A 144,179-nucleotide genomic window follows, 5' to 3' on the forward strand; every position below is an offset into this window, starting at 1 on the left:
CACGATCATCTCTCTCTCTCTCGTTCACAAAAACAAACAAACTCCATGAAGTTCGAATAATGCAACAACTTGACTTCGAACAGCACGATGAAGCAAAAGCTTTGTTGTTACTGTGACGAAGGTCAGATAATGCAAACACACTTATTTTTTGTTTTTTTTAGGAACAAACTGGACATTTGGAACACAAGTGCATTGTTACAGCAGATGACGGACACAACTCATTTGCTGTGCAGTCCGCATTCTTCTCGCACATCCTGTTGTTGTTAGAATTATTGCAATTCATATCAATTTACATATATACGTATGATCATAGACGCCCTCGGACTTGGAGCCATTTGTCAGGCTTTATTATTAATATTAAGCAAAAATAAACAAACAATTCGTACCCTCTCCAAATTTTATTTTGCCTATGGCATTTTACAAGGAGATCGTAGAGAGCTCATAGTAAGTTGAATTTAATTTCGTCGTGTTTTAGACTTTGGCTAGTATGCTATCGGGTTTATTATTGTTTTCGGAACGATGGTACAAATGTAACCAATTGTTGGAATAACCAGGTGTTAGTTTTCTTATGTATATTTGGGACACTTACTACTTTGTTTTGTACGCCTTTTGTCTTGCCTTGCTGAAAGTTTTTTTTCATTTGCAGAGACACACACACATATTCACATGCATTGTATGTAAATGCTTTGGGCGATACCAGCCGATCATGACAATTACCAACAGAAGAAATTAACAAAAAAATTACAACATAAAATATATACATGTCGTCGTTAGTGTTTAGTGTTGCTACTGATGGTAGGATAAATAGGAATGAACTTTTTGTGGTAGAAACTTGTCGAATATAGCAGCTGTCAATTTTAATAAACACCTTTTCTGTTTTATGAGCGCCTGGTAGAAAGACACAATAAGTATAAGGAAATTTAGAGCAAACAAACAATTTTTAATGAGAAGGCAGTCGCTCCTCATTTATATTTTCATACATTTTCAGTAAAAGATCGTCACAGGGTACCAGGCGATCAGAAACGATAGCAGCAAGCAAATTTCCTCCAACGCACTAACAACAAAATACATATTGGTATGCAATATAATATGCGTTGTGTAGTTCTAGGAACAAGTTGACAATCAGAGTTAAATTTTGTTGTTCTTCACTGCAAATTCCTCAATGTCTAGAAATTGTTTTTATATGCTTGGTTTGCGCCTGGTATGTTATGATATTTATTGTTGTTCACTGCACATTCCTCAATGGTTAAGAATTGTTTTTATATTCGAAACACCGACTGTAGTTTATGTTTTTGCGCTCTGTATGCGTCTGGTATGCTATGATCTTTATTATTGTTTTAGGAACGACTTTACAATTGAAACTAATGTATGTACATTATTGTTGGTATGCTGAATATGCCAGCTGATCAGTTTCGTATATTGGGACTGCATTGTTTTGTGCGCCTGGTAGAAATCGATGCTACTTGCCTTACTGAAAATTATTTTCAACGGCAGAGACACAACACACAAATTCACATACATTGTATGAAAATGATGGGGGCAATATCAGGTGATCATGAAAAATAGCCACAGAACAAATGAATAAAAAATAAAAAAAAAAGATTTAGCATATTGTCTTTAGGGTTTAGTGTTGGTACTGATGGTGGAATAAATAGGGACGAACTTTTGTTGGTAGAAACTTGTTGTCGAATATACCAGGAGGCAATTTTAATATATACCTTCTGTGTTTTATGAGCGCATGGTTGAAAAACAAAACTAGTAGAAATTAATTTAGAGCAAACAAAAATCTTAAATGCGATCGGCGCCGCTTCATTTGGTTACATTTTCATATATCTTTCGCATAAGGTACCAGGTTGGTCAAAAATGATAGCAGCAAGCAAAATTCCTAAAAATAAACAATAAAAAAATACATATTGGTATTCAGCATTAAATGCCTTGTTTAGTTCTAGGGACGATTTGACAATCGGAGCCAGTGTGTGTTGTTACTTTACTGCAAATTCCTCAATGCCTAAAAATTGTTTTTATATTCGAAACACCGACTGCTTCGTTTTGTTTTTGCGTCGGGGTGTGCGTCTGGTATGTTATGATATTTATTATTGTTTTAGGAACGACTTGGCAATTGAAACTAATGTGCACATGTTGTTGGTATGCTGAATATACCAGCTGGTACTTTTCGTATATTTCGGACACCTACTGCTCTGTTTTGTGCGCCTGGTAGAAATCGATGCTACATGACCTGTTGAAAATTATTTTCTGCGACGAGGCCACACACACAGACATATATATTTTGTATGAAAATGCTTTGCGCTATACTAGGCGATCACGAAAAATAGCAACACAAGAAATGGACAAAATTTACAATAACAAAATACATATTGGTATGCAGCATTAAATGCCTTGTATAGGTCTGGGGACGACTTGACAATCAGAGTTATTGTGTGTTGTTCTCCACTGCAAATTCCTCAATGCGTTGAAATTGTTGTTATATTCGAAAGACCTACAGCTTTGTTTTGTTTTTGGGCCCGGTATGCACTACCAACTGACATATTCACTAACAGCATTCCAGCAACATGATTTTTTCAGTTCTCATATCATTTCTAAAACAACAATGAATATCACATTTCGCATACGAACTCGATTCGAACTCCCATTTTATACTGCATACCAATATGTATTTTGCTGTTGCCGATTTCGTTCGGATTCTACCATCAGAACCAACACTAAACACTAACTACAATATGCATATATTTGTTATTGTACATTTCAGTTCATCGTGCCTGTTGCTACTTTTCATGATCGCCTGGTATAATACTTCGCACTGTTCGTACAAAATATGTATGTGAATGGGTGTGTGTGTGTCTCTGTCGCAGAAAATAATTTCATCAATGCAGTGGCATCGTTTTCTACCAGGCGCTCAAAGTGGCGAAGTAGGTGTTCCATATGTTTTAAATGAACCAGCTGGTATTCTTAGTATTCCAACAACATGCATTGGTTTCAGTTGTGCTATCGTTCCCAAAACAATAATAAATATCATAGCATACCAGGTGCATACCGAGCGCTAAAACAAAACGAAGCAGTCGGTGTTTCGAATATAAAAACAATTTCTACGCATTGAGGAATTTAAAGTGAACAAAAACACGCATTAACTCTGATTGCCAAATCGTCCCTAGACCTATACAAGGCATTTAATGCTGCATACCAATATGTATTTTGTTATTGTAAATTTTGTCCATTTCTTGTGTTGCTATTTTTCGTGATCGCCTGGTACATCGCCAAGACTTTCAGTATAAAAAGTGAGAATGTATGTGTGCCTCTGCCGTTGAAGGCATTTTCAGTAAATCAAGCAGCATCGATTTCTACCAGGCGCACAAAACGTAGCAGTAGGTGTCCCAAATATATGAAAATGACCAGCTGGTATATTCAGCATACCAACAATAATGTACATACATTAGTTTCAATTATGAAGTCGTTCCTAAAACAATAATAAAGATCATAGCATACGAGACGCATACCGAGCGCAAAAACAAAACGAAGCAGTCGGTTTTTCGAATATAAAAACAATTTCTACCCATCGAAGAATTTGCAATGAACAACAACACGCATTAACTCTGATTGCCAAATCGTCCCTAGAACTAAACAAGGCGTTTAATGCTGCATACCAATATGTATTTTGTTATTGTACATATTTTAGGAAAACATTTTGCTTACATTTTGTTATTGTAAATTTTGTCCATTTGTTCAGTTGCTATTTTTCATGATCGCCTGATATTGCCCCCAGCATTTTCATACAATGTATGTGAATGTGTGTGTTGTGTCTCTGCCGTTGAACATAATTTTCAACAGGTCATGTAGCATCGATTTCTACCAGGCGCACAAAACAAAGCAGTAGGTATTCCAAGTATACGAAAATGACCAGCCGGTATATCCAGCATACCAACAATAATGTACATACATTAGTTTCAATTGTAAAGTCGTTCCTAAAACAATAATAAAGATCATAGCATACCAGACGCACACCCAGCGCAAAAACAAAACGAAGCAGCCGCTGTTTCGAATATGAAAACAATTCTTAACCATTGAGGAATGTGCAGTGAACAACAATAAATATCATAGCATACCAGGTGCATACCAGACATATAAAAACAATTTCTACGCATTGAGGAATATGCAGTGAAGAACAACAAAATTTAACTGATTGTCAAATTGTTCCTATAATTAAACAACGCAGATTATTTTGCATACCATAATGTATTTTGTTGTTAGTGATTTGGAGCAAATTTGCTTGCTGCTATCGTTTCTGATGTATGAAATGTAAATGACTGCGACAGCGGTCTCAGTTAAAAGTTTTTGTTTGCTCTAAGTTACCCTATGGTATATTCGACAACAAGCTTTACCAACAAAAATTAGTTCCTATTTATCCTACCATCAGTACCAACACTAAATACAAAACGCAACATGCATATATTTTTTGTTCATTTGTCCATTTGTCCAGTTGCTATTTTTCATGATCTCCTGATATTGCCCAAAGCATTTTCATACAATGCATGTGAATATGTGTGTGTGTCTCTGCAATTGAAAATAACTTTCAGCAAGGCAAGACAAAAGGCGTACAAAACAAAGTAGTAGGTGTCCCAAATATACATAAGAAAACTAACACCTGGTTATTCCAACAATTGGTTTCATGTGTACCATCGTTTCGAAAACGATAATAAATCTGATAGCATACTAGCAAAGTCTAAAACACGACGAAATTAAATTCAATTTCCATAGGCAAAATAAAATTTGGAGAGGGTACGAATTGTTTGTTTATTTTAGCTTAATATTAGTAATAAAGCCTGACAATTGGCTCCAAGACAATGTAATTGTTGGACTTTATAAAGTGCAGTGCTAATAATCGCCTAGTACAGCGCAGGATGTCGTAAATCAAGTTATTGATGTGCGAGAAGAATGCGGACTGCACAGCAAATAAGTTGTGTCCGTCATCTGCTGTAACAATGCACTTGTGTTCCAAATGTCCAGTTTGTTCCTAAAAAAACAAAAAATAAGTGTGTTTGCATTATCTGACCTTCTTCACAGTAACAACAAAGCTTTGCTTCGTCGTGCTGTTCGAAGTCAAGTTGTTGCATTATTCGAACTTCATGGAGTTTGTTTGTTTTTGTGAACGAGAGTGAGAGAGAGATGATCGTGTTCGGTATGTAATCGTGGTGTGTGCATTAAGTAATTTGCATTTGTTTTATGTGCGGCTGATACATGATTGTTGGTACTCGGAATTTTACTCCAATCTCTTAATGCATCGCAGCAGTGTTGCCAACCGACATTGATAATTTCTTTTTAGGAGTCCAATCTCATCGTTGCTGGTTGGTGGTATTAAATATTTTATATTTATTTTTAGTTAATTAAAAAGCATTTTTTCTTTAAAGTATAGCTTTGGCTTCTAATCGCCAATTGTTAATTTAAGAATAGCTGACCTGTTTGTTCTTCAGAATTCAAAAATTGTATAACATTTTAATTCTTTTTTCTTTATTTTATTCAATTAGAATGAATCATAAAGACTTTTTAATCCTTAATGTTATATTTTAACAAAATGTTTACTTTTTATTAATGATCATATCGTTTACAATGATCGACACGCGGAACCCGGATCACTAGCTAGCATTTGCAAGATATGTACATACATATGTATATACATATATGTATGCATTATTGAAAACTGGGTTTTACAAATATATTCGAAATATTTTCAAAATCTACGCATGCTTCACAACGGTGTGTATTTGCATAATGTCGCAACAGGCAATAGACTGAAAAATGTGAATGTGTCTGTTGAAAGGTTGAAGTGTGACTGCTTGTGCTCAAATTTCTGCCATGCGCATTCTTAACTAACTTGTTTATGTTTTTTGTATTTATTAAAATATATCACATATTTTTTAATAATTTAAAGATTGCTTTATTCGTAACATTTAAATGAGCTAAATTCTTATGTAATATTTTAATAATTTAATACAAATATTAGTTTCTTATTCAGTGTAATTTTTGGTTGTATTTTGTTTTGTTTTTGTTATCACAATTCATTTTGCATTGTTTCCATTTACTTCAACGATTTACAAACCTAGTAACAAAAACAAAAGTTTATTTGTCATCAATTAATTTTATGAAACTATCAGCTACTTAATTTTTTGTTATTGGTTTAATTTATTTTTTGATGTTATGCCAGGAATGTTTTAAATAGTGTACCTAATGTGACACGGAAAATAGTAAAACTTTATGAAGATTAGTAAAAAATGTTATAACTGTATTATTAATAAAAATAATAACAAATATGTATTAATTCTTAATTTTGATTCGAATAAATATTTAAATTTTCAATTATTTCCTATGTATATGATATCGGATATTCTAAGTAAGTGAGGTTACCAAAATTTGGTTTTTTTTTCGGATAAAAAACAAAAATAGATTATTTAAAATACCGTTACAGCAGATGTCTTCTATCAATTTTCTAACATATATAATACCTTAAGTATATGTATACACAAACGATAACAAACATACATAAATTTACTCGTTGTAAGTTGCCTTATATTTACATGATTCTTAATAGTTTATAAGTATTTAGATATTATCCGGATTTGGGGTATTGGTCAGAAGCTATCCTAAAATCAAAATTTTTCCAGTTATTACTAAAGACATATATATATATTTACTTGGTTTAAGTGTTAAATAGTCCTGTGTGCATGAAGTTCAAAAGTGCGCATAAACAGTGGCTCTTGGCTTAACACTAAAGTTCTTAATGTATTTCAGAAGCTTTTGCATTTTTTGGTTGTGAATTTTCATCCGAGTTATATCATTAAATCATGATTTTATAAAACTAGTATTTGGTTAAATAGACATCCCTTTACTTAATTATAAAATGTTTGCTGAACTCAATACATAGGGAATTTCTTCATCATCTAAGCTGGGACTCAACCTAAGCAGCAAGAAAAAGTAATAAAGTAGGGTCTTAACATTTTATGGAATAGTGAGTTGTTTTCCTACATCGCTATATGTACGCACATATAACGTAGGACGATTTTTATTGAAACTTTGGTGTAGAGTTAAAATCAATCAATCCTTGGCAATTCAAGGTTTTCAAAGTCACGGCATATTGTTAAATTCGTGAGATACATAGGCCTTTGAATTACTATAAACTATACTGCTTTGTACTAACTAAACTACTAAGTAACTGAAATTATCGCTGAGGAAACTACTCAGTAGGAGGAGTCTCAAAATTCTACTTTTTTTCGAAGAATAAGGAGAAGTATTTAAAAGAATTGCTATGTCGAGGTTTGATTTGATAATAGAAAGATATAATTTACAAAATTTATTAAGAAAGCAAAACTTTGTAAGAGCTATAAAAAATTGAAGTTTCAAGGAGGCAAGTAACCGTGTGGTACGCTTATATACCACACAGAAAATCTGAGTAGTTCAAAGTTGATATGGAAGGCTTTGAAACTAACAGTTAAATAACCAGTAAAACATATTGAGGGCTTAAATTTTATACGGAAGTAATATACAATAATCTGGTCTAATTGGTTTTGGTCAAATTTGCAGAAAATCAAGAAAATAATTGAATTAATTGATAATCCATCATATAAATAAAATAAAATATACGATATATAAAAAGTAATAAGAAAATATTAAAATTAATAATAATCAAAATATAAATGCATAAAAATAATACATGAACTGCAGGTGTGTGTTTTAAACGAAAAAATGTGGTTGTTGTTTTACATATACAACAGTTTTTGCTATTTTGTTAAACAAGTCTTAATTAAAATAAATAAAATTAAGTTCAGATAAGCGTCCTATTAAAATGTTATGTAAATTAAACAGATAAAAACAATTTTTGTTGTTTTAAGTCAATTGTTGTTACTTAAACCGCAATGTGTGTGCAGTTACATCTCAATGTATATTTGTTAAATTTGAATAACATCTAGTGCGTCATTAAACTACAGTACAGTACAAAATTTAATAAATATTATAAATTCTTTTTTTGTTAATATATATTTTTATTTATTTTCTATTTTCTAATTTTTTGTAAACCTTTAAGCCGTCATTTTTTAGCCGTAAGCACTGCATATGCACAAACATATGTTCATATCAATAAAACCATCGCTAAATCAACGACACTTGCCTTGTTTTCAGCATTATTATTATTGTTATGTTATATAATAGTTCTAATTAAGCGTTCATATCAAAATATGTAATTTTTTACCACGTCATCATTCAAGCAACAATTGTACAAACAAATAACTACGCCTACTTATATGCACACCAACATCAACGCTCGCACGCATACACATACACACTCCCAAACATACATATGTACACTTTGCACTTTGCTGCTTATTGTTGCTTCTTGTTGTTGCTAAACTTATCCCTTTCCTACAATTTTCTTCTAATCAAGTATAAGCACCTCCTTCCTTCGTCACTTTATTGAAAATTACAATCATCGGACGTATTGTTGATTTGTTGTTTGGTCTTTCGTGATGCACGGCGTATGAGTGACCTATAATTTGGAGTGAAATTTTTATGAGCCATTCATTTGCACAACAACCCTCACTTATGTAAGAGGGGGTAAATATAAAGAGGATGAATAGTATTAGTATAGGCACTAACCTAGATCTGGGCTTTAGCTTGTCATCGCCGCTGCTGGTGGCTGGATCAACCGCTTCGACCAAACTGGACTTTTTATCACCGGAAACGAATGAACTGGCGTTGCGATTCTTGTCTATGGAAGAAAATATTTTTATATCAACTTTATTAGCATACAATCCAAAAATAACAATTATTGATAGTGGAAGGCATTAAAATGTTAAAGAGGAAGACTGCTGAGAGTCAGGTGGGAACTAAATAGATTGAGGACAGTTAGTTAGCGCAATATACATGAAGCTAGACTTCTCGCATCCAACAATTGAACACATCCTCAGGAACGCAGAGGTTCTAGCACATATATTAATTAGGGATTATAGGTTTTCAATTAGTTTTTTATTATTTTTTTTTCTTTCTCTTGGAAAACCATATTTACGAGTAGGCTTTGGTTTTCTGTAGGAATTGGCAGGTTGAAGGGGACATCAATAGTATACTGCACTACCTGTACCAAGATTTTGTTTTGGCCATATCGAACTGACATTTGTTGGACCCAGGCCTTTTCGAACACTCTGCCGATCTAAAATTATTTATTAAAATATTATATTCCTATTTTTATGAAAACATTTTTTTATAATATTAGATTTTAACATTATTTTATAATTTCATATGGGTTTTATGAAAGAGAATCATCAAAATTGAATAAGTAACAGCTGTCGGAGAATTTTATGGTGAAAAAAATATTTTGAAAGTTAATGGGGTTATCGTGGAAATGATCCAAAAGAGGCCTCGTTTTTGACTTTTGGCAGTTTGGCGCCAATTGGTAATACCAATTGAAGATAAGTCCTTCTCCATCTGGTCCATCCATCGGAGTAGAAGCCTTCCTCTTCCTCGGCCTCCACCAGCGGGTACTGCATCGAACGAACACTTCTGGACCACTTTCGTCCATTCGAACAACATGACCTAGCCAGCGTAACCGCTGTTTTTTTATTAGCTGCAGCTGCGGTATTCGCCGTTGCTAATGTTTAAGGGACCGTAAATCTTCCGCAAAAACTCCTAGTGCCGTCACATCGGATGTTGGCATCATTCACGCTTCTGCACCATAAAGTAGGACGGGAGTGATGGACTTGTAGAGTTTTGTTTTTGTTCGTCGAGGGAGGACTTTACTTTTCAATTGCCCACTCAGTTCATAGTAGCATCTGTTGGCAAGAGTGATTCTGCGTTGGATTTCAAGGCTGACATTATTATCTATATTTCGTAGATGAGTACCATAGATGTCCGCTATAAGCAATATCAGTTAACGTAGTTGAAAATAAATTGTACAAAATGATGACCTTGCAATGAAGTTAACACTCATAAGATAGCAAACGAAAGTCCGAACATCTGTCTGGTCATTGTCTGATCAGCGTCCACGCGGTAAGAATAAAATGCAGCGCATATATGCATATAGTCACATATTTTTTACCTTATTACGGACATAACGCTACTAATATTAGTTACAATATTTTGTAGTTGAAGTGAAACTTTAATATCTCCAATGCTATACATTTGGTCTTATAACTCTGTGACATTCGGCAAAATACTCTTCTAGTTTTGCATTCAATCAAACCTTATGCTCAGACTTAGAACAAATTTTAAATGAAATAGAAGTGAAAAAGATAAATTCATTTCGCAATAAATACGTAAATCCATTAAAATAATGATAAAATGCTGCTAAATTGCACTTAAGTCACAAATTCATTCGACAAACTAATGGTGCATTTACAGCTATTAGTCTTAGGAAAATCCATAGGCATCAAAAAGAAATTACATTTCCAAATTTTCTGAATGACTAAAAATCCAGTGATGCAGGCAAAACACATACAAAACCATATTGTCTAAAGTATACGAGAAATGCAACTCTGTGTGGCAGATTGTCTAAAAATAGCCATGAAATAAATTCGTTCGTGACAATAAAAACTTTCAAACAACACCAACAACAATAGCAAATATTAACACCATTCAGTAGTTGCCATGCTAGTACCACCAGTGGGCCAATAAAATCCCAAAATGACAATTGAGTACAGGCAAAAAAAGGAAGAGGTGTAAGAGACGAAGTTTCAAACGAAACTAAACAATGCAATGCGATAGACGGCCGCGCTGCAGAAATGCAGAAAAATTGCAGCAGAAATATTTCTGGTGGCAAAGTGCAGTGGGTGATTGCCTAAGTGTGCCAGAACGAGCTGACACGGCTGGAAGGGCAAATGTGAGTCTGTAGCGAAACTCACTGAATACCAATGAGTTCGAAGATCAAGTGCAGTTATGGTCAGGCATGTTTGCTCTCCTTATACTGTTATGTCTACCCTCTTGCAGTTGCATGCATTTTTATTGCACGCTAGTGTATGTGTGTGTGGGTGAGTTGTTTTATTAAAAGTGTTGCTGCTTAGAAATGTGAGCAATTTTATTGTTATTTATAATTATTAAACATTTTATATGAAAATATTTTTATCTACAGATGCACTCACATACATACATACATTTCTACATAAATATATATAAAAAGAGCACACAATTTGCGAAAATCCATTAAAATTTGTTTTCAATCGGCAAGCTTTTCATGATTTGTTGTAATTTAATTCGAATTAACGGTATGGTAAAACGAATAAGTTAAACCGAAAACCGAATTTCGCAGAATTGATAAACATTTCGCTTCAATTCCCAAGTAAATGAAAATAGTTTGGGTTTATCAACTCATAGTTTGAGTAATTATTGTGCAATTTCACATTTATATTTGCCATTTTAATGCATTTGCAATGCGAATATGCGCGGTAGGAAAAGTTTTCCAAAAAAGAATTTAATCAATTCTTGTCTTGGTCATGGTGTTCTGGTTTCTGGTAGCCAACTAGTACTAGTATCCAGTAGGACCAAGAAAATTTTTAGAAATCGAAGATTATAATTTACAAGTTTTCTAGATTAAGTATGCTTTAGTTCTCTCAATTCAGATAATTATTGTTACATATTGCCAATCTTTCTAGTATTACTGAAAACCCGCTAGGCCAGCTGGCATCCATTAATGTATGTGTTTATGAACCACTTTTAACCAAATTCAAACTTAATGATACTTACTAGATGAAAAATACACTAGATAAAGAACTTAGCATATAAACTTTTAATAGAGAATTTAGAGAAATTTTGAAGAAACGAACTACGGTTCTGAAGAAAGCTTCAAAGTGTCGACGTTAGTGGTTATAAACTGTTGGAAAGATATAAAACCCAAAAAAACTTAGCTTTCGTGCCGAAAATAATAACATGGCAACACTGTGTACAAAGTTGAACGTTTTCTTACAGGGTATGGATATAGATATTGTACCACATTTAAATATAAAGAGCTTATATATGCATTGTTATGCATATACACCACTTGACGTTTATGGGAGCTGAATTATTGAAAATATTTTTCATTTCAATTATTACCAATTTCAATGGAATGTGTTTGTAGCAACCATTTGTGTAACGAAACCGCATGTTTTCAGTGAAATCGCCAAAGCATTAAGTCCAACAAGTTGCTTAAATTAGTGGAATTCGACAGAATGTGGACACATGGGAAAATTTCGTGGAACTCCCAAAGCTCAAAGTATGAGAATATGAAATATAATTGCTCCATTACAATTATTGAAATAGTTTCAAATTAACAAATTTGTAATAAAATTGAGTATACTCGTATAAAAACGAAGTACGTTTTCTTGGAAAATACAGAGTATTTTATAAAGGGAATCGCACGATTGCACCAGTTGTAATACATTGGTGCTTATGATATCCATATGAGTGAGCTGTTCATGTATACAAGTTACTGCAAAATTTTTATGGATTCTACATGCTCAACACAGAAGCATTCAATTTGTGCGCAATGAAAAGTGTCAAACAAAACCGCTAATATGCGCATATGAATGTTTTATGGAGCAAACTTCGGCCGCAGTCGCAGGAACTTGCCAACAGTTGCCCGAAAATACATAAATTATTTTTTTTTTTGAGTTGATTCTGAGTCTGGTATTGAAATAAAGTTGGAGGGTGCGAAGTGCTCACACACACACACAAACACACAGACACATTTAAATAGGCAATTTATAATCAATATGCTTGAATTGGAATTTGCAAGTGTGAAGTGTAAGTGAATATTTCTGTTTCACTCACGCAAGTTGTTCATTTGAATGCCGTTTGAAGAGCATTTCCGGCCCCAACATTTTTTCCGCTTAATTTTTTCGCCACACTTTGAAGTTTAAGGAAGAAGGATAAATTAGATTTAAGTTTAATTTAATACTATTGATGAGATACAAATCATCCAAAATAGATTTATTTCAATTCAATAAACCCGTTGAATTCGAGGTGTGGGTTGAAGTAGTGTGTGTGCTTGTGTCTTCATTTGGATACAAGAGAAACCTGAATTGTTTATATGCTAGTTATATTTTCATTCTTATACAATGCTATGTTTGGGTCAATTTGACCCAATTTTCAGTAAAACTCGTCGAAATTCGCGTGTTAGTCTAGTCGTATTGTATTGATTCTTCTTCTATTTGTTAACTGCAGTAAAAGGAATAGATAAATATGAAAATTAAAATAATATCTGTTTTTTATGTTGCTGGAGGATGCCAAATGTAATTTCATTACACTTATTACGTTGTTGGGTCAATTTGACCCACCTAGTATTTTGAAACATTTGCCGTTTATTATTACATCACTCGATCAAAAACGCCGACAAAGAAAGCTAGTTATCGGAAATTGAGTATATTTTGCACAGCTTTATGCTCTGCCAGAAATGAATCCACCAAAAAACGACAGCGATGTTTCTTCTGTCATCATACAAAAAATTCGAAGAAATATTCAGCTGTTTGTAGTACGTGCCAAAAATTTGTTTGCAAGGAACACAGCAGCTTAGTTTGTGAAAGTCGCCGTTAAAACATACATATCTCAACTATTTTCTACAATTAACATACACTTAACTTGATTCAAATAAAAACATATGAACTCTTTCAATAAAATAGTGTTATTAGTCGAGTTTTTATAAGTGGGTCAAATTGACCCAAAACACTATATGTGTAATTTTTTCCTAACATAGCAGAAGGGTTAAATCTTTTTTCAAAAGAGCATTAAAACCCATAAAGCTTTGGCATTCTGTCTTCAACTAATACATATTCTATGATATTCGCATCATAAAAAATTAATTTTTCTGTTTGAGTTCCGCTTTCCGCAGAGTTGTTTCATAAGTTTTCTGGGAAAATTGCCTGTGTTTTTTAGGCGTATCGTAAAGTCACTTGACTGACTGCTTCACTGAAATGTAGATTTATTTTAATAAATATATACACACATACATGTTTAAACGAGGTGAGTATGTGTGTTTATAGCGAAAGAGTATATGCATGCAAACACGTGCCGAAAGCGGCGCCCACAAAATTTAAACACTTTCCAACATAGCGGACACAAACACTTGCATACCTAGTCATCCGCGGACATATTTAAGCTCGGCGAAGAGGTGAAAGGGACATGCACAAATGATGTTTTCATGCCTGTTCGGTGGCGTTGTAAATATGTGTGTGAGTACAAGAAATTCGACCTGTTCGTGTTTGTTCATTGTTAATTCTATTTTATGGGTTTTTCTCGGAATTTTTTAAATCCACTCTCATGTGCCACGGCGCCCGCATGTTTGCGTTTTTCGTACTTTTATTACGGCGGTTTCCTATTATTCATAGGTATATTTTTGTGTGTTTAAAACTTGTTTGAAGTGAAAAATACAAAATTAATTTCAATGTTTCTTTTAAATTTAATAATAGTCCTAATAATAAAACATTGTAGAAGTTAAGTCTGCATTCAACTTTTAAATAATTTAATTCCCAATTCGACTGGGTGGTGTAGAACGAGTAAAAGAGGTTTATTAAATACACCTTAGGTTTCGTAAGTCAGTTAATTAAGAGCCTTATAGCCTTCTCACACAGCCAAATTAATTGATCAATTAAATTTTGATTGAGAAACCAGTTCTTGCACTTCACACTGTCGGCTACTCGATAACGAATCAGTTGTTATATATATTTGTTTTTGCTTTTTATTAGACGTTGGTAAGTTTCATCAGCTTTTAGTTCTGCTTTTTCCCGCCTGGATAAGGAAGCGAAGCGAATGGGTCTGGTGGTGAACGAGGACAAGACGAAATATCTCCTGTCATCAAACAAACAGTCAGCGCATTCGCGTCTTGGCTCCCACGTCACTGTTGACAGTCATAACTTTGAAGTTGTAGATAATTTCGTATACCTAGGAACCAACATTAACACCGATAATAATGTCAGCCTTGAAATCCAACGCAGAATCACTCTTGCCAACAGGTGCTACTATGGACTGAGTAGGCAATTGAAAAGTAAAGTCCTCTCTCGACGAACAAAAACTAAACTCTACAAGTCCCTCATTATTCCCGTCCTACTTTATGGTGCAGAAGCGTGGACGGTGTCAACATCCGATGAGACGGCACTAGGAGTTTTCGAGAGAAAGGTTTTGCGGAAAATTTACGGTCCCTTAAACATTGGCAACGGCGAATACCGCAGAAGATGGAATGATGAGCTGTATGTGTTGTTCGACGACATAGACATAGTCCAGCGAATAAAAAGACAGCGGCTACGCTGGCTGGGTCATGTTGTTCGAATGGATGAAAGTGCCCCAGCTCTGAAAGTTTTCGATGCAGTACCCGCTGGTGGAAGCCGAGGAAGAGGGAGACCTCCACTCCGTTGGAAGGACCAGGTGGAGAAGGACCTGTATTCACTTGGTATTACCAATTGGCGCCAAACCGCCAAAAGGAGAGATGCGTGGCGCACTGTTGTGGACTCGGCTATAACCGCGTAAGCGGTTTCTACGCCAGTTAAGAAGAAGAAGTTTCATCAGCTGATTGCTATTTTTTGACACAGAACGTATATATAATTGCAAATACGGTCTTTGTCGCAGAGTTGCATGTCATTTTCAAGTGGATTAAAATTCAATTAAATATTAATGTAGATTTTTATTTTGTATGGTAAATCGATCTAAATCAGCGTTTTAATCGAGCAGAGGCCGGTTAATTGATCAATTAGCTTCTATGTGAAAAGGTTATTAATTAAAATATGCCTTTGGATAGTTTAGACAGTATCAATATGTAGTATATATATATGTATGTCGCTATTCAGCTGGTTTGCTTCAAATGAATTCATTCATATTCCCGAATGTACAAATCTGGCTCAGTCAAGCATTACATGGCCTTGTACTGTTATAAAAAAAAGAATATATCAAAAGCTGCACGTGAGATCGCAAGACCATGAATCAGACTTTGAGAACGTGATTATATTCGGGGATCTTCAAAGCTAATTGCCTTGAGTGTTTCACTAACATTTGATGGCACGTTAATATAATTCCGACAGAGTCGAAACTGTAAATGTATTATATAAAAATATATTTCGATTTGAACTTAAAGTCTCTCTTCAAAGTGAAAAATCAACTCAATAAAGTTGAAAAACATTTAACTAATTTTCAAGTTATCGTTAAATGTGACAACTAATGAATATGATTTACGCATACCATTCCTGATAATATTTATTTGCTTAATACATAAATATAAAAAAAATTTAAAACTTCTAGTGGAGTTTTGAGGCAATAAGCTAAATCTATAATATAAAAATGAATCGCCAAATGTGTTGCTAAGCGCATAACTCGAGAACCGCTGGACCAATTTCGCAAATTCTTTTTTTAGAATGTTTCAAGAGGTCCCGAGATGGTTCTTACGGAGAGAAAAATTTTAAAAATTGCCTGAAAAAGTCTTAAATCCACAATTTTCTAATCTCCCATACAAACAATTTGTGTCGTTAGTCTCGAAAAAAGTTGAGAAGGACCAAACCGATCTGGCTAATTTTAGTTTTGAAATATTTATGGAAGGCCAGGGAAAGATTAGAAAGTAACTAAATATGGAAAAATTGTGAGGAAGATAACAAGAAGATGATTTTATTTGAATTGACAACAAAGTTATAAAAAAAGAAAACAAAAAATAATATTATTTTCAAAGTTGGCATTGTTGCTTTGTTAAATATTTTTGTTATTGTTCAATTGTATAATGCTGTATCGAAAGCCTAAAACAATTTGTAACAAGTAGGGAAAGGCAACCGAACATTTTATACTCTCGCAATTTATTGATGTAATTTTATTACACACAATTTGAAATAAAGTCCAATAGAATAACGAAAATCCTCTTATCTATACTAATATTATAAAGAGGAAATGTTTGTTTTTTTGTTTGTTTGTCTCGAATAGGCTCCGAAACTACTGAACCGATTTGAAAAATTCTTTCACCGTTGGAAAGCTACACTATCCCTGAGTGACATAGGCTATATTTAGTTTAAAAAAAAAAAAATAGGGTTCCTTACCAAAACTCCGATAATGTAAAAAAATACCAAAAAACTTTCTTTAACCGCGAATGCTGCGAAAACGATTGAAGATATAACAAAGTGATGTACTACAATTTTGTAGAACTTATCATTATCTACGAAAAACGTCGCGACATCATATCTCTAACTAATATAGTTTTGTCACAATAAGCGATTTTATATAAAAAAATTAATTAAAATACCACTACTTGAAAAGACTCTTTATTTATACCTTAGTATTAATCCTTATCGAAATAAATGATTTATTATTTAAGATCGCTTCGCACCTTTATATAAATTTTTGAATTATCAGATTCTGACATTCCATTCAAAAGATATCACGAGTTAAAAATTTTGAAAAGCCGCTCGGCTAACTATGCGTTGTATGTAGAGTTGTAGGCGTCACTCGGGAACGAGAACGGCCAAACCGATCTGGCTAATTTTAGTCTTGAAATATTCGTGGAAGGCCAGAAAAAGATTAGAAAGAGTGTAAATATGGAAAAATTGCGAGGAAGATATCAATAAGAGAATTTTATTCGAGTTGACAAGAAAAATATAAAAAGAGAAAACAAAAAAATAATAATTTGGAGGTTGTCATTGTTGCTTTGTTAAAATATTTTTGTTATTGTTCAATTGTATAAGGTTGTGTCGATATTCCAAAACAATTTGTAAAACATAAGGAACGACTAAGTTCACGACCAACCGAACATTTTATACTCTCGCAATTTATTGATGTAATTTTATTAAGATAACAAACAATTTGACCTATATATTCGGCATAAAGTCCCATAGAAAATCATAATATATAGTATATAAGGGCTGATGTGATTCCAGAACCAATTTCACTAATTTTCACCACCAAGGTTAACGGGAATAGGGGTAACTTGGCACCTGTTAGTAGGCAAACAAACGGCACATTCGGCCTTGAAATTACTCCTAAATTGCAAATGAACGAAACACCAGATAACGAAGATTTTCCAAATATTCAAGTAGTCGCTGGAGGTACTGCACAGGACTGTAAAAAAAATCTTGATTGTCGACGAATGTTTTTGGTGGAGCCAGGATTCTGTTAGCAGGTGATTTACGCCAGACTCTTCCAATTATTCCTGGATCAACTATTACTGACGGGCTAATCGCATGCCTAAAATCATTTAATTTGTGGCGACACATAAAGAATCGCCAATTAACACTAACATATGGGTGTTTTTGCAACAATATCAAATTGCGATTGTAGAAGCAGTTGAAAATTGTAGGGTCGCAGTTGACACCTCGATGGATTAACAGCATTTCCAACAGATTTCTGTCACTTCATTGACTCGAAAGAGAAGTTTTGCTGACATGAAACCTCAATATGATAATCATAAATGACTGATTGAATGACCTATATTGGTGGTAAAAATAAGATATCGATGATCTTAATGCGACAATTTAGAATTTCGGTCCAAGAGAGTTGACACAGCTACAAACCAGGATGACGTAGTCAATTATCAAAAACTATTTAAAATTGCCTGTACTATCACCACTCACTTGGCAATTAAAAGTAGTGTGAGTTGTCATCATGCTGCGTAACATAAATCAACCTCGAATAATCAATATCGTCGCCGAAGCCAAGATTGGACCAACTTAATTTAATATATACTTTAGCCACGAAAACAGGTGGTCGGGTCTGCTAGTAGGATTATAAAATTAAATTTTGTGTTATAAAATTTGACGAGGGGTAAAAAGCGTCAGCTTTGGCTGATTGTACACATTTTTAATTGGCTGTGATTTACACAACTTTACAACAACAACTTCCACGCTAAATAAATTTAATGGGGCAACTTTGTCGCGAAAAGCAACAGAAACATTATATAAATACAGAAATAAAAAATATGATAAAAAAGAAAAAAGAAGAAAAATAATAATAATAATAATACCAAAAACACGAAAAAACGCCGAAAAGGTATACAAAGCAATATTCCCAAAGAAGTGTGTGCCTGTGGCATGCGAAAGTAGTGAGAGTGGAGGAATAAAAAAATTATATAACAAGTACATACCTAGAAACATACATACCTACAGGCATAACAACAAAAAGTTGAAACATCTGAAAAATTATTCTTGAAAAACACCAAAAGCTACGCGAGGCCTTGAGCATTTGCCATGCTTGCGACGACGAACGAAATGTTTGAAAAATTTAAGAAATCATAAAACAAAAAAAGGAAACATATTAAAAGGCAAAAATCTCAAAAAAAAATAAAGTAAAACATATTTTAGTTAGCAAGAGAAAAAAATACTCAAAAATCAAATGACCCACCAAAAAACATAAACTCAGCCAAGCATGACGTACAATATAGCCGCCATACCTTACCTAAAAAATAGCATTCTCAGAATATTGCAGGTTCTCCCTCTCTTTCCCCGCACTAAAGACTGGACTACAAATTCACGCCACTTATCGAACTGTGGAGCGTGAATGCAACCAATTACACCATTATAACTGACAGTTACAACGCTGTAGTTAACCGAGGAGTAGGAGTTGTCATGGATGAGCGAAGAAACAAATCAAATCAAGGCAACAATTGTGTTGTAAAAAGTATGTGAATTAAAAGAGTGTTAAGAGCTCTTGAGATGAAGGTTCTATGGTCTAAAAAAATAATTATTTGTGAAAAATTACATATAGGGTTATTTTTAGATTGAAAGTATTTTTAGATTGAAAGTAATTAGTATGCTCTCAAAATTCTGTTACATGCCAGCTATATAATGGGCTAATAATACACAATCAATATTTTTGAATTTTGTTATGCTTCAAATTTTTTTAATTGAATTGCAATTTAGCACCAAAATAAAGATGAAAGTGCTGTATACCAGATAACACAGCATCGGTAATAGGAATGCAATATGAACGACCCTTAGAAAAGGAAATGACAGATTTACATCGAATATATCTTTGTTGGCCGATGTTTTGTTTTGGTAATGACAAAAACCTAAATAATTTTCAAGTATTCTTCAGAGTTAATAGTTCTAATTAAGATATAAATCCTATACCGCTCCGGTTACATAGAACCGATCGTGAGTATGGAAGTTGTCGGCAGTTATGTTGGTTGTCGTGCCGCTGTTTTCGAGTCTTCAACTAAGATTGGAAAATGATGAATCTAAAGTTGTACTAATAAGGTTCTGTCAGTTCATTAATGATCGGATTTTTCCGGTACTCCTGCAGATTCCATATCAGAGTCGATCTCAAAGGTAGAATATTAGCTGGTAATTAATTGACACTTCCCGATTTACTAACGCTATTATTACTGATTGATTGATTTTTGAATCCATTATTCTAGAAAGAAATATATTATATTGATATCAAGTAAAGCAGTGATCTAACTATTTTTAATAACACAATTCTTTACCGAGTTAAAGGATTATGGATTTGCACTCTAATATCTTTTATTAAATTATTTTAATTATGGTTGAAAATTTAATCAAAGTAGTAAGATAATTTTGTGTTTAATTTATTAACATTGAAACTACATTTCACAAAACCAAATACATTTACACTTCACTTAATAAATCGATTAATGTAGCTTTTAATTTTCATTAATGTTAGCTTTTAATTGCATTGAAATATTAATTTGTGATATTAATTATCAATGCTCGCCAGCAGTTGAGTGCTCTGAAGAACGACATATCTACTAGCCGTATTTATATACAAATTTATCCTTAAGTAATAAATCAGTTGCAATTAATAACGCTTAATACAATCACAAATAAATTTTGCACAAACACTTGAAATTAATGGTCAGTAAGTATATTATACTATATACAAATAAGATTTTGAAATAATTGAGAGTTTAAATGAAGGATTTAAAATTGCATTTACTCTAAAAGTAATGGTATGAATTTATCAACATGTAATACAGTAATCGTAGGAATGTTATTAACTAACCGTTTGTCTTCAAGTTTTTTAGATTTTCTGCAAGACGTTATGAAATGTCAGAGGGCTGCATTTAAAAAGTTATTGAATATGGAGGAAAGTATACATGATTTGGTCTAGAGTTTCAGTCTTTATAGAAGCGATGTTGAATTTACTCAGCTTTGAAAGATGATTTATGGGTTTTTATGAGAAGTATAGGTGTATTGGGTTCCTTTCTAAAGAGATTTAAAATTATTCTGTATTTTCTGTGCACCATGACTACTAATATGTGAAACTGGATGTTGGGGAGTTTATATTTCATATTTGCAACGCACATGCAACTACAAATGTAGGCATGGTTTTTGGTATAAATAAATGAAGTGTCGGCGGCCAACTGAGCAAACACTTCATGTCATTCACACGTACACGCTGATACACCAAAGTGAATGTGAGTTTGGGAATATCCATCCAAATGAAAATGCACTTGAGAGCGAGTGGTGTGCAAGCGGTTGTTGCGGCTTACCTTTGTATTGTAGCCGGCATTTCGTTGGTCCACAGTGAATGCACATGTCAGTGGCATGAACAAACAACTGGACAAGCAGACAGATGGAAAAATGCATGCATGTGCAAAGATGGATGGAGGTGGTTAGTTAAAGCAAGAGCAATGTGCTGATTAACGTGCAAGGCTCACTTTAGTTAAATGAAAAAGATAAAAAAATATTTACCAATACCAACAAACAATGCACATTTTATTAACAGAGCAACAATGTGTTTTACCGCCCGTCGCCATGCAAGTAGGCCATAAAGCAATGCCGTGTTTTACGCCACTTGGTGCGTCAGTGCTTGCATTTTCTGCTGGTTTTTACAGCGCTGATTCATTTATTGCTTAATTAACTTTTAATTAGAAATTATATAATAATTTCAAGCTATTGTGCGGCGGTTACTATCACTGCTTATGACCTTGCACTGATTAATAAATGTAGTAATATGCTTTTATTTAAGCTTAATGCAAATAATATGTATGTATGTGAGATTTAATAGTTGTTTTTGGCGACTTTAGGGTTTAAATATGTTTAATAAGTAGTTTTTAATATTTTTATTGAGTCATACACATATGCTTGACATAATTACTGGTAATGCGAATTAAAATTTTAAAAGGTATAACGTTTAAAATTATATCTGAACATGACAAAAGCAACAGAAAATAATACCTTTGTATATTTACTAGATATTTGACAGTGTATAAACAAGTGAGAGAGAGAGAGTGATTTGTAAGTTCAAGTTTCAAATATGTCAAACAAGAACAAATCATCCATCATCAAAATTAAATGGGGTGTATGAGTAACTTTTTGAAATGGGGGACTATGATGTATAAAACTCTATATTATTTTTGTGATCATATTTTTTCGGAAAACTTCACCTGACGTACAATTAACACTACGAGAATACGACTGCACTCGAACTAAGCCCTTCCGTAGTTGTAGGCGATATATGTATTTTGTGTTATAACGGGATAAAATGTGTTAAGCAACATTTTTTTCTTCCCAATTAATTTCCATTAATATTTTATAATTCGATTTTAGCTCATTTTCGTTGCCAAAGTCAACGCGTAAGTGACATAATAATCTCAATTCAATAAAAGTGGGAAAAGCATGACACAGCAGATGGCCAGGTGACCATCAACCACTATAAGTAAGTTTCAGTTGATTACAACATTCATTTGCTTTCAATAGCCACTTTTAGCTGCTGTCCTTATCAACGCCACCTCAACGGCATCAGCAACAACCCACCAACACCAGCGCTACATATGTTTCCCCAACGGTTATTTGTATGACATCTTCTGCATATTTGCCGTAAGTTTTCAGCCAATAAGCTGATTATGTCGGCACAAGCTCGACACTGCTCTGTCCGCAGCCCGCTATTTGCAGCAAACAATTTAACAATTTGTCGCCGAGTCAGACAGCGAGCGAGTACAGTTCTTAATTAAAAGTACAAACAGATAAATATATTAAATAAAGGAAGCAGGCAATGAAGAAATGGAAGATAAGACCCACACACAATAAATATCAAATGTAAGTAAAACATACATTGTATTATACGTAAAGGAGAGAAATTATGGTAGAAGGTTGTCATAGCAACTTAAAAGAGTACTTGAAAATAAACTCTGAAAGATTTTAGCTTTCTTCATGAAATAGTAAAAGTGCATCACGTCGTATGAGTAACATTTTAAACTTTTAAATATTATTGATATTTATACTCTAATTAGTGTTTTATTTTATTTATTTTTCAACTTCAACACTCAAACCAGCAGATTAAATAAATTCCAAATTTTGGCCTTGTAAATCACCAAATTAATGAACGGCAAATTGCAAGCACAACGCAAATTGCAAATAACAACCCAAATGCACAAGCAGGAGAAGAAGAGGACGACGCGCACAAAATACGGTGAAATATGGAACCTCAGAGTGCAGTGTAGTGCGAAAGGTTGAACGCACCAAATCCATGACCATGACAGATGGTGGAAGAAGCAATAGAAGCGACAGAAGCGCACTAGGGCAACGGCAGACTAAACTCTTGTGGCAGCTGCAACTCCAATGGCAACATTTGTTCTAGTTAAAGCTGTGCCACACAACCATATCCATACACCTGGTGGCAGCAGTGCTACAACTGTTTGTGTTTTTGATTGCTACAGCTGAATTGGTGGAGCGCACTTGTTATTCTGCAGATGCTCTAACAAGCATACCGGTGCACGTAAACACATAAACAAACAAAGAAAGTTGAAGAAAACAAAAGCGCAAAAAATGGACTGAGTACCAGAGAACCACGGCTGCAAACAACTAAAAGGTAAAACATCATGTAAATGATTATTCTCATAGCGCAAAATTGTCTCATAGACATCAAGAACAGTTGACTGTTTTGTTTGCTTCTTTGTCAGAGACGTATGAGTTTCCTTTATATTGTGGGAAAAGGAGATGTCCGACTATGTTCCATATGAATTTGTGCTCAAGATAATGATTAGTAATTGCGGAAATTTCAATTCTTGATTTAATTTAGTTGTAATTTCAATTTAGTTGGACACCTTCTGTCGGTTTGAGTAGAAAAAATGTTGAGTAAGAGCATCTGAATGTCTGGTGACAATTTAATTAAATTTGAAGTTTCATACAATTCACATTTACGTTATAGCAATGCCGACGCAGCAAAAGTGAAATATAATCAGCAGATGAAAGATACAGAATAAGACTGAAGAGAAGAGCACAGCCGCCTACAGTTTGGTGCACAGAGCGCGCTGTAAGAAGATACGCTGAGCATGAGAGGAAGAATAATTTACTTAAAGAACGCATACGATTGCAATTAGTGGTCGCTAGTGCTTACTGGACTTGGAACCCACTTCAATATTCACAATGAAACCATTGAGGCCGCCTAGGTCGCCGTGAAAGCACGGAATGCGTGCCACTTGCAATTTAACTTAATTTTACTTAATTTTTTCTTAGTTCATCTCGTGCCTTTTACAGTCCTTTTCTTCTCAGCACGACGACAGTCTCTGCGTTGGACTGTTTTTTCAAAACTCCAATATCTAAGTGTGTTTGTTCAGTGTAAATTTGGCTCTGAATGTACTTACTTCTACTTGACGATGCGCTAACATATGCCGAAGAGTGGCGCTTCAGTCCACTTGTGCCATCATTATTGCTTCCGACTGGCAGAAATCGCGACAGTGACAGCAACGTTTTGAATATGTCAGTCACGTTTTGATCCTCCTTGGCGGAGCATTCCAGCACTTTCGCTCTTTAACGAAGAAAATAATGCAACTGGTTAAAAATTAAGAAGGAAATTCATGAAAAGTGCATATATAAAAATATTGGATATTTTGCGTAAGTTATAAGGAGAAAGTGTTGACAATGAGAATATGAGAGTTTTAGTAAATTTAGAAATTAAAAAAAAGTTTTTTCTACAATTGATGACATCCCTCTCCCATGAAACAGCTTGTTTATTATAGGTACCTATTTTTTTTTTTCAAGACAACACTAGTATTGGCTGATTGGGCTTCAATTTAAAAGATAACAAATAGATTGTTTTCGAATGTACCGAGCGAAAAAGAACCTTGTAAAGTTTTACCTCAATAACTTATTTGAAAATGAAAATATCAACTTATTTATATCAACTAACTAACTAATTTTATTTGAAATATATCAACTAATTTATAAACATTTACAAGTCAATATTGTTGTCCTTCAAATCTACACACCCGTCACAACGTCAAAAACGGCCTATTATTAGTTTGTGTGGGTAGCAGGCCAGCGGAAATGAACAAAAATGCAGCGAAGCAACACAGCTTATGGAATCACTCATACATTCACTGACAACTATTGCGTTGTTTTTAATTCGGGTGTTCATGCGTCATTGCGCCATACATTGCGCTTTGTATAGCCAAATACTACGAGTAGTATATGCTTGTAGTTCAATGAATCACTGCTGGCGGCAACAGTGGCTGGTACCAGCGGTGTTTGTCTGATTATGATTCTTATTATGATTTTTTAGAAGCTCAGATTTATTGCATGACGCAGAATGCCAATTAAAGTGTCACATGCGAAATTGAAGCAATGAATATTGTTAATGTGCCTTTTCAATCTAAAAGTTGTTCAAATTTCACTTTACAGACACTTTTAATCAGGTACATTTCATTTCACCCACTGTAGTCATAATACTCCTCTTTCATACATACATATGTAAACAAATCAGTGCTGCTTAATTTAGGCACTTCAACACCCTCCGGCACTCGATTCAGAAATTTACTCAAATATTTTGGGTAAATACATTTATGGTAGGTTATGCCGTTCACTAATTGACGGCAACAGTCGGTGCTAGAGCACTAGCTACTTATGAGTTCTGCAGAATGTTGGTGCAATCATCGAAAATTATTTAAGTACTTAAGGGACTGCTTAATACTGTTGGCATCTAACTGTTTCAGTTTCGTCAAATTTGAAAGTGGCAACCATTTGAGACAGTGAGCAACTGCGAAATGCCTAGATACACACATAAATTTACATACATATAATACAAGAGCAGTCAGCTGTTGGGAAGCACTGGTGTGGGTTATGCCTTTCTAACGAGGTAATGAGGTAGTTTGGTGCCGACTTTGAGTAGTCACCCACACAAAGTCAAAGTACAAATACTCTCATCAATATACCGCCATTTATGAAGTACTTTGTATTTAGAATTGAGGAGAAAATAGTGCAAAAGAAACTTATTTAGTTTATCGAGACTCCGTTTACATTTATACATTTGTTGAACTTTGGAAAAATTTACAAGGCTCAAAGTGTCATGGTCTACAGATTCGAAGGTAATGATTCGGGTATCTTGAGTGTGGATTGTGGAGTTATGAAACGCAAAAACAAAAATGTATAACAGCTGATCGGTTATCGAGTAACTGGCAGTGTGAAGGGCAAAACTTCAACTTCTAACAATAACATCCATTTTCTTATATTATAACCGAGGCTACAACTAAGCTCGAGGTGAGGAGGTGTGTATCCTCGTTTTCCACAGCCTCGAATTGGTCTTACCAAGCATCTATTAAAACTATATAAGGACACTCGAATATAAGCTAATATAACCTCAACTACTGCTCTGAAATGAAACCAAGCGCACCATTCAGCATATTTAACCGTTTGCCGAACGTTAAACTTTTACCAGCCGTCACTATGTACTTAAAATTTTAAAATTCGACGACTTGTTTATTTGCTTGCGTGGCCTTGGTACGAATTTTATTTTTCTACGAAAATATTCCGTTTGCACTGCGAAATATGTCAACAATTTTATTTTTACGAGTTCGAAAGTTTCACTTGTGCTGACGATCGAGTTGCACACACATACAAATACACAAATAAACAAAATTAAAATAGTTAGACTTTGCTGATGGCGTAAAATTCATGCCAACTATGCAAAAGACTTACAAAGTTGCGAACAATGTCGAAGCCACTCCGTCCAACCACGTTGGTTATAACAACGCTAGTTGTTGTTGGATTGCTGCCGATGTTGGTACAGCGTTGATCGATGCCGGAGTGGACTTGAAAACTTTCAGTGCGATTGCAGGTGCTTGGAAGTTGTTGTTCTTTTAAATTGCTGACCTGACACGCTAATTGTGGCGATGCAACAATTCCCAACAACTGCAACAAACTCATCAAATGTTTGCAAATTCCCATGTGTATAGTGGGTGCCTGTTGGCACAGCATTCAACAGCTGTTGGTTGCAAAACTTTAAGTGACCATCAATATTGTATTTCTTCTCGCCTGCGGTGGGCTTGCAGCAGAAGTTCGGCGATGCATAAAATGACGCAGCGAGTTGAAAATGTAATAGACAGTAGTTAAGTGTAATGTAGACAGTTGAATAGGAGGACCTTATGTATATACTCACAGATTATCAATTAAAAATAAGTTCAGCACTTTAAACAGTTCTTGAAACAACATCGTAGTATTGTACTAGCAACAGTAAATTCGAACCATTCTTTTAGATACATATAACCAATAGATTCATCACATGAATTATATTCTCGTAATAAAAACCTTCCCAAATTTCCAAAATTAAACAGACATTGGGTTCTCTCTTTATTTCTAGATTTTGGTAACTTAAACTCCTTTCTTTTCACACTTGACTCTAATTTTACTTAAATAACCTAAAAACTTACTCCACTAGCACAACCTATAATTTAAAACGGTGGAATAGTTCGTTCATAGAATTGCCGTCGATTAAAACTTCAAACTATTTCTAGAAGACAGGTTCAAGATAATGTGTCTTGTGTAAATAAAATGTGACATTCTTTTTACAGTGGATATCTGAACGACAAGTATTATCAAGTTCTAAGTGAAGGATTTGGATTAGAGCAGAGGGTCGGGTACACCGAGATATGTTCGGACTCAATTATAAGTCCTCTATGATCGGTTATGTATTACATAAGATTTTCTGCTGAAATGTAAACGATTCTCTCATTTATTTCAGATAAAGGTGAAAGTTGAATAACTAGCATAGAAATCACAATTTTTCATCAGTTAAAAAATCAAAAATAAGAAAAAAAACTAATTATAAGCTGAACAATACAATATGCATACAAAATGTAAAAGACACCATAGTAAAAACAAATATTAAACAATTTTCAGAATTCCCAGCAGCAAACAGTATCGAGAAAGAATTTTTAATCGAACACGCTCGCTTTTCGCTTAAACAAATTTCACACCAACCCGGACAGTATTTTAGAAACTTCGAAAATTGTCAATTCAATTAATATTTTGAAGCTACCCAAAGCGTGGGGGGTGCAGACAGATGAGAGAAAAAGGAAATATATATGATTGAATTTCGCAAAAATTGGCTTTTTCTATAGTTTTCACAAACAAAAGAACATACCTCAACGCAGCATAGATGAGAGCGTGACGTTTTTTTATTTTGGTTATTTCATTTTCGTTCAATTTCGCTGGTCTGTGTGTGTGATTTTTTCTCATTTTGTATTTATAACGGTTACTCTTTCGTTCATAACAATAGTTTCACGTTGTTGCTTTATTCTTTTTGTAATTCTTGTTGTTGTTTTTTATTGAACCTGTAGCTTTATACTTTTAACATGTCACATGAGCAACACTGTGTCAGCTGTGTTGGTTACAATTACCAAGCGCTTCAGCGCCAAAAGGCATGCTTCGCAAGCCAAAGCGACGAGCGTAAGACACAACAATCGTGTGTGCGTGTTTGTTGATGTAATTTTTGTATGCTGCGGAAGCGATTTTTTAAATCTACCAGCTATTATAAGGGTTAAGGTCATTCGGCTGTTTTTTTTTTTATAGAATATTCAATATTTTTTTTTGCCTCAGCGAAATGGTTTACAATGTTGCTTTACTTGTTCATTTAATATAATAATTAATGAGTTGGGTGAAAAATCGATTTCCCAAGAGTGAAACTTCGGTGTCTTCTCACGTTTCTACACCTGTGTTTATTCCCTGTTTTGAATCCCTTATTTCACCTTTTTCCGGGGAGAGATTAAAACTAAGTAAGAAGAAGATAAATTAATTTTGGGTATTTTTGGGTTGGGTAAAGAGAGGCAGCGCCAATATTCTTGAGATGTTGATGGTTCAAAAAAAAAAATTTAAAAAAAAAGTTGTTGTCGATCTTCGGTCGCATTGAATATATGTATTATTGACCACTAAGACAAGACCGATAAAATATTATTGAGAGAAAATGTGAAGATAATGTCTTAAAATAAAATTCATAAAAAATATATTTCTGAAGATATTCTTATCGATGTACCCTCTACATTCGAGCATATAAACACTTGTCTATACAACTTCGAGTCGTATAGGATAAAAATGCAATCAAGCCGCATACAACTCTGTGGTCAGCGGTCAGCGGTTAATCGTTTATTAAGAGCACACATACATATAAATATGTTCATATATGTAAGCTTTCATACATGCTTCATATGCATAACATGCAGGTCTTACGTTTCTACACCTGTGTTTATTCCCTGTTTTGAATCCCTTATTTCACCTTTTTCCGGGGAGAGATTAAAACTAAGTAAGAAGAAGATAAATTAATTTTGGGTATTTTTGGGTTGGGTAAAGAGAGACAGCGCCAAATTTGTAGTTAAATTAATTTTTTTTAACATATATTTAAGTGGATTACTTATACTTCAGTCTATAAATTGACATTGCATTATTTAAGTTTTTAGTCTATGTGTTTTAAGAAGCTTTCATTTAAAAAATATGGTTGTTATCATGAAACTCTAACTTAGGAAATCCTTCCCGTATTTATTATTATTTTTATGACTTCCTGAAGGACTCAAATATGAATCTACTGGGTTTTGGAGTTGGATCGATATCCAGCATCCCTGGAGATAGAAAAAGAAATAGTTAGAGCTCTTAATTATAAAGAGATCACAAAATCATTGTGGCATTATTTTAATAACTGAAACCGCTATAGAGGCATACAGATGGAGCTATAATTGTAGTACAGTTAATGATCTGAAATTAACAAGAATGTGAATATTGTTGGAATTAGTTGAATTAGTTCGAAGGCGATTTCGCTTTTGAGTGTTGTACATATGGTTTTCCACACCAAGCATAGTAACTATAGCTAAAATTAATTTATAAAGGGTGATTTTTTAAGAGCTTGATAACTTTTTTAAAAAAAAAAACGCATAAAATTTGCAAAATCTCATCGGTTCTTTATTTGAAACGTTAGATTGGTTCATGACATTTACTTTTTGAAGATAATTTCATTTAAATGTTGACCGCGGCTGCGTCTTAGGTGGTCCATTCGGAAAGTCCAATTTTGGGCAACTTTTTCGAGCATTTCGGCCGGAATAGCCCGAAATTCTTCGGAAATGTTGTCTTCCAAAGCTGGAATAGTTGCTGGCTTATTTCTGTAGACTTTAGACTTGACGTAGCCCCACAAAAAATAGTCTAAAGGCGTTAAATCGCATGATCTTGGTGGCCAACTTACGGGTCCATTTCTTGAGATGAATTGTTCTCCGAAGTTTTCCCTCAAAATGGCCATAGAATCGCGAGCTGTGTGGCATGTAGCGCCATCTTGTTGAAACCACATGTCAACCAAGTTCAGTTCTTCCATTTTTGGCAACAAAAAGTTTGTTAGCATCGAACGATAGCGATCGCCATTCACCGTAACGTTGCGTCCAACAGCATCTTTGAAAAAATACGGTCCAATGATTCCACCAGCGTACAAACCACACCAAACAGTGCATTTTTCGGGATGCATGGGCAGTTCTTGAACGGCTTCTGGTTGCTCTTCACCCCAAATGCGGCAATTTTGCTTATTTACGTAGCCATTCAACCAGAAATGAGCCTCATCGCTGAACAAAATTTGTCGATAAAAAAGCGGATTTTCTGCCAACTTTTCTAGGGCCCATTCACTGAAAATTCGACGTTGTGGCAGATCGTTCGGCTTCAGTTCTTGCACGAGCTGTATTTTATACGGTTTTACACCAAGATCTTTGCGTAAAATCTTCCATGTGGTCGAATAACACAAACCCATTGAATTTTTCACATGCCTATTATCTTAAAAATTGTAACAATTAAAATATTTAATATCAAAAGTGAGGTGAAGAATAATGTGCGTCTATGCATAGGTAAAAAGTAGGTGAGAATATGTCAAGGACAATTTGTCACTGTCAATGACATCAAAAGCAGAAATATAAAATTACACAAAGGCGGTTGCTGGAGAAGTCAGCGCAGTACCTAAATCATTACATTTGTTAAAAAAAAGACCTAAGGTAGACAACAAAACTTCGCAGGAAACAAAGAAATTATTGCATTTGAGTGCTGGACGCCTAAAAATATGCTTCTGAGTTATTTGTTACATCCAAATGTGCGCCATTATTTTTCGTACGCTTAGACAATGGAGCTATCAGTGTTGGGCTCAATTCAAGCAGGAATTAAACTCTTTACGACATTTAAAAAGGTATTTTTGGAATACTATTGTGGTAATGCCTGTGCAATGTGAGGATAGTTATGGTGGGAATATGAGTGTATGTATATCTAAATATTTGTAAACATATGGAAATGATTATATTGTGAGTTTTAAGGACCCACTTTAAACATAATTATATTTATATTCCAAAGTAAGTAACTGGCTAGCTAGCTAGAATTGAATACAATAATTATACTATATACGCTATAAATAATACTTTAATTAGAAGGTTTTAGGAATGACCACGGTTTTCCTCATTCTATGTTCATTTTTATACTAAAATTAAATAGGCATCTTCGTGCCCACGTTTTAAGAGCTGAGAGAGATAATGACCAAATCCATGACCGGCCAAACTTTGATTCGAAAATTTATTTGCGTTAAGCGCGTTGAAGTCGACGAGGGATTCATTGAATACCACATTTATAGGGAAGAACATTTAATTGTTATGAATAAATTTTTGGTTTTTTTATAAAATATTGAAGGTTGTTGTTAACAAATAGTCCATCTAGTACCGCACCATACTATTACATATATTCTATCATTCGGTATACTCAATTTAAATTTTAAATGTTTATTGCCGAACAAACACAAATTCCTCCATTCTATTTACAAACAAACCACAAAAAAATAAAATTACAACTAAAATATATAAGCAGCGTGACGCATGAAGGCGGATAAAATGTGACCCCTTGTTGATCTTGTAAATTTCCAGTTGGCATGCACTTGCACCATTATATGCCAACTGGGCATTGCAAATAGCTTTCGCAACTACATACATATACAACAATCTGAACAAAAGCAACAACTTGTACTTTAGCAGCGCATTAATGTCTTTTGTGGTTGTTTGCTTCGCCGATTTCATCAACCGCTCATTTCCAACATGAACGTGTATGTGTGTATTTGTATGTTATTTTACTTCACCGTTTTATTCCTTAGCAGCCTTTTTGTTTTCATTTTAATTTTATTTCGGGGAATTGCCACCACATTGTTGTTGCTACATTTAAACGGTCACAGTTACACAGATTGTTTTTGTTTTTTTTTTCGCATTTGGAAACTAGTTGCGCGCTCATTGAAGATAGAGAAAGAAGAGAGAGTGCGGGTGCTTCGTGTAGTGGAAACCGCCATTTTCGATTTGCTGCAATAATTACGAGATTGCATTGCATTACCTCGTTCCGCCATGTATTGCATTGTATCACACTGATTACACAGACACAATTACCCACCATCCGAGAAATGTGTGGGGCAGAAATCAGATTTACTTCGGTTCCAGTCAACAGATGTCACTATACACCCTTCACTTCGCTATCACAAACATTCGCGTCACTTGTTTGACTGCCGTTTTTCTCACCCTCTCACTTTGATTAGAATTGTTTTTTTTTTGTTTTTAATTAAATTCACATAAAATGAGTGCCATAAAATATAATCATTTCATAAATTGTTTAGCAGACTTGCTCGTATATTTTAAGGGCTGAAAAAAATTTGTGTACGGTTTAATTTAGAGAGTGTAGAATTTAAAAATTTTCTAACTATAATGCACTACCAATGATCGACTTAAGAACCTGTGTAAATATCAACGACAATGTCAGACTAGTGATTAAGTCTCTTGATCAAATATTTGCAGAAATATTACGTATTTGAGGACCATAGAACCAGCACAAGGTGTATGGCGAACCATTGTTTCTGAAGAGAGTGAATTTGATGCCAAATTAGTTTTCGCCATTTTTTGTAGATTTTTTTAAAACAAACAACCTTAGGAACTACCCTGTGTATGTAGTACGCACGCACCTAAGCTTTTACCTCGCTTATATCGTTATGCTTAATCAAGCATATTAATTGTTATCGACTTCAATATATATGTTTGTTTCGTCAATTTGCATAACTGTCTCCCACAATTGAAAATCGCACGTTCGCTTCAAATCTGTGGGTACGAATTAACGAATTTATATTTTATCTATATAGAAATGTCCCTAACGTTTTTGTACCTCTTAATACACCCAATAGTAATATGAGTGCAAACCGTTATGAGTTTACCACATAAATAAAACTAAGACGACGACATAAAGAAAGCAGCAAAACAACTATGAGACACAGGAAATGATGTAAACAATTTTGAGGTCAATGTTTTTGAGTTTTTTCTTCAGTTTTGAAACACTGAAACCGCATAAATATGCTGTTATGTTGGGCACAAATAATTTAACAGACCTTCGGGACATATACGCACTGCACGCACATGAAAAAGCAGTCAAAGGTATGCAGATAAATAATTTTCAATTTGTTTGAACTCACCTTAATCGCGGCAATTCACAGTAGACCCAGTCCGTGACTTCTTCCAGTCGCACCTCCCTGTGTGTATTGGCCAAATCCGATTTATTGCCGGCGATTACAATGGGAATATCCTTTGGCGGCAAGAAAAGTAAGAGAAGTTTAAAAAATAAACGTGTTTGTAAGTAATCTAAATGACTTTGAAAATGACCGGACTTAAATCTAATTTGTAATGGAAGGATCAGTAAAATTCACTACACTTCACTAAATTAAAGAGAACTATTTCTAGGATAGGTTCAAAATGTTTATTAATGAAGGCTATACAGGTAATTATGCATAGTCTTTAGCTCAGGTCCCTGATCTTTCATGTAAGTAATGAATGTCAAAGATCTGGAGAATTTTTGTCTCGGGTGAGTACTATTCTGTTTAATGACTACACTTGTGGCGAGTATATCAGCTGAACAATTCATGATACGAAATGAAAGTATTAAGGTATTGTTTTGTTAAGTAACATTTTAGAGGGCATATAGCAATGCATATTGACGCAAATGCCATATAAAATACATTAACCCATAAAAGATATGCTTATTTCAGAATTTAATAAATGTCGATATGAATTTTACTCCATTAATTCCAAGACTTTCATACATTTATATATATATCAATGTATTCAGAGTTCATGAAGTGTAGAACCTTGAAATCGGCAAAAAATCGTACTTGAATGATTGCAAATAGTTATTGATTACCCAACTGTCATCACTCAACTTTCTTTTGTCACTCTACTAAATCTATTTAATGGTACTTTCTCTGCTGGTATTTGACATATTCCAACATTTTCTTCTTTTTTCCTCTTTTCAGCCAGCATTTGATTTTATGCTTTGCTTATGTCAAATTACTAGTTTTCAATGTTGTCAACAAATTATTTCACTTATCACCAAATGTCCCGGCAAGCCATCATTTCGCCTGACTGTTACAAACAATCGAATATTCGTAATTAATATATACGTGTGAAAAGGCAAAACATTTTTAAAATTTTTTAATGATTTTTTCTTACCTGAAATATTGTATTTGTGCCACACGCAATCCAATCACCACACAAACATTATTATTGACAGTTACTTTTAGGTTATTTTTATGTTTTGATTTCAAATTGATTGCTGCTAATTTTTGATTGCTTTCTGTTGCGGAATTGCGGCAAATGCACAAACACACGCACACAAATAATTTATTTATTGCAATAGTATAAATAGTAAAATTTAAATAAACTATAATTACTTCATTTTGATTGAGAGTTTACAGCTTATGCTTGAATTGAAAATAAATCCAGTTCTGTGGTAATTTTCCTTTTTTCTTTATAATCAAAAAATTTATTTCCAATAAATTTGAAAAAAGTGGAAGTGTAACAGTTCTGAGCTAAGATAATGTAGTGTGATGAATTTTCAAATATTTGTAAACACATATGGAAAAATATATAACTAAATGTTCACATAAATAAATATATATATATACATGTATAAATGTATATACATATGTATGTATAGTAAAATTAATCTGATTTGGCTAGGTTAAAGAATTCTGATTTTTTCTAAATATTGAAAGAAGTGAATTAACTGTATTTAAAATACATCAAGCCTCAGTTCTTTCTAACATAAATTAACTTGGAAACAATAAAAGTCTATCAAAATCAATTAATACAATAAATTCTTGTCTAGAGCATAACTTGATATGAGTTATTTAGTCAATTGCCCATATATATCGATAAATATCACTGATTTCCTTTCCAACATTCTAAAATAGTTTTTTCTATAAACAATAGAAGAACTCTCAAACTCACCTGGAAGTCAGCGCGCTGCTCACGTATCTCCTCGAAACACTGTTTGACACATTGAAAACTCGACGCAGACGTGGACGCATAGACTAGCATGAAAGCGTGTGCGGTGGCGATGGACAGACGTCGCATAGCGGGAAATTGCATATCGCCGGAAGTGTCTAAAATGTCAACCTGAAAATACAAGAAGACAGTTAATAAATTTTGCTTAGTTTGTAAATAATAAGGTGGAGGAAGAGATGCAATAGTTTTGATTAATAAAATTCTCTAAATGTGGAGTGAAAAAATTAGTAAAATAAGTTGTCTAATAAATTTGCGTATTTGAAATTTGTTCAGTTTATTATTATTTTTAGTTTTCAAACTAATTGTTTTGTAATCAAAAATTTTCATGTCAAACAAGCAAGTTGTGAATATGTTTAATTAGGTACCACACGGCGTATGAGTAACCTTTGATGGTAGTAAAAATTAACTTGAAAACAGTTTGAAGCATATAACCGGAGACTGGACTATTTCTAAGACAACTCAAAAACCACTATTAATAATGTAGGAAATATATTTTCAATCTCAGATCAAATTCTTAAATGGACTATGTTTTCCCCCACTGAAGTATTCTTCGGAATGACAACCAAGTTTTCATTAAGTCATGCAAAAACTGTTTCAAGTGATACTAGAAGTTCATAAAAATAAAACAAAACAAAACAAAAAACAAAGCTTTCAATATGAACACGGCGTATAAGTAACATTCGTGAGCACTGAAGAAAAAGTTGAAATCAGGCATGGCGTATGAGTAACCTTTTCACAGCGTTGAAATTTAGTAATGATGTATGTATGTATGTATGTATGTGATTGGCGTTGCAAGCGTTTAGCCGGTTATAGCCGAATCGACGATAGTGCGCCACCTCTCTCTCTCCTTCGCAGTTCGATTTAGTAATGATTCCTTACAATAATAAGAAGAAATATTTGCAACGGCAAACATTACAATACTATAAATGTATTTATTTGAAAAGTTTCTGAATAATTAAGTTTTCTTCACACCACACACACACACATTTCAAACACCAACAACACACGCAATTGATATTACATGCAAAATAATTATTTTAATTATGCAAAGAGCAAAATCAGAATGCTTACAAGTATTACCGCTGTTGTTGTAGCACAGCTTACTTCCATTTCAACGGCACCGCTTTGTATGCAGGCGTTTGATTGCATTTGCGCCTGGCCGAGACCTTGAACATTGTGCAATTAATAACAATTACGTTTGCAACTAATTGCAACTATGTCAAGATTCCAAGTGATTTTAAATGCCACAAAGGCATTGATTGCTCTTTGCATTTGTAAAGCTGTTTATTTATGCACAAACACTCACAGACATATTTTCAAACTCTTCTCGATTGCAGGTGCATTGCATTGGTGTTTGTGGTTGGCATTGAAAATCAAAATTAATTGCAATGAAATTGTGTTACGGCTATGAATGAGTATATGCAAGCGGAGAGGCAATTAACAACAAAAACAAAATAGAAATCGATTTGCCTTCAGGTAGTTTCATTATTGTTTTACAAACATATTAAAGTGCTTATGGCTAGTTTAAAGGGAAAATTAAGTTATTTCCTTCTATTAGCGTTATTTTACTCTAAACTCGAAATTTCTAGTGCGACACATTTGACAATTAGCATTAAACAGATCCATTACAGCATGTCTAAAACCTTCTGTTATTGTTGTAGTAGCACTAGAAAAAAAGTATTTTAGTGTAACGAGTGGGAGAAGAATTTCAGAGATGCAGAGTTTGAGAATATGATATTGCGAATAACGTCTAGGGTTACAAATAGTGTACAATAGCATCAACATCTAATAGAATTTTCACACAGCCTAATTAATTGATCAATTAAAATTTAGGTTGAAAAACCAGTTTTTGCCCTTCGCACTGCCGGCTACTCGATAATCAATCAGATGTTACACATTTTCGTTTTTGCTTTTCATAAGAAGTTGGTAAGTTTCATCAGGTGATTGTTATTTTTAGCAGCGACATCTACCGTCATGTAGCGTGAACAACAACTCACTGACAAAGAATGTATATATAATTACAAATACGATCTTTGTCACAGAGTTGCATTTCATTTTCAAGTAGATTAAAATTCAATTTAAAAGTAATGTAGATTGTAATAAGCTTAATAAGCGTTTTAGTCGAGCAGAGGCCGGTTAATTGATCGATTATCTCCTGTGTGAAAAGGCTATAAGTTGATGCTTAAACTAAATATCTAGCGACATCTACTGGAGCAAAACCGAAGTTAGAGATAAATACCTTAAGATTCCTACGTAAGAAATTCAATTAGAAGCTTCAAACAAGTTCACTTGCAGTTGCGAAGAGTTGCGAAGTAAAATGGACTAAATACAGATATTTAAGGCACTTATAATATTGTAAAACAACAATAACAACAAGGCAAGAACTTAGAAACTTAAAAGCCGAGTTGGTGTCGCACCCCAAGTGAAATAGAGTTTTTTATTCGAGCTTTTGGAGAAGTGAGCTTTTTGAAGCGACATTAAGAGACTCATACATGCACATGCAAACGCTTATATATAAAACGAGTAGTGCACATGTCATAAACCTAGAAATCCCCAATTACCCTCTTAATGTACAGTACCCAGATCCACATGCATACAACATACATCCAGCGAACATGCAGCACCGCTCCATTAAGCCGCTAGCCATGAAGAACGCTAATCTCATTGACGTTGGCAAAACTACCACAGCAACGACCTAATCGCATTGTTGTTGCTTCGCTTATCGTTCTTGTTTGTGTTTTCACTTTCTGTCGCTGCACGCATCATTTATCAAATTTATACACACGTTGCCCTCTTAAATTCGCTATGCATAAATCGTTTGTCACCAATGTGTACACAGAGATATATTCATGCACCCACATACATTGACATCTTTAACAACCGTCACAGTCTCTTCGGCTTTGTGAGAATTTTTTATAGTCAGTTTTGGAATTAGTTTTTCTACTCCGGGATTTGTATATTATACATAGATTAATGTAGAAGTAGAATGAATATTATGACCGAATGCTTTCTCTAAATTAGTTAACATTTTATTAGTATAGGAATCTCGGAATAAACTGGATCCACGTCTCGTGTTACAAGATGGATCGTACTATGTATCCACTATATGAATTGCGCTCCAAATAATATTATTAAAATCAACCATTTAGTATAAACATTTTGGCGCGATAATTTAGCTAATTAAAGTCACGTCAATGATATATCAAAGTGCAGTTAAACAAATTTGCCTTACACCATTTAGTCGTATTATTAATATATTATCTACTACCAGCGAACTGGCGAAAATCAGCAGCTGAGCACAATTCTCAATCGATATTTGATGTATATACGTGTGTGTGATGGTGTAGCGTAAAGATTAATAACCCGCTTTATCATATACGCTGAAGTCGAGCAGCACATTATTTAACAGCAAGTGCTATACAATATATGAGGGTGACACAAAATATAGAAGTAAACAAATCTTAATATATGTATAAAAATCCGTGTGTATGTTCCGAATTTGATCCAACTTAGATGATACGATAGTTATTATTCAAATTAATCGTCTCCACATTTTGTTTTACTTCTAATTTACAGTTACATATGTATGTACATAAATATAATATAAAAATGAATTGCTGTTCGTTAGTCTCACAAAAAATCGAGAACGGCCAAACCGATGAGGCTAATTTTAGCCTTGAAATATTCGTGGAAGGCCAGGAAAAGATTAGAGAGTGAGTAAATATATAAACATTGGGAGGAAGATAATAATAAGAGAATTTTGTTCGAGTTGACAAGAAAAATATAAAAAGAGAAAACAAAAAATAATATTTTGAAGGTTATCATCGTTGCTTTGTTAAAATATTTTTGTTATTGTTTAATTGTATAAGGTAGTGTCGATAGCCCAAAACAATTTGTAACAAATAAAGAAAGGCTCAGTTCGGGTCCAACCGAATATTTTATACTCTCGCAATTTATTGATGTAATTTTATTAAGATAACACATAATTTGACCCATATATTCGGCAGACAATATCAAATTGCGATTGTAGAAGCAATTGGAAATGGTAGGGTCTCAGTTGACGCCTCGATGATGAATAAATGATAAATGACTGATTGACTGACCTATGTTGGTGGTAGAAAACAAAGATATCGATGATCTTAATGCGACAATTTAGAATTTCGGTCCAGGAGAGTTGACACAGCTACAAACGAGGATGACGTAGTCAATTATACCAAACTATTTAAAATTGCCTGTACTATCACCACTCACTTTGCAATTAAAAGTAGTGTGAGTTGTCATCATGATGCGTAACATAAATCAACCTCGAGTAATCAATATCGTCGCCGAAGCCAAGATTGGACCAATTGGCCAATCATTTTGAGGCATATGTCAGAGAAGTTGGAAAATTTTCACAAATCATTTTATAAGGTTTTGATCCGTCTATACAAGTGTTATTGTGCCAGAAGTCTGTTATAGGAACATATGTACATACATATGTAGAGCAACGAGTAATAATGAAGAGTACCACAATTTTCGTATTTCGTTTTGTATCCTTTTACTTTTGTATGTTCAATTCTACTCACTGCTATAAGCTATTATATTAATTTTTGAGTTATTGCAGGGTTTTATATAAATATTCTAAGATATGTGCCATCCTAATGCGTATGCGTAACTGATATTTACCCTCATGAAAGTGGCCATAAATTTGCATAATTAATTTTAAACTATTTTTCGCTATGCTGAAATGCATATTTTATGCGAGAATTACGGTGGAAATTACTATATAGTGGAGTAGCTGATATGCGCATTACACTTAATTATAATGGCAAACTATAAACTGGGCAATAAATAATAGGCGAATTTGTATGAAAACGGCGGAAGTCACGTGCCAAAAACCATTTACAAGCATTTGTCGCGTCGAATAAAGCGGATATAATACCGTTAGGCACATATTTCCACACTTCAAATATAAATTCATGCATGTCCGCGGGCAAATCAACGTTTTCGTCGCCATTTTGCATACTAATATAGCCACAAAGGCACGCACACATATGTCTATATATATGTATGTATATATAAAGTACTATCAGCCGTCAAATAATGACCTTGTGCCCCTACAGACGCACTTAAACCAACAAATTCCCACAGAAATAACTGCCTTAAGTAAAATTAATCATTCGCCTACATCTATATTGTTGTTGCCGTTAATCGCAGTTTTCATGTCGCTTTGGCCTTTTTCTGACTGCTGTTGAGTAAGTGATGTACTCGTCGCGCGCAGCATGTCTAGCTCACTCAAACACATACGCACCCAAGTATATAAGTAATAATGTTGGAAATTCTTAAGACAACGAAGCTTTTCCTATCTCGCGCCGCGTCGCTTGTTTAATGTTGCTTATACGCTCCGATGAACCGCAACGATAAATGCACAATTTTTCAACACTGTTCGCTATCAGCAGCCCACGATGGCATTTACATATATTATTAAAACAAATACAACAATTATTTCGCTATTTTTATGCTCTCGCAACAAAGTTGCTAAGTGAGTATAACAGTTTTGTTAACATAACGGTTGTTTGTAAGTCCTAAAACTGAACGAGTTAGATATATATACCAAATTGATCAGGATGACGAGTAAAGTTGAAATCCGGATGTCTGTCTGTAAAAATTGAGATATCTTGATGAAACTTGGTACACGTATTTCTTGGCATCATAAGAAGTTTAAGTTCATAGATGGGCGAAATTTAAAAAAAAAAACCAATGAAATTCGGTTCATAATCATTTCTAGGCATCCCAATGATATGTTATGAAAATAGACCAAATCGATTTACAACCACTTTCTTTATACCAGAACAGGCAAGTCGATCTCAATCGTTTACTTTACAATATATAAAGTAAACACTAGTGAAAATATCGAACATGAGAGCCTCAGTGCTTCTAATAATTTTTTTACCGAAAATATAAATAAGTTTCTCAGATATTTGCAAGAAGTTCAGAGGAAATATTTTCTTCCTCCGTGCCAAAAATAAGTGAAATAGGGTCATAACTTCCCTTAGCTCCCATATACATAGTATTTGAGGTTTTAAACTTTTAATGGACTTTATACCATTTATATGACGAATATGTGAGTCAAATTGTTTGTTATATTAATACAATTAAATAAATATAATGCGAGAGTATACAATGTTCGGTTACCCAAGAACTTAGCCCTTCCTTACTTGTTACTTTTTGTTTTTATGTCTTCGACGCTTTTATAATATTGCTTATTTAATTGTACATATATTTTATCGCATCGGATGCGCTCCATTTAACAATCAAGCGAGCGAATGTGCATTCATTTATATTTATAATATGTGTTATGAGAATGTATTCATATAAGCTGCCGACACGAATTTCCGTCTCCACCATAATTATCTTTCTGGATTAATGCTTCCACAAGCGAATCAATCAAAGCGGGAAAACATTTTCTAAGGTAGATAAGTGAAGTTTTTATGTGTGCGTTCATATTTTATATAATTTTACTTTATCTCAAACGCTTTGGTGACTCCCACAGTAAATTCCAAAATGAATGCAAAATATTTTCCTTAAACAATCGCAAATTTGAATGTTAACATAAGCATTAATAAAATGGAAAGCAAGAATTCTTAGAGCCGGAGTTAATAGAAGACTACACAAATCAATGAAAACGACGGCGAATTATGCGAATGTGGGCTCCAATGATTATTGTACTCACCTCATGAGAATATTTTCTACGGAGAAATTAAGCGACAATCGAGAGGAAAATATAACTGTTAGGTCTCAGAATTCAACTACTTCACATTATCCGAACTTAGGCATCCCTCAGCAAATGTAGAATTCTGGTTTGAAACTTAGTTCTAATAGTATACGTTTTAACGAGGTACTGCAAATATCACACCATTTAAATCTTGATTAAGCTAAATAAATGCTATACAAATTAACACTATCAAACTTATATTGTGCCACAAATTTCAATTTATGCAAATTGCCATTTATCCATGACCACACGTACAAATAACTATGGCGAACCAATGCGAATTGGGTGTCAATTGGTCAATTTAGAGCAAGCGAAGCGGTCAATGGGGCGAAAGTATGGCAATGAGGCGCAGTAACATGTTAAATCACTGTCATTTGCGGTGAACGAACGAGCAAGACGGTGGGAAAATACCTGACGGTTAGTAGGAGGGGTGTGATGTTTAACCGCCGTCGCCGCCGACTAGGCTGGACACAAACAAATGCGGTTGAAAAATGTCCCGTAAATTGGTTTACTTCAAAGCGATTTCACATAGAAACGATTTGTGGCATATGGATGTATATAATACAATTAATCCCATATATTCGATATAAAGAGATGATTCAATTTTAATGCATCCCACCGAGAAATTAAGAGGCCTATAATGCCAGAATTACATAAATTCCAGCGAAGTAAACCATAAAAGAGATGTTGGTTGCTGTGTCTGCTTCTACTGCAGAGATCAGAAATGGGTTTAAAAGCGAAATAAAGTAGGGGAACATAGCATAGCATAGCATGAGACTCAATGCTCATAAATAAAAATATTCAGATAAAAATAGCTAAGCGTCTCGCATTTCATTTGCCATAATTGTTTGTGTTATTTCTCTTATTTCTGCGATGGAAAATTTTGCGAGTAGACGCCAAATCGCAAACAGCTGTTTGATGGTGTTGCTGTGGATACATTAGAGATGAGTGTTTTGGATGTATGCCTTAGTGCAGGAATTTTCTATTTCGATCTATATCTCTAGACTTCTCTAGAAAAAAAAAGAATTTTCAATATCAGAAAACTTATTATACTAAAACATATTCATAATTATTTAATAATATCATATTACTTAGAACCTGCCTAATGTAGATCCAAAATAGATGGCACTTCATTTTATTGAAGAAACAAATTTAATGCAAACATTTAGCTTGTCAAATTTTCCGGTATTTCAAATTTAAAACCATAAAAACAAATAAATTTCTGTGCCTCTTATGGAACTTTCTACAAAAAGCCTAATATTCTGTGATAATTCTAATTGTGCGCAATGTCAACGAAATTTTTGTGAAATTAAAGACATCCAATAACAAGAGCAATAACACTCACAAATGTCAGCTGCAACGTAAGCTTGCGAATATGCAACAAATCACTTGAAATCACGATTGTGTCGGGCCAAACATTACCACAAATACATTGAAATCGTTTACCTAATTTAATTGTTCGCCTGACATGCGCTCATTGGATGGTTTTTATGTTACTTACGTGTGGTAGCGATTTTACGTTACCGAAATGGATGTGTGAATCAGAGAACTGCAAAACTCACTTTTTCCTTGAATCAGCTCATACGCAAAAGTTTCTATTCAACTCCAATCATTGAGCGAAACACAGCGTTGAGTAAAAATCAGCTCATGTTGCCGAACCGCTCATTCGCGTACAATGTGAGCCTTCGGTCCGAAATGCTTTGCTCACGTTTGCTCACTTCACGAAATGTTTAGCTCACTTTCGCTCAGTGATTGGAATTGAATAGAAACTTTTGCGTATAAGCTATTCAAGGAAAAAGTGAGTTTTGCAGTTCTTGAAATTAATATACATATCTTATATAAGTGTAATAAGCATGAATTGAAATGTGATTATATTATTTTTTCCATTACCATTGCCATTATTATGAAAAACATTCACGAATGCCATTTTGAGCTCTTGAGCCGGGTATCGATCGTGCATGAACATTTTTGCGCTCACCGGAAGCCGTTCTCTGGTGTGAATATATAATAAAACTACAAATGTTTCTCTTTTTCTAGTAATTCAGCTTATACCAGGTTTTAGAAAGTGGTTTTCGGTCGATAATTAGAACCTTTCAAGAAAACAAAACATTGCTTTGGAACCATTTATTCTATTTATACGTTTTGCAACAAATATAGAGTTCTCCTTTTTTTCGAAGGATGGGTTGGAGTTTCTCCATCTGATTTCTGAAAACGCTATTATCGAATAATCTTGGGTTGACCTTTGCCACTCTATTCTTGAGATATCAGATTTAAATGGTGTAATTACGCCTCATAGTAGCACAACAAATATTTTATGGTTAAATGAAAGAATATGCCTAATGGAAAGCCTGAAGCCTATACGTTTGTTGGCAATGACAAAAAGTGCCAATGAATCTAAATGGCCGCGTTCGGACATGTTTAGGTAAAAAATCTCATAGAAACCAACTGCTTCCTGAAGGGGTATAAAAAGCTCGTAAAAAGAAGACATGAAAAATGCGTTTTAAAAGACCCAAATGATACGTTAATTAAAAAAATGTTTTTTTGGAAATTTTTCTTCGGTTATTTTTATTTGCCCTCCCAAAGTGGCATTTACTATTTATAGACAAAACTCTATGATAACTAAAAATTTGGCATGCATCGAATTGTTGGTGAAAGGTACTGAGACAGACTACTGTCTCATGTCTATGTAATCGTATCGTATATTGGTATGAATGTGTGTGTAACAAAGTGGTGCCAATATCTACCAGCATTCTTTGTCAACTAACAGCAAATGCTAGTGTGTTTTTGTGTATGTGTGTGTCTATGCGCTATATAAATATTTCGTGTCGAGCGTGTCATGTTTAAGATGTTTGCAGACAAAAGTTTTTGTCGTTAATTGTCTGCCAAGTGAATGTGTGTGTGTGTGTGTATGTGTGCGACACTATGTTCATGTTTGAATGAATACGAATTTCCGGCAGAGCGCAACGTGGCGAACAAAAATTTTAATGTTGTTACCGTCATGTTTCTGAGACTGTATGTGTGTATGTTGTTGTTGTGTGTTGTGTATTGACTTCTATGTACGTAATTAAATAAGTATTCCTTGTTGCCACGGCAGTGAATAGTTGAAGCATTAGATGTGCATAGGCATAGGGTGATACCAGACAAAACCTTATAATACAAAAACAAAAACACAACGAAAAAAAAAAACAAAAAATCAACGAGAAATTCAATTAAACACTAACATGCATCGCTCTACATTGACGCATACATTTGATGGCTCAACGATTTTCTGCTGGTGAAACCTGATACACAGTCAGACACCTACACACAATGAGTGTTCACTAAGGCAAAGACAATTGCTGCAAATTAAGACATTAAAAGCTAAGATGTTGAACTATACTCAAACAGGTCGACAATAAAGTCAAAGAAACATGCGAGTTTTCTAGCTAACAGATTGTCACTGGCTTCCAATGATATCACTGATATCGAGTGCAGTTCTCTTGCAATTTTGTTGTCTTTGTTGTGATTTAAAAAGTAAAAATATTCCGACTGCTTAAACGAAGCTCTCTCATCAGCTCTGAAATGCTCCGTATCGCTCAAGAATAGATGACTATAGTCTTTGCAAAATAGCGAAATTTGGTTCCCAGCATACTGGAGAGAGAGAGAATGTTGGTTTTCACTACTTTCTTATAAATATCTTTTTAAAAACTACTAAACTATTGACGAACCTATTCATGTCAACACATTAGTAACTTAAATTGTTTTTGTAAATATTGTAAAGATACTAAATAAACTACTCACCTTCAGTGTAACGCCGCCCAAATCGAATTCGCGATTAAAGAAATCCTAGACCGTGGCGCGATATTTATCTGTGTAGGTCTTGAAGAGGAAACGTTTGATGATGGATGATTTGCCCACACCAGCACCGCCCAGGATAACCAGTCTTATGCGTTCCATTATGAATGTGGCCGACGACGGCTGCTAGGACGACCAACAGCTAAAAGTTACTGTTTGTTAGTGTACCGTAATATTATTTGATCTTCTCACTTCAAACGACGGAAAATTAAGTTGAGAATATCGCTATTATTAAGCACATTGGTTGATTAAAGAAAGGTGGCATTTAACATGACACTTAATGATGTACCGACTACAAAAATCACAAAAAGAAAGATTTAGCTCTCAAAATATTGCTTTAATGTATTTTATGATTTCTTATCCCGTTCTTCATTTATGTTTCTTAATTTATATTTCACACTTTCACATTACTTCCTATAATCATTACTCAACGTTGAAGAACAAGAGTGAGAGTGGACGTGCGGAGGCTTTGCGGATGCTCGTAAATTCAATTATGCTTTCGCTTCCGATTTATTTCCGTTTCCGCTATTTGCACAGCGCACTTTTTTAAAACAAATGTTCTATTTTTGTACACTTGTTGTTTTTGTATGCATTTGGCAATTGTAAGTACGCCACCACATGCTATTAACGCCGTCTCTCACTCTTTCTCTCACTTTTCACACTTGTGTCGTCTTTTATAAGCAGACGCTGTGTTTTTTTGAATACTTTATTTGTTGCTTATTTGATGTATTGGCTCACATTAGTCTCATATTTTAATGATTACAACAAATTCGCTTGTCTTTCGCCATTTGATAATGCCTTTAAATGATGCTCAAATGTCTGTTCTTGTTACTAATCTCATAACGTTATGCCATTGTGTATCTTGAAGAATGAGCTGAAAAGATAAATTATAAGAAAATGGTAAGAAATCTTTTTATACAATTTTATGGCGGAGGAAATAAGTTAAAGGAGTTTGCAGAAAAAAGCTGTGTGTTAGATATTTTCTGTATCATTAATAAGAGATCCTCCCAACTGTGTTAATAGAAGCCTCCCAACGAAAAATGAATCAAATACACAGGCATATATTTATAATTTATATCTACTTGACGACTTTAAAGCCAACCGAAATACTCTGTAGGCCATGACGCTCCATTTTGTTCATCTCAGTATATGAGGTGAATTCATTTTTATAAATCTAGCTTTTTTACGCAAGGTTTTAAGCTGAATTTTGAGTTATCCTTATTTGGTTCTATTCTCTCAGAAATTTTATTTGATATGCACTACGGTATAAGAGATCTCATAATCATCTCGGTATAAAAAAGCAACAAATAATATTATTATCATTTACTACTAATTAAATTTACTTTAAGTAAGTTCAAGTTGTCTCGGAGGCAATCTAGCTAACAAATACAGTGTGGCTGTGAATATATATTTTAGTTTAACTATGAGAGCTCCTATGAGTATGTACATGCATACTTACTTATATAGTGTATATGAAAATGTAAATGAGATTAATGTAAGACTTTGTATTTGCATAACTCTTTCGTCTTTGCAGGCAGGAGTTTGAAATTAACACATCCACACATTCATACACACTCAACTGATAATTAAATGTGCGCCCAACTTGAAGCTGAAAGCTATTATATCTGTGTGCATATTGTATGAGGATGTACATTACTCTATTATAATGGCAAATATTTGTCTTTAATCAATTTAATGAATTGACTGACACTCTCACACTGTGTGAAGGATTCTGATTAAATATGTATAGACAAATATCAGTAAATATGGACTATGCAAATACAATGAAATATCTATTTGATGGGTTTCTAGTTTTGATTTTGTTTTCATTTTAATACATTTTAGTATTAAATTCGAGTTTATTAACAATCACATGGTCTGCCACTCTATACTCTGCAACTCCGACTTTAAAGGCTTATAGTTTCATGCAATATTAGAGAATAAATGTTTGTAAAAAAAAATATTTTATAATAATACTCCCAAATTATGGAAATAATTTCCCTAATAAAAATAATTTCCCAGGCAAATACCGGCGTCAAAACACTTTCTAATTAAACGTTTACAAAAACTATTACAGAATAAATAGTTACTGACGGAATCACTCAGTAAATATGTTTATTTATTTTTTTGTACATCTATCTATCAATCTTATCAATCTAAATGAATTCATTTTAGCGGGAGTATAAACAAATTATGGCGATTATTTGTGCGCATATTAATTTCAACATACAATCGCAATAAATTAGAAAATTAAAAGACCGGGACAATATTATTGAAATTTATTAGCTTTTTATCGAGTTTGGTCATTGCGTACAGTATTACGGAAATATTTGAAATAGTTACTAAAAGTCATTAAATTAAAATAATCCAAATAATTTTACAAACTTCAAAAATTATTTAAATTTCCTAACCTAAATTTGCGCGCAATAAAAAGCATACACTACCAGAATGAATAGGACTGTTTAACTTTCATAGCCTTAGCCCTTAGCATGTTGTATATGTACATAGGTATATATTTCGGATTTGAAATGTAAACATTGATGCGTAAATACAATTGCAGCAGCTCTTGAAGTTATAAGCACATGTGTAGGTATATAGTTAGTAATGTGTGTTTGTAAAGTACTAGAATCCGAAATATAGTAAATAGCTATTGGCAAGTAATATTGGAAAGATTTCAAAATATAAAATACACACATATGTGAATGTAAAACTTACTATTTCAGATACTCCCAGCGGCACAATGGTTGTTAACCAAGCAAAGGTACATATACACAAAGGGCCAGTTGCTTTTCATGTAAATGTGAATACATATTCATATGTACCACGCACAAAATACGATTACCACAGAACTAGCACTAGCTTTTTTAAAGACAGTACTAACTTAAAACCTGTCCACTTTCACATGGAGATGTCATTGACCGTGGGAATTATTGTCCATTGCATTGCTTTGCAACAAAAATATGCCGATGAGAATGTAACCGGCAATAGTGACCGTTATCGCGGCATGATAATCGACTATTTGATCCTCAAATTGAAGATCGTGATCTCGACACATCGCATCAATCAATGAATTTATTGAGAGAGCACTTCGTTGATTGTTGAGCCGGTCGTTTTTCATTAAATTTGAATTTCTGGTTTTTTTCACTAAAAAAGTAGGGAGCATCGAAATGGATCACACTTTATATGTAAGTATGTAATATATTGTAATAACTTTGAATTCTAAAGCAAACTTACACCTGTTTACAAATACACACTCACACACACATACAAATATAATATGAAGCTAACGACATAAGTGCTGTCTGTCCGAGATGATGGTGGCAACTCACCACTCGTTCAAGTTGTCTAATCTTCACTGAAAGTTTTGAGCACTTTGCTGCGCTTACAGTTGTTAGCAAATATGTGTTTGTGTGTGCGTATGTGTGATATGTAAATGTTTTTGTGTTAATATTTGCCAGTGTAGAATTTCACCTGCATTCTCATGCATATTTCATATATATTAATAGCTGTACTTTTTTTTTACTTTGTACATATGTATGTACGCCTATTCACAATTCAGCGGAATGTAAATAAAATCTATATTGTAATATTATGGGAGTAGTAAATTTTGAAAATCCTGCCCCTACTTCAATACTGGTTAGGAAGTGGATTCTGTTGAAGGCTGTGCAATCATTTCCCAAGCAAATGCAACTCTGTGCAAATGTGGTTTGGTGGTTTAACAAGAGAACTAACAAATAGGTAATTAACGCACAGATGTAAATGTAATAATGTTTGGAATGGACTGAATTATAATTTCTCATATATTTATATTTTTTTGGTTTTGGTCTGCATTAGGTTATAAGTTATGGCATGTAGTTTTTAGTTATTTTATTTATTTAGTTATTTAATATAACCGAATATTGATGACTTTATGAGTTTAAGAAGGTCGACATAATACTTGGGTACCATGTGCTTGAAATGAAAGTAGTCAGCAAAAATTGGAATAATCAAGATATCCTTTTTGAGCTAATATTATATACTGGGAAGTTAAACTCCTTATCAATCCCAAATCCTCACAAAAAGAGAAACATCGAATCGATAGATAGATAGATATTGGGATAGGAAACATTGAGTTCTGCCATTATGTTTTAAAAATGATTTCGGGCAAGCAACCACTGCGTCTGGCTCGAATAAATTCCAGCCGAAAGGACCGTATGTCAGCAAAAAAACGTTGTTATATATATACATTCGTGTTTGTTCTCTATGATTCGCTACCATCCCGCTATGCGCCTAACTTAAGAGCTTCAGCCCACAGCTCAGGCTAATGAGTACAGAAGTACTTGATTATAATTAAAATTTAATTTATGTTATGTTATGTTTATGAGTGAGGCAAAGGTGTATGTATATGTACATAAGTGCTGCACCTACTTTTTCTCTAGCGTTTCAATGAAAATTTTACATTTTTTATTACTTCGTCGTTTCTTTTTTCTTGCAGCTTGACAACCTTTTATTTGGAACGTTGCACTATTAACATTTCCTCAACACATGAAGCTTGTATATAGCATGTAAAATTTATCTATATAAATTATTTATATAAAAATAAGCATACGGCAGCAAAAAGTTTTTGCATGAGTGTTAACTATACATAAGAAGGCCTGCATGAATATGAAATTTCGATGTGTGATTTTTTTCAGGTGCCAAAGCATATTCACTGCAACACAACTGGCTTATAGCCATTAATCCGTGACGAGATCCTCGCAGTGCGGTTTGAATAAGCAAACATCCGCTTTTAAATATATGCATGTATAAGTAAATACCCTGTAGGACAACTCTTTTATTTAGCGACGCTATCGCTAAACACTACAACTAAGTAAACATTTATTTTAATAGACTTTGTCAATAATCGACGGTCGAACAACACGGAAAGCCAAGGAATAGTTTCGGTCGGATCGGTCTATAAATAAATGGGCGTTAGATGTGTTCAACACTCAACTCTATCAATCAATGATAATCAAATTATAATTTATTGAGAAACGAAATACCAGTATAAGGATGTATGTTCCCGCGACAGTCAGCGAATTTTCGAATTCATTCGAACATTTATCTGAATTCGGCTAACTGGCATTATACTGTTTACTTTTATTGAAGAAACGATTTTAAATCTTTCATTTAAGCAACGATTCCCAAGATTCAAAAATTCACCTTAAACGTATCAAGAACTCGGCCAACTAAAACCGCTAGTTTGCACGATGCAGTTGTGGTAAATAGCACATCATTCGCGCCACGAAAATCCTGCGCCCAAAACACTAAGCTATCTCTTTGGAAGAAGGACTGCATTGCCCGCGCTAATTGCACCCAAAAAATTTCTGGAGAATTCCTATCGTTACTCGTTACCTACAACGAGCAATTTATGTCGATTTCGAATTTCAAAACTGACGAGAGCAGGTGACAACCGTCGCTTACAGTCGAATACACTTGGCAATAATAACAACAACAAAAATAACAATAACATCAAGGATAGAAAGGAGTGATAGCAGCAGTTGAAATGATAGTCGAAACAATGAAATAGCAACAAATGCGTTTGCAATTTGAAGGAAACTCAGTGTCCTTGGATGCTACAGCTTGCTGCCAATATTGCCGTTACCTTGTTACTCGTGCATGTCTAATATGAGTATGTTGCAAGCAATGACAGCAATTGTAAGTAAATTTCTTCCTCTACTTTTATGAGCGAGTTTGTATGCATGACAGCAACAATAAAGATCACTTAACCTGCTCCACTTTAACATGCTTTCGCAAATTTTTTCAATTAGTTTTTTACGCACTTTTATTGCTGTTTTTCTTTACTCCTACTTTTTCGTACACATGTTGTAAAAAGGTTCTTTTAATTGTTTATTGTTTTCCTTGTTTTATTAAATTTTACATTTCCGCTTTTTATGCTTCGCTCCGAAATGTTGGCTTTAAAGTATCTACTGACCATCCTACTCTTACTAATTACTAATACGTTGCCTACATTTAGACGGATTGTTTAAAAATTATATTTGGAAAAGAGTTTAGTTTAGAAACATTCATCTATGGGCAACAATTTAGCGCACTTGCCTTTACAATTAAATAATATTAAAGATCCCAAACTGTTAAATTATTACAAAATTCATAAGGCGCCATGTCACAAATTAATCCTTCGCGATTTCGAATTTCGATTTCGATATAAAATAAAAATAATTTCCCAGTATTTCTTTAATATACCGAAAAGGAGATACCCACATGCATAAACAGATGGAAGCAATTCTTTGACTCACTTACTTATACATACAAACAAACAAAAAAATATATTTACAACCAATGAGAGTGTATGTATTCTTCCCACAAGTATACCAGTTGGCTGCCGCCCAAATTCGGCTAAATTAATAGACATTACTTGAGGGGATTTATTACGAATTCCGAGATTCCCCAACTACTCTCAACTACACAGATTGGTCAAGGTAGCGTTTGGCCGTCGTGAAGAATTTTTTTTAAGAGTTGGCAGACAATGCGCTTAATTGGCTTTTATTCTATGACAGCTTAATACTTAGGACTCAGTTGGATGGGAGTTATGACTTTTATTTTAATCGAAAAATTGTTTTGTGCTTTTGTTCATAATATTCTTTCTTTTGATTTACTCTACAAAGCATTATTGCTGAAGTATGTGAAGCCTTTGGAGTGAATCTACGTGTTTTGCCCCTTTTCTTGTATCCCAAAGAGGCTGGGAGAGGCCAACAAGTCGTGATACTCACTAAAGGAAAGTTATAAGAAAAAAATTTCGAAATCCGCTTTGGTTTTTTAAATTAAAAAGTATGAAGGAAAATCACACCAAATGATTGGCATATTCTTGTACCTAAAATAACTATAAATTATTTCTGAAGATTATAAGCCTCATACATTTGAATTTTAAGAGTTATAAGATCCCGACACCGAACATCAAACACCGTTTGAATTGATAAATGATTCACCCAAGGCTAAGGTACGACACCAAACCATGCGTCTGGCATAGTTATGAAATGCAGTTCGCTGAAAATTTTGTGCGCAGCCAGACAAAATCTTATAGCTTATTTGTTAATATGGAATGCGACTGCTTTGTGATTCTGATGTTCATTCGAGTTTGCGAAATTTCACGGCACTTTTATTGGTTTTATTGGTTTCAAACTATTAACTGTAAATATGATTATGTAAGCTATGGATCTGCTTTGGTATTCATTCTATGTGGATTTATACGCGCGAAATTATAATTGGTTTATGAAAATTTTATTAAAATGAAAAACATATCTTTATTTGCATGCTTCAACGGTATGTAACGGTTAGTTTAAATTTTGAGAAGTCACATGAGGTTAATTACATTTAATGGGTTCATGTGAGGTCTGATTTGTTTGCATTTTCAAGGGTCACGTGTGGTCAGTTTTTGTAGATCTTTATGGGTTAACCTCTTGACGTATATGCTCCATACCCATAGTTAGTACTCTATATCTTTTAAAACAGACACTTCGTAAAAAGTTAAAAAGCGATAACTTGACATGAGTGCAGCTTATAATTATGAAAGGAATTGGGTGAGTTTATCTATTAAGGTTGATTTCAATGTATATCACGTCTTAGTATGGTTTTATGAAAACTTTGCATTATTTTGATATATTTAAGTAGCCGCCTAAGAGTTATGTCTGGATTTATTGTGAATTAAGATTTGTGGATTAAGAAGCACAAAAACCCACAGTAAAGTCAAGACGTTTTTGTTGTAGAAGTAAATTTGTGTTTAGCTTTAGGGTTTCATTCTGTTGTTACCGCTCTGGTTGAGATCTAAAGTCAGGTCGATCCCAGCTAAATGAACTGCCATGTGAAGAGAACAAACATTCCATAAATACTTTTCGAGTAATGCCAGTGAGGCTACTGAGTTCGAATGAATATAAATATTTAAAAATAGTTATTACTTAGAACAGGCTGCGGTGGAAAATGAGTCCGTTAAAATCCGGACGGACGGAAAATTTTATTAGATGATTAGAATATGATGTTTTTTCATAGTCGGGTATATCTAGTAGATGGATCGTCAATATTCTTTTGCTTTTAGTCGTCCACTAAAATCATTAAAATTGTATTTATGAAAACGTTTTTGGATCAACAACAAACACAAAGATCAGACCACAAGACCGCATAAAGTTGACCACTTTGATCTCAGGTTAAATATAATACAGTTTTTAAATTTTGAGATATGTATTTTGTTTAAAGACCTAAAAGACCTTTGTGAGTCCTAAATGTAACCGACGAGAAAATTAGTACTGTCAGTATGTCTGCGAAAATTAATCGATCAACGATTCTAAGAAAAGACACTTCATCGGCAAAAAAAGTTGTTTATGGTCGAAGGGTGCCAGTGGTAAAAGGGGTAAAAAACTACCTCTTTTTGTTTGACTGGTGTACGCGATCCGTTAAAACAAAGCTTTCGTAAAAAAGGAGACAAGTGGGTAATTCCGCAGGTAGGCGTGATCCAAAAATAAAGGGTTTATTTTACCCTTTCGAGGATTTCTTAAAACCCAAAAGTTAGGTCAAATCAAACGGTACTTTACAGGTGCGTTTGTACCTGCAAATTATAAAAGGACAACCTATGTGCCAATGCATATCATAACCACAACGGAGTTCATTAGAGCAACATTAAAATTATAAAAACACAACAGCAACAAAATAAATACAAAACATGACATCGTTAAACAAAAGTAAAATCGTCCAACGAAATAACGCCGTCAGGAAGATACATCCCATTAACTCAAATTGGCTTTTGAACAACAAAGATATTAAATTATCTTTAAGCGGACGGCCACAAACCGGAGTTAACAACCAACGCATTGGTGATTCGAAGACTATAACTGGAGATGACAAGAACCAAATTAAGAACAACAAAGTCTGTGGAAGTGAGTTGTTTCTAAGAGAAAAGCCACAAAATGGAGTTCCAAAGGCAAACATTGGAAATAACAAATTTCAACACATATCGACACGTAAAATCCGTGAACAACTAATTCATATGCTGGGTTTTAAGTCGTATACCAAAATTGAACTGTATGCAATTCTACAAAGGGAAGGTTTGCGCGATTGCGAAAGCAAAGTAATCTCTATAGTACTTAAAAATATATCACAGATATGTAAAGGTGTATATAGCTTGCGTCAATGCATCTGGAGAGAAGTTGACGAAAAATGGCCTTATTACACCGACAAACAGGTTCAACAAGTGAAAATACGCAAGGAACGCGGTTTAAATCCAACAAACAACTCAGAAAAAGTTACCTCCGTAAAGACCCAATGTTCTATATCAACATTAACAACTAGAACCAATCCACCGCAACATGAAAATAAGCCGCTCAAAATTGATAATGCCTCAAAGCGCCCAAGCGCTCCACCGAGTGAAAGTCAACCGTCGAAGAAAAGACGAACGGATTATGCTACCGAGCACCTGAATTACGACTTTAGCGATTACACAGAAATCATAAACTTGGAACAGCGTCAACAATATAAGGCTGCATTTGACCGATATTACGCAGAACATATGCCACTCTGGTAGCAACACGATGAACTGAAACGTAGTTTCCGCGCACTTGGCGTGCAAATTCTTGATATACCTGTAGATCATACCGACTACGAGCACATCCAGAAATGTATTGTGGAGAAATTCAAGCGTATTAATAGCGAGGACGAACTCAAGCGTAAGCAGCGTTGTGACTATTTGCATGCTAAATTGGATCACATTAAGCAGCTCATTACGCTCTATGACCGGCAGCGTTTAGAGGAAGCAGCAGTGGCTTTTGCAATGTCAATTGCTAACCAATATCGCCAGCAGTCAGAACAACAGCTCATTATCAGGATGGATGATAGGGAAATATTGGCGGCCCCAAAAAGTGAACTCCACACACAAAACACGACACAAAACACGACACTATTCCTGATATTATGACCGACGATCTGGCGCTGTCGGATAGCGACAGTGATGAGGAAATGATTGTGACCCCGAAGGACAATGCAAAAACAAAAGTCACTGAAGTAGCGCCACCCACAAAATACGAATGCATTTCTAATATTTTGACCGACGATCTGGCGCTATCGGATAACGACAGTGATGAGGAAATGATAGCGACTACAACTTCAAATGATGTTCCGGCTACAAAAGACGATGGAGCTGCAAAAGCTCGTATAGAAACCCCTTCCGCCAAATATGAAAGTATACTTGATGTTTTGACCAACGATCTGGCGCTGTCGGATAGCGACAGTGATGAAGACTGACTTTCATGTACTATTAATTAGAATAAGACTTTTTATGTTGGTTTAAATTTATATAAAAGAAAAAAAAATTGTATTGTGTTTTAGTCAAAAAAATTACAGTTAAGTTTTTGTAAGTTTAAGTATCAATTTTTTTATCAATAAGAATAAGTATCATTAATATAATAACAACATTTTAACAAAATTTATTACAAAAAATAAATCAGTTTTTTTACATAAATAAATATTTAAAAGGAATTATTTAGTTTAACTTTATTTTATTTCATTTTATTTTGTGTTTATCTCCATGTTAAACTGTTCGGGTGGGGACAGTCCAGGCAATTTTAAATAGTCTGTGGGACATACTGGTTTGTAGCTGTGTCAACTCTCCTGGAAGGAAATTCTAAATTGTAGCATTAAGATCACCGAGCTATTTGTTTTTTACCACAAATAGTCATTTATGGTTATCATATTGTGGTTTCATGTCAGAAAAAAGTCGATGAATAAGCTTCTCCTTCGAATCAATGAAGTGACAGAAATCTGTTTGAAATGTTATTAATCCATCGAGGTGTCAACTGGGACGCTACCATTTCCAACTGCTTCCACAATCGCAATTTGATATTGTTTCGAAATCACTCGTATATTAGTTGTTAATTGGCGATTCTTTATGTGTCGCCACAAATTAGATTTAGGCATGCGATTAGTTCGTCAGCAACAGTTGATCCAATAATAATTGGAAGGGTCTGGCGTAAATCACCTGCCAACAGAATCATGTCTCTAACAAAAACGTTTTAGTTGTCGCGTAAATCCTTTAAAGTCCTGTGCAGTGCTTCCAGCGACTTCTTGAATATCTGGAAAATCTTCGCAGACTGGTTTATCATTGATTTGCAATTAATGAGTAATTTCAAGGCCGAATATGCAATTTAACCTTGATGATTTTCTACTGGATGCCGAATATATAGGTCAGATTGTGTGTTATCTTAAAAAAAATATAGCAATAAATTGCAAGAGTATAAAATGTTCGATTGCACCCGAACTTAGCCATTCTTTATTGGTTAAAATTGTTTTGGGATATCGGCACAACCTTATACATTTGAGAAATGAGAAAAATATTTTAACAAAGCAACAATGACAACCTTCAAAATATTATTATTTTTTGTTTTCTTTTATTTTGTATTTTTGTTGTCAATTCAAATATAATTCTCTTATTATTATCTTCCTCGCAATTTTTCCATATTTTCATACTTTCTAAACCTTTCTTGGGCTTGCTAGAATTTTTCAAGACTAAAAGTAGGTGACCGGTGTGACCGTTCTCAACTTTTTGCGAGACTAACGAACAGCAATTCATTTTTATGTTTGTAGAGTAGTTTGTATGGGAGATTAGAAAAGCGTGGATTTTAGACTTTTTAAGGAATTTTTCGATTTTTCTCTCCGTAAGAACCATCCTTGTACTTTAAGAAGCATTGCAAAAAAGAATTAGCGAAATCGCTTCAGCTGTTCTCGAGTTATGCGCTTAGCAACACATTTTGCGATTCATTTTTATATTATAGATGCTTCGAAAAAAATATCGTTCTCTTTGACTAATGATTTTTGATACACATGGACAGGAGTCCATTATCTTGCGTGCATACAGTAGTAAAATTTACTTTTGGTTTTGAATTTGTAATATTATTGACGGACTCAATAATCACTTAACCTGCTCCACTTTAACATGCTTATTTATTGCTGTGTTTCTTTACTCCCTCTTTTGCGTACAGATGTTGTAAAAAGATTCTTTTAATTGTTTATTGTTTTCCTTGTTTTATTAAATTTTACATTTCCGCTTTTTATGCTTCGCTCCGAAATGTTGGCTTTAAAGTATCTACTGGCCATCCTACTCTAACTAATTACTAATACGTTGCCTACATTTAGACGGATTGTTTAAAAATTATATTTGGAAAAGAGTTTAGTTTAGTCACATTCACCTAGCGCACTTGCCTTTACAATTAAATAATATTAAATCAGATCCCAAACTGTTAAATTATTACAAAATTCATAAGGCGCCACGTCACAGTAATATAGATAATAGTAAATTTTGGCAAGACACAATTAAAGCTCTGTCACTTACATTCATTTAAGAAATGGCCACCGACTAGGCTGTGAAATTTCATCGCAGCAGATGGTTTTCGGCAGGCAAGTGCAAAATATGAAGAAGAATATATGTAAAATGAGACAATGTAAGTATTACAAAAGCAGCAAGCTTATGGTTTGGGTTTGCGAATTTGCTGGAAAACGTCATTTCCATTAGTTAATACACCGGCGTATGAGGGTGGTCTAAAATTAAGATCAGTACTGAAATTTAAATTTTAATAGTTCAGGCCGCTTGCAGTCCGTTTTTTAAACAGTTTTAATAGTTAAATCTAGTATATTTTGAAGATAATTTGCTAACAGAAAGTAAGCATTAGAAAGATGTATATACGATAGTCGATCCAAGTCTCCCTAGTTGAATCTATGGATATCGAGAGTAATTCTCATACTTTTTGGTGTTGTAGTGATATAGAATATTCCCTAATATTTGCGCTAACTGTTGTCGAGTTTACTGTCCTTATCAGCTAAAAATGAATAATAAAATAATAATAGAAATGTTCCGTTTACAAAGATCCGAATATCGTGAAAATTGGCGAGGTGGCTCAATGCAGTCAGTAGGTTTGAACAACAAGCCGTAGAATTATTAAGCTGAGCACTTGGCATTGCCGAAATTTAGATTGCATTCCCTGATATTTCTTCAGTATGACTGATATTGGCGACTATAAAATCGTTGGACCACAGGCAAGAGACGCAACTCGACTGTATTGATGAAACTATGTTGAAAAGTAATTGTTTTACAAAGTTCTCAAAACGTCTCTACCATTGGACCAAACCACTATAGCAAAAACATTTGTATTTAGATTGTACATCCAATTTCTAGACCAATCAAGTGTCTAACGAAACACTTTGCCGTGCATTCTCGCATTTTCGCATCTTTTTTGTCCGTTGTTGTTCTCGTCTCCTGGATTTTAAGCGGTTTTTTCGAAAATTTGCCAGCAACGCTATTCTAAATTCTACCGGAAATTCTTTCAATTTTGTAGCGCTTTGAGTGTGTGAGTGCCGGCACAAACTTCCAAAAGTCCAGTACGTGTACGGACGAAAATTAACAAAGCACTCACCGTTAGGCATACGCTGCGCTGCACTTGAAAGCGATGACATTTTGCTGAGAGTTGGGTGCACTGACGTCAGTACAACTGCTAAGGAGGCCACAAAACGATAGAATATTTGGAACCAGACAGGCTTTTTGTCTGTTCGTTTTGAGGAGGTGATGAGAAACAGGTGAATATACAAAAAGGATGTTATTTCAACAAAACCAACAACAACAAACAACAGTCAATGGTGGAATCAACATTGTCGCATGAATTTTTCTTCTCTGAAGTGTGTGTACGTGTAGGTGAAACAATTTAAGTTCTCGGTCTGTTTACTTCGCAGTTGAAAAACAATGCATTTCTGCAGCAAACTTTTCAAATATTTTTAATTAAAATTTGATAAAATATTTGTATTTAGGAATAATATTTTTGAAAGTGTTGCCATCTTCTATTTATATTGTCTATCTAAACAATTTTTCTGTTGAAATGACTTTGAGAAATGATATGAAACTGAAACTGCCTAGGAGAGTGTAAACTTAGTCGCAGAGTAAATTCTTTGGTGTACTCTTTAACCATGGAATTTTTTCCACCTCCCGAATATCATTCTGCTTCAACTATAAAATATCAGCATTGTGGCTACAGTATTTTAATTTACTAAACTCTGCTGGGAGCTTCATGGAGCTCACACAACTGATTATGAAATTAGTTTTGGGATTTTTCGCTAAAAGATTATGTGTCTCTTACGAACCTAAGAATCTAAGAACTTTTGTAGAAAAACAAATTGGTCTACAGAACCACCAACATTTTTACTTAAGGTAGCTTTGCTTCTTTAACTCTATTGTCTAATGTGTTTGTAGAGTTTAGAGAATAAAAAAAAAAAACCTTCGAACATGAGCCAAATATTTAGCAATATATCCGCCCAAACTTAAAATTTTCCATCAAGTGTTAAGGTTTCTCCCTTAGTTACAAGGAATAGTTCGTACTATATTAATGCTGCTTAATATAATAAAGATTTTTATGTTACAAACTACCCCGCCATTTAAGTGACACTTGTCGCCCTGAACAGTCACAAACAATTGACAATTGAATTTAGTTTTATAATTATGGTAGGGTTTCGACATCGAACTGAGTTCATTTCAGTGCAAATGCAAGCTGAAGCCGCTGACGACACTATGATGTTCGGAACGCACTAAACAAAGCGAGATTAACAAAAGCAAAAACAAAAGCTTTAGCGGCTTACGGAAACATTGGGGACAATGGAATTTGCTGTTGCATCAGTCTCTGTAACATAGAAAATGCAATTTACTCACTAACACGACTCACTTGCCACGGCCACTTACAGTCGCTCACTGGAATGGGAGATGTTAAGCGTAGACACTCCGGATGTAATCATTAGAAATGAATTGGAGTTTCGTCATTATCTTCGTTATGGGTGGCTTCACAGCTACGAAGGGAGCAAAACATAGTCAGTAACCATAGTTTGCCTCCGGCTTGCAACATTTATTTGTCAGCATCTTTTTCCCCTTTATATCAAACAAAGTAGTATTTAAACAAAGTAGGGCGCAACCGACTGTCGGAAAGAGACTGATGCCAATTATAGAAGTTATTTCGGAGATGAACCGCATATAGACGTAAAGGGAGAACTGCTTCAAAGCTTGTAGTATCTCGCATTCCTTTGTGACTGGACTAAAGTACTAAAAGTTGTTTCTTACAGAAAATTACCCGGGTATCAGTTTTGGGGGTTTTGGAAAACGTTTGTTTCCATTCTAGATTTGCCTAGAGTGAGTGTCCATTTTGAAATTGCCCCACAGAAATTAGTTTAAAAGTAGTGAACCAGGAAAAGGTTATAGACATTATTGGTACGGACGAAGGTACATGAAAAGTGTACTGCTCTACTATTTGTAGCTTCTGAAAAGAAATTGTTATGTTACATATTCTGATTTCATGAAACAAATAGTAAGTAGAAGTACAAGAACCTCCGGTATTCGTAATAGACTACAGAAATCATTACATTAACAACTCTTAAACTGTCAACTATTTAGAGAAAGTAATATTAATTCAAATACATTTCTTCCGTTTTCCTCGTTTTGAAACTGCCATCGTTCCTATTAGCGAAACCATCAATTCCAAATTCCAGTTATAAATATAGCAGGCTTAACTGGAAATTAGCGTATGCCCACTTTCGGCATAAACATTTTTAAAGCGTTTCGGCAACAACGACATTAGGCATTTGCTTTCACTTACAAATCAGTTAAGCACGTGCAACATTGATGGGGATAAGTCTTAAATATGTATATTGCCTGAAAGTAGGCAGAGCTATAACTCAAACATTATATGAAATGTCCTTGAACATATACATATGTACAAAGTATTACACAAATATATAATTCGCAATTAGGCCATTAATGCATTGGAATGTGTGAATGCGATGAACCTCAATACAAAGCACAAGTGTTGCCACAAACTGTGCGCCACACAGCAGGTGGCATATATATATGTAGACATATCTATTCATATGCAAATGGTGCTCGCATACACACCCCCAAGTCCTGAATGAAATAAATTTAACTTAAATTACGACATTGATTTCATTACAATTGCACGGCGATTGCTATCAGAATGTGTGAGTGTATTTGTTGTTTGTGTGTGCCTGTATTTGACATGTTAGCCTCTGACAGACATAGCAATTTAGACTTACAGGTATTACAGCTTCTTTTGCCATGCAAACATATAAGCCGCAATCACAAATCAAATGTTGCATACATTTAGGCGTGTAAGCATTTGCAAATGCTTGCATATGTACCTGAGTGCACTTACATACAATTGAAGTTGGTATTTGAGTGAATAAACTTTGGTTGCACGCGTTTAACATATATTGACATTGACAAACACTCGGCCAATAAGCATCACTCAGCCGGTTAGAGAGGCAAGTAGGAAGGCACGAATACGTGAATGCAGTAAGTCCGTCAGCCAGTCAGAGCTTGAGTCATTCAAATGCATATGCCTTGCACTGCAGTCAGCTAGTTCTACTTACAAGTAGCAAATAAGGGCTTACTAAGTCACTCACTTAGCTATTTGTATTTGCTTTATTTGCTCGCTAGTTGTGAGTGAGAACATTCACATTATGGATGGATGAGGAAGCGTGTGTAGAAAAGTCTGAAAATTGGTTAAGTGATGGCCTTTGGTAGCTTACTTCATGTCATTCAATTATTTTCCAAAGTTTTATAAGATGTTATAAATGGAATTTGTGGTTTTACAAAAAAAAATATTCAATTTCCTAAATACTTTTTGCTAAATTGTTTTAATTTTTTTTATAATTAAAACGTTAAATTTTTACTAGGTCAGCTTATCTTCCACCGTTGAGTCGTTGCCTTATGTAACATATATTAAAACTACATAGTCACCGACGCTTTTGTTGCCCGAACAATTGTCTGCGGTTGAAACAACAACCCGTTTGACGCTCATACGTCCAAGCGAAAGCCCTCTGCGGTTTGCACAGATGTCGAAGCATGATGGTGATACGGACAATATGCCCTGATTAGGTAAAAACAAGAAACAAAAATTCTCTTTGTTTGTATACAGTGTGTTGACGGGCTTTTTAATGTGGTTCGCATTATGTCATTGCGCTAAAATTCATCAGAAGAGTCTGCAGTAGAGGCGAAGCACCGGCTGTGTGCGGCTAAGTGCGGAAAATTGCTGCCTGTAACGGTAATGTTTCGCCGCTACAGAGCTGTTGGCTGCTGGCTGCTTTAATTGCTCGCTTCTCGTATAATGATTCACCGGAAATAGGTCACTTTAATGACAGTGCAGCTGAGTGACTAAAATGACCGGTTCGCTGATGCGATTGCTCTGCGGCTTTATGGTTCGCTAACTTACTTAGTCTACCGCCAACTCAACATAGTGAGTATACAGTATGTACGCATCAGCAGTGGAAATGGTGTAGTCTGTCATCATCTGCATTTGCACGGCATATCCTAAGTAGGTAGCCATCCACTTTGGAGACTTTCCCTCTAATATCGGTCATTGCTTGTACGCAGCTGTATGCGTGTGCGTAAGTGTTTTTACATTTATTGTTGTTTAGGGTTTGGCTTAAACGCTTCAAATTACTCTATATTATCCATTTTCGGCGACTTTCGTCCTTCAACGGTGAGCGCTTAGACCCGCAACATTTTGTTGTTGAACACTTTGTTGAGCACTTCGTTACCACTTTCAGGTCGGTGATGTTCACAATTTCCCCTTTATTTCACCCCTTTATGTTCGTGGAAAAACTTTTAACAGAAAACGTGTAAACAATAAAGTCGTCTGTTTTGCTTTGCAGTTCCACGTAATCAATTAACTTGGCCAAAGTGCCGCATTTAAGAGAGAGGAGACAACATAAATGTTAAATTTTATTTACCGGTCGTGGCTATATATTTGTATATGTGAGTATACCAGTTGGAGTCCAGTTGGAAACTTTTAAAGTCATGGTATCACCTTCGTCATAATTATGAGTAAAAGAACTTAGTTTGTCACCCCAAATTTTGCTATGGTCCACGAATAGATCACATGTGCAATGAACATCTATACTAGACTTATTTATTCACTAGAAGTGCTCGGAAACTCGGTTCCAAACTATTCACTGTAGACTAGAGTTATAGAAAGTATTTCAGACGCCTCGGGAAATCTTTACATAGTCGAGCTAATCCATCTTTCGGCATGCTTTCATTGTAATTGATGATTTATTTATTTGTTCATGAAGACTGAACTGTGCTTTTACAGTTCTTAGTCGTAACTCTTTAAGAACTTACTATGCAAGTCAGCGTTCTGTTCAAAAAATTAATTTACAGAAGTTGCCGTTACCTCCTTACCAAGTACTTCAATGTATTAGTCTCCAATACTAGCAGATCCGGGGGCGAACTTTCTTCCACCTTAGTTGCAATAAATGAGGAGGTTTTTGATTAATTAATTTTTTTATTCTATATTAGCTATGTATTGTGGTACATGGGTTGGCCTCTTCAAAGAAACAACTTGGAATTCAAACGTGAATATTCTTGATTCAGCCCACAAACTTTTAACGATCGGTCTTATCAATTGTTAAGGGTCATAGCGAATGCAAGACGGATCGGAAATCGGCGATCATCATTATCCTTGGGAATTATGAGTTTAAGTCATCTACATCTTTATCGTTAACCGTCAAAATTGCTCGTTCACTCAACCACTCATAATTTTAGTGGTCGAGTATACTTTGTTGATGAGTTCGTTTTTCGATGAAACAAAGTTACGGAAATTCGACATGCAACTATGGTGCAATAATATTACATGTTGGTTCTTCAACAGAGTAAAGATTTAACGGTAATTATAATGCCGAATGGCATCTTTCTAATAGTGTGACTGCTAATCTAGAAGACTAGGCATCCAGAAAATATATACCAGTTGAGTTATAAATAGTATAACTAACACGACTTTCTTATATATATATAGATATACAAGCAAACTCAGTCATGTTTTACAGCAATTTAAATGCACTAAAGTTCAGCCAACTCTCTTTAGGTTGTAGAAACTAGAACATGACGCACAGAGTGTAAATGGGTCTGGTGGCCCAGACGGCGCCATTGCTCGGAGCGTGCCAAACACTATGCAAAATACTGAAAAGCACAGTTACAAAAAACACGTCTGGCGGCGCAGTGTGAATGCAGCGAACCAATTCGTTGCATGTGGCGCAAGGCTGTGGTTTGGCGTGTGGCGAGTGTGAAGAATGCAGAGAGCGCAGTACTACCCTTAACGCTGTTACAAAGTGCAAATAGTTCTAAATATAATCACATATGTTAGGAGAATGTACTGAAATAGCTGCGCCTGACAAAGAAATGAACTTTCATAAAGTATACTTTCAAGGGTCTAGTGAGAACCAACTAGGCAGCGAGTTGATGTAAATGAGTTAACTGGGCAATAAACCTCAAGGTGCTTAGACAAAAGTATGCAAAAAATTAAAAATGGTAAGGGTCAAGGCTATGAAGGAAAGTTGCAAATATTACCAAATAATTTAATCAGCCTAGTATTTAGTAATTTTTTGCGCGATTGCCTGCATAAAGTGCTAGTACTAAGAATGACTGACATTGCGTATAAGTAACATAAAAATTAATTCATTTCAGTAATCTATTTGGAAGATGGAAAGAAAATCGATAAGCAAGTATACTACACTGTTAAAAAAAATTAAATTCGGACAAAATAAAATTAATAATGGAATCATAGCTGCCAATAGCCGTTTCATTTTATATGCCCACTTAGTAGAAATAAACGGAATTAATTCGAACTCTAGTTGAGTACGCCAAGCATCAAGATTTTTAAGCCAATTAAATTAACTAAATTAAGTATAAACAACAAAAACTGTGATCCAATTTACTTTAACGGAAGTCGTGAATCTGCGTATATAATAATAACTAAGTAAGAGCAGTGAGTGAAGAATAAGCGGGGTACGTATTGATGAGAAGACACACATATACACACACACTTGGGAAAACTAATTGAGTATTCATGGAATGCCACAAAGTATTTAATAATAATACAATTTTTATGCGAGTTGGGCGAAAGAAAAAGAAAGAGAGAGGGAAAAATTATGTGAAATTTTCAATGTTTTCACGAACAATGGAACATAAATAATAATAAATAAGCGCATAAAATGCTGCATTGATAAGATATAATTAAATGAAAAATCTGTAATAAGTGAGACACAGTTCAAATGAAAGACTTGCGGTCAACTTTTCAGGAAATATCAAATACATTTTTATATGTTTGTGTGTAAAAGTGCTGCAGGCGTAAACAGCATGACTTCCCGGATACTGATTAAATTCTGGCAAATTATTACAATACAACTCCGTGGTTGTGTGCATGTGTGTGAGTACATAATAACAAAGTATATTGAAAGCACAGTAGCTGAAGAACAATATGCATTTTATGCAATTTCTATCGCAAATAATTTAAATGTAAATGTAAAATCGAATTAATAAGGTGTGAAAATTGCATATTAAATGAAAAATATGTCACATGAATTCGAATTCGAATAAAAAACAAATCATATTCACACACACATGAGTGTATATATGTGTTGTTATTGTCAACAGCATGTTTTGGTCGGCGAATTAACAACAGTTCTCAACTACATATCTTATGTAACATTTAATGGCATATTTAGTACATATGTACTTACATTATGAACATTCACAATCATGTATAGTAAACGGATTCACAGAAATTATTATCCCGTTGAAATGTGTTGATTAAGTACTAACAGTTACTATTAGTTGACAATGCGAATTACATATTCTTCACATTCCTGGAAGAATTTTCAACACAGTATTTTTGACCGACAATTAGGTTTCAGCATGAATACATCAGATACTCAGTGAATTAACAAGACTATTGTCCCCATTTTTTTCTAAAGAAGTGATTATTTTTTCATTTTTGACATATTCACAAATATAAAAAAAATTTAATCGTTGTGGCTAATAAAATCATAAATCAAATAAATTTTTTATAATCCTTAAACCACATAAATTGTCTTTATAATAAAATAAATTAAATATATTATACATATATTATATTTCAGTGTATACAATTCAACAAAATATTTTCACATGTGGCAATTCTATTTTTTATTATTTTTGTATTGAAATAGGATATTGTAGATCCAATCATATATATTTTACTAAAAAAAATTTTTACTAAAAAAAATTAAACTCCAAAAAAATTCCATAAATCATACGAAAAGTGACTTATCTTAGCTAAAAATAGTGATTATAATACTCAAGCAAAGAATAATCTCGAAACTGAAAAAATACTGAAATGTGACTCTTGAAAATATAAAAAAGGATCTTTTTCTATTAATAAAAATTAATTGATTTTATGTGACAATCTCAAAAGCATCTCTCCACCAAATGGAAACTAACAAACTGGCTCTTTTGAATGATTTTACCTGCTCTCGGATTACCTTACAGTCACATATCGATAAAAAATATGAAGATAATGGAAGAAAAGTAGGTTGTTGTAGCGTCAAGCACTCATTAAAGGCACGTAAGAATTAATAACTTAAGGGGAATAGAAAGTTGCCAAGGGCTAACATTCACCAGGACGCCAATAAAATCAGTAGTGTACTTCGGCACTGCAATAAACGCTTAACAAAATTGTGAAATGTGAAACCTAATGAAGATGTCACGCAATATTCTGGGAAAATGGAAAAAGTAGAGAATATGATATCATCGGCAAGTGGGCGGCTCCTTCGCTCCCAAGTACGTACGATAATGAAAACATATTGAGAAGAGCAGATTAGCCGAACACTCACGAAGACGCATAATAAAGTCATACAGCAATCTAAAAGTTGTTGCTAATAAGCATATTGCTACGTGTAGTGGGCTTAGTTGCTTTCTTGCTGCGGCTTTTAAGTTGGGCCCACACATATTTGGCGCCGCTTCGTATGCCACAAAGTGAAGTAAATTTCATGGGTTGAATTCCACTCTTCGTGGAGTAAGTGGCGAATAGTTTAAGCAGCCGCAACGATATATTGCCGTTCTCGCTTGCCATCACGATAGCGTTCAAAATACCTGAGTCAACGTTAAGGTCAGATTCCATAAATAAACTCGATTGTTGCCAGCCAGCAGCTCAAATTAACAACAAAAACTAATAAACATATTTGTTAGTGTGTGTGTAAATTCTTTCTCAGCGTAATAATTCCTTTGTTCGATCTGTCACATTATCGACCAGTCCGCGTACGAACTCAACACAACTATTTAATACATATTTATGAACTGTCCTTTATGCGCAAGTAACTGTTCGGTCCTGCTACTGCACACCTGTCGACGACGACGGCGGTAGCGTAGAAAACAATACAAAAACAAAAAGGCAACAAAAACAGCAGTATCACTGCCTCTTCGCAAATACCAAATAGGAATTCACAATATCCCGCCCACCAGGCGGTTTTGATGCATAGTTGCTGAACTGATACACAAGCCCCTCTCCCACTAATGTTTACTAAATGGCACTGTGTAGCTTAGTGTAACATATTAGTGTATATACTATATGTGTGTGCCCAAGTAATTGCTACAATGCCTCTGTGCGTCCGTGTTTGTTTCCCAACATCACTGAGCGGGAAAAGCCTTCGTCATCCCTTGAATGCATATTTCAGTATGGAATGAATACACACTATTTGCGGCATAAGCGCACCTCTCTCTCTGTGCGCTGCTTGTTTATCTTTCTGGAATTAACGGGAAAATATGTAAATATAGCAAAATAACGTAGCGAGGTCAAAGTTCACGCGGTTATTCTTTAGTTTTGTACAGGGATGTCACTATAGGTTACACGTCATGAGCCAATTTCCCTTAAATTTAAATTATTGGCAAAAGAGATTTTAATTCCATACTCATGTGACTTTATGAATATGGTCAACCTTCAAAAATCTACTATTTTATATATGTGAAATGCTCTTCCACACTACAAACCATTATCTTAGGTTATTACTTTATAGACTTGCTAAGCTAGTTAGACCTTTTCAGTGTTTCCAACCTAATTTCTGTAAATTCATGTCTCTAAAAGATTAATTTTTGGCACTTGGCAATGAAAACAAACGATTGCAAATGAGTTCTCCAACGCTCTTATATGTTTCAACTCTATAAGCACGCCAGTGCAATTTTGTGGCGTTAAATTTTGGGGAATTAACTGTATCTCTTTAAAACATTAGCAATAATTTTGAGATGGTATTAGCTACGCAAAAAACTGTACAAATGAAGATCTAGATTCTCACAACCTGTCACCATTGCTCGTTTCAGTTACAACACCTTATATAACATGCGTTAGTTCTGCAACATTCTATTAACAAATTCAAATTTATACTTTTCAAGGTGCACATAGTAAGTTAAAGATCAGTTAAAGATCTCATTTACCATTAAGATTTCACAGAAATTTTGCTCATTATTGCATAACTTATTTGCTTTTGCTTTCATTATTTCTTATAGTTTCATTATATCCTCAGATAACACATATGCAGATATGTATATTTGTATGTGTATATATGCATATATATATATGTGTTAAGTACAGTTATGCGGCATGTTAGCAACGTTAGGGATAGCTGCAAGCAATCGGGTTAAGAGACGGCCACCAACACCAATTGCAGGTGATCTAGTTGTCTGGCAACCGTCCGCTGCTGCGCTGCTGCTGCTGACTAAGCTCTTTCAGAGCGAAATGCAAATGAGCAATGTCATCAGCGCTCGTTTTCCAATGCAATGAACGTCGTTAACCAGCGTCACAACTATTTCGACGCACCAGTAAGCAAAAGTTCATTGCTGAAGATACGTGTACATTAGACTAGCCTCAACTATTTTTAAACAAATGTCTGTACAGGTGGCGCTGACGTTGATAAATAACTTCATTTATGACAATGACATGGTTTACTTCCGCTTAAACACTGATCTCTTATTGCCCCTGTCACGGCTCAAACCCAAAGATACGCGTCTAGTTGTCAGACAAGGCGCTCTTTGAAATTATAATTCAGATATACTTGATAACATATACACAGGTACACACATATGGGCATATAGTACATATGCAGATATGCTCCTGCTTAAACATTTCCATTTTACTACAGTATTTTCTTATAGCTCCCACTTGCATAGCGTTCTTTATATGCCAACAAAAAGGCTCAATGTAATGTTGTGGAAGCATCGAAGTGCCAGGGAAGAGAATGCTCGCTTCTAATGATATTCTAATTAGAAATTGTAAAGTTCCTATTTTCCTTTTTGTTAACTCTGTAAGAATACTTAAATGTTTGCGTGACAGGGAACACTTTTCAAAAAGCAAAGCAAAGAAACCTACTAAAATTCATATAAATAATAATACATATGTACAAGGGCAGTCATATATTTCCATTTCTAAAGCTAGTTTTTTCTAGCTTTCAATTGGAATAATTATTTTCCGAAAGAAATTAAATGCGCAACCGAAATGCAGCTTTTGACAACCGTAATGCGCCTGAGGATATGCACCAATTACTGTATGCTCGCTCTTTAGAAAGCTTAAAAAGTGCCCGGTATTGGGTGTGTGCTTGCAATGAAACTTATTGTGTTAAGCAAAACAATGGTATATAAATTTAAAGAGAATAGTCCTTGCACCACGTAAAAGCATATGCTAACAATTTAATTTAATTAAAACTACAACTCAATAAAATCGGATAGTAACAGCAGGCGCATATAATTGCTTTTAAAAAAGAGTTATATGTTAAACGTAATGGTGAGCGTATGCAACGCAGTGACTGTATTGAAAAAATTGATTTGAATTGAACTGAAAAAGGATAAAGAGAACTTATTTTCTAAATATTCCTTTGTAAATAAATAGTCAAAGAAGGGTTAATAGTGAGGGAGATCTTACTACAAAGCATATAATACAATCCTATATTGAAGTAATATACAAAACGCTTCAAGTCGGTTTCTGGCTAGAATAAGGCATTTACGTGGACCTAATCTGTAAACCTTATTAGATTGCCCCACAATATTTCCATATACAAATAACTACATTCGAGTGGAGTTTGGGTAGATAGGTAAGAGTGCAGCCCTTTCCGGGCTCAATTAGTGCTAGATAGGGCCGGACATTCACAAAGAAAGTAAAAAACCGTTTCCTTGTACCCTTATAGTTTGCAGATTGGAGTTTAAGTCTGGTACAAACTTGTTTCATAGGAGATCATAAAAGCCGTATTATTGCAACAGAAACCGTTAAAAGAGGAATTCAAGGTTCGTTGTTTAAAATTTAGCGTTGAGTGCATAATCAGAGTTTCCATTGTAATCTGCAAAATTGCAGAAATCAATTAAATAACAATAATAAATTTATATTGTATATATTTATGTGTGTACCTATAAATAAACCTGTCTGATTTAATAACAATTCTAGCAGATCCTTAAATGGAAGACTTCAATAGCTGCAATCTAGTGAGCATAATCGCGGTACTCAATTCAAGCATAAGTGAAATTAATTCCAGATAAAAGTTGATTATGTAAGCAATCTTATTGTTGTTGACGATGTTTGTGATGTCTGTGATTAGCTTAACGATGCCGTTGACAGCAATTGAAAAGATGAGATCACAAAACAGTTTTGCACACACACACCGTTGCATAATCGAAATGTGATAAGTTGAGGCCACGAAATGGCCCACAGGTGGAAATACGACAGACAAACGACACAAATAGGACAGTAAAATGCCAAAATTACAATCAAAGCGCCTTAAATAAGCATAACAAAAAGAGAGCAGATGCGTAGATAGAATTAAAGTGAACTGCAAACACCGAACCACACACAACTCCTATTTTTTATGAAGCTGCTATGTATCTACAGAGTAAGTAGTAAATTAGTTGGTGGGCGGTGGCTTTAACGAAGCGTTACTAGTAGAATAAGCCAAAGCAGTCGAGCATGACTTCGAGCGCCGCTGAGCGTATGGTAAACAGCAGCGGTGACTGCCCTGACCGCCTTGTCAATCCTGCGTATCTTGCTTATGCTATCAACACCAGCTGGTACCTGCCACCAAATACTATGGCCAGTGTTCATCTTCAGTAAAACTGTCGCTAAATTCGTGACACGTCATTTAGAGAGTTGTTCTTTTTCCTGCTCTTTTATTGTAATTCGAGTGGTTGTCAACTTCCTCGCACACACGCTTGTCCTCACAGCATTCGTGAAAAGTAAAATAAAGTTATATTGAAGTAAAAACAATTTATATTTATAATGCCTAAGTTCAGGTGTGGGTCTTCAAACTGTTGATAGACGTAATAAAATTGTTAAGCAATAATAGAAATTATTTTATAATATTTTACGTCTACAGTTTATGTGTTTAATTCAATGAAAATGTGAGAAAAAAGGATCGGGGACATCCCGATCAGGCAAATCTTATAACTGATCGGGACTTATAACTGTTCTTAAGTAACTCAATGACATTGCGAAAAAAAAACAAAGAAAAAAGCATAAAGCCTCCAGGCGCGGCAAGTGAAATTCATAATGTTTATTCCGAGATAAATCCATCAATTGTTTTATTATGATTTTTGAACGCTCAGACGAAAGTTCAGCTGACAGCCGCCAGGCTTTCGGCTGCTGTCTACCATCTGCTTGGCCAGTCAAGTCAAGTTTTTACCACGTTTAAATTTCGATTTCCCTCTCCAGAAAATCACCACAAATATTGTATTCAGAATTTTATGATGAATTCCTAAGAAACTGAAGACGATGCAACAGTTTGAGGACGATGGATAAAAAATAAATCAAAAACGTGAATTTTTATTCTTGCTACACGACCTTCGTTTTCTTTTGTGGTAGTTTATTTTTCAGTTTACTACACAATCTTTCAATTGCAAGAATTCCTACTCTCATTTACTATTTGGCTACTCTTCTATCTGATTTCTGACACATTAGACGGCGAAATGAATGGGTGGCAATTATTGTCAGCTCTTTCTCTTCAAAATGATACAAGTAAATATTTGCCTGTCGCTTTGGCTTTCAGTTATCATTGCTTGTATGCTTCTTAGAAATATGTTTTATACAGAACCTTGACTAAATTAGCAGTAATTCGGACTTTGTGTTTAGATTAAAATTCGCAGAATAAATTACAGATCTACAAATGAGCTTCATGGAACATAACTGTATTGATTCTATTAAAAACAATAATTAATAATTGGAAGATTTTAAGAAAAATCAATTTTGCGACAGTCAAAATTTAATTCCAGAAATTATTTAAACAAAACATTTGTGAAAAAACTGTAAATCCGAAAGAAAAAACAAATACAAAATTATAATGAAATGATGTTCAACTTTTATCAGCATATGATTGGCACACGGTTATACTCACTATTTTTGTAGGCTATTTTAAAATAATATTCAACTGCTTACTGTAATTAGAATCTCTCTCCTTTGCTCTTTCTATCCATTACTGCTCATGCAGCCCCTCGTAACCGAACGCCAATCGCTGCATTCACTCGAGAATTGAGGACTAATTTGAATTGCACATAAATCACTTGACGGTTACACTGCCTACTCGGCCCAGTCGCTCACAGTTAGCTTTCAACGCGGCGGCTTGAAAAGTGCTGAAATCACTGTTTTGTTGGCGTTAAACAAACTTATTCAGCACTTGACCTTCGTAGGAGTGAGCTTATTTCTCAATTGCATATTTTTTGTTTCAATTTCAGCTTGTTCCACACATTTGTATATACAAATATACGAAAAAATAAATACATATATGTATTTAAAAATTTCTCATTCGCAATATGGGAAAATTTAATCAAACCAACCATAATTTACCACAGAAACCAATATGAGTATAAGTTACTTAAGATAAGGAATCTGAGTCAGATGGATTACAGATTTAAAGAACTACAATCTGAAATTAGATCTGAACTAACTAATATTATTGGAAAACTTCGATTTTTAAAGAAATTGGCAATGTAAATAACCGAATATCATCAAATGACATGAAATAATTAAGATTTAAAAAATATAAAAGTTCTTGGGATACATCGAATGCATCTTATTAAGATTGACCCATAGTATATATGATATAGCATACGTATTTATTGAAATTGAACGATAAAAAAACAAAAACTGTAATCGAAAAATTTTAAGAAACAATGAACGCGGTCAGAGCACACAATCTGAACGAAATAAATATAAATATCTAGGAATAATTGAAAATTAAAAGCATTAAAAAATGATGCAGTACAATTGAACTATGTGTTCAATGTGTTAAAAAATATGTTACAAGTTTTGTGGTTATGATGAGAAATCTGCGTAGGTCCACTACGGTCGACAACTAACTGGTATCAAATTTGAATAACCACTCAGTCAATATAAATTTGCATAATTTGCGACAATGACAATGACTTTCGGATGCCAACTGAGTTCCTGTGTACTCGGCCAGCGATGGCAGGTTAGAAAGTTTATACATACATTTATACATATCGACAAACAAATTCAAATGTACAAATTCAAATGCACACAGTGAAAGTGGCTTGAAGTTAGTGAGTTGACAGAAGGTTAGCGATCATTTACATACAAGAATTTACATAACAAGCATAAATACAAAGATACATTGATAAATATGTGCATATTTATATGTTGTTAAAAATAAAATAGCATTCAAACAAAGCAAAAATTTCAATCTTCCGCTGCTGGGTCGTTGGTCCTCAAGGGCAGGTACATACATATGAACAACACCAAAACATTTTGTCGGTGCAACAAAAGTGCAATTAAAAGAAAAATTATTAGAAATTTTGGAAATGAAAATAAAAATTCTTTTACACGCACTTGCAACAACAAAACAATTTTGCCACTTTCTTTGGGACAGTCATGATTTTTGCGCTATTCGTATTGCAGGCGTTGCCGTTATTGTTTTTGCTGGTTTCACTTTCCGGCCGGTTTTGTTGTGAAAAGTCGAGAGAATTCATTGTATTTCCGGCAGTTTGCCAATTTTTTGTTTTATTTTTTATACTACAGTGATCCCCGCTTAAGTGCCCCCCGTTTAAGTGCCTTTCCGCTTAATTGCCTGTAATGAATGTTTAAGCCACAAATACAAAATTGTTTGCAATTTCCCTCTTTTAAGTGCCTTTTCATATTTTTGACATTTATTGCGCTGAGAATGGTCAAAAGGAAAACATATACATAGTTTTGTAATGCTTTTTTTTACATATTTATTGTTATTAATAAGTATTTTTGCTATTAATGTATTTTAGTTGATTTCTGGAACGTTTACCATTTATCACTCAGCCACCGCCACAGAAAAAAATCACGTATGTACATGACATAGCGTATGAGCCTACCAGAGGATTCATCGAAGCAAATCATTTGCAAAACCGCAAACATTTGAAAAAATCATTACATTTGTATACATATGAAGTACATATGTGATGTACACAAAGGAAATAAAATTACTGCGACAGAACTACCATTTCAAGCATAACATTCAATGAAATCTCTACTAATATCATAAAGCTGAAGAGTTTGTTTGTTTGAACGCGCTAATCTCCGAAACTACTGGTTCGAATTGAATAATTCTTTTTGTGTTGGATAGTCCATTTATCGAGGAAGGCTATAAGCTATATAGATGGGATGCGAGGAAACAGTGGTAAATGTGTAAAAAACGAGGGAAATTATTTATCTTTGAGGGCTTCCGTTCCTTGCGCTGCGACAGCGGTTCAAGATACACAAAAGTTATGTATGAAAGAATTCATATGTTTGTAGTTGTTTTCTATATAGTAGATATTTTTTCGTTTTAGTATATTACTTTGTTTCTAATAGTTTCACAGTAATTAATCCTTTTTTTGTTTTCATGTAGATTATTAATTAAATAAGTAGTTTAGTTGAGTATAGACTTGAGAGTCGAATTGCAGGAAGACCAGTCTGGAGAAGTGTTTTCCAAACAACTGCTCGATATTGGTAATGGTATTATTGCTGTTGATACATCATCTGGATACATTACATTCCCTAATTTGTAATTTTTGTGAATCAAAGACCGAACTGATGGAGATGGTTTTCCCAAACATTGCTCAAAATTACGTAAATCACGTTTGGTTAAGCGAACGTGTTATATTGGCCGCAAAAAATGTTGATGTGCATGAAATTAATTTTCAGATTCAAGAGAAAATAGCTGGCGAATTGAAGAATTACATATCAGTTGATCCCATTACTAAAGAAGATGAAGTTGTCAATTATCCAACAGAATTTTTAAATTCGCTGGAATTGTCCGGCTTACCAACTCATAATCTACAATTAAAAATCGGATCAGTTATTATTATGTTACGGAACATAAACCGGCCACGTCTGTGTAATGGCACCCGGCTTGCGGAGAAGAAATTATTGAACAACGTCATCGAAGCCACAATTATGAAAGGGAAGTACGAAGGCGAAGATGTTTTAATACCACGCATCCCTATAATACCGAACGATATGCCATTCAGTTTTAAACGTTTATTGTTTCCAGTGCGGCTTACATTTGCAATGTCAATAAATAAATCGCAAGGGTAGTCGCTAAGTGTATGTGGCATCAACCTAGAAAATCAATGTTTTTCACATGGCCAATTATATGCCGCCTGTTCCCGTGTCGGAAAACCATCAACATTACTTATTTACGCTCCAGAACATAAAACTAAAAATATAGTTTATCAAAAAGCATTAGAATAGAGAGAAGCAGTGTAGGATATAGAGGCTATTAGTTGCTTTATAGAGCGCGCGTGATTTTGAGCTCAGTGTTTACTTTAAAATGCCCAGTTGTTCAATAGCGATTTGTAAAAATATAAGTGATATTATTGAACCCTACGGAAGAAACACTATTATGAAAATATATATTTTGTTTTTTTTGTTTAACAAAATTAGTAAAGTACTTTTTAGGTATGACGAGACCAGGGAAATAGGTATTCAGTTTTATATGGAGGATATTATAGATTCCAGTTCAAATTGAATAGATACGCATATAACGGGTGATTTTTTTGAGGTTAGGATTTTCATGCATTAGTATTTGACAGATCACGTGGGATTTCAGACATGGTGTCAAAGAGAAAGATGCTCAGTATGCTTTGACATTTCATCATGAATAGACTTACTAACGAGCAACGCTTGCAAATCATTGAATTTTATTACCAAAATCAGTGTTCGGTTCGAAATGTGTTTATCGACAAATTTTGTTCAGCGATGAGGCTCATTTCTGGTTGAATGGCTACGTAAATAAGCAAAATTGCCGCATTTGGGGTGAAGAGCAACCAGAAGCCGTTCAAGAACTGCCCATGCATCCCGAAAAATGCACTGTTTGGTGTGGTTTGTACGCTGGTGGAATCATTGGACCGTATTTTTTCAAAGATGCTGTTGGACGCAACGTTACGGTGAATGGCGATCGCTATCGTTCGATGCTAACAAACTTTTTGTTGCCAAAAATGGAAGAACTGAACTTGGTTGACATGTGGTTTCAACAAGATGGCGCTACATGCCACACAGCTCGCGATTCTATGGCCATTTTGAGGGAAAACTTCGGAGAACAATTCATCTCAAGAAATGGACCCGTAAGTTGGCCACCAAGATCATGCGATTTAACGCCTTTAGACTATTTTTTGTGGGGCTACGTCAAGTCTAAAGTCTACAGAAATAAGCCAGCAACTATTCCAGCTTTGGAAGACAACATTTCCGAAGAAATTCGGGCTATTCCGGCCGAAATGCTCGAAAAAGTTGCCCAAAATTGGACTTTCCGAATGGACCATCTAAGACGCAGCCGCGGTCAACATTTAAATGAAATTATCTTCAAAAAGTAAATGTCATGAACCAATCTAACGTTTCAAATAAAGAACCGATGAGATTTTGCAAATTTTATGCGTTTTTTTTTTAAAAAAAGTTATCAAGCTCTTAAAAAATCACCCTATATAAGATAGCTCAGCTATACAAAATAAAGTAGCGCTAAGGCGCTACGAAGTTCGCCAGGTCAGCTAGTTATAAATAATAACGTATATACAAAAAAAAAAAAAAAAAAAAACAGTAAAAACTACAAGAGTCGAAAACATAAAGCAGTCACCGTACAGAAAAATACCGTTATATGGGAGGTGGCCGTAGTTTTTGCCCAATTTTAATCATTTTCATAATCTCACCTAACTAGGTACAATCCAAAATGTGTACTAAATTTACACGAAATCGATAAAGCAGTTCCAGAGATTTACATATGCACTCAAAAGTGGGTGGTGACATGCCAAAATTTTCATATAGTCGGATTTCTGGCTGCAATACAACACCGAATACCAAACTCAAGATGTTTCCCTTCAACAGTTATTAAAATTTCTGATCTTTAGTGTTTTCAAAAATTACCGTTATATGGCAGGTGGGCGTGGTTTTTGTCCGTTTTTGATAATTTTCCAAATATCGCTTACATAGGCATAATGTAATACATAAACAGAATTTGAAAAAAAAATCGGTGAAGTGGTTCCAGAGATATACATATGAACTCATAAGTGGGCAGTGCCACGCCCCCTATAAAAAATTTCTGTACTGTCGAATTTTCTGCTTAAATACAACATCACATACCAAATTTGAGCAAATTAGCTTCGATATCTACAAAACAAGCAAACAATCGACAGTGGAATAGGAATTGGATTTTTTTTTACAAATTACAATATACGAAAGTTTCTCGTTAAAAAACGGAAGCTCGATTTTCATTTTAGACCCATGGTTTCTTGCGCAAATTTTCTTAGAATTCATCGTAGTTTACGATTTTGATAACCGCTTTGTCATGAAAAAAATTGACCCACTCTAATGTACATATTTATGGGTGTGTGTATGTAGAACACGAAAGTACTTGTAGGTCCAATAAAAAATGTATGTGCCGCAGTAAATTATCAACAGCTTTTATGGCAACCAAAGCATGTTATTGTGTTTAGTACTTTATTCCAGTGTTATTAAAAATAACACTTCGCTCACCTCAATAATATGCGTGCGGGAATGTTGAAAATCGCTACGAATTTAACACATTGGAAAGAGGCGGAGTAGTAGGGGTTGCTAATTAATATTTTTTAATAATATCACACTTTCTGGTCGATATTTAGATACCAGATTGACGAATTCGTTGAATGGATTGTCGACCGAGCATTGTTCAGTACTTAATGAGTCTCCTTTGATAAGATTTTTTTGCCCTCAACCAACACTATTTCTTCCACGTTTTGCACAGTTCGTAAAATAAAATTCAGCACTCCTTCCGCCTACCTATTAGTTTCATATCACATTACTCCTACAGCAAAAGTGGCTTCACTAAACATACATATTTAAAAGTGTGTGTTGAGCTAAGAAGACAAATATTAATACACCACACATTGCCGTACGTATTATATGTACGCAAATGCTTGCAAATTGGCGCAAAATTAATTATCAAAGAATAATTCATCCAACGAAAGTTAGTCAACAGCTCTAGCCAGTGAGTGATGCCGTCAGCTATTTGGCACGTGCAGCCATTGAAAGTTGCAAAAAATGTTGTCAACAAATTGTCGTCAACATTCAAAGATTGTCCATTCATATTTATTCGCTACGAAAAGCGCACTAAAACAAATTTGTTCGCATTTGTCTAAATGAAAGCGAAAGTTTCTGGTGACGTGTACGTTGGAGGTCACGGGGCCTTTTGTTCTCGAAAACATTTTCCAGCAGCATTGAATGATATTTGGCTGTGATGGTTGGTTACTTGTTTGATGTTTTTATTGCTGTTAAATTAATCTCAGCAGTTGTAATAACAGATGTAGCACAAAATTGTTTAGGCAATAGATATACGATGTTGCTCTCTGACCTATCATTTATCATTTATAACCAAAATATTAGTCTACCAATGGCCATCAACCGAACTGTTTGCTAATGATAAATATGTTTGATAATGTCCAATCGTTGTCCACCGCATGTCGTCAACATTCTTCTCATCTTTATCATCTCTATCAAACAGGATTGCCTTTTGTCGTTTGCTATTTCGTTGTTAATTAGTTCAGTTATTTGCCTGCTTTTCGCTTTAGTGATTTCGCTGCCAAATTCACTAATTGATTACTTTATTAAGGGAAAAGGCAAATTTCATTTTGCCAATTTGCACTCATTCACCACACAATTCGGCACTGCCGCACTCTAACTGTCTTGATTATGGCATGCCATTTTTTCAATGGGTTTGAGATCAAATGTTTTACATTTTGCTGTTTTGCTCTCCTTTTCGCGTTCTATCCACAGCTTTTTGTGATTTGACAGACCTTTAGCTTACTTTGTGTTTTGTTTCTCACTTCATTTAGGGGGCTATTTTCGGTTGAAGAACTTTGCTTCTTCTTTCAAGTCTTCCTAACGCCTTTTTCTATTGTTGTTTTGGCTATTTGTCTGTAGCCAGGAGAAGATATTCAATACGTGGCTTTACATTAGCTTCTTTAATTACGTTCAAGTCAGCATGGATTTTTATACTCTCGCAACAAAGTTGCTAAGAGAGTATTATAGTTTTGTTTACATAACGGTTGTTTGTAACATCCAAAACTATGTCTACGGATGTCTGTCTGTCTGTCAATGCTTTCGAAGATGGGCAAAATCGGACAACTGCCACGCCCACAAAATGGCGAAAACCGAAAACACATAAAGTGCCATAACTAAGCCATAAATAAAGCTATGGAAATAAAGAAGAAGGTACAGAAGGGCTCCAACCAAATTAAATAAATAAATTGCGAGAGTATAAAATGTTCGGTCACAACCAAACTTAGCCCTTCCTTACTTGTTAATAGCTGGTTTTAATTGAAATTTTAAGGAAAAACCCTGGAATTTCTTTGAATTTGAATAAATAAAATAAAATTAATAAAAATAAATAAGAGAAGGGTTTGGGCATATTAGGTGATCATTGTTTGAATGTTCATAATTCAGTGGAAAGTTACTGGGAATAAAATTACAATACTGATAGCTACTGATTGAGGTTAATCATCCATTCTATCTACCGTCAGTTAGAACCAATTGGAAAACTTAGCCAGCCAAAACCAATGTGTGTCATGTGCATTGGGAACAGCAACAATTCTCGAAGACTTTTAAATTTAGAATAGAGAACTAAGTAGAGTATACACTAATAAAATAGCGTTATTGCTTGTTGATGGGCATTTGGAACTTGGTTATGTAAGTGGTATTTAGTATTATTATTTTTGATTAATCGATTAACTTATATTTAGTTCTAAATAGGTGAAACAAAGCACTCTCAGGGATCGGAGAAAAATTTACTCTTATGATACTTTCTCATGCGAAATCTCACGTAGAACTTCAAAAGTAGAATTTTTGTTAAACGATGTATTGCCAATTCGAAAATAACACAAGAAATTCCACATTTGTAAATATTTACAAAAAAAAAATTAAATATAATTGAAAGAAATACAAGTGGATAACCACTACACCGTCCTTTAAGTGATAAAATAAATAAATAAATACTATAAATAAGAAAATAACTACTAAATACACCATGTTCACCTCACGCATATACACTATCTTCTCAATAATACGTGTATATAACGTATACATAGGTATGCATGTAAGATCTGCAGTCTTTCCTTCAGTGTTTGATTATATTTTACACTTCGTTGAGTGGAAAATTAAATTAATTTTTCGAAAGGCTCCATGCAGCTTGTGACGAAAACCCGAAGTGACTATAAACACAAATACACATGCAGACACGTGGTTAAAAGCGTCGTGGACAAAGAAGCAGTTGATTTTGGTAGCAAATGAAACGGTGTCGGCAAGCATGTAAAATAAGGTGCAATGCAGCTTCGCCTTGCCTTGCTGTGCTGTCTAGTGCAAGCAATAACCGGCATGGATGGCATAAAATGGAAGCAAAAGCTTCTTATTTGCATATATGCAAGCAAGTCCATAAGTAGCCACATACTCCTGAGTTCATCTTAACTCCTGTAATTGACTATTGACTGCACACAAGTGAGCGTATATGCTGTGAAGCATTTGCATGAGACACCCACATGTGGTTGCATGCTGCTCAGTTCGTTTCAGTTCACCTCGATTCGGCTCGACTGGGCGGTGCTACAACGAACTGTGGCTCTCATTAATTGCTCTCTCTCTTACAGCGAGTGTTTTGTAAATTTGTAATTCTTAAGCTACTTTGTTTCCTATATCACTTTTAAACATTGTAAGAGGTAACTCCATAATTAAAATATATACAGTGGGCCATTTATGCGTAATTAGCACATAATGCCTGTGTATGCATACTAATATAAAGCAAATCGGGTCAACACTCAGTATTAATGAAACACTAGGCGAAAATGCATAATCTCCAATATTTCCTTCATCAATAAAACACACGAGAGTGTACATATACGGTATACAGCATTTGCATAATTCACTTCAAAATGGCGTACACGGCGTATAAGCGACATACAATGCCATGTACAGCAGTGAGAGAGTGAGTAGATAGAGAAAGAAGCTGCGTATTCGACTTGGCAGTCGGTATGTTTGATAAACAAACATGAAATGTGTACGTAATGAGTCAGTGCATGCAGCACTCTCAATAGCATTGAATGTGTACAAGTGTATATGGATGCATAGGCAGAGTGGGCGTGACTGCAAAGCATATTTGAAGCATGTTTGCCCGCCTGAACACGTTTACTTGCCCAGAGAGTGTTTGTAGCTGTGTTGCCACAGCTTTGCAATGCAAATGGAAATTCAGGCATTATGTAATAGTAGCCATTAGTTGACCACCTATCCGGCTCTACACACTCACACATATATATAGCGGTCTGATACGCGTATAAACCGTTTATTAAAGTGAAATACTTAACTGTGCAATCAAGCCTTGCAGTCACTCCACAGGAGGCAGACAGTAGCCTGCCTTTCACAAAGCGCTGGCATTTCACCGGCAAAATGTCAACAGTCTGTCAACAAATGCGGTGCTACTACCCGCGCAATTTTCAACTTGCCTTACGCGGGCTGCCATTTTTCCAAGGATTTGAGTCGTTCAGCTCTCGCCGACTCTCTTTTTTGTTATTTTTCTACCACCTATTCTGCGCTTATTTCCTTTTGTTTGTTTAGCTTATGAGAGCGTTTGTCTTCATAGCACAGATCTGTCTTAATTTATCCACATAAATGGCTACACACTAGCAGTAGTCCAGTCCCTGCAGGGGGGGTCACATTGAACTTTGTAGTCGAAGCACTTGAGCAGCTTTTACGCAATTGAATGTGTATGTCGTGTGCCTGTTTGTGAATGGGAATTTCACATGAAGGCATATTCTCAAAATGATGAATTTAAGGCCATTCAAGTGCTTTTCAAAGCATTTACTTTCAAGCCTGCTGCCCCGTAAAGTGATTACCCATTGACGTGTTCTGAAAAATTCGTCATTCAATTGCCACAATACGCACTGACAGGGCACTCGGCAGGGAGAACTGAGATTTTATTTTTTGTTGGCATATTTCTTGCTTGGCTAGACCTTTTCTCCATGAAATGTTCGATAAATAAAAATTAAATGAGTTTCCGATTTTTTTTTGTACGAGTATGAGGAAGTGGTTTAAAATCTTAAAATATTTCCATTTAATATATGAAATATGTTTAACCTAACTTTTTAACATCTTCTTTGTAAATTTTCTACTGCCGTTAATGCTAGGTTATATATGAATTATGTCAGTCTAGTGGAGTTATACCAGTTGTTTGGTCGATTCCCCACTATCAAATAAGAATTCCGTTTGCCGCAATAAACATCACAAATGATGATGTTTGTGAATATTCATAAAATTATGATTGTAATATTTTTGGTAAAAAAAATGTTCTTGCCTCAAATCCACGTTAGCATATGTCACAGCCCCAAAAATACGAGCAAGCTATGTACACAGCCACAGAAGAATGTGAATCTCAATATTACTTTGAGTCAATAAAACTAGGGCGACAACCAAAAGTGTCCACACGCAATAAAAGCAATAATGTAGGTAAGGCTACCCTGTAGGAAAATGTAGTGAGACAAAGTACTACTTCGGAACTATAGATAATATATATAGTATAATTGAAATGCCAAACTTCCTGATAGCTAAATAGAGTCTAAGCGAGAATCAGAACAGTTTGGAACTTATCCCGACAGGGAATACATTGAACATATATCTAGTTCTCCTTACGATTTTAATGAAAGCAATTTACAAACATTGACAATAAAAAATATGTATGACAATCTGTAGGGGTAATAGGAAAATAATTTACTTACCAAACGGACGATTGAGCGTCGTATGATGATAATAATATAAATAGAGGAGCGCAAAAGAAGAGAAAACCTCAACGCTTACAGTGATATGCGGCTTTGCGTTTGACGAACACACTTGGCAGGAGCTTGTGGCTAGTAAGGATATGATGACGTTTAGCTGCAGAGCAAACACATTTGCGTGTTTCTATGTATGTGTTGGAGGTGAAAATATTCCACTTACATATATTTATTTGAACAATTGGTCGTGTGTGGCATCTAAGTGGTGACGCAGCAGCAGTAGCAACAGCTGTTTACAAAACTGATTTGGATACCGGCGCATCTAGCAAGCAAGCACTGCTCCGTGGTATGTCCACATATATTCTTAAGTATATGAAAACATATGTCAGTTATGGCCCAAATAATAGATACACCACAGCGTTTTTGCTCATTATTCACTTTTTATTATACTTTATCACATTTTCTGTTTTGTTTAGTATGCAAAGATGCAATAAAATTGAGGTTGTAAAAATCGGGGTCAGCTTAACGAATATTTTTATGAAATTTTTTTATTCGATTTTTTTATTGGAAAATTAAATTTTATCACACTTAGCTTATCATTCAAAAAATCACCACGCTCAATTTGCACACACGCAATACACTTGCACTGCAAATAAATTAAACGATTACCAGTGATGTAATAAATTTATTAACGCACTGACCTTCATAGATACAATCACAAACCTTACAAATGTGAGTGCTGTAAGAGCTGGAAGTGCAATAAACAAATTCCCACCAATTGCTGTAAAGCAGGCGATACACTCTTTAATGGTCCGCTGTTGGGGAGACGCACAGCTGAAATACTAAAAATCGCAGTGAAATTGCCGGAAGGAAATGAAAAATGTATATATGTGCATGTAAGTCCATTTATATATGTATATGTAAATGCATTTCCCCACAATAGCCCATTAACGCCTACGCTGATGCTTTAAATTGCACTCGGTATAATAAAAAAAACAGTAAAATTTCAAATTGACCACTCATCGAGGGAAAAAATAAAAGAGAAAAAGCATTTCACAACAAAACAAAAGTTGGGGAAACAATATTTGTGAGGCAACTGATCACATGAATGCACAAATGGAGGGAGTTTAGCAGGAGAAAATACAGGGTGTATATTTGATTTTTATTGAATACTTTAAGAGTACATAGCTATATTTAATGCCACTCAAAGCTTAGATCGCTATGGGACTAACCATTTACTTATAATTTTCAATAAATTTTTATTTGTTCAAAAAAAAATTTTTTTTTTTCAAATGGTGTAAGAAAAACCAAAGTCACAGAATCAAAACACTTTGAATATTAAAGCGAAGCTAACAGAATTTTCGCTGCATAGATTAGACTAAAAGTTATCTCTTGAAAAAAAGGTGAAAATACTTATTGAACTGCATGATTGTGATCCTATTCTCAAAAACTACTTTTAGTAAAATAAATATAGTACTAAATATCTTACACTCGCTAGTGAAAACGAAAATAACCTGCAAGAAATTTGTTGCTGATCGTAAAGTAATTGAAGTCACTGTCTTCATCTGGATATCCTTAAAATCCACTCTACTGAGTGTAGCTCTCCAGACGACTTTTTATTTTATTTTATATATATTCTACATTTTATAGAACAAAATTTCGATTTTAATTGTTAGTAACTCTAAGTTTTTCACTGAGTCTGTGATTTAAAGCTTTAAAATATTTTAATCTCATTTCCATCGTCTACAATTTTAAACTAATTAACACTACAACGCCAATGCAAAAAGACAGCAGGTTAGCATGCTAATGGACTTTCGTTTACACGGGATTATATGAGAGTAATAAAATATTTCAGCTCTAAATGATTTGTTAGTCATGTCCGGTAAACTCGTTAAATATACGCTCGTGCGATTGCTTATATGCACTATATGCTTACATGGGACGCGCACGTGCCATTTTACTCTAATAAACAATTGTCGGCGCCTAAATATAGGCAACAGAAGGGACGGCGAGAAAAAAGAATAGCAAGCAGCCTGTATCTCATATGCCAATCACCTACAAACACACTAACACAACAGATGTATGTGCGCCACACAATATGACACACTTGCCAACACAAATACTACAGAGAGCTAAGTACGGCTAAGTGGGTCGCTTGGCTTCATTTAGCAGCGCTCAACACTCTCACTTAAAGCCATGAACTCAGTCGCACACACACAAATCAAACGCGTAAATTATAGACAGAGCAAGTTCAATTTTTTGTAAGCGACACTCGGCTGCCCATTATGTGTGCTATGATCGGCCGACTGGCTGACTATAGTATTTACCACCACCATAGTATTTATTGTCATACGTCGGAAATTTTCACATTTCACTGATTTCCGTTATATTTTTTTTTTCATTGCCACCTGGCATTTGAACCACATGATTTATTATTCAAATACAATACTCAACATAGCTGCACACACATTGTTGTTGTTTAATTTCACCGCAGTGACTTTATTTATTTTTATAAATATTTTTTTTCTAAAGAAAAGGAAAAAATAAAAAAACGACCATCAATCACTGATATCCGAATGAAACACCAATCTTCAACACTCGTTTTTTTCACACTACAGTTCTTTAAAAAAAGAGAAAATATTTTTTTGTTTACGTTTCAATTTATTTAACCAATTAAACGCTGATTTCCGTTTCCGGCAAACGTAGACGCTGCTGTTTACGACGAAACTGACTACATGGCGAGTTGGTCAGCTCGTTTTTTATGAAACTGAAGCTGCCGACGAGGATATTCATGAGCGACTACAACAACAAGGTTTGTTTTAAAACCCAACGCACGTTCAAACTCGAACTTGTGCGTTCAACACTTGGTTCCATTATATGTACCAAATGTGTATAGTTAAAATTCAAAACACAACAAGTTAACTGACAGCATGTTGCATGCAACAAAAAACGAAAACAGCTTTCTTCAGTTTTTGTTTACAAACGTGATAGGCAACGTGGCTTACTCTGACTATAACTGTGTATCCTCACTAAATGCATTCATATATGTACATTTGAAAAGCCACAAACACTTGCAAAAGTATTCATTTTACCAGCTGGGGCACGTAATGAAGCAGTGTAAACTTTCTACAATTCGAAATAAGGGGTACTTTGCATTGCGCATGCGCCAAGTTTGAACGCATTTCTCCACCTTTAGTCGGAAGTTATTTTACCATAACTACGATTAATCGAAATTGACGGTAAAATGTACAAAAAGTCTTGCCAAGATAAACCAAGATGCTCACAATAATAAGAAGATTTAAATAATAATGAATGAAGGGAATCCTAACATTTTTCCCGAATAAAAACGAAAAAGTCAATAGAGAAATTAAATAAAAAATTAGAAAAACCAATATAACTAAGAGTTCAATTGAGCTGAAAAATTTTGCCTACAATTAGGCGAATATTTTTAAAATCACCATGCTCGTAATTTTCTTTTTCAGGCTAAATAATCGTTTTTTCTCAATAGAAAACAAACATTATGGGAACAGGTAATTTACAGAAATCGGTTCCACTTACCAAGAATTATATGTGACATTAAAATATCACAGTAAATCATATATATTCTCTTGTCTTCATATTTAGGAAACATTGTGTTCCAGATATACTATAAGTCATAATTTTTTCGATTATTCTTGATCCATCTTATATAAGCAGTGGTAAGTTATTAGAACTCCGGTTAATTTTGAGACAAATTCTGAACTGAAATAGATTGAAATTATCCTTTTGCTTTAGATTTTTCGATCTCAAAAAATATTTGACTAGGGAATCGGAAGTTACAAGTTTAAGGGGTTTACTCCAGGATATTTATATTGGGAGGATTTGTTGAAATTACACACTCAGACAAAATGGCTTTATATATTTGATAGACTGAAATACATCCAATCCTCATGAAGCCTTTCATTCATTACAAATGCGGCTGCGCAGATTTACGTAAAAAATTTACCAAGAGTCTTCGAAATCTGACCAAATATCTACCACTTGACAATATTAAATAAGAAAATGTTTTTCTGGCTCTTGACAACTGACACAAAAATGTTTGTGGAATCTTATTAGAAAAGCACCACAATCACACATAGGTCAAGAAGTAATATGTATGCACGAGAGCATTGCTCATTGGTATGGTTATATAGTAAAGATGGCCACTGCAGTGTTCGTCAATCATTATTACAATAAATTTATTATTTCTACAGTCGCATTCACAGACGTCGCCCACACAACGGGACACGCACTAACTGTGCAAGAAAATAGAAGAACAGTCAAGAAAACGCGGTGAGACTGTGTGTGTGAGTTCACTTTTCAGCAATTAGTTGTTTGTCTATTCTATTTTTTGTGTGCTTTCATGATGCTCCACCATATTACTTTATTATTTAATTTGTAATTGTGCTTTTTCGGTTTGTTTTATGATGAAAATGTAATTAACTTTAGTGTCAATATTTGCGATTCTGTCATTCAACGCTCTACACCTCAGCCCACGCGGCGACCAAGTCTCAAACTAGGCGTTTGCCTGGATGTTCGGAACCTATGATGGTACAAAGGAGCGTGCACCCAGCGGTCGCCAAGTTATTTCAGTTTCAGTATAACTTAATGATTCACTGTCATTGTCAGATGTGATAATCACCACAGCACGGCCACATTCGACTGTTTGTTTTTGTTTTTGCTTTGGAGTTCAGAACTTTCACATAACCATTGCATACTGACCGACATTCGTCGAGCACTTCGACTGCATTGTGTACGTCTATACTTACTGCTAATATAAATTTTAGGGCCAAATTGGGTAGAATGTAAAATGAAATATCCATTGACTACACTCTAAAGAAAATACGAACATTTGTACACCAAATGACCAATTTTGATATGCTCATACATGTGTGTGATTTACTCTATGCATTTTTTTTTTTTACGCATTTGCGGCTTAGCAAATAGTCAGTCCAATTTGCGGGTCATCATGTGCAGAGCATCTCCGGAGATGAAGAATGCAGCATATGCAAAAGTCTTCAGAAATCAGTGTGTGCTGACATACGTACAGTCATATATACATATGTATGTGTATGCATAAATTTGTGCTCAAGTGAGTCTTTTGAGTAGCGGAGACTCAACGGTAGCAAAACACGTTCATAAATTGCACTCATCTCTCATTCAACACAAACACTGTGCTTATTTGTGGATTTGCTTTTCCCACTGCTCTATTATTTGTCAATTTTTTGTTGAGAACTTTTTGTTCAATTTTAAAAATTATTTGTTCTTCATATGAACATTCAGTTTCAAATTTTATAGTTTTTTTAGCCAATTCATTGCAGTTGCAAATTGGAATAGCTCTGCATGCAACTCAATTTTCTTATTAATTTCGTCATTTAAACTTTATAATTGCAACATTGCGATTGTTACATTCCACGAATTTTACATAATATATAAATATTCGTTAACTTTATCAATTTTATTAAATAAATAAATGATGGAATAATATCTTAATGAAAACATTTATTCAATAAATTTTTAAATTAAAGTTACTAATGGCAATCTCACAAATATCTCCGAAACATGAGCCGACAAAAATTTTTTTATTAAAAACATAGGCACCTTCATCACCATTTTACATTAAATGTACATATTTTGATATATTCGAACATATTCACACCGACATTTATCAACATAAATGCACGAAATCACAATGCAAACACTACTAAGCTTAAAACAACATAACAACAATAAATAGTGCTTGCCCTTCACTGTATTTTTGTAAAAATGGTTTTAACCACATTAAACTATTCACTTTTTCACAGCATTTGTTCACAACACTTGCACTGCAACAACCGAAACATGAATTTCAACTTTTAAACGAATATTTTACACCGATGTTATTTTCCCGATGTTTTTACGATTTTCTAAATAAAACAGCGAGTCCTTTTTAAACCATTTTTGCACATTTTCATTTATTTATTGATCATTATGTATTATAAACTACGATTACATATCACACACGATCTCTATCGTAAAATCAAAACCCATTTAAGTTTGAATAATGCAAAAATTTGACTTCGAACAACAGCACGACGTAGCAAAGCTTTGTTGTTATTGTCACGAAGGTGAGACGATGCATATGCCAAAAGACACACACTTACTATTTGTTATTTTTGGAACAAGTTGGACATTTGGAACACATGTGAATTGTCGCAGCAGATGACACATCATAATTGTAGGCAATTTGACGATTGACTAATATTAATATGGGCGTGCGCCTTGTACTAGTTTTAGCTTTATTATTGGAATTACAAAATAAAAATATTTTACAGTGTCGTTCGCACTCAATCCAAGTTTTATAGTTTAAAATTAAATTTGATTTAGTTCGAATTATTTGGTACATTTCAGATCATGAGATAAGAAGAAGGACTGCAAATGGTGTGTCTGTCATCTTCTGCAACAATACCAGTGCACATGTGTTCCAAATATCCAACTCGTTCCTAATAACAAATACTACATGATCTGATTATATGACCTTGGTTACAATAACAAAAACAGCTTTTCTTCGTCGTGCTCTTCGAAGTCAAGTTGTTGCATTGTTCGAAATTCTTAGTGTTTTTGTTCTTGTCAAAGAGAGAGAGATGATCGTGCGCGATATGTAATGGTAGTGCGAAACAAATAAATGATGCGCAATTTAAAAAATGCAAAAATGTCGCGAAAACGTGTAAAATATTCTTTTATAAGTTAAAATTTGCTTCGGATGCTGCAGTACGAGTGTTGTGCATAAAAGTAATTGGCATACATTTGCATGTCGTCATTTGTTGTTGTATATTTTGAAAATGTTTTTATTGTATTTCCGTGCGTTTGAGTTGATAAATGACGGTGTGAATGTGTTTAAAAATATAAAAATATGTGCATTTAGTGTATTAGTGTAATAAAAGTGTCTAATATGTTAATGAAAATGAAAGTCTGTTAGCTCAAGAACATGCACATGCATGCTTTCTGTGTTGATGTGTTAGAGCTCTGTAAAGTACTGGTGTAAATTATATTATTTGTTTTGATTTGTCAGATAGAAAGGTGGAGGAAAAGAAAGTACGGTGAATAAAAAACTGCCAGTTTGTTTGAAAATTAGATCTGATAAAGCAATTGGTAAGTAGTTTGTAAGTACAGGATTACCAACCTCTTAAAATTTAACAAACTATTACAATAGTATATCTAAGGTTAAAACTACTGGTTGGTTAAGATGGCCACCAGATTAAAAATTTTATAAATATTTTTTTTTTTGCAATAGTTGTACAAAACCAAATTTGTATGTATCTGTCAGATATGTATGAGTAGTTTTAATCAAAAAATTTAACGAATATATTTTTTTGTAAAAGTGATTATTTGTTTATTCCATCATGCATTCAAAATTATTTTTAAAAGGCTTGCCACCTGAATAAAATTTGAATTGCGTAAAATTAATATGATTAATCAATACCATATACATATATGCGTAGCAAATTAAGGACGCCCAAGGAGTCTTACAATGTAAATATTTTTTACAGGGATTGTCAAAAAAATATACATCAATATTTGTTTGAAATTATATGTATTTGAAAAATATCTTTAACAGAATCAACAAATCAGATATTCGTATATAAAGTTTTTGGAATGTCACAAATGCAATGTATCAATCAAGGTTGCAATTTAAACGATAAACTTTAATAAATCAATCAAATATTGACGAAATTTAAATTAGTGCGACTTCATGAGTTAATTTAGTTCCATGCAGAGCTATTCCATTTTGAAACTTCAATGCATTGCCTTAAAACACAAAAATCTGCTACTCAGTGTTCATATGAAAAACAAATAATTCTGAAAATTGAACAAAAAGTTCTTAACCAAAAAATTTAACAATAATAGAGCAGTGGGAAAGTGCAAATGCACATGCATACATATATTCCATTTCCATACAGTGTTTGTGTTGAATGAGAGATGAGTGCAATTTATGAACATGTTTTGCTACCGTTGAGTCTCCACAACTCAAAAGACTCACTTGAGTACAAATTTATGCATCCCCATTTGCATGCATAGAAAATCGGACATACATTCATATTTACTATTTAATTAAGTCCACTATTTGGTATACAAATGTTGGTCTTTTTTGGAGTATGCTAATGGTCAATGCATTTTTCATGTGCTATCCAATATGCTACTAATAAGACAATTCATATTTCAGTTGCTTAAGATAGGTATACAAACAAAAGATGAAAGAGAATGCCATATGATGTAACAAAATAGGGCTTATGGACAAATAAGCTGTTTTCCTCTGATAAATCTATATCTTTAGATAAAGTACGAAAATTTTTCCTTAATTGATTTCTTTATATTACTGTTGCCCCTATACTATTGACAACATGATTACACAAACGTAAGGCATAAGGTTCTCACTTTAAGATTGTATATTAGAGTAGTTGGCTCACCGAAATATATATTGATTGTGTTTTTTTGAATATAATATAATATAAGACCTTAAAGAGAAAATCATATTTTTATATCCGACTTTTGGTAGATCTGAAGACTTCTTCACTTCGTGTGTTGTTTAGTTGGCGGGTTGGCGGACAATGTGAGAGTTCTAAACTCTAAAGCAAAAACCCAAATTATGTGTATATCATATTTTCACATGAAAATCGACAGATCTCTATCAAAGCACTATCTCTGTTCGCCATCACACAGACACATGTGGTTGAGCAACGGAAATTATCATACACAATGACAGAAATCGTTGAATAATACCGAGGCATACATAATTTGGCGACTGCTGAGTGCAAGATTCTTCGTAGCTTTGTAGATGCCGAATATCCAGAAAAAGGTACTCTTCTGGACTAAGGTGAAGAGCGTTGAATAACACAACTTCGTGAATAATGACACAAAAGTTAATTAAATTTCCAAAATAAAACAAACCGAAAAGGCAGAAATGAAATAATAAAGCGAATGTCCCACCATATAAGTACACGAGCAATTAACTTCTACACCCGGATGCAGCGCAATTTCTCGACTGCTCTTTCAATTTCCATGCACAGTTTGGTCTGACCTGAAAAGTTTCTACTGCTCAGACAGTTATTGTTCTTAATAGTCTTGTTTTCCTCGAAGATAGGGTTAAATATGATGATTTCATTATTCATTTAAATATCATAAAAAAAGAATATAAAGTAAGCATATTGTACTATGCGCCTAATTGTAGGGAACATTTTTCTGTTTTTCTTATTACCATGATTGTGTGTCGATAATTCCGCTCAATTTTAAGCTTAGCTATAATGATTTTTTTTAATTTTTCATTACATTTACCATTTGGGGAATACGCCATTGATGGTGTCAGACTATTTAATTGTTCTTTACGTTCTCATTAATTTTGGTCGTTTCTTTGAAAAACTCTTCTCATAATACCAATATTTCTATATTCTCAATATTTAAGTGTTTTCTAGGGTTTTCTCCTTTCTGCAAGTTTTTTACAATGTGAATTTATCCTTTTTATTCGTAAAACATGCCAGAATTCCCATTATTTACATTTTATACCTTCCCATTATTGTGGCTACGGTATAACGTACTACAGAATAGATGAAATGAAATACGTACAAAGCTAGTTATTGCGCATGCGCAATACTTATTTCGAATTGTGAAAAACTTAGCCTTTTTCATTTTGTGTCCCAGCTGGTGAAATGAACTCTTAAAATAGGAGATTGTATGTTAGTGTTTGCATATCTGTTTGTATGTGATGAGTATATGTCTATAGCGCTACTGCGTGATGTCGGCTTTTACCATTGTATTGCAGTCTCTCAGTTCCTCTTCCGTTGCGGATATTTAACGAGTTTGCCGGACATGTCAAACAAAGCCCTTTGACTCGAACTATTTTATTACATATAATCGTCTGTTAGCAAACGTTCATTGGTATGCTAACATGTTGCGTTGGGGTGTTAGATCTGTGCGGTTTTGATGTGTTTAGCGCTTATTAATTAACGATTTAATAGCCACTTCAAAGCGTTAAAAATACATTAGGGTTATCTGCATTGGCGTTACAGAGTTAATGTATTCGAAATTGGATCTGAAGGGAGTAAGAGCTATAATTTTAATGGTAGGAGTGGATTTAAAGATAAAAGCTATAGATTTTCAAAATAGTATCAATTTTTTAAACTAAAGCTAGTCATATGACTTCATTTGAATTACTCAGAGTGAAATTTACTGTTACATCGATGAGTGGTCAATTTGAAATTTCATTGTTTTTTATTATAGCGCGCGTAATTCAAAGCATCAGCGTTGGTGTTGATGAACACTTGGTGGGGACTCACACACACACACACAGACCATTTTCCATTCCTTGCCGTAATTATTATTTGGTTCATAATTTAAATATATGAATATGAGCCCACAACTAGTCGAGCAAATAATCTACGCTCCGGCACACAAACCCATACCCTCACATTTTCATAAGCAACTGGTTTTGCAAACAACTGTGATTTCTGCTACTGCGACACCATATAGAGGCTTATTGCTTGTGGATACCTTTGGTTGTCGCTTCAGTTTTGTTGGCTCAAAGTAATATTGAGTTCGTGAATTTAAATTGTATATAACTGAGAATGGCCTTCTTTTCTGGCTGGTTCCATTCTTTGTTTGCACTTTTTTGGTTGTGACATTTCAAGGGAGACCATTTCTTTCATTAAAATGTTTGCAAGCATAAAATTTATGAAGATTCACAATTATTACATGAGGTACATTGAATTTGTATACATACATTTGTGTTCCAGAAACTTGAGTTCAGTCTTTTATATGCAACAAATATGTCAAATGACAAAGCAAACCTCCTCAATTTTCTTCTCTCAAGTAAGCGACAACGTGCATGTTGTGGTAAACCATTGACGAATTTTGTTGAATACGTCATTGGGGATTACTTAGCGGATCGGCAGACTTGAAAGGAAATGCTTTGAAAAGCACGTGAATAGTCTTTAATTTATCATTTTGCACATGCCTTTATATTCTCAACCAAACACACACACAGCTACACAGCTGACTATAAAGCTGCCCACTTGCGTTGCTGCTGCGACGAAATCCGCTTCAATGGAGCACTTCAAATCAATTTGTGAGCCCCACTTCAGAGACAGGGCAACTACTATGTGTAGCCATTTATGTGGATAAATTCAGACAGATTTGTGATGTGCATACACATTCACATACAAAGCAAAGAAAAAGAGACGCAAAATGCCAGAATTGGTGGCAGGAAAAGAGCAAACAAGCGAGGCGCTGAAAGCTGAACGCGTCAAGTTCTTGGACAAATGTAGTAGTAGCTTTTGTTGACATTTTGCCAGTGAAATGTCAGCGGTTTTATTCAGGCAGGTTACTGTCTGTCTCCTGTACTTGTTTCTGCAGTTAAAGATTTCACTTCAATTAACGGGCGTAGCAGAGCCTCTGACTTCGTGAAGGGCGTGCTTTCGATTTATGTTGCGGCATCCAGACATGTGTTTACGAAGCGTATAAAGCAGTTGTATGTGTGTGTGGAGCACCAGGTGGACAGCTGATGGCTACTCTTGCATAATACATGAATTGTTATTTGCATTGCAGAGCTGTGGCAACGCCACTTTGAATACGGAACGGGTGCTCAGATGCGCAATGATATGTGTCAAATATGCTATGCAATCACGCCCACTTCGCCTGCTCGACCATATACAGATGCGTATACTCAACTTCTCTCTCTCAGCTGTGTAATTTCCTAATTTCCTTCCATCAGCGTCCTCTTCTTCATCCACGGTGCTTTGAACCAAGTGTATGCATATGTATGTGTTCGTAGTCACGTGCGTGTTTCGTCACAGAAACCATACAACCTTTCGAAAAATGAATTTAATTTTCCAAAAAAATAGTACTAAAAAACGAATGAATAGACTGAGAAAATTTACTTACATAATGTACATACATTTATACATAAGTTAAAGAGTGTACATGAAGTCTCCTCATTGCCTCTTCGAAAGAAACATGAACATAGCGGTTAAAACGATGAACCTCCGAGTCTACTTAAGATTTTTCGTAACTCCGAGCGATATAACAAACTATTTTTATTGAAATTATAAAAGCATCAAACTTTTCCATTCATATATTTGCTTTTATTATAACCAAAATATTAAGTTCGCACTCAGCCGATTTGATGATAGTACGATTAAAGAAAGCCTTCTCGCTCTGTCAAAAAGAGTGTTAGCCACCAGGCAAATATTCATATTCTCGGATAGTCAAGCGGATTTGAAATCATTAAAGTCTCAAAGAATATCTTCTAAGATAGTGAAAGAATGCTTGGATTTATTATTGACAATGACGTCATATTTTACGATACACCTGCAATGGGTCCCAGGACATAGCGACATCACTGGGAACTGTGTGGCAGATGAGCTAGCCAGATTGGGCACCACACTGCAGTTGGAGGCCGATAAAGAGGCAATATATATATCTCTGGCAACCTGCAAATACTTAATCGATAAACATGCAGTAGATACGGCTGAATCACAATGGAAACTAGTAACGACTTGCTCCGTAAGCAGACAAACGTGTTCAGAGTGGAATAAGAGCCGTACTTGAATGCTTATTGAAATTTATGAGGAATGAAATAAGAAACCTTGTGGGGGTGTTAACGGGGCACTGTCTGATTGGGAGACACGCCCAGTCTGTCGACTGGGGCTACCTTTCAATGATTACTGTAGGAGCTGCCAAGAAGAAGAAGAAGAAGAAACGGTTACACACCTTCTCTGTGGATGCAAGGCTCTGTATAGGAAAAGAATCGCAGCTATTGGACGCGGTTTTCTCGAGGATGTGGGCGAAGGTGCTCATGTCAAATTGGGTGAGCTTTTTCACAGTGGTATCACAATGGGCCTCCCAAAGGCCAAGGTGCGTCGTAACCTAACCTAACCTATGAGCAGTCAAGCGGAGAGATCGAAATTCTTTAAATTCGGCACTACTGAACTTTTGAGCATTTTCATGAAAGGGAACAAATGCTTCCTTTTTATGTTTTATGTGTTCAGCTTGATAACACCGAATACTTCATAAAGATATTCGAAAATTTGAGACTGTTATTATAATTTTAGTGAAAGGTGTTGGTCAGACTAAATTAAAAAAAATCGATTTTTCTCAAAATTTTGATTTCAAATAAATCTATGTGGAAATGGGCAACTGTTTTGTGAACACAAAACTACATTTATTTGGGAATATTTTCCGAATTATTATTGATGGGCGAATAAACCCGGAAGTTAACCACAACTCACATTCGATAATATTTGTCGATATATGCATACACATGCGCCAATATATGTGCTGCGATAATATTTGCTTTAGTAACTCTATACACACTTTTAAATTTGTTTACTGAAATCAGAGGTGTAGAGACATTATTTTGTGGAGGAAGGGGGTCATGAAAATATCACGAAATATTTCCTGTCGTCAAACAAACAGTCAGCGCATTCGCGCCTTGCCTCCCACGTCACTGTTGACAGTCATAACTTTGAAGTTGTAGATAATTTCGTCTACCTGGGAACCAGCATTAACAGCAATAACAATGTCAGCCTGGAAATCCAACGCAGAATCACTCTTTCCAACAAGTGCTACTATGGATTAAGTAGGCAATTCAAAAGTAAAGTCCTCTCTCGTCGAACAAAAACCAAACACTACAAGTCTCTCATCATTCCCGTCCTACTTTACGGTGCAGAAGCGTGGACGATGTCAACATCCGATGAGACGGTACTAGGAGTTTTCAAGAGAAAGGTTTCGCGGAAGATTTATGATCCCTTAAACATTGGCCACGGCGAATACCGCAGACGATGGAACGATGAGCTGTATGTGTTATTCGACGACATAGACATAGTCCAGCGAATAAAAAGATAGCGGCTACGCTGGCTAGGTCATGTTGTTCGAATGGATGAAAGTGCTCCAGCTCTGAAAGTATTCGATGCAGTACCCGCTGGTGGAAGCCGAGGAAGTGGGAGACCTCCACTCCGATGTAAGGAACAGGCCGAGATGGTTCTGGCTTCGCTTGGTATAACCAATTGGCGCCAAACTGCCAGAAGGCGGGATACGTGGCGCGCTGTTGTGGACTTGGCTATAACCGCGTAAGCGGTGTCTACGCCAGTCAAGAAGAAGAAGGGGGGTCATGAAATGGGAGCTTCGATTGTGAGCAAAAATTACTTATCATTAAAAGAGCTTGGTATAAAAAATAGCGATATATATAAAATATAACATTGTAATACTATACCAAATAGTTGCTTAAGAATATATCACGTCTTATTGACCATTTTTAAATGATATTGTCACATAAAACCGGCTGAATTTAGAGTTATTTCGATTATATCGCTTCTAGATTATAGGGTTTGGATAAATAAGTAGTTTTATGCATATGGCTATTATAAATATATTGGAAAAATTTAACAAATTCGACCAAAAATATGATTTTCAAAAAATTTGGGCACCTTATTGAGAAAAAAGATTTTACGAAGAAGTTAATGTTCCAGAGTAAACATCTTGATTGAATTCAAGCGCACTTTCTGTGTGAAATTTCATTTTTGAATGAATAAATTAAAGATTTCTAAATAACAACAACTACAAAGCAAAACAAGAAATTCGAGCCACTGATGCTTTGCTGGCCATCGAAGCTGTTGCCAATTTACTGCTGTTGGCGACTAATTTTTTATTGGACACACATCCAGTTTGCGGCAAGTGCTTTCCTGATATACATACCCACATTTTTATTGTTGTTAGGATATTTATTCTTGCACCCATATAATTGTGTGATATACCTAAAATGGTAGTTGTGTCGCATTAATTTTATTTCCTCTCTATGCTTTACACATGTATGCACTTTAGTGTAACAGCTGTTTAGTTGCTGTTGTTGTATGGAAATTTACTGATTTTACCAAATGCTTGTGGTTTTGCGAATGATTTGCTTCAATAAATCCACGGACAGGCTCATACCGTATGGCATGTGTGTGATTCTTTCCGATTCGTTGGATAAGTTATAGTGAAAATTCGAAGCAATCATTTAGGAAACATGTACACATTTTTATATTTAGTATACCCAGCAGTTAAATGAAGTAGTTGGACTTGTTTGAATCGTAGGGACAACCAGTCAGTTAATCATTGGCATGAAATATCAGAGATTATTTTTAACAAAAGTATATCAGCAACATAGTAGTATAAAACACCCGAGAAATAACTAGTTCAACTCTTGATACAAGTCACAAGTTTATGATAAACAAGTAAAGAAAGGCTAAGTTCGGGTGCAACCGAACATTTTATACTCTCGCAATTTATTTAGATATTTACCTATATTTTCGGTGAAAAATTACCCTTAGGCACTGAGTTCTTTATGTTTGATATCAGGGCCCTTGAAAAGTCATGGTCCGATTTTGACAATTTTTCCACAAGCGATGTCACAGCTCAAATACCGTATTTGTGTAAAGTTTTATTTCGCCATCTTTATCGGTTCTTTCTGTATACATTATAAAGTGAAAGAATCAGAAGGATTCAAAATTGAGTTATATGGGAAGTAGGTGTAGTTGTGAACCGATTTCATCCATTTTCCACACGTGTCAGCAAGGTGTCAAGAAAATATTATATACAGAATTTCATTCGAATCTGTCGAGTAGTTCCTGAGATATGGTTTTTGACCCATAAGTGGGCGACGCCACGCCCATTTTCCATTTTGAAAAAAAATCTCAGTGCAGCTTCCTTCTGCCATTTCTTATGTGAAATTTAGGGTTTCTGACGTTTTTCGTTAGTGAGTTAACCTACTTTTAGTAATTTCCAACCTAACTTTTGTATGGGAGGTGGGCGTGGTTATGATCCGATTTCCTTCATTTTTGGACTGTATTAGAAAGTGGCTAAAAAAACGACTGCAGAAAGTTTGGTTTATATAGCTCTATTGGTTTGCGAGATATTTACAAAAAACTTAGTAGGGGGCGGGGCCACGCCCACTTCCCCATAAAAATTACATCCAAATATGCCCCTTCATAGTGCGATACTTCATACTAAATTTTGTTTCTATAGCCTTAATTATGGCTTAGTTATTGCACTTTATGTGTTTTCGGATATCGCCATTTTGTGGGCATGGCAGTGGTCCGATTCCGCCCATTTTCGAACTTAACCTTCTTATGGTGCCAAGGAATACGTGTTCTAAGTTTCATTAAGATATCTCAATTTTTACTCAAGTTACAGCTTGCACGGACGGACAGACGGACGGACACACATCCGGATTTGAACTTTACTCGTCACCCTGATCACTTTGGTATATATAACCCTATATCTAAGTCGTTTAGTTTTAGGACTTACAAACAACCGTTATGTGGACAAAACTATAATACTCTCTTTAGCAACTTTGGTTGCGAGAGTATAAAAAGTATTTTTTTCGGATAAGTTAGTAAACTGGTACTTTTCGAATTAGTTCTATTTTCTAAGTAAAACATTCTTTTTCTACTTAGATATTCATGTACGATGTATGTATGTGCATCTGATATAGGCTGTCAATGCGAGGAGTGGAACACAATGCCTTGTTGTTTGCTATTATTGTCCGCATGTTTCCGCTGTAGCCACTCGTTGACCCCAGGCGGATTTAATGGCATCCATTAGTGTTGTGGGCTTTTAAGAGCATAAAATTGCTTTACGTGTGTGTTGAAATTTACATTGAAATCGATAAAAATGACGTATGTTAGACGTTGATACGGTTTATTGCCCTTTCTTTATAATATAATAGACCTCAATGCTGGAAATAAAGATATAAAATGAAATCATTAAAAAAATATTAATTAACATAATTTTGGTATATTTCAATTTTTTCTAAATCTTTTTAGAATTGAATTATATTAAAAACCGCTAATCTTAATGAATTTTAAATTAAATTCTTCTCAAAAACCTTTCGAAAGTTGAAGATTTTCTGATACTTAATTTCATTTTATTTATTGCAACTCTTTCATAAAATATTTTCGTATTTAAAGCGCATCCGAAAACTTTCTGAAATCCAATTCGTTATAAGATTAATTAGAAGAATTGCACTGCGAACTAGAGAAATGGTATCACGTCTTCTAGAATTCTAGAATACAATTCAATTTCAACTTTTTCTGCTTTTACTTTATTTAAATTTCTGTTTTTCACACTTTTTTCACAATTTTTTGTTGTAAACCCTCATTCTCCATTTAATGCTTTTGTGGACCAAATAAATGGCTTTAGGCACAATTGAGTTGCTCGGTCGTCCGCTTGATGTGAAAATTGCCGTCGAAAACCAGAAGAAAATCGAAACAAAAGCAAAGTGAAAAAGCTAGAGAAAACGAAAAAGCAAGAAAAAAATTCTACAATAAAAAAAGGAATTGGCAAACTGCCGGAAATACAATGAATTCTCTCGACTTTTCACAACTTAAGTGGACAGAAAGTGAAACCAGCAAAAACAACAACGGCAATGCCAACAATACGAATAGCGCAAAAATCATGACTGTCGCAAATAAAGTGGCAACATTGTTTTGTTGTTGCAAATGAATATAAGAAAAATTGAATTTACATTTCAAAAATTTCTGATTTTGATTGATTTACTATTTTACTTCGCATTTATGTTGTGCTTTTGTTATTGGTTGTTGTAATTATACTTTGTTGCACCAGCACATTCATTCATCATTACATACACCTGGCCTTGAGGACCACCGATCAAGTAGCGGAAGTTTCCTGTTATTGAAATATTATTTGCTAATCTGCCTGAAAATTTTGCTTTGTTTTACTGTTATTTTATTTTTAACGAAATATAAAATATTATTATATGCGTGTACATTATATGTAAATTTTTTCCGTCAATGGTCGCTTACCTTTTGCCAACTCAACTGTTCTTAACGCTGCAGTATTTGCTTTTTGTGTGTGTGTTCGTACATTTGTACATATATATAACTCGTGAAAACTTTCTAACCTATCATCGTTGGTCGAATTCACAGGGACTGAGTTGGTATCCGTGTCATCATTGTCATTGCCGCAAATTATGCAAATTTAAATTGACCGAGTGGTTATTCAAATTTAGTACCAGTCAGTTGTCTACGGATTTTTTTGCAGATGAGATCATAACCTCAAAAGTATGTAAAATTTGGAAATTTATTTTTTGATAAATAAAGTATTTGTTGTTATTCTACTAATGATGTTTAATGTTCTTAAGCACTTGTTAATAACGGCTGCACTTATATAAGAAATTTTTTCATGCAGAATCCGGAATTCTAATTTATTAGTACATGAAAATGTGTTAAATAAGTTGAAAATGAAAAAATGTTCTTGAGAAATAAGTAAAAACAGTAATTTCAGCACCTTTCCAGCCGCAATAGTGACAGCTAACTATAAATTCTTGAGTGACTGCGGTCAGCTGCTTAAGTAACGATGGATAGAGAGAGAAAGTAAAAGATAGGGAGAGTAGTAGTAGGAAAACAGTTTAATATTATTTTTAAAATAATAGACTAGTAGTCATGCATCTGAGTGCTAATTTGTGTTAGTTTTTTTTGTTATTCTCATTCTAACTTTTATTATGGAACAATGAAAATATCACTTTTTTATTCAGATTCCTTTTTTTGATTAATGTAGAATATTCGTTTGTTTGACTTTTATTGATATTGTTTTCTCTCTTTTATTTTTTATGTAAGAATGAACGCTCCTTTGTATTTTCACGAAAGACAACTAGTTACTTGTATCATTGTAGGTGATGTTAGCAATTGTCACCCATTCATTTTACCGTCTTATTTATTAGAAATCAGACAAACATAGTCGTCATAGACTAAGTGCGCACACACATTGTAAAAGACTTGGAATTCTTGCAACTGAAAGAGTGTGACACTCCTTTTCGTAGCATACGTTGATGTAATAAATGTCATTTACAAGAAAACGAAGAGAAACGAGCACACATGAAAACAAACGCAGGAAAAAGAAGAGTTCACTTTTTGTTTTGTTTTTATCTTTCATTTTTAAAGTACTAGGTCGTCTTCAGTGCCTTTGGAATTCGTTATCAAATAAAATAATTCAAGTTCAAAAAGTTTTTTTTCACTGCCGTTTGAAGCTTGGCAGGCAGATAGTAGGGCAGCAGGCTGTCAAGCTGGACTTTCGTGTGCTCTCAAGGAACGCAAAAAATGGCACAATTGATCAAAACTTTTCGGAACAAACATTGCGAATTCCATTTGAGGCGCCTGGAGGCTTTATGTTCACGCGCGTACGTGTTGTTGCTTGTCGCGTTTTGTTTGTACTGTCGTTTCAAATTCTTAAAGCATACTGTTAACTTTAACATATGAGTTGACTTCCTCCTAGGAAATCCTGTCTATAAGTCATCTAAAAGCCTTTTTATCCAGGATATATTTATAATTATACAATTGTTGGAAAACATATAAATTCCAAATAGTTTCCTGTGCTTTGTGTTTTTGGAATTGAATGGATGTTATCATCTTAGGAACTATAGAACGACTGGGCTATTATTAGTATTTTGCAAATATTATTATGATTGCTCCAATGTTGTTAAGGATAAAGTTTTTCCCACACGATACAATTTGCTGCGGAAGTTGACAAACACTTTTTTTTTTTGCTGGCTTCGGCTTATTCCACTAGCAATGCTACGTTGAAGACACTGCCCCACACTACTCATTCGTTAATCATTCAGTAGACTTATTGCAGCTTCATAAAAATTAATATTTGTATGTGTGGGTATTTTTTGGGAAGCTCTTTCATTCTATCTACACATCTGCTTTCCTTTTGTTCTGATTATTTATGCTGCTTTGATTGTAATTTTGGCTTTTTACTGTCTCATTTGTCCCGTGTATATGTCGTACTTTCACCTGTGGGCCATTTCGTGGCTTCACCTTATGGAACGTTGTGTGGTCTGTCATTACAACTATGTGCTGTGTGTGTGATGCCATCTGTTCAATTGCTGTCAACAGCATCGTCAAGCTAATCACAGACATCACCAACAACTTACTTAACATGAACTCCATTATCATGCTCACTTCGGGTGCCTGAAGGCAAGGTGAGCGGATTGATTTATGGCATAATGAGAAAAAGTTGAAGAAGAAAGCTGTTCAAGTGTGCTATTTAAAGATTTGTCAGAAAATCAGCGTCACACTGAACGATATGTTTATTGAGTGGCCACTCAGCCGTGCGGAAAGTGACATCAATTGTTTAGCTGTTCAATGGAAAATTTTATTTATGCCTACGATGCTTAACATTACTCGGCGAAAATAAATGCTACGTCATCAGCGTACAGGCCTAAAAGTCTGAATCCAATATTAAGTGTTCAGAGTTAACTAACCATCACTAATCTCGATTAAATTATTCACTACCATCACATTCACTCCAAACCTTTCTTTAACTATTTATTTAGTAGGAGTATTTATAAAATAAGTACTTTTTATCTTCTTTCAGCGCGCTTCCGCCGCTAGCGTTCAAAACACTAGATTTAATTAACTCTTCTGCTATGTTAGGAAAAAATTACACATATAGTGTTTTGGGTCAATTTGACCCACTTATAAAAACTCCACTAATAACTCTATTTTATTGAAAGAGTTCATATTTTTTTATTTGAATCAAGTTAAGTGTATGTTAATTGTATAAAATAGTTGAGATATGTATGTTTAACGGCAATTTTCACAAACTAAGCTGCTGTGTTCCTTGCAAACAAATTTTTGGCACGTACTACAAACAGCTGAATATTTGTTCGAATTTTTTGTATGATGACAGAAGAAACATCGCTGACGTTTTTTGGTGGATTCATTTCTGGCAGAGCATAAAGCTGTGCAAAATATACTCGATTTCCGATAACTAGCTTTCTTTTTCGGCGTTTTTGATCGAGTGACGTAATAATAAACGGCAAAATGTTTCAAAATACTAGGTGGGTCAAATTGACCCAAGTACGTAATAAGTGTAATGAAATTACATTTGGCATTCTTCAGCAACATAAAAAACAGATATTATTTTAATTTTCATATTTATCTATTCCTTTTACTGCAGTTAACAAATAGAAGAAGAATCAATACAATACGACTAGACTAACACGCGATTTTCGACGAGTTTAACTGAAAATTGGGTCAAATTGACCCAAACATAGCAGAAGGGTTAATTAATATTGTAAGCATTTATTTTTACTTAGTATATGGAGAATTCTCTTTAATTGTATGCATTGTTGTTTCCTTTAAAACAATAATTCTCATTAAAAACACACGCCTCAACACCTGGCGCTTTTAAAGCTTCCTAAAGGGTCGTACATACAATAATTAGTGTATACCCTTACGCGTCCAACGGGTGACAACAGCTAGAATTCGGTTGCGCGTTTAATTTCTTTCAGAAAAATAATTATTCGAATGGAATGCAAGAAGCATTTTCATTTTGTTGTTTCTCAAAAAAAAAATATCATAAAAGCTGGCAAAAGTCACAGCAATTAAGTAATCTCGCAAAGAGCTTCATACTACTACGTTGTAATTATGAAAACATGAATATTACAATTCTTAATTAGAATAGCATAACAGACGCACATACACACTCTCCCTCCAGCAGCACCTCGATTCTCCCACATCACATTGAGCAGCGCTGCTGCCGTATAAAGAACGGTAGGCAAGCGAACACAAGACAGAAGGCCAGTAAGAAAAATAAAATATATTAGCAGAAGAATCTGCATATGTTTGATATATGTATATCTGAATTATAATTTCTGAAAGCTCCATGGCCCCAAACGCAGATATTTGGCTTTGAGGCGTGACACCGGCAGGAGAGATCAAAGTGTAAGCGGAAGTCATTGCCACAAATTAAGTTATTTATCAATGTCAGCTCCATCTGCATGCCCAAACATTCACACTTACACACCTGCATTTGTATATAAACAGGTGCGGCAAGCGTATATGCGTATTTTTCTCTTGCTTACTGTGGTGCGTCGAAGTACGCACGTCCATTTCATTGGAATGTGAACGCTGATGACATTGCTCATTTGCATTTCGCTGAGAGAGAGCGTAGTCAGCAGCAGTAGATAGCAACGGATGATTGGCAGACAGCCAGATCACCTGCAATTAGTGTCTCTTAACTCGGTTGCTTGCCGTCATTTTATCGCCAGCGTTGGTTTGGGCGTCAAGTCAAAGTCATGAAACCATAATTACAAGCCATATGACTGTATTCTACACATACATACATATATGTGTATTGAAAAAATCCGGGTCTGTAAAGAATATTTAGATCCGACTGTCGTGGGAACGATGATATTTCCATATTGCCATCTAGGGATTGCTAACATTCTGCTTGTTGATCTTCATGTTTGAAGTAATTAGTGTTTTTGTTCGAGTTTCTGAAAATCGGAAATGACATTGACATCTTTCCCTCTATAGGCTTTCATGCACAGTACCATTAACTGTAAACAATGAAAATATACTCTATTTTTACAAAATGTTACATTGTATTAAAGTAGTTCGATTAAAAACTAAAGAATAACCTCGTGAACTTTGACCTCATCACAGTATTTTACTATATTTATTCACATATTAATACCAGAAAGATAAACAAAATTGAGTAGTCACGGAGGGAAACGTGAGCTTATGCGGCAGATAGTGTGCTATCGGAGTTTTTTCCACACTAAAGTACTGATATAACGGATGACGAAAGATTTTCCAGCTTAATGAATTTGAGAACCAAACACGGCCGAACAGAAGGATCTCAGCAATTACTTGTATACACAGATAGTTTGTATTTATGCCACACTGTGCTATTTAAAGTTAAAGTGAAAGAAGGGAGTGTGTACGGGGTCAGCAAGTATATTGCAGTCTCATCAGTTGGGTTGGGTTGGGTTGGATAATAAATGCATATTCGGAATTGGCGAAGATACACCGTGATGCTGCACATTTGTTGCAGTTTTTTTGTTGCTTTTTGTTTTTGTTCGATGTTTTCTAAGCTGCCGATGTGGCTAAATATATTCAGGTGTGTGGTAGCAGGGCAAAACAGTTACGTATGCAGAGCGAGCTAGCTCATAAATCTGTATTAAATAGTTCTGTTGAGGTCGAACGCAATTCAGGTATTTTCTCGACGGGCCAAACGATAGCGGTAATATATCATTGGCTGCTCAAACTATTCGCAATTTAATAAATGACCAGTGAAATTCTTCTCACTGCAACGCATATTAACTACTTCACTTCATAATTTACCTTTAGGAATATCGCTGTTGCAATTTACTTTGTACTTTGTAACATACTGGCTTTGTGGCGAGTTTAATTTGTGTGAACTTAATTTAAACACTTTAACTGAGGCTAAGAAGTTCTATTCCGCCTACGAAGAGAGCAAGTAAAGTATATTTTAAAGCTATTTTCCCCGATATGCTTGTGTGAGCGTATCTACTTGAGACCGAGAGGCCCATCCTCTTGCCGCAACAACATCAGATTTCAGAGTTCACATAATGTCATGTGTTCATATGACATTATTCAATTAAAATGCAATTTCGAAACAATATTAATTCGATTATACATTTACATTTAAATTATAATTATTTGGAAAAGAAATTGCATAAGATTATATTATACTGCAGCTATTGTGCTTTAGTATTGCATTCCCACAACAAGCACGACGACGATGTATTGTAATAATTTGCCAGAATTTAATCGGTATTCTGGAAGACATGCAGTTTTCGCCTGTAGCGCTTTTACACAGTTATACACTTGTATATGATATTTTCTGAAACACAAATAAGCAACTAGTTATGCACATATATTCGGCCGCAGGTTATTAAAAAGTTTGTATATATTTTATATATTGTATATATTTTAATATGCATCCTTTGTATGCAGCCTGTGTGGCAATTAAAGCTATCTGCTCGCTCAATTTGTTTTCAATCTTAACTGTTGTAAAAATTGGATTACAGTTTTTGTTTTGCACTTAAGTGGGGTTAATTTAATTGACTTGAAAACCTGGGTGCTTGGTGTACTCAGTTAGATATCGAATTAATTAGCTATTTTAATTCACAATTACGTTGAAGGTTCATGTTTTATTTGTGAGATATGGAGAGGAAATATTCTACTTTTGTATTTGAGCTACACACTATTCTTTGGGTTGATACCAACTCGACATATAAAATGAAACAACTATGGATTATAATTCCATTATTAGTCTTATTCTTATTTTATTATTATTATTATAAAAGTCTATATTTATGGATTTTCTTTTCATCTCAGGCAACTTAAATTTATTAGTTTTTCTCTACAAGTATTTTTACTTTAACTACTGATCGAATCTCGACCTTAATATAGTTATGTTACTTATACGACATGGCAAACCCTCAATGCATGGCGCCGGTCCACATTTATTTCAGCACAAATACATCAAATGTATTTCCTTCATACCCTTGATACCCTTACTATTTCACTGTATTTTCCATATATATTATCCATATTTTTACCGTCTAAGCAGTTTGATGTTTATTGCCCAGTTAACTCATTTACATCAATTCACCAACTCGCTACCTAATTGGTTCTCACTAGATCCTTGAAAGTATATTTTACAAAAGTTTATTGCATTGCCAGGCGCAGCTATTTCCGTACATTCCCAACATATGCGTTTATATTTAGAAGTTTTTGCACTTTACTACAGCGTCAAGGGTAGTACCGCACTCGACGCAATCTTCACACTCGCCACACGCCAAACCACGGTCTGCACCACATGTAACAAATTGGTTCGTTTCATTCTGAATACGCCGCCAGACGAGTTTCTTTGTTTTTGTAAGTGCACTTTTCAGTATTTTGCATAGCGTTTAGCATGCTTCATGCCATGGCGCCGTCTGGGCTGGATCCATTTACACTCTGTGCGGCATGTTCTAATTTCCACAACCGTAAGATGGTTGAATGAACTTTGGTGCGTTTAAAATGAATGATTTTAAAATAAAATGTGCTACTAAATGTAGAAATGCATTTGGTGGGTCACAAGTAAACCGAAGTACATTTAACTATTATAGACCGACATAAGTATAAAATTATATTTAAACCGAACCTTGACTTAATAAGTAAGTTGTTTAAGAAGGCGGAATTAGAAGTAAGACCTATGTACCATGAACTACTTCGAGATATCAACTAAGATAAATGGAAAGACTTCCACGAAATATTGCGGGAAAATGGAGGACCTGGAGGTAACTGGAGTCAACATTGTGTATCTTCAATCAATAATATTGTAAAAAATTGTATTGACCCTAAATTGTTCAGAGATTTCGATAATTTAAAATTTTAGTGATTTAGGTGCACGTCCACGAGTACACGATTAAACAATATTAGTACTAGTCTAATCGGATGTTGGAAAATATCGTTCTCTAAGTAGTTTTTCTTAAAATAAAAAGGTCAATTAGAGCTTAAAGCATCGAAGAGTAATTTCAATTTAGGCTGTTGGTCTGACTTTCCTCATTTACGTTTTCTGTGTCTTGAATTAAGATAAGTTAGATAAATGGGTTTCTAAGATCTGAAATATAAGCATGGTTCGATTTTAAAACTAACTTTTGGTGATTTTTGGAAAACTTACGGAAGATGAGCTCGGCACTAATACTTATATATATCTCTATCTCTCCCTAAATATCTCTTTTTCATTCACAGTTGCTCATTGCAATCGTTTGCTATCTCTTATAGTCTTATCACGGAGGTTGTATTGCTCTCAGTTTTCATCTAAGCCACATCTTTACTCTTAAATATAGTTCTCTCAAACATCATAAATTACATTTAATTGCATTTCATAGCAACTACAGCAAATAAATTTCAAAATATTCTTATTAAAAATTTAAGATCACTTGGTTATATTCGACAGTTTTGGTAAGTTAATTGATTTCCTGCAATCGCACCGCCTATCAGACGAACTTTTTGTATACTTGTATTCCCTTAAACGTTTTTCCACGAACATAAAGGGGTGAAATAAAGGCGAAATTGTAAACATAACCGACGTAAAAGTGGCAACAAAGTGTTCAACGACAAAATGTTGCTGCTGGACTACGCGCACTCTGCTGAAGGAGGAAAGTCGATCAAAACTTTTAACAAGTGGAAATTGCATAATATAAAGTAATTTGAAGCGTTTAAGCCAATCATGCTGAACAACAATAAAAATAAAGACCCTTACGCAAACATCGACCGATTTTAGAGGGAAAATTTGTGAAGGAGACGACTACATATTTAGCATACCCCCTTCGAAGACTGATGAAAGACTACACTAGTGCCACTGCATATTTGTTCACTCATATAGCTTGTTAATGAGTAACTTGGTTGGCAAGGTGAATTCGCGAGCCATAGAGCCGCAGCGCAATCGAGCCAACAAACCAGTCACTTAAGTCACTCAGCTGCACTGTCATTAAAGTGACCCATTTCCGGTGAATCATTATACGAGAAGCGAGCAATTCAAGCAGCCAGCAGCCAACAGCTCTGTAGCGTCGAAACCTTACCGTTACAGGCAACAATTTTTCACACTTAGTAGCACACAACTGGCGCTCGAGGCCTCTCCGACCTACTCCTCAGATGAATCTTAGTGCAAAACAACAACAACAGCAGTGACTGAATACAAACAATAGAATAAAGAGGATTTTTTATTCTCGTTTTTACCTAATCAGTCCATATTGTCCGTATCATCATCACGTTTCGACATCTGTGCAAACGGCTTTCGCTTGGACGGAGGAGCGTCTAATGTATTGTGGTGACTAAGTAGTTTAAAATCCAAAATCTTTTTTTTTGTTTGAAGTGCGTTAATTGGGTAGGACGCCGCAGTAGGTTTGTTAGTAGATCTGTTTCAAAAGTGGATAATAGTTTAGTGGTTTTTGCTATTTTGGTATGTGAAATGTGAAATCCCACAAATGGATTTTTTTATGACAGATTTGGATCTGAGAAACTGTACTATTCCTTAATTAGTAAAATCAGGAAAGTCGACAAGCTTTGGCAATACTTTCGTTGTCGGCCACCCTTAAAGGAGGTATACATATTCGTAGAAATAAAAATATTTATTTTAAAATCTCTATTTAAACCAAAAATTCTAAAAAGAATATGTTTTAAGTAAAAAAAACATTTTAAAAATTAAAAATATTTTTTCCAAAACTATTAATTGGATTTATACCATCTGATACAACTTTTGGCAGTAATTGAATGATATGAAGTAAGCTCTTAAAAGCCATCACTCAACCAACGTTCATACATTTCTGCAGACGCTTCTACATCCATCTTTAATATGAATGCTCTGCATTCACAACTAGCGAGCAAATAAAGCAAAAACAAATAGCTAAGCGAGTGACTCACACTGAATTGCTACTTTTAAGTGCAACTAACTGACTGAATTGTGAGGCAAGTGCATTTGAATGACTGAAGAACTGACTGACTGACTTACTGCATTCATGCCTTCGTGCTTGTCTATCCGACTGAGCGAGGCTTATTGTCTCGGCCGAGTGTTTGATTTACTCAAACACCAACTTCAATTGGATGGAAGTGCACTCCGGTGCATAGGCAAGCGTTTGCGAATGTTTACACGCTTAAATGTATGCAACATTTGATTTGTGATCGTGCTTATATTAGGCGTCAGTTAAGTTAAAATGATTTCATTCGAGGCTTTGAGGTTACACATATATGTGTGTTTACCCACCTGCTGTGTGGTGCACAGTTTGTCCCAATACTTGAACTTTGTATTGGGGTTAATCACATTTACACTTTCCATTGTGCCTAATAGCTTCTGCATATTTGTATAATCCCTAGTTTATGAGTGTGTATAAGTACATTCACATATAATGTATGAATTATGACCTTACATGCTTTCAGCGAACACATTTCAAGTATTCCACGTTTCTTTATTGTTGTTGTTGCCGAAACGTGTAACAATTTTTATGGTGAAAGTAGTCAAACACTAATTTCCACTTAATTCATCCATTATATTTAAGACGCGCTCATTTTTCGGGTTTAATGGATTTTGTTGTGAGAATGACGGCTGCTTTGATTTGTGTGTTATTACTTTCTTGGTGGAGAAGGCACGAAGAAAATGCAAGTGAATATGTTCAAGAGTTATTAGCAGTTTTGGTCGCCTATTACGAAAACTAAAAGTATTTATGAATCCCATATATACATTTATTAGGAATATGCCTGAAGTGAAGACTGAAACAAATCTTTCGCAGGTACGCTGACGAACTTAGAATTCAGACTAGATTTAAAAGAAGGCGGAGTAAACTGAACGTCTCCATATTCAAAAGGAATCCGGCAATAGTTTGAAAACCCATATCTTCCTCCTCTTAAAAGAGACAACCTCATATAATACACATATTTACTACTTCCCTAATGGAACATAATTATGTATCTGGCAGTTCTCTATGAAATCTACAAATGTTAATTTTATACACTTTTTATATACCTTGGTCTGTACATTGTTACCATCACCAAAAATAACATTGATCCCTATTCATGCATTACTTAAAACATACAATACACACAGAATGACCAGAGTTAAGTATTCTTAACACTCAATGGAAAAAGAAGGGGTTACGGTGGAGAAATGCTACTACTAAATATTTGGCGCATTTTCGACCAGAGCTATCTGTTAAAAATTCAAATTGGTCGTCTTTAATTCTTGAAATGATTATTGACTGGTGGAAAGAATACTATAGTTACGGAAAAGAACTCAAATTTTTGTTGCGGGCTATCTAAACACATCCGGACATAAGCATACTAAAAACTTGGCTGGACTCGAATAATCTCTCTTTTTACAGCTTCAAGTGCAGCGCAGTGTATGCTCACGTCCAAGGGCGAGTGCTTTGTTTAAATTTCGTAGATGCACTGGCCGTTCAGCAACTTGTGTTTGGATTGGAAGAATTCGGGAGAATTGGACGTTGTGTTGCTGCAAAATTTTCAAAAAATAATTTCAAAAACTCCAGGCGACGCTAACAACTGCACCCAAAAGGATGTGAAAATGCTTCAAATCTCGGTGAATGTTTAATTTATTGACTTCTTCATATTTTACACTTTCCTGCCACAAACCACCTGTTGCGATGCAATTTCACAGCTTGGTTGGCGGCCATTTCTTTAATGGATGTAAATGACAGAGAATTAATTGTGTCTCCATAATCTCTGTTACATGTTTCACAGAGCAGTGTTGACCCTCACAATCTACTGATAAATAACGATTGTTGTGTCAAATCATTGTGCTCTTCACATCAAGTTCAAGCGTTGCTGTCTTCCATTATTCCCTTAATTTATTTTCGAATAATTTTCTGCTGCAAATTGCTTTCCCAAATTAAAAGAGATTGGGGACAGGCGTGCTGTACTCGTGTGGATATGTAATTGTGTTTCAACACGCGAATTTCAAATAATACTTCATGTTATCTCCTCCCTACAAACTGAAGGCCCACTTTTGGTCAATTCGTGTGCCCAATCAAACTCATACATCATCCTATAGCGAAGCAAATAGCAATTACGTAGAGGTCATTCTTTTCGGACACAGCGGTTTGAAATTCGAATTCACAACACACCCTTTGGAGATAACTCCTCGGTTGTTAAATATATCACAACACACATTGTGTCAATACTCTTTTCCTTATTGAAATGTGATATTCACTCAACTCAGCTGCAAACTGATAACCTGACTATTTTTGCATGAGAAATCGCTATACTTGTTTTCCTAGTTTCACTACACATTTTGAGTGTTTTCGTGGTAATGCGTAACGGAGTTTTCATTAACACAACGGTATTCGTTGGTAATTAACGATGTTTTCTACATGATTTCATTTCTGCATCTGAGGCTTTGTGTGCAAGTGTCGGTTGCCACATTCAGTTAGTATTGCTGCTGGTGGTGCTAGCTGACCCGTTCGTGTGTTAATTAAATTGCCCATCTTTGTCTGTTTGGCCATGTGCGCCTCAAAGCGCCGTGAAATTTCCCAAACTTGAATGAACATCGGAATCACAAAGCAGTCGCATTCCATATTACTGACTAAAACAGCGTCAAAGAGACAGTATGGCTGCCGAGACAATTTTCATAGAACTGCCTACTGCATTCCATGCCTTCTTATTTGAGTGTGTGTATTTGCATTTGAGTAGGCATTCCTTTGGCTTCGTCCGCAGACGCATTGTTTGGTGTCATATTTTAGCCTTTGTTGAGGCATTCATCATTTCATACGATGTTCGAACAGTGTCGGGGTCTTATGACAGTAACTATGTGTTTAGTTCAGTCCTGTTGCTACATTAACTACACTACTATATAAAGAGAGAGGGAATTGGTAAGCGAATAAGAGGAATTTCATCACACTGAATTTCATAAGAGAAAATGGCTTAGAAAATATGAAAAAGATATTTCATTTTATGATGCTGGCAGTAGCTTATTGATTCCAATAAAGCTCGAATTTATTATGCTTATAATCCTCAGAAATAATTTATAGTTATTTGAGATACAAAAATATGCCAAACATTTGGTGTGCTTCCCCTTCTTTTGTTTTATATTTAAAGAAGATTTCATAAATCTTTTTTATTATACTCTTACTTTATTGAGTGTCATAACAGGCCAGTCTCTTCCAGCCTCTTCAACATAAAAGATAAGGGACACAACACATATATTCACTTTCACAAGGGGTTCAGATACTTCAGCGATAATACTTTGTAGAATCAAAATAAATAATATTATGAACAAGAGCACTAGATAATTTTTCGATTTAAAAAAAATCATAACTCCCACCAACTTGAGTCTTAAGTAGTTAAGCTGTAGCAGAACAAGAGCCAATTAAGCGCATTGCCTACCAACTCTTCAAAGAAATATCTTACCACAGCTCACCCCTCTATAATTGCCACATTGAACAATCTGTGTAGCTGAGCAGTTGGAGAATCTCGAAATTCAAAATAAATTCCCTCAAGTAATCTCAATTCGTTTGGGCGTATTTGGTAGGCAGCTTTGTGGTAAGAATACGTACTCATACTTACGTTTGTTGTAAACATATTTGTTTTGTTTGTTTATATGTATAGGTAAGAGAGTCATAGAATTGTTTACGTCTGTTATTGCTTGTGGGCATCTGCTTTGTCGATAGTCCGGTATCTTTGGTCAATACCAATAGTTAAAGGAAAACGCTAAACTTGCAAAATCTATTGACAAATACTTAGAAATTACTTTAATTTAATAATCATTATTTTGGTGATTACATTTCTAATAAGTGCCTGGAGCAAATATCAATTTGAAATTAATTGGAAAATCATCAGGAATTTCTCTTGAAAGTTTTTAGGGAATAAATTGACTGACAATATGGTAACTTTTGAGAAATTTTAGTAGTGTTTCTGTAAAAATGGTAATGTATTCAAGATAATTTATTTCAAGCTATTCTCAGCATTTACAAAAACGGTTGGGTATGAGCAATTAAAATTCATCGTCGAAGAGATGACCTGACCTTACACGTGAAACCTGAGTTGGTGACAAATATAAATTGGATCACTGGCAAATATTTTGCTTCAATATATTGAACTTTTCAATACACTAGCCACAATCTTATATCACTAAAGAAAACATTTTTTTACGACATGTGTACGAAAAAGAAGGAGTAAAGAAAAACAGAAATAAGAGTGAAGAGGTGTCTAAGTGGAACAAGTTAAATGCTCACTGCTGGTGCTATCAGGCATGTAAATAGATGCTCATAAAATAAGAGGAAATCCACTTAAAATTCATTGCTTGCAACATAATCATATTAGACTTGCCACATGCACGTACAACAACATAAAGGCAATATTGGCATTATTGGCAGCAAGCTACAAGTGCTGAGTTTCCTTCAACTTCCAAATTCATTTGTTGCTATTCCATTTTTTCGACTACCACTAAAGTTGCTACTGGTATTGCTGTTGTTGTCACTAAGTGTAAAGCTTCTGTTTCGATATTCATATATAGTATATGTGTGTGTAGAATCATATTGAAATCGGCAATGCCTCCTGTTGCAGCTGACTCCTTTGTATCATTGTTGTCATTTTTGTTGTTCCTTTGCTTCTAGTTGTTGTTCTTATGCAAGGTGTTTTCGACTGTAGGCGACGGTTGCCGCCTGTTCTCGAAAATCTACATAAATTGCTTGTTGGTGGTAACGATAAACAAGCGTTATTAGAAATTCTCCCGAAATGTAATAAGTGCAATGAGTGTTTCGGAAAGGGAAACACAGTTCGTCTTCCAACTAGATAGAGTTGAGTTGTCGGCGAATGCTTTTCGTGGCAAGCATAATGCGCTGTGTTGTTCATGTGCCAACTAGCGGTATAATTCACCAAGTTCTTGAACCGTTACAGATGAAACACTTGAAGCTTCAAATCTTGGGAAACTTTTTGGAAATAAATTCTGGGAGTTTTGTGTTTGCGGCTTATACCCTATATCAAAAAACTATATTTTTAAATAGCTCGATTTTATTATACCACCTGTCGTCCCCCTTTATAGAAAACTGATTTATTGAAATTTAAAGATTTGAAACAGAAAGATATTGGCAACAATTCCTCGGTCGTAAGTTGGTGAAAAATTTCAATTTACTTAGTTTTTTCAATTGCCAACTGGAAAGAATTCGACAATAGTGTTCCTAAAGTAAATAGTAATCGGACCAGTTCGTGATTTTCTACGTGGCGCCCTCGTGGATAGATTTACGTTTAAAAGCGCTTGTTTGCTCATTCAAGCCGCACCACATACAGCTCTTCACGGATTAGTGGCTATAAGCCACTGTAGCAGTGAATTTACTTTGACTCACATAAAAAAATATTTTTTACGGCCAAAAGAAATTGTATATACAAAACCTTTATACTGCCATCTGCTTATTTTATTATCAATAATCAAAAAAAATTTAGCGACCAAAAATGCAGCTACTACACTCGTATATGTGTATGCGGAATTTTTTTTTTTTTTTGCTTTGCTTAATACCAGTATGCACCGAATACCGAAAGGGTTGGACTTCTGTTTAAAATCAAAACCGAAAAATTAAGTAAAAACAAGAGATTTTTTTTTAATTTAATTCAACGCTGGAAATTTAAGGTTGTCATGCTGTAAAAAAATAAGCGATGAAGCAGAAAATTAAATTTTTTCACTTGTTTTTCACCATTTTTAAAGTATATAAGTACTGGCATTTCAATACCTAATTGACTATATCAATTCTTTCGATTCGCCATTTAACAATTTTCTTGAAACAAAGCTGCACCCTCTATTTATTCCTTGAATAATGAACGGTCAGATGAGTTATCATACTACATGCAATATGTATGTATATATTTCGAACATTAAAAAATAATAAATGTGAATTATGAGGTGATAACGAGTTGGGCTTCTAGAGCTCAAGTATGGTTAGTATTCTACATACATCTTCATAACTTTGTAGAAAATTTATCTACTTTCAAGATAATTATAGTGTATTCTGATGAGATGGTTTTCTTGATGCTCAAGAAGGTTTTAAAGTTATTTTTTTCCTAGCTCTTCCTTTAAAATAATTTCCAGTTTCTCTAAAATAAGACCAACTACGTGCCATACATTGATGTTGGTGACCACAACAAAAAATATAAAAATGCAGGAGAAATCATAACGCAGTTCATTAAAAACATTTTACATTTACATCTGTGCATTAATTACCAATTTGTTTGTTTTCACGTATAACCAACTAAACCACATATGCACAGAGTTGCATTTGTGAAGAATAGAGATATCCATGCACAGCAACCACAAGTAAAAACCACAATTAAACTAAGGACAGGATTTTCCAAATCCATTACTTCTAAAATAAATTTTATCTGTTTTATTTACTTGCTGTTGAATTGCAAATATGAACACATGTGTACAAATATACATACATATATTCAGAAATATGGAAATATGCATTTGTAGCCTACATAGTTTGAAGTATGCACACACTCACAGATCAAGACACACATGTATGTGTGTGTATATAGATATTTGCTTGTTAACTGTAAACCCAGCAAGTTATTCTAAACTTTCATTGAAGATTACAACACTTGAGCGAGTGGTTAATTGCCACCGAACAGATAGCACTTAACTCGTTAGTTTCGTATTACAATTGTGTATGTACGGCTATTTATTTAGATATTAAAATTTTCTATTTTATTTACTTATTCTCTTGTATTTAGATACATATGTAAAGGGGTTTTCAATAGGAGCGCTAAAAATGTTTTTAAATAAAACAAAAACGGCATTCGATGACATGTTGCGGTTTCTTTCTCATGGCCACCACGGGCACGCTCGCAGAAGTCCAGACGCTGAACCCAATTCGACGCTTTTCAAGGATAAATCGGCCGATATTGCTGCAATTTAACGCTTGCTTGAAATATGCTTGTTGGCATAGACCATAGACTTGACGTAGCCCTACAGGAAATAGTCTAACGGCGTCAAATCGCACGATCGATGCGGCCAATTGACTAGGTCATTTTCGTGATATAACATCACCAAACTTGGTTTTCAATAAATCGATTGTGATATTCGCTGTGTGGCTTGTGGCGCCGTCCTGTTGGAACCACATATTGTCCAATCCATATCATCCCATTCGGGCCAACAATATTCGGTTATAATTGAACGGCAGAGATTCCCATTCACAGTCACGTGCCAGTCCTTATAGTCATTGAAGAAGTACGGCCCGTAAAAAGCAACAAACCTCAATTTTTTGGTATGCAATGGTGACTCATGGAGTACGTGTGGATTGATGCCTCACCAATAATGCATATTTTGCTTATTGACGAAGCCAATCAGCCAGAAATAATAGAAAGAAAGCTTCATCGCTATGTAGGACGTAGCGCCCTTAAAGTTGAGGCTAGTGACTCCGAATTTCTGTAATAAATTTAATAATTTCGACGTGTTGTTGGATCTTATATTTTTCCATGATGAAATGGTAAACCTTACTGAAGAGAAATGTCAAAAGAGCGGGAGAAAATATGGCGTCGGCAATTATTATGCCGCTGGGAGTGTTGGAGAATTATAAGTGTGTGCGTTTATAAGCGCTTACTATTATATATAATAGATATTACTTGCCAATAGCTATTTTTTATGTTTCGAATTTTTTGCAGTCAGTATTTGTTGTTGTATTTGCAGCTAGACCTTTGCAAACACATTCATACAAAAACGCTTACCACTTCAAAAAGTGCTGCAATCGTAGTTACGCACTAAATTTCAAATCAGAAATATCTGCATATATTTCTAGGTAAATACAAAGTTAAGTTCGTAGTGGAAGTGTTTGCATTTTTTGTTCGTACAAATCAATATGTTTCAAAAATTGTCACAGAAGTCAGACAAGACCAGTATCTACAGAGCAACACAATGCTCGGCTTTATCTTCTAAATATAAATACTATATTGCGGTGCTAGTAGTATAGACAAATTCCTCCTCAATCTGTAATCCCATAAGTTTTAGGAACTATTACAAATATTTCCACACCACTGTGCTCGATAAAAAGCTAATACATTTCAATGATATTTTCTTCGATTTTAATTTTCTAATTAATTGCGATTATATGAGCTCTAAACTATTGACGTTAATTGCATAATTAGTTGAAATTAATATGCGCATATATATTCCCTATAATTTTCCAATATTTGTACTAGAGTGAATTTACCTGCATTTATAATTGTTTATACGGACGTTAAATATATAATCCTATTTATTGAGAGCGTTTGTAGATTATTATTTATTTTAAAATTATAGGTTTAATTAGAATTTTGCTTTCATTAAAGTTTAACTATATACAGATTCATATAAATTTATAAAAGCGCAAATATTTTGGCGCCAATATTTACATGAAAATTAATATTTATTTTAAAATATTAATTATACAATCCCCGCACGGTCACGCCCACTCTTCAGTTCTATGTAATAATTACAGGATGTAATGTAAACTGAAATGAAGTGTGCGATAAAAGCTCAAAAAGAACACTAAAGCAATCTTTTGAGTTTTTGTGTTGGATTTTAATGCAAGATTTCAGAGAATTAATTCCCTTTTTTTTTGTAGCGTGCGCATCATTAAGTGGAATGTAAAGCGTAAAGAATTCATAAGAAGCTTTGAGTTTTCACCTTTCTTTAATCAACCGTTGAGCTTTTCAAATTAATATCACACTTCGAGTGCTCTAACATAATATTAATGATAATCTCAGCTTCATTTGCCGTCGCTTGAAGCGATGAAATCAAATAAAAAATTATATTTAAAGCAATGCATTTATTAAGTGAACAGCAACGTTTAACGAACGATTTATAAAACGTCAGAAGCATAAGCGCACTTAAGCCCAGCCAACAATTCTTCGCTTACACAGTTAAATCTAATAATAACAGTAACTTATTGCTGTTGGTCATCCTAGCAGCCGTCGTCAGTCATCTTCGCAATGACCGACTTAGAACGCAGAAGACTGCTAATGCTGGGCGGCGCTGGTGTGTGCAAAAGCTCCATCATCAAACGTTTCTTCTTCAAGACATGCACAGACAAAAATCGCGCCACAGTTGAGGATCTCATTAATCGCGAATATGATTGGGGTGGTGTTATAGTTTATTTGTAAGTGATTGACGTAGAAATCGTGAATGGTTTATTTAGTATCTTTACAATATTTACAGGAACAATTTTGAGTTACTAATGTATTGATATGAATAGGTTCGTCAATAGTTTAGTAGCTTTTAAAAGTATGTTGATAAGAAAGTAGTCTCTCTCTCTCTCTTCAGTATTCAGGCAACCAACTTTCGCTATTTTGCAAAGACTATAGTCATCGAGACCGATACGGAGCATTTCAGAGCTGATGAGAGATTTTCGTTTAACCAGTCGGAAAATTTATATTCCCAATCTAAATTTAATTAACTAATTGCAGTTTGAGCTTCTTTCTTTTTCTTAATTTAGTTTTCTTACCACAGCAATGCTATAAAAATTTAAAGAGAACTGAGACACTCTGCTTCCTATAATACTCGCATGTTTCTTCGACTTTATTGACGAGCTGTTGCATTTTGCTTCAATATATTAGTTACTTAATGGCTTAACTTGCAGCAATTGTCTTGGCTTAGTATACACTTACTGTGTCTGTATGCGTATGTGCATCTGTATGTCGATGTATCAGGTTTCACCGGCAGAAAATCGTTAAGCCATCAAAGAAACATATGCTGTGAAGTAAAATGGAGAGCGAGCACGCATATTATTGCTGATTGAATTTGTTGGTGATTTTTTTGTTTTCTATTTCAATGTTGTTGATTTTGTTTTTGTATCGTAAGTTTTTGTCTGGTATGCTCTGAGGGATTAAGCTATGCCTATGTACATCTAATGCTTCAACTATTCACTGCCGTGGAAACAAGGAATACTTACCTAATTACGTGTATAGAAGTCAAACAGATACAAGAAAACACAACCAACAACAACAACAACATACACATTCCCGTATATACATTCACGTTTGTTTCGCCCCGTTGCGCTCTGCCGCAAATTCGTAGACACATAGATTTAGATATATATATACATACATACATGTAGATACTGTCGCACAGATACACACACTTTCACTTGGCAGATAATTAACGACAAAAAATTTTGTCTGCAAACATCTTTCAAATGACATGCTCGACTCGGAATATTTATATAGCGCACAGACACACACATACATATACATATGTATGTATATACAGAAGCACTTGCTGTTAGTTGACAAAGTTTTCTGGTAGATGTTGGCAACAATCGGTTGCACCTACTGGGCGTAAATGGTATTTAGTCTTTAATAATATGTATATATATCACACCCATAGTTGACTTAGTAAGTAAGTCTATGCACGTAGATGTTTTAAGTTAATTTGTAAAGTTAAGATGACGCTGGAGACAAAATAAATAACTTTAAAAAGTTTTTGTAAATGTTTACAAGTCAGTGTGATCATTTTCGTATATTACTTCGATTTTAGTAAAAATAAACAAGTTAAACAAATTTTCTCAGGAAAAAAGTAAAAATTTTAGAACAATTTAAAGAGACAACTTTGATATACTTACAGCATGCTGCTTTCGGTATTCAAACACATTTGTCATTACTTTCTAACCTGTGTAAGAGACGAAGGTTTTATAACTTTTTCTTATCCCTTTAAGATATTGTTGGTTTCCTTGAGTTGTTAATAAACGTCTGCACACGTCCATTGAGATTTATTATTGTCCATTTTTTCTCCCTAAGTTTCAAACATCCCAATAAATGTATCTTGAAACTTTTTATGATTTTGAGCAACATTTTAGAAGATTTAACACAATACTTATTTACACCCTTGAAAGATGTTTGCTTTACTCCTCGCCAACTTAAAATTGTGGGGTTGTCATACTTTGTAAGATTTTGCGGGCATTTTACATAAAATATCGACCTTGATAACAGCTTTCTTTTTATATTTTTATATTTGTATTTTTTCATCATTATTCCGCCATTTCATTAATGTAAATTCGATACCACATATGAGTAACATAAGAACCATCGAATTCTAATTAATGAAATTAAGTGAAAAGTACGAAAACCCAGATAATATATATACATACACTTAAGTATGTAATATATGTGCAATTTTTATAGATTTCCCATTAAATATATGTGTATATGGTATCTGTCACGGTATTTCGGATTGTCAGTGATGAGCGAGCGTAATGCGGGTGGACAATTAAATTTGGTAACCGATTTCAATATAATTGTGGTAGTGTTTAGCCCGACACAACAGCGATTTCCTGTGATTTGTTAAATATTCGTAACCTCAAACTGTAGCTGACATTTGTTAGTGTTGTTGGTTGAGTATTTGTGTGAAAGCTTCAGCTGGGGTAAAGGGTCTTTAATTTCACAAGAATTCCGTTGACACACAATAATAATGCCGCACAATAATGTAAGTATTAGCCTTTCTATAGGAAATTTCGAATATTACGACACATATAATTGCATAAGAAGCTCTAAATATACGAGCTCGTAATTTTGTTTATTGTTTTAAATTTGTGATGACCGAAAATTTCATAAGCTAAATGTTTGCAATAACAATTATACTTAATATAAGTGAATTATATACCTGCTATCTGTCTGGAACATACATTAGGGATGTTGTAAATGTATTCTAAAATAATTATTTTAATTTCAATTAGAATACTGATAGAGGTAGAAATAGAGATAGAGATAGAGGTAGAAATATAGTGATAGTGATAAAGATAGAGATAGAGATAGCATAATTTGGTTTCCCAAAATAACATTGAGAATGCCGATAATTCTAAGCATTTATGGACTCATTTAAAGTTAAGATGATGAGAAATATGAAATTTCCTAGAAATTCAAGATTACTTTCGACACATTGATTTCCATCTGTGGAATCCATCCCTAATGTATCCAGGACGACATCATCAACTAAAAGGCATTAAAATAACAGCTGTTTGACACAACTCGTAAGATTTTCCATCTGAGGAATAAGAAAAAAATATACAAAAACTTTATAGCAACTGAAATGTGAGTTGCTTAGTTATTTTTATTTGCGTTTTTATTTATGACACACTATGCTATGCTATGTTCTGCTATGTCATACTAGGCTGTGCTATGCTCATATATGTTCTACTATTTTATTTCGCTTTCAGACCAATTTCGGATCTCCACATCCACTACTACCACAGTAGTCGTCCTCTCTTTTATTGTTTGCTTCACTGGAACTTATGTAATCTTGGCATTGTAGGACTTTTCATTTCTTCCGAGGGGTGCATTTTAATCATCTCTTTACGTCGAACTTACATTGGCATTCATTTTATTATAGGCATCCATATGCCACAAATTGTTGACATGTGAAAGTGCTTTGATTTATGGGACACTTTTCAACCACATTCGTTTCTAGTCCAGGCCCCTACTGCTTACCGTCTGGTGTTTTCCCGCCGTCTGGCTTTTCGCTATTTATTCACCGCAAATGGCATGTTATGCTAGTTCGTGCCTCATTGGCGTAGTCTCGCTCGATTTGCCGCTTCGCTTGTTGAATTGACCATCTGACACTTAATTCGCATTGATTCGGCAAAACTTCGTGCCCACAAAACGAATTTTATTGGCATTAACATACAATTGCTGTTATTTGTATTTTCAGTTGCTTGTTAAAATTTATGTTACGATTACTACGTTTCAATTCAGAACTCTAGATCGGCTGAGGGATGCTTGAGTTCAGATAATGTGAACTAGTTGATCTCTGAGTTGTAACTTACATCTCGGTTGCCGCTTAATTTCCCATGTGGTCTGATGTCAGGAAAGCGGAGACCACATTAGCATGATACGACAAAAGTAAGCAATTCAAAGCTTAATTCATTCACCGTCGTTTTCATTGATTTGTGACCTCCAGCATTGTCTTGATTGAGATCTTGCACGGAACACGGTTTAAACAGTGTAGTCGGATACCAAAATAATCAAAGTCTCTCTGTCTAATACGTTCTTTTGATAATATTAGAGTTTAAACTATTTTGGACTTAATTCTCGAGCTCAGTTAAGGACATTTGAACTGTACCGGTTGTACTGTTGAAGATATAATTAATTAATTTGTGTTGTGGAATATATGTAATTGCATACGAATTCAGAGGATCAGATCTTACCGATGCAGTTAATAAGACCCTATTGGATTAACTAGTATCCTACTGATTACCCATGACTTTGTTAGTACGCACTACTTCATTTTACTGTTTAGTGAGGTGAGATTCACCTGTTCCATAGATTGTTCCAAAAATGGTGATAATATTGATATATGAGCTTGCTGAACATTATTAAAAGAAACAAAGTTTTTTAGCAAAGGTTGCATATATGGTACAGAATAAAAACAAAAGTATGCCAAATGATATGGTCTCAAATTGGTTTCATTGTTTTTTTTTTTGGAATTTAATCCGACTGCATAGTAGGACCCTTTTACACTCTCGCAACAAAGTTGCTAGCAACAAGGTTGCTAAAGAGAGTATCAAAGTTTTGTTCACATAACGTTTGTTTGTAACACCCAAAACTAAACAAGTTAGATATAGGGTTATATATACCAAAGTGATCAGGGTGAAGAGTGGAGTTCAAATCCGAATGTCTGTCCGTCCGTCCGTCCGTCTGTGCAAGCTGTAACTTGAGTAAAAATTAAGATATCTTGATGAAACTTGGCACACTTATTTCTTGGCACCATAGGAAGGTTGCTTTGGACAGCAAAATCGGATCACTGCCACGCCCACAAAATGGCGAAAACCGAAAACACATAAAGTGCCATAACTAAGCCATAAATAAAGCTATGGAAATAAAATTTGGTATGAAGGATCGCACTATGAAGGGGCATATTTGGATGTAATCTATTGGGGGAAGTGGGCGTGGCCCTGCCCCCAAATAGGTTTTTTGTACATATCCTGCAAACCAATCGAGCTATATAAACCAAACTTTCTGCAGTCGTTTTTTTAGCCACTTCTTAACACAGTCCAAAAATGAGAGAAATCAGATAATAACCACGCCCACCTCCCATACAAAGGTTAGGTTGAAAATGACTAAAAGTGGGTTAACTCACTAAAAACGTCAGAAACACTAAATTTCACATAAGAAATGGCAGATGGAAGCTGCACTCAGATTTTTTTACAAAATGGAAAATGGGCGTGGCGTCGCTCACTTATGGGTCAAAAACCATATCTCAGGAACTACTCCACCGATTTCAATGAAACTTCGTTTGTAATAGTTTCCTTACCTCCCAATAATATGTTGTGAAAATTGGCCAAATCGGTTCACAACCACGCCTACTTCCTATATACCAGAACTTTGAAGTGGATCTGAATCGTTTACATTACCATATATAAAGTAAGCACTAGTGAAGATATCGGTGCAGAGCTTTGCACAAATACTATGTTTATAGTGTGGCAGCCCCATTCTAAAAATCGCCGAAATCGGACCACAGGTTTTTAAGGCCCTCCACAGCGTTCTAACTGTCAGTTATTGCGCTGTAATTGGTTGTACTAATGCTCGACAGTTCGATGAGTGGCGCGAATTTATAACCTTGATATTAAAGCGTGATATTAAAAAGTGAGAAAGGGGGAGACATTTTGGTGTTCAAAGAATGCTATTTTGTCGGTGAGGCACGGGGGTTTTCAGTATTTCCTGCTTGGAGGCGAAAATGTATTTTATGCTTGGCTGAGTTTGTGTTTTTTGGTCGGACATTTGATTTTGGAAAAATTTCTCTCAAGTTTTACTTTGTTTATTGCTTTTTTTTTTGGATTTTTGCTTTTAATATTTTTTTGTTTTATGATTTCTTTATTTTTTTTTCATACAATGCATTAGTCGGCGCAAACATATCAAATGCTCAAGTTGAAGCATACTCTTTCAGATGTTTCAACTTTTGGTTGTACATTGGTATGGGGTTGTTATATTTTTCCTCTTTCCTTCTCTCTTACTACTTTCGAATGTCACAGGCGCGCACTTCTTCAGAAGTAGAACTGTTCCTTTGTATCATTTTAACTGTGTTTTTCGGTATTTTTGGTGTTTTTGTTTGTTCGATTTTTATTTTTCTACATTCTTTCTTTATCACAATTTTATTATTTTCATAATTTCGTCTAGCACACCGCGGCTTATTTTTACATTTATTTACTGTTTCTGTTGATTTTCGCGACAAAGTTGCCTCATTAAATTTTTCCGGCGTGGATGTTGTAGAGTTGTGTAAATCGCAGGCAATTACAATTTGTGCAATTAACAGAAGATTACACTTTGATGCCTTGTTGAGTTTTATAACAATTCTACACATTTTATTTGTATTGCCCTATTTAGCTATTTGCCTTGGAATCCGCTGGGAATTCGAAATTTACTTATCGATTTGGCTCCTCTTTTTACAAATTGTGACTTCTTATTTTTTAAGTTAATAAATACCATCAAGTACTTGAGTTCTTGCTTGCGTTTTATGTATTTTAATTAGTTGACACAGTTAACCTTAAGGATATTCCAATGTTCCAATGCAAAACTCGTGGTATATTTCCATTATTATTATATTTATTATATATGTTACTATTTTGAATATTATTAAATTTGTTTAAGAGAAACATTCAAATTAATTTGGTATTTTTTCATATTACTTATGAATAATAGAAAATCGACGTAATAAAATCATGAAACGCGCAAACATGAGGGCGCCATGGCACATGAGAGTGGATTTAAAAAAAAAACTGAGAAGAAAACATAAAATAGAGTTAACAATGAACAAACACGAACACCCAGGTCGAATTTCATGTACCCACACAATTATACATACATTCATTCATGCGTATGTGTCTGTAAGGTGTTGTGTTTCGCATGTTTTACATGGCAACGGCGCCAATGCATACACAAAAAGGGAACATGAATATGAAAAAAATATGAATATTGAAAGAGGATGACACATGTTAAAAATATATAATCCTACATACATGTGTGAGGTGTCTGTGATGTTTGAAAGTGTTTAAATTTTGTGGGAGCCGCTTTCGGCACGTGTTTGCATAGATAGACTCTTTTACTACCAGCACACAGACAAATGCACCATTTCTATGAAAACATAAGTATGAGTGAATATATAGGTATATGTATGTGTATGTGTGTGTTTGTTAGTATAAATCCGTATGAAAATACGTCACATGCATCACTAGATTTCAGACAAGCAGTCAGTCAAGTGAATTCACGATGTGCCGGAAAAAAAGAGGAATGGAACAGAAACAAAAATGCGGAAAGCGGTAATCAAACCGAGTGATAAAATGTTTGTGGTGAAGAAACCATAGAATATATATTAGATAAAGTGTAAAATGCTAAAGCTTTATGAGTTTCAGTGCTCTTCTGAACAGTGTGTTTGTGTTAAATTCTTAAATGCTATCACAGTATTTCTAAATTTCTTTTTCACAATGTTTTCATCTTGTTGACTATTTACATATATTATTTAACAGAGTGTTTTGTTGGGATTTCAACTATATTTAATTTTGGCTTTATTTTAGTTTTAAGACTCTACTTGTATAAGATGAAAAAAAAACAAAACTAAATTTGTAAATGTTTAAATCAAATTATTCTTGTATACAAGTTTAGACACAAGCACGCACTACATCAGCCCACACCTCGAATTTAATGGGTTCATTGAAATGAAATAAACTTATTTTGGGTGAAATACGGAAATAGCTTTTTATTAAACTTAAATCAATTTATAAAAGAAGGAAAATTATTTCTGTCAAACTTCAAAGTGAGACGAAAAAATTAAGCGGAAAAAAAATTTACGCGTCGGAAATGCACCTTAAACGGTATTCAAATGAACAAATTGTGTGAGGTGGAACATAAATGTTCACTCATCCTTCCACTTACAAATTCCAATTCGCCTTTGAGCGCCACATAAAATTCAATTTATATATGTAGAAATAATACTTTGACAACACATACTTTAACTTTACTTTAACGAAAATACGCCCTACACCACTAAACCGAACGAAAAAAAGACTGAACGAAGCGCCAGACCGCTACGCTTGCGTTCGAGTGTGTTCTATAATTTCATTCTGGACGGTGACGTGATACATACCACTTCGTGCGCATGAATAAATTTCATTTCAAATAATTAGCTTTTATTGTATTTTTGAACTATTCATATTTTATTATTTGTCGAATAAAGTTCAATTTCATTTTGAAAGTATTGAAGTTAAGTATTAAAAGTATTGTTTTTTTTTTTTAAACGGAATACAAAGAAGAATGCAGTGTAAGCTCCAGGAATAAAGGACTCGCAGCAGAGGGAAAATTACATATATTTATACTCTCGCAACAAAGTTGCTACGAGAGTATTATAGTTTTGTCCACATAACGGATGTCCGTCTGTCCGTCCGTCCGTCCGTGTAAGCTGTAACTTGAGTAAAAATCTTCTTAATTCTTCTATCTTAATGAAACTTGGAACACGTATTTCTTGGCACCATAAGAAGGTTAAGTTCGAAAATGGGCGTAATCGGACCACTACCACGCCCACAAAATGGCGAAAACCGAAAACACATAAAGTGTCATAACTAAGCCATAAATAAAGCTATTGAAATAAAATTTAGCATGAAGGATCGCACTATGAAGGGGCATATTTGGATGTAACTTTTTTGGGGAAGTGGGCGTGGTTTCGCCCCCTACTAAGTTTTTTGTACATATCTCGCAAACCAATTAAGATATATAAACCAATCTTTCTGCAATCGGTTCTCTTACGTACGTCACCCTACATCATGAAAATAGTTGAAATCGGATAATAACCACGCCCACCTCCCATACAAAGGTTAGGTTGAAAATTACTAAAAGTGCGTTATCTCACTAATGAAAAACGTCAGAAACACTTAATTTCACATAAGAAATTGCAAATGGAAGCTGCACTGAAATTTTTTTACAAAATTGAAAATAGGCGTGGCGTCGCCCACTTATGGGTCAAAAACCATATCTCAGAAACTACTCGACCGATTTCAATGAAACTTGGTTTGTAATAGTTTCCTTACATCCCAATGATATGTTGTGAAACAAGCCAAATCGCTTTACAACCACGCCTACTTCCTACATACCAGAACTTTGAAGACGATCTGAATCGTTTACTTTACAATATATAAAGTAAGCACTAGTGAAGATATCGGTGCAGAACTTTGCATAAATACAATGTTTATAGTGTGACAGCCCCATCGGTTTTTAAGGCCCCATATATCGAACACAAGGACCTCGGTGCTTCTAACCTAATATTATGGTTTCCAACTTTCAATGGACTTTATACAATATATATGACGCATATATGGGTAAAATTGTGTATTATATAATATAAATAAAGTTAAATAAATAAATTGCGAGAGTATAAAATGTTCGGTTACACCCGAACTTATCCCTTCCTTACTTGTTTTAAATTATTTGATTATTGGTGGAATAGGTAATGAAAACTTTTGAGCTTTTGTGTGCAAACTAAAAATAAATTAATATTTTTTTAAATTTTATTTTCAATCTGTATTTTTTAAATATCTGTAAGTGTCTTATATCTCATGTATGTATGTATGTGATTGGCGTTCAACCGTTTAGCCGGTTATAGCCGAATCGATGAGAGCGCGCCACTCCTCTCTTTTCTTCGCAGTTCGTTGCCAGCTGGAGATTCCAAGTGTAACCAGGACGCTCTCCACTTGGTCCCTCCAACGGAGTGGAGGCCTTCCCCTTCCTCGGCTTCCTCCGGCGGGTACTGCATCGAACACTTTCAGAGCTGGAGTGTTTTAGTGTCGTTTTAGTGTCGTCGCATCTGATGTTGACATCGTCCAAGCTTCTGCACCATAAAGCAGGACGGGAATGATAAGCGACTTGTAGAGTTTGATTTTGGTTCGTCGAGAGAGGACTTTACTGTTCAATTGCCTACTCACTCCAAAGTAGCACCTGTTGGCAAGAGTGATTCTGCGCTGGATTTCGAGGCTGATATTGTTGCTGCTGTTGATACTGGTTCCCAGGTATACGAAATTATCTACAACTTCGAAGTAATGACTGTCAACAGTGGCAGTCTGTTTTCTCTTCGCTGCGAGACGGCATTCCTCTTCGTACCAGCTGTGTTGTTGACTTTTCCGAAAGCCAATGGTTTCGGTTGCAGCGGTACGAAGTGAGTTTGATATGCCGTCCCAAAGTTCCCTTATACCGAGATGCTGATGAGTGCTCTCAGAGAGCAGGAGTGCAAGTCGAGTAGAGTATTTTGTGGCTGTCTATTGCGTTTGCAGCTTTTCGACGGCGAACCTTCCTTATGTTTGTTGCTGGGCGTTCTTTGCTACACAGAGGCCGGTGCGTATCTTCGCTGCAACCAGATAATGGTCCGAGTCTATATTTGGCCCTCGGAGCGCACGCACGTCTAAAACACTGGAGACATGTCTTCCGTCTATCACAACGTGATCGATTTGGTTACGCGTGTTTCTGGTACTACAGACGACCATATTTCGGGCCCCAGCGAAGTCGATCAGCCTCAGGCCGTTTGGCGATGTTTCGTCATGGAGACTGAATTTTCCGACTGTTGTGCCAAAGACACCTTCTTTACCCACCCTGGCGTTAAAATCGCCAAGCACGATTTTGACATCGTGGCGGGGGCAGCGCCCATAGGTGCGTTCTAGGCGCTCATAGAAAGCGTATTTGGTCACATCGTCCTTCTCTTTCGTTGGGGCGTGGGCGCAAATAAGCGATATGTTGAAGAACCTCGCTTTTATGCGGATTGTGGCTAGACGTTCATCCACCGGGGTGAATGCCAGGACTCGGCAACGGAGTCTCTCTCCCACCTCAAATACAACACCAAATTTGCGCTCCTTTATATGGCCGCTGTAGTAGATTTCACAAGGACCCACCTTCTTCCGTCCTTGTCCCGTCCATCGCACTTCTTGGATGGCGCTGATGTCAGCCTTTAGTCGTATGAGGACATCAACCAGCTGGGCAGAGGCACCTTCACAAGTAAGGGTCCGGGCATTCCAGGTGCATGCCCTTAAGTTATTATCCTTAAAACGTTTGCAGGGGTCGTCATCAAAAGGGGGTTTGTCTCATCCGAGGCTTTCTTTTTCGATTTTTCATTGGTACTTTAGCTCGCCTTCAAACGGATGTTTGTTAGCTACCCAGAGGATACTTGGTCTGAAACCGAAAGTCGAAAGCTGCTTGAATCATGTGGAGAAGAATCGTTTCTGGCCACTCCCAAGTGAATGACAATCAAAAACTTTCCTCGCTTACGTGAACTTCTACACATGATCCCATCCTCCTTCTTATATCTCATAGTATTAAAAAAAGATTCGAGTTCGACTTGATATGTCCTGATTTTAAATATTCTCTTCAAATGCTAGTTGAAACTAGTTTAATTATATCTTTGATTCCTTTTTGTTAAGTTTTACAGTTTTTTTTTTACAGTTTTGTATTTCGATTTGACAGAGTTCAACGAAATTTCCACATATGGCGCCCACGATATGTTGAATTTCACTAATTTGTCTAACTTGTTTGTCTAACCTGCTCTTACATAGGGTAAGAAAGCGGGCTAGACAATTTTCGGGGTCCTACAATATACAAATATTAATTTATACTATAAACCAGTGGACTGTATGACCGGTCTTCACCGTATATGATTCTTGGCAATTGAAATTTTCCTTTCTGCGATTTATTATTTTTACATAATTTTTCCCATAGATCACGTTCGAAATTCAAAGCATTAAAGTGGCAAATATAATTGAGAAATTGCACAATGATTGCTCAAACTATGAGCATATAAAACCAAACTATTTTCATTTATATATTATACATATAATGTATTTATATTTATATTATATTGCCAATTTAAGCGAAAAGTTTATCAGTTCGACGAAATTCGGTGTTCAGCTTAACTTTTTCGTTTTACCATACAGTTATCTTGCATTCCCTAACTGCAAGGCAGTTACAAGCTGACTGAATGAAAACAAAATTTTAATGTATTTGGGAAAATTGTTTGCTCTTTTTGTATGTTATTTATATGTGTATGTGGGTCTATCAGTTGTTAAATATTTCCATATAAAATGTTTAATAATTATAAATATTAACAAAAACAAGTAAGGAAGGTCTAAGTTCGGGTGTAACCGAACATTTTATACTCTCGCAATTTATTTATTTAACTTTATTTATATTATATAATATACAATTTGACCCACATATTCGTCATATATATTGTATAAAGTCCATTGAAAGTTGGAAACCATAATATTAGGTTAGAAGCACCGAGGTCCTCGTGTTCGATATATGGGGCCTTAAAAACCTATGGTCCGATTTCGGCGATTTTTAGAATGGGGCTCCCACACTATTAGCATAGTATTTGTGCAAAGTTCTGCACCGATATCTTCACTAGTACTTACTTTATATATTGTAAAGTAAACGATTCAGATCGTCTTCAAAGTTCTGGTATATAGGAAGTAGGTGTGGTTGTGAAGCGATTTGGCCTATTTTCACAACATATCATTCGGATGTAAGGAAACTATTACAAACCATTTTGTAAAAAAATCTGAGTGCAGCTTTCATCTGCCATTTCTTAAGTGAAATTTAGTGTTTCTGACGTTTTTCGTTAGTGAGTTAACCCACTTTTAGTAATTTTCAACCTAACTCTTGTATGGGAGGTGGGCGTGGTTATTATCCGATTTCTTTCATTTTTGGACTGTATTAGGAAGTGGCTAAAAAAAATTACTGCAGAAAGTTTGGTTTATATAGCTCTATTGGTTTGCGAGATATGTACAAAAAACTTAGTAGGGGGCGGGGCCACGCCCACTTCCCCAAAAAAATTACATCCAAATATGCCCCTTCATAGTGCGATCCTTCATACCAAATTTTATTTCCATAGCTTTATTTATGGCTTAGTTATGGCACTTTATGTGCGTGGCAGTGGTCCGATTTTGCTCATTTTCGAAAGCAACCTTCCTATGGTGCCAAGAAATAAGTGTGCCAAGTTTCATCAAGATATCTTAATTTTTACTCAAGTTACAGCTTGCACAGACGGACGGACGGACGGACGGACAGACAGACATTCGGATTTGAACTCCACTCTTCAACCTGATCACTTTGATATATATAACCCCATATCTAACTCGTTTAGTTTTGGGTGTTACAAACAACCGTTATGTGAACAAAACTATAATACTCTCTTTAGCAACATTTGTTGCGAGAGTATAAAAATAGCTCGCATTTCTAAAGTGGTAACAATTTTAATAAAAGCACTCACACACACTTACATTAACGTGCAATAAAAATGCATGCAACTGCAAGAGTGTAGACATAACAGTATGGGGAGATCAAATATGCCTGACCATAATTCCACTTGAACTTCGAATTCATTTGTATACTTATATACTTACCTTGGTACACTTAGGCACTCACTCGCTGCACTTTGCGGTCACACACATCTTCTGTTGCTAGTAACTGCAGCATTGTCTAGTTTGCTTTCGTATAAAACTTTTTCACGTATTATTGTCCTTCTTCCCTGCACTCATTTCTAGTTTTCGAATTTTTGGCCCACTGTTATTAGCATGGGAACCACTGATTTATGTTAATAGCTCTTGTTGTTGGTGGTGTTGTTTGTTGACAGTCTTGCCATAATATTTGTTGCATGCGTGCAGTCATACTCAATTAATTAACTAAGGTTTTTATTGCCACGAAAGCAGTGGTAATTTTAATATAATCTGCAGAGCAGAATTTTATTTCTTACACAAATTGGACAATATATATGATTTGTATGTGACTTTGTGCTTACCCTGATTTTGTCGACATCACTGGGTCTTTATATACATCTTGCCATATTTTGAATCACACACAACCATCTCTCAATATACTTTTGTCCGATAGACATGTCGACATTTTTGAAGTCCAATTTCTTTTTGATACCTATGTATATTGCCAAGATAAATAGTCGTTTAAATTAAAAACTTTCCCAAAATTTGTTGAAATTCTCAGCTCTAAGGCTTCATTGTGTATAAAACTTATACGGTACTGCCCAGGGTGACTAAAAAATATAATGTAGCAAATCACTTGCAAGAGGTTGTACGGTCTGGCACAGAGCTCGGATGACACTCTACCTTTTGCAATTAGCGGAATTATTATTTTTGTTTCATTTACTAAACATATGTTTACAGTTTTAGTAGATCCCTTTCATAGAAACGATGAGAGCTGATAATTTAAAACTGAATTAATAATAAAATAACTGTAATTTTCAATAAAGCAACGGAGGAAGGAGATTTCATACGGTTGATTAGGAGGAAATTATAGAAAAGGCAAATATATATAATAAATCACAAAAGCAAGGAAATATGTATGGAAAGAATAACAGAAAAAGCAATGCGAAGCGTAGACTCGAAATAGCGATTGTGCGTGTTTTTGTACAAGTTTGTTTGGTTGTATAAATTTATTTAACCACCGCAAGTGTTGCGTGAATGATGACGTCCAAAAAAATTTACACATTTCGATATTAAATTAATTAGATTAATTAGAATTTGGATTTTGAGTTGCATTACATAAACATACACACACATTTGAATGTTCATTTCAACAAAATAATCGGTATCTTTTCTTTTAATCAACAACACTCGCATTTTATTTTATTTCATAGTATTTTATTTTTAGTATTTTCATATAACATTATACATATAGTTCTTATAGTAAATTTAAGCACCTGACTAACTTAGTTGTATCCTCTTTGCAGTTTCACTACCCCAACGCATTGTTTAGATGCGGGAATAAAATTGAATTAGAAAATTAGTAGAATAGATAGTAGTTAGAACTTAAAATAAAAATACTGAATATTCTCCACAAAAATCGTGAAAACATTCATAACAAATTCATTAAGGAATGGAAATATTATATCTCGAAATATCTGAAAAACTTTTTAATCAAATCGAGTTTTCAGAATTATTATTATAAGGTATAAAATTACTTCAAACCTAATGTTTCCCTGTTTTTAATCGATTTAGTTACAACTATTATTAGAGTGAGTCACTATAGGCAGATCAGAGACTGAGCATGATAAAAATGTAATGAATTCCGACAAACAATTTGTGAATTTTTTAATTCAGTATAATTTATAATAAATAATTGTTATTCTAAAATTTATCATTTGCATTTAGAAAATAATTCACCTGTCACATCTGCGTATAGTTTGTATGCAAATCCTCAATCGACAATTGCATGAAACATTAAACATTCGTTGGAATTTTCAAAATACCGCAGAAAGGCCGCATTTCAATGGCAAAAGCTACGTGAGAGCTTTTTGAGCACATTTACATATTTTGACACAGTCCTTCGACATACATTATTTATTTCTATTAAAATTTATGAAGCCGAAAGGCTCAAATGGGTTTAAACTATGCAAATTCGCACGCCAATTGCATGTTGCTTGCGCCTACACACGCGTGCAATATATTTGTCTGTTTGCATTTTAATGCTATAAGTTTAAAAGCTGCGCTTTTGCGGGTATTTTCAACTCGACTTCATTTATTAGCTATTATATGGTTTTGTGTAAATAAAGCAATAAATTGCCTTGTTAATATTTGTGTTCAAATATCCAAAATAATGTCTAAATATTTATTAATTATTCAAATTATATTTTTCAATCACTTTCATTTTATTCGATCTCATAGTATTTTTTGAATGGTTATTTTTTTCTTTAAGACAGAAATACTCTTCGGTCTTTGACATTAGTTGCTGAGGCTCGACGAGAGCTTTTTGAAAAATTCTATTTTTAGTTTTTTCTTTTCTCCGTGTATAAGAATCTCAACGTAAAAGGCGCACAATTTTCTCTAGTATTCTAAGTTAAGTTCTAAAACTTAATAGGTACTCTACCCTAAACTAATTGTCCAATTTGGCATTAAAACATGCACTGAACTCATTTCAAAGTCGAATGCAACTAATATTCCGAGAACATTTTCAATTTTTAATACGATTTCATCATTTCTCATATTCTATACTGTACGAGTTTGTCATTCTTGCAATATTTACATAAAACGATTTTTACTGCAGTTATACGGTACTCATGTACATATGTGTTGTCATAATTTGTTTTTCATTGCCTCACACTTTTAGCAATGTCATATTTCATACACACAAACACCCTCATATATTTTTCAAGAGCTTGATTATTAGAACTCTTCATGATATGAGTAGTCAGTCGCCTTGCCAATTTACGTATCACTTATCTATATGTATATGTATGTGTCTATGAACATGAAAATGAGACCTACAAGCAAAGTTGTTTTTGTAGTAGCAGTAGTTAATAAGTTCACTTGTTTTTGCTGTTTGCATATTTCGGTTACCATGTAAATACCTATGTGTGTGTGGGTTGAAGTTTTTAATTGTGCTCGAGAATGGTTGATCCCAACAGGCAGCAGACGGAAACTGATTCCTTGTTTTCATTTTTGCCTTCCAACATTGTTTTGCCTCATAAACTCTTCATTTTAGACAAGAGCAAGGCAATTAGAAGTCTACTTTATGGCGCATTATGCATATACATTTGTATGTATAAATATATTTCGCCAGAAAGCATGCTAGTAAAAATGATTGAATGCGAGGAAAATGACACCTAAAGTGAAACTTTGTAAAAATTTGCATTTATCCATTTCGTAGTGAAATTGTTGGATGATGGATTCTGCGTTCACTTATTTTTCAAGTTTTCTGGAAATTATCAACCAAAACTAATTAGAGCGGATAATTTTATATAACCTCCACATGAAATTGTATTTTTTGATATTTTTTTCTGGGTATTCTCAATGCCGAAAGATGTTTAGATTCACCGCAACTCTGAACCACTCAGATTTTCTATGTGGTGTATAAGCGTCCCAGACAACCTTGTATTCTTGATTTTTGTAATTTTTTATAAAGTTTTTGTTTGTACATATGGGGCATGCTCTGGAAAAAAGCCACTTGAAAAAAAAGTTCTTTATTTTCTTTGGCAATTATATATCTTATAGTACATGTAAAACCTAAAATAAAACATATGGTTTTAGGTTTGTGTAACGCGGGGTTGCCATATTATAAGGGGCCAAAGTTTTTTGTTAAAAAATTTTCGAACCGTCATAACTTTAAAACTAATGAACAGATTTTAAAACACCATGTGACTTTTTTGTACAGAATTTCTCAAACTTTGAAACTGTATATCGTAAACATTTTTAAAATTAATATTTCATAGCAAAAAATTAAAAAAAAAATTTTTTGGAATTTTTAACAACTTATGCCCCCTTCGATTTTTTTCGAAAATATCTTAAAATGTCCCTTATTTCATCACCTTTTTACCCCCCAAAGGGAATTTTGAGACAGCTACAAATAAAAAACCAACTCAGAACATGATGAAAAATCATTGATTTATGCACTATTATTATCAGATTTAGCGTAACCCAGGATTAACGACGTGGATGTAGCAGACATTTAATCCTTTTTTTTATTATTTTTTTAATTTTTTTGTATTTTTCAAATTTTTAATTTTTTTTTGTTTTTGTTTTTTATTTATAATTATCACGTACTTGAATCTAATATACGTAATAATTAAAAAAAAAGCAAAAACCAAAAAAACAAACAAAAAAAAAATTAACAATTTGAAAAATACAAAAAAATAAAAAAAAAAATATTAAAAAATAAAAAAAACAAAAAGTTATTATATGTCTGCTACGTCCACGTCGTTAATCCTGGGTTACGCTAAATTCTGATAATAATAGAGCATAAATCAATGATTTTTCATCATGTTCTGAGTTGGTTTTTTATTTGTAGCTCATACAAATATTGCTGTCCCAAAATTCCCTTTGGGGGGTAAAAAGGTGATGAACTAAGGAACATTTTAAGATATTTTCGAAAAAAATCGAAGGGGGCATAAGTTGTTAAAAATTCCAAAAAAAAAATTTTTTTAATTTTTTGCTATGAAATATTAATTTTAAAAAGGTTTACGATATACAGTTTCAAAGTTTGAGAAATTCTGTACAAAAAAGTCACATGGTGTTTTAAAATCTGTTCACTAGTTTTAAAGTTATGACGGTTCGAAAATTTTTTTACAAAAAACTTTGGCCCCTTATAATATAGCAACCCCGCGTTACACAGACCTAAACCCATATGCTTTATTTTAGGTTTTACATGTACTATAAGATATATAATTGCCAAAGAAAATAAAGAACTTTTTTTTCAAGTGGCTTTTTTTCCAGAGAATGCCCCATATGTATGGTTGTATTTGCATAAATAAATATTTAATTACTGAAGGGAGAACTTAAAATTAACAATAAAACAATTTTAAGAGCAAATATGGCTTTTTCATATGAACATGCAAATGAATATTTGGGCGGCCATACATAATATACGCACCATTTGTAATCTAGATGGTAATGGCCGTTCTGGATGAAAAATATGAACTTATTTTGCTTCCTTAATAAATTTTATAAATTATTTCTTTCTGTTGTCAAATAATACCTCGATAGATTACTGATTCTTTTAAAATTCTACTCTCTCTTCTTCGTTAAAAGTCGAATTCTCCTGCCTTAGTTAATGTGTAGACAAAGCTAAGATCTGGTAGTTTACATGGTTTCCTTCGTTTTTATTTCACATATTCCTCCAGTATAGAATAGTTATTGATGACCAGAATATACTGAGTTTGTGGAGGGAACCCTTCTCCAGCCTGCTGAATGGCAGTGAAAGTACAACACCAGGAGATGGCGATGGAACGATGAGCTGTATGTGTTATTCGACGACATAGACATAATCCAGCGAAAAACAGCGGCTACGCTGCCTAGGTCATGTTGTTCGAATGGATGAAAGTGCTCCAGCTCTGAAAGTATTCGATGCAGTACCCGCTGGTGGAAGCCGAGGAAGAGGGAGACCTCCACTCCGATGGAAGGACCAGGTGGAGAGGGACCTGGCTTCGCTTGATATAACTAATTGGAGCCAAACTCCCAGAAGGAGGGATACGTGGCGCGCTGTTTTGGCGCATAAGCGGTGTCTACGCCAGTTAAGAAGAAGAAGAAGATTCCTCCAATTGAGTTGTTTGATTAGCGGTAGTAGTTCAAGCACCTATCTCACAAAATTTACGATATCTAGAGGCTTTATAAACCTTAGATTGCCTCAAAATTTTTACAATCGAAATTTGATCATTCGCTCAAACATTGTCAGAACACCGCGTAACTTTATTCATTCAAGAACACGGTAAGAATTTTAGCAGAGTTTCATACTTCACCAAAAACTTCCTACCTTACCTCAAAACTACAAGTTCGTACCTAAAACAAAACCAGTATTTATATCAATGTCATGGTTTTTCTTATTTTAGACACTCACTTCGAACCAAATCAAATGGACGATAATGCACAACACAATGGGAGTGAAGCTGCTTCTGAGGCGACCACGGCCACATGTGAGTACTTTATTTTGATCCTTTGATTTTATATTATTTTTATACTCTCTCAACAAAGATGCTACGAGAGTATAATAGTTTTGTTCACATAACGGTTGTTTGTAACACCCAAAACTAAATGAGTTAGATATAGGGTTATATATACAAAAGTGATCAGGGTGAAGAGTGGAGTTCAAATCCGAATGTCTATCTGTCCGTCCGTCCGTCCGTCCGTCTGACCGTCTGTGCAAGCTGTAACTTGAGTAAGAATTAAGATATCTTAATGAAACTTGGAACACATGTTCCTTGGGGCAGAATTGTGAAAAAATTGTCGAAATTGGACTATAACTTTTCAAAGCCCCAATTATCGAACATGTTAAATTTTAACCGAAAATATGGGTGTGTCTCTGTTCCAAAAACTATAAAAATCGGGTCATAACATCTCCTGGCTCCCATATACCTAATTATAGGTATTTCAAAAATTCGTTGGGCTTTATTCCGCATATATGTATTGGTTAATATGTGAGATATCTTAGCAAAATTAAGTGAACGTATAGTCTTGGATATAGTGTACCCTGCTGGTGAAAATGAAAGAATTACCTCATCACTCATATAGTATAAATTACGATTTTCGTTATTCTATTAAACTTTATGCCGAATTTATGGGTAAATTTTGTATGTTTGTAAGTTTCTTCAATAAATTGTATAGATCATTTGTCAAGTATAAAATGTTCGGCTGCGACCAAAGCCTTTCCTTACTTGTTTAATAATACATTTATTTTTATTGCAGTAAAGAAAGTCCGGATCGTGATTAATTAAGCCGTGATTGTATCTAGCTTGAGAGTATTCGTAAAGTCCACAGATGTGAGTATGCATCCAAGTGGCAAATCTTTTGGGAAATTATTAGTAATATCATTATCTACAGCAGCACATGTTCAGGGTTCCACGAATAGAACATGGCACGCAATTACTCATTAACAATTATTCAAAATTTGTTCAAATATAAAAAATTAATGTTCAGTTATAAATATTTAAAATTTGATTAAATAATTAAAACCAAAATAAATAGTTATGTTTCTTAATTTATATGGAACAAACAGGTAAGCTACATGTACTTCAAACAATCTTTAGCATTTGAAAACATAACTAAAAATTAATCATATTGAATAAAATGCATTTTAATAATCTAAAATTAAATATAAAATATTTACTACCATAAATCAACATCGACTTCATGTAAAACTCAAATTCTATAATAAAAAATAAGTTATCAATATCGGTTGGCAACACTGCAGTGCACTGCTCCGAAGCAAGGTGAGCTCAGAATAAAACTTCAAATGATGTGTTTCACACTACCATTTCATATCGTACACGATCACACGGTCTCTCTCACAAAAACAATCAAACTCCATGAAGTTCGAATAATGCAACAACTTGACTTCGAACAACACGATGAAGCAAAGCTTTGTCGTTATTGTGACGAAGGTCAGATAATGCAAAAGCAAAATGAAACACACTTAGTATTTGTTATTTTATGAACGAACTCGACATTTGGAACACAAGTGCATTGTTACAGCAGATGACGGACACAGCACATTTGCTGTGCAGTCTGCATTCTTCTCGCGCACCAATAACTTGATATACGATAACCCGCGCTGTACCAGACGATCATAAACATTAGCACTGCACTTTATGAAGTACAACAATTGCATTGTCTACATTTAGTACCTACAACATATAGCAACAACACGACATTTGGAAAACATTATTGCTGGTGTTAATAAAAATGTTGATCGAATTATTGCAATTCATATGAATTTATATGCATTTGATCGTCGGCACCCTTAGACTTGGAGCCATTTGTTGTCTCCAAATTTAATTTTGTAAGCCTATGGAATTTTACAAGAAAATCGTATTTTAGACTTTGCCAGTATGCTATTAGAAATATTGTTTTCGGAACGATGGTAAAAATGCCTGGTAGAAAACGATGGTGTTTGCTGTGCTGAAAATTATTTTCAACGGCAGGGACACACATACACACACATTCACATACTTTTGCTTGGAGCAATACTTTTGTTGGTAGAAATTTGTAGTCAAATATAGCAGGAGGCAATTTTAATATACACCTTATATGTTTTATGAGCGATCGGTAAAATATCATTTTTAATTTTAGGAAATTTAGAACAGACAAAAAAATGTGTAATGCGATCGACGCCGCTTCATTTGTTCACATTTTCGTTCATTTTATGTCAAAGATCATCCCAAGGTACCAGGCGATCAGAAATGATAGCAGCAAGCAAAACTCCTAAAATATTTACAATAACAAAATACATATTGGTATGCAGCACTAAATGCCTTGTTTAGTTCTAGGGACGATTTGACAATCGGAGCCAGTGTGTGTTGTTACTTTACTGCAAATTCCTCAATATGTAGAAATTGTTTTTATATGTCTGGTATGCGCCTGGGGTGCTATGATATTTATTATTGCTTTAGGAACGACTTGGCAATTGAAACTAATGTACACATGTTGTTGGTATGCTGAATATACCAGCAGGTACTTTTCGCATATTTGGGACACTTACTGCTCTGTTTTGTGCGCCTGGTAGAAATCGATGCTACATGACCTGTTGAAAATTATTTTCAGCGACGAGGCCACACACACAGACATATATATTTTGTATGAAAATGCTTTGCGCTATACCAGGCGATCATGAAAAATAGCAACACAAGATGGACAAAATTTACAATAACAAAATATAAGCAAAATGTTTTCCTAAAATATTTACAATAACAAAATACATATTGGTATGCAGCATTAAATGCCTTGTATAGGTCTAGGGACGATTTGACAATCAGAGTTAATGTGTGTTGTTCTTCTCTGCAAATTGCTCAATGCGTAAAAATTGTTGTTATATTCGAAAGACCTCCAGCTTCGTTTTGTTTTTGCGCTCGGTATGCACTACCTGCTGACATATTCACTAACAGCATTCCAACAACATGACTTGTATCAGTTCCATATCATTTCTGAAACAACAATGAATATCACATTTCGCATTCGAACTTGATTCGAACTTCCATTTTATACTGCATATCAATATGTATTTTGTTGCTGACGATTTCGTTCGGATTCCACCATCAGTACCAACACTAAACACTAAGTACAATATGCATATATTTTGTTTTTGTACTTTTTTGTTCATTTTTTCTGCTACTACTTTTCATGATCGCCTGGTATAATACTTTACACTGTTCTTACAAAATATGTATGTGAATGGGTCTGTGTGTGTCTTTATGACGCAGAAAATAATTTCATCAATGCAGTGGCATCGTTTTTTACCAGACGCTCAAAGTGGTGAAGTAGGTGTCCCATATGTTTTAAATGAACCAGCTGGTATTCTCAGCATTCCAACAACATACATTGGTTTCAGTTGTGCTATCGGTCCCGAAACAATAATAAATATCATAGCATACCAGGTGCATACCGAGCGCTAAAACAAAACGAAGCAGTCGGTGTTTCGAATATAAAAACAATTTCTACGCATTGAGGAATTTGCAGTATGCATACATTAACTCTGATTGTCAAGTTGTTCCTATAACTAAACAACGCAGATCATTTTGCATACCAATATGTATTTTGTTGTTTTTTAGGAGGAAATTTGTTTGCTGCTATCGTTTCTGATCGCCTGATACATTGCGACGACCTTTTACGGAAAATGTATGAAAATAAAGGGTGATTTTTTAAGAGCTTGATAACTTTTTAAAAAAAAAACGCATAAAATTTGCAAAATCTCATCGGTTCTTTATTTGAAACGTTAGATTGGTTCATGACATTTACTTTTTGAAGATAATTTCATTTAAATGTTGACCGCGGCTGCGTCTTAGGTGGTCCATTCGGAAAGTCCAATTTTGGGCAACTTTTTCGAGCATTTCGGCCGGAATAGCCCGAATTTCTTCGGAAATGTTGTCTTCCAAAGCTGGAATAGTTGCTGGCTTATTTCTGTAGACTTTAGACTTGACGTAGCCCCACAAAAAATAGTCTAAAGGCGTTAAATCGCATGATCTTGGTGGCCAACTTACGGGTCCATTTCTTGAGATGAATTGTTCTCCGAAGTTTTCCCTCAAAATGGCCATAGAATCGCGAGCTGTGTGGCATGTAGCGCCATCTTGTTGAAACCACATGTCAACCAAGTTCAGTTCTTCCATTTTTGGCAACAAAAAGTTTGTTAGCATCGAACGATAGCGATCGCCATTCACCGTAACGT

General features: G+C 34.6%; 1 pseudogene; it reads right to left on the reverse strand.

The window, feature by feature from the left end:
- Positions 1-8,021: 8,021 nt before the first annotated feature.
- Positions 8,022-84,971, reverse strand: LOC128922726 (GTP-binding protein Di-Ras2-like; annotated as a pseudogene).
- Between the last annotated feature and the right edge of the window lie 59,208 nt (positions 84,972-144,179).

This window comes from Zeugodacus cucurbitae, chromosome 6, assembly GCF_028554725.1.
Source record: "Zeugodacus cucurbitae isolate PBARC_wt_2022May chromosome 6, idZeuCucr1.2, whole genome shotgun sequence".
In the NCBI taxonomy this organism is placed as follows: Eukaryota; Metazoa; Arthropoda; class Insecta; order Diptera; family Tephritidae; genus Zeugodacus; species Zeugodacus cucurbitae.